This window comes from Hemitrygon akajei, unplaced genomic scaffold (assembly GCF_048418815.1).
Source record: "Hemitrygon akajei unplaced genomic scaffold, sHemAka1.3 Scf000053, whole genome shotgun sequence".
Taxonomy (NCBI): domain Eukaryota; kingdom Metazoa; phylum Chordata; class Chondrichthyes; order Myliobatiformes; family Dasyatidae; genus Hemitrygon; species Hemitrygon akajei.
In genome coordinates this window covers 5,668,709-5,790,604 of record NW_027331939.1, presented here as the reverse complement: position 1 = coordinate 5,790,604, position 121,896 = coordinate 5,668,709, and the positions used below count along the sequence as shown (strand labels likewise).

The 121,896-nt window shown below is 50.4% G+C and overlaps 1 protein-coding gene across 1 annotated transcript; it reads left to right on the top strand.

Moving 5' to 3' along the window:
* The first annotated feature begins 378 nt into the window (after positions 1-378).
* LOC140721248 (NACHT, LRR and PYD domains-containing protein 3-like) lies at positions 379-69,700 on the top strand. The gene is made up of 10 exons (XM_073036099.1): positions 379-510; positions 7,059-7,144; positions 8,735-8,901; positions 11,677-11,848; positions 11,947-12,012; positions 16,499-18,254; positions 64,130-64,216; positions 68,850-69,020; positions 69,176-69,346; positions 69,502-69,700. The coding sequence occupies exons 2-10, from the start codon at positions 7,135-7,137 to the stop codon at positions 69,671-69,673; spliced, it is 2,772 nt and encodes a 923-aa protein (XP_072892200.1). The 5' UTR covers positions 379-510; positions 7,059-7,134; the 3' UTR covers positions 69,674-69,700.
* The last annotated feature ends 52,196 nt before the right edge of the window (positions 69,701-121,896 follow it).

The window sequence follows — 121,896 nt, the reverse complement described above, 5'->3', positions numbered from 1 at the left end:
AGATCCCTGAGGCACACCACTGGTGACCGAATTAGTGTTTATGAACATAAAATGATTTAAATGAACCCCGCACGATTCCTATTTGTGCCTGCGTTCTCTGTCAGACCGGGTTGGGAATTTAACCCGTAAATCTTTGACCCGGGGTGGGGGGCATGGAGGAATTGGACGGGAAAAGTACGGAGGGAAAATTGAAAATGTTGCTGGTGTAAGTATGAAATAATGTGGGGGAAACGGCGGTGGGTCGGCAGGGGCGAGGAACTGTCACCGGGTCACGTGGGAGACCATCCACCGTCACGTGATCCCATTTTGCCGCGGAGCTGCAGCATTTGCAGTTTCGTTTCCGAGGCCCCGCCCACCGTCCTGATGACGCGCAATTCACATCGCGCATGCTCAGTCCTGGATTGCCCGTGTTGTTTCCAGTTCTTTGTTGAAGGTTTCTGCGGTGGGATCGGGATCGAGAGCAGGTCCTCGCCCCCCGGGTCGAAGAGCTGGGAAAGGATTATCCTTTCGGTGAGTATTGAAGCCGGTCCGGAGCGGAGAGGTCTGATGTTGGGCAGTGAGTCCCTTTAACTTTCCCGAACTCAAACAAGAGAAAATCTGCAGATGTTGGAAATGCGAGCAACGAGCACAAAATGCTGGAGGGACTCATCAGACCGGGCAGAATCCAGGAAAAGAGTACAGTCTACATTAGCGGCCGAAACCCTTCGGCAGCACTGGAGAATAAAAGGTGGGGGTGGGGAGGGAGAGAGAAACACAAGGTGATCGGTGAAGCCTGAAGGGGGAGGGGATGAACTTTCCCGAACTGGCGGCCTCGCCTCGCTTCCTTCACAGAATCTGCTGAGGTCGGTCCGGGTTGTGAGACCTTCACACCGAACCGCCTGAGATGAGCCGCCGCTCAGCCCCTGTTGTTCTGATCCTATTAGCAGGATGAAGTAAAACATGTTTCTATACTGTTACTGACAGAGAATCGTATAATTTGTGTTCCGTGTGTTATCTGAATGTACTTGCCTGTGATGCTGCCACAAGTCAGTGTTTCTCTGTCCCTGTACCTTCCCGTACTTGCACACTTGGCAATAAATTCAACAGGACCTGAGAAATCTCAGTGATATTTGATTAGTGATGATCATCTTGGCAGCTCGGTAGGTGGAATGTATGAGACAGTACACTGTTAAATGCAAAACCCTGAACAGTGTTGCTGATCAGAGGGATACGCTTCACTAAACTCAGAGAAATTTCTTTAACCAGAGTGTGGTGAATTTGTGGAATTAGCAGAGGCATCTGTGGAGGCCAGGTTTGGGGTATGTAAGACGGAGATTGATAGGTTGTTTTTGCATTCCCCCTCCCCCCACTACTTTCAAATCTCTTACTATCTTTCCTTTCAGTTAGTCCTGACGAAGGGTCTCGGCCCGAAACGTCGACAGTGCTTCTCCTTATAGATGCTGCCTGGCCTGCTGTGTTCCACCAGCATTTTGTGTGTGTTGTTGTTTGAATTTCAAGCATCTGCAGATTTCCTCGTGTTTGATAGGTTGTTGATTGGTTACGGTGAGAAGGCCGGGGAGTGGGGCTGAGGAGTGAAAAAGGGTCAGGCATGATTGAATGCCGGAGCAGACTCGATGGGCCAAACGGCCTAATTAGGCTCGTATGTCTGAATCGGTTTATTGTCGGGGAGACCCACCCACGGTTACGTGATCCCGTTCTCCGCTCTCACTTTGCCGCAGAGCTACTGCAGTGCGGTTTTTCCGAGACCCCACCCCCCGGGTCTGGTGACGTGAGAATCACACTGCGCATGCTCACCGTCTGCAGTGATTTTTAGCCCGCTGAGTTCATTCACCAGTTTGCGTCGATATTGATTTGCAGCAGCGGCAGATTCTCTCTTGTTGGGGAAATCGGTTGTTGGCCAGTGAGTCCCGTTAACTTCCCGAACTGGTGGCTTTGCCTCGCTTCCTGGAAATCCTCCAAAGTTTGTTTACTTCAGATAAGCCGTTTCTGAGCCTGATGATACTGTTGTATCTTCTCCCTAATTGGGGTGGGTGAGAAAGGAGAATGTCTCGGGTTGTGGGGATCTTCGATTTCACCGAGGGAGCGGGAAGTCCAGAAAGTGTTCATGTAGGGGAGACTGGTTTCTGTGATGAGCTGATCTGTGTCAGTAACTCTGCAGTTCCTTGCAGTCACGGGTAAAGCAGTGGCCATACCAAGGCGTGAAGTATCCGGATGGGAAACTTTTTATGGTGCATTGATAAAATTTGGTGAATGGCAAAGTTATGGTTTGTTCTAGCTTTGTCATTTCGAGATCTTTTACATAGTGGTATGGTGGCGAGCATTTGGTCCATAATGATAGACAAAGGAGCTCGTTAAACTCAACGGTTTTATTGTGATAAACATAAACATACTGGGCACCGTGACCCGGAGAGTGAACCCAACCAGTCTCGTACAGACAGGGGGAGGTGACCATCACACACCCCGGTTACAGTTAGTGTGACCCAAAAATACACAATCAGATAATTATGTAGCCCGAGCTAAAATGTAACAATAAATGACTGGAATTTCCCATCATAAACCCACAAAAGCATTTTAACACAAGAACAATGAACAGTGCTAGTCAAAGGAATGCAGAGCCAAGTTGTCCACCACAATCACCGTGCCCCCTGGAGCAGCACAGTACTGAATCTTTAATTCAGTATCTTGTATTGCTGGAGGACCATCAGTGATTGTTCTTGATCCCTTCTCCCACCTGGTTCCATCTGTTCATTCCCTGCTCATCTGGGTCAGCCTCTGTCCAGCCTGCATCCCATCACCTCAATCATATATATCAACCATCTTGTTGAATCTCTGTCCAGCCTGTATCCCACTCCCTCAATGATATATATCAACCATCTTGTTCAACCTCTGTCCAGTCTGTATCCCACCACCTCAATGATATATATCAACCGTCTTGTTGAATCTCTGTCCTGCCTGTATCCATATATATCAATCATCTTGTTCAGCCTGTCCAGTCAGTATCCCACCACCTCAATGATATATATCAACCATCTTGTTCAACCTCTGTCCAGACTCTATACCACCAACTCAATGATATGAATCAACCATCTTGATAAACTTCTGCCCAGCCTGTATCCCATTGCTGCAATGATATATTTCAACAATCTCTCCTACAGACTTTGTATTCATTGTGAAATTTTGTTTTGCATCGTTTCCAGAATTGTTTTTTTTTAATAGCTAGGGCTGCCAGAGGTTTAATTGAACACAGCATGTGGCAGGGTAAAATCAGCCATTTCAATCTTAGTTTCACCGTTACAAAATGGCTGCAGTGTTAATTGTCATCATAATGGAACTCATAGCATCTGATGTTGAGTTTGTTATTTCCTTTTTCGGTTATTTTTGGTGAGCCTCTGTTTCCAGGGTAACAACCCACCAGGAAGAGTTGCAGATTTTTATCGCTCTGTGGTCACCGCCTCTCAATGAAAAGACCGCAGCCTCAGGGGCAAATGTAACAGAATGATAGTGGGAGGAAAGGATGCTTTGTGCATTGTCTGTATGGGATGTATTACACCAGGGTCAGAATGAACTCAGATCTAACAGAGTGGTTGGGGTGGGATGGTATTTACAGTTTAGGGCGGCAATCAGTTACTATCTGTGCATTAAAATGAAGAGGGAGAAAATACTACAGCTGCAGGAAATTTAAAGTAAGGAGGAGAAAATACTGGAAACGCTCAGCAGATCGGCAGCAACTTGGACAGTCTCAGTTCTGGAACTGGGTCTTCCACCATTTGTCCTTTCAGAGATGTAATCTGATGTACTGGGTTCCCAGCATTTTCTACTTTGTAGTTTTACATTTTGTTCCTGCTGCACTGCAGGAAACATGGCAGCCAGCTGTGCTGGGCAAGATCCCATACAGCGATGACATAGGGATCAAATGTGCTCGGTTTAGCAGCTGGAGTCAGGCTGAAGTGTATCTGCATCCTCTATACAGACCGGGGAACCAGCCTGGGCATTGGCCCCGGCAGAGGGTCATTAGGTTCCAGTTCCACCTTAGTCTGTGAATCGGAAATGGCAGGAACACCACGGCAAATTGCCAGCACCAAAGCGTCTTTGTATGGGTGATGATATTGGGCTGGTGACTCTGAGGATATGGAACTGGCTTATAAGGCAACAGGTGTCAATGAATTTCAAAGACATCTTGGTCAGTTTTGGAGAGGGGCTGAGGAATGGCAAATGGTTTTCTACTTGGACAAGTGAGAGATGGTGCATTTTGGACAGTCAAACTAGGTGGGACTGGTATAGTGAATGGGAGGGCACCGAGTGTTGTGGAACAGAGCAACCTGGGAGTACAAGAGTACAGTCACTGAAAGTGGATGTGCAAATATAGAGGGTGAAGAAGAAGGCTTTAATCATGCTAGCCTTCATCAGACTGGGCACTGAGTTCTGGATTATGGGCATTATATTGTTGGTGCGGCTACACAGTATTATGTACAGTTGTGCTCAACCTACTGTAGAAAATATATTATCAAGCTGGAGAGGGCGCAGAAGAGATTGCTGAAGATGTTGCCTGGGCTTGAGGGCCGAGTCTAAGGAAGCGTTTGGCTAAGCTGGATCTTTATTCCAGAGGAGAATTAGGGTGACATTGTAGGAGTTTGTGAAATCAAGAAAGACTTTAGATATGTGGTTGGTCATGGTTTTTACCCAGGATTCAAGATTCAGAATTGTTTGATGTCATTCCAGTAACAAGTGTAAAGGAGAACAAAATGTTAGAGACCACAATAATAAACCAAACACAATACATAAAGTATGATAGTTTAAAAACATTGATCGTACAGCCAGAGGGAGGTGACCATCACACACCCCAGTTACAGTTAGTGTGACCCAGAAATACACAAGCAGATAATTGTGTCGCCCGAGCTAAAATGTAGCAATGAATGACTGGAATTTCCCATCATAAACCCAGAAAAACATTACACAAAAACAATGATCAGTGCTAGTCAAAGGAATGCAGGTCCAGGCTGGAGGAGCAACACCTCATACACCGTCTGGGTAGTCTCCAGCCCCTTGGCACGAACATTGGATTCTCCAACTTCTGGTAATTCCCTCACTCTCCCTTCCCCCATCCCAGTTTCACTCTGCCTCCTCCTCCAGCTGCCTATCACCTCCCTCATGATTCCACCGCCTTCTACTACCCAAAGTGATTTCCCCCTACACATTCCTTCTTCACCTTTCCTGGCTATCCCCTCCCCCACCCCTTGATCTTTCCTCTTACTGGTTTTTCAGCTGGCACCTACCAGCCTCCTCCATCCCACCCTACCCCCCACGTTCTTTATAGGGCCCCTGTCCGCTCCCTCTTCTGTCCTGATGAACAGTCTCAGCCCAAAACATTGACTGCTTGTTTCCAAAGATATTTCAGCTTTTCAAGCTTCCCGGTGAGCAGTCTGGCTGAATTTCCCCAAGTATTGACTTGTTGGATCTTCTTGCTGTCCAATGAACTCTTAACACTTTCTTCCAGCAACCAAGTTCAAAGACGTTGATTCTTCTATATTCAGCCTTACTAATAATCCAGCTCTCACAGCCATACATCACAACTGGAAATACTATAGACTGGACTCTACTGTTCTTGGTAGACAACGTTATATCTCTGCGTTTAAGTATTTTTTCTAAATTCCCATTGCTGCCCTCCCCAGAAGTAAGCGTTGTTTAATATTGTGGTTGCATTTACCATCTATAGAAATCTTTGAATTGAAGAAGACAAAATCTGCCACTGCTTCCACTTCCTTTCCATTGATTACCACAGAGTTAACAGGATTGGCTGGTTTTCTTAATATTGAGCAGAAAGCCAGCTTTCCACTTTCTTCTTTCACTTTGCTTAGAAGCTTCCTCAGATCCTCCTCACTTTCAGTGATTAGAATAGTATCACCTGCATATCTGAAGTTGTTAATATTCTTTCTGGTAATTTTGACTGCAACATTTTGAGTCCTCTCGACCAGCATTCCTCATATGTTCAGCATATAGATTAAATAAGCAGGGTGACAATATGCAGCCTGGTCATACTCCTTTCCAAATCTTGAACCAGTTTGTTGTTCTGTGTCGTTCTAACTGTTGCTTCTTGATCTTTGTACAAGTTTCTCATAAGGCAGAACAGATGTCCAGGTATTCCCATTTCTTTAAGGATTTGCCATAGTTTATTATGGACCACACTGCTGAAGGCTTTAGAGTAGTCAATAAAACATAGATAAATACTTTTCTGAAATTCTCGCGATTTCTCCATCATCCAGCGTAGGTTAGCAATTTGGTCTCTGGTGCCTCTGCCTCTTCTAAAAGCAGCTTCTATCTGGCAGTTCCTGTTCCATATATTGCTAGGGTCTTGCTTGCACAATCTTTAGCATTACCTTCTAGCACGTGAAAACTTTCGGTAATTTGAACAATACTTTACATTTCCATTCTTGGGTATTGGGATAAAAACGGATCTTAATCCAGCCTAAAAGTCATTGTTGTTTATATTTTCCCAGATCTGCTGGAAAATTGCATGCAACACATATACAGCATCACCTTTTAGAATTTTCAACAATTTTACAGAAATCCTGTCACATCCTGCAGCCTTATTATTGGCAATGTTTTCTATCACCCATTCGACTTCACTTTCCAGAATGTCTGGCTCTAGATCGATGAGGGAGTCATTGCAGGTGTCTTCACTGTTGGATCTTTCTGCAATTCTTCTGTGTGTTCCTGCCATCTCCCTTTGATGTCCTTTGCTTCTGTAAGGTCCTTCCCTTCTTTGTCTTTTCCTACGCTCATTTTACATGAAATTTTCCTTTGATTTCTCTAATCTTCTGCAACAGATCTCTTCTTTTTTTCCAATTCTTTTGGCTTCTTCAGCTTCAGTGCATCGCTCCTTTAAGTAAGTTTCCTTATATTTCCTTGCTATCTTCTTGAAATTTGTGTTCAGTTGGAGGTCTTTGTACCAATCTCCATTTACTCCCTAGAATGTCGGAGAGTGAGCAGTGACCTTACAAAAGTGTTTAAATTTGAAGGAATGTGTAACTGAATCACACTTTTTTATTTGTGTAATTCAGGTCATTGCCAGCAGGTGGGGCTTTCTTCCACGCAGACGAGACAAGCAGACGGTAATCAACCAACGACAGAGTCAGAATGGACACAGGTATGCTCACTGGCCTCTTTCTCATTAAAACTCTGTCATCATGGTATACGTGTAGTCAAATCATCAATAATTCAGAGGGATAAACTTGGACGATAAAGGGGCAGAGAGAAAGTACCATCAAACGGGGTCATTGTTCCAACTGGTAAAGCGTCCATGAGCATTGGAACAATTCACCAGGTCCAGCGTGGGGACCTAACGAGGGGATTGATCGAATCGCTCCGCTCACCACACAAATCTTCACCTGAGTGAAAGGAGAAGGAGCCCCTGAATAAGGTGGGAGTGGGTAACACTCAGACAGGAATACAACAGCGGGCAATGTAACAGTCAAGGGAACAGATAGAATTTCCGTCATCATTTGGTACGCCCTGATGTGGGAAATGCCTCCGACAGCCATTGAGAGAAACAGATGTTGTTTTCTGTTTGGAAGGGCAATGTTGAATTCTCCCCAGATTAACGGGTTGTTGCACAATGGAGGTGAGGGGAGTTCCCGGTGTTTGTTTTCTGTGGCCGAGTTAAAGAACGTTATATTGAGGGTGGACGGGCTGGGTGCAGGAGACAGTGAACAAGAGAAATTGTACACAGGGAATCGGGGGTGGGGGCTACTGAAGCAATGAAATGTCCTTGGCGAATAGGATTAAAGTAAAACAAAATAATAAGTGGAGAGGGCACCGTACAAAATGCTGGAGGAACTCAGCAGGTCAGGAAGCACCTATAGAGAAAAAATAACCTTCAACGTTTCGGGCTGAGAATCTGTAAATTGATTTCAAAGTCGTCTTGGGTACATAAAATGGAGTCAGCACTAGAGGAGCGTTGTTCTGGCTGAAGGTCTGTGACCAGTAGTGTTCGCAAGGATCACTGTTTCGCCATGTGTCGTGTGTGTGAATCAAATAGGTTAATCATATGATATACTGTGTGGACTTATTCATTGATTTACAGAGTTGGCGGAGTTGAGTATATTTGGGACTGTTGTCAAAGTGTTCAGCATCCAGTTAGAAATAGGAACAGAGAGTCACCAAGTACAGATAATTCAGGCAAATGTGAGAAGTTGCATTTTGAGAGGTCAAATTCGCGAGCAATGTGCACAGTGAATGTTGGGACTGATAATAAGATTGATGTACTGTCGGGTCTTGTGATGGGTATGCACAGCTCCCTGAAGGTGGCAACACAATTGGTAGTGTGCTAACGATGAGTTGAGGTATTTGTTAAAGTTAGACTGTAACTGGATACACGTTGGTTAAGAGACAATTTCAGTATTGTGCACAAATCGAGAATGATGTGGAGGGTCTGTAGAGGGTGCAGACGAGTTTCACCACAAAAACCTGAGGTAACAGGTTTAAATTTAGATGGTAAAGTTTAAAGGGGATTTAGGATGCATGTTTTCCACAGAGAGTGATCGGTGTCTGGATTGAGCTGCCGAGGGAGGGACTGGAAACAGATACTCAGCAGCATCGGAGAGGCATTTGAACTCATGAGTAGGCTGGGAATGGAGGGATATTGACCATGTTCCTGAAGATGGGATTGGTTTAAATTGGCATTGTGCCCACATACACATGGTATATCTACTATTTTATGTTCTATGGCTGACTACAGATCTGAACTCCGCCATCTCCGCCTTCCTGACAAATTGTGACGAACACCAACTGTTCCAGTTGACGAGATTCTACATGGAGCGACTGGAGCAGGCGATTGAGGAGGGTGTGGAGGGAGTCGGTTTCATGTTAACTCATGATCATCATTTCAATGAGCGAGAGTATCACGTAAGTGGTTGGAACATAGGCTGAGTGTAGATTCTACTGAATCAATCACAGACCGACAGAACTGGTGTAACGGCACCTCTGGGCAGTGAAAATCCTGTAATGCTTGTGGTGAACATCAAGAAAAGAGTTTTCATCTGCGGAAACCCTGAACTTTAATTAACCAATAAAAGCCTCTCTCCAGTTTTCTGATCACATTCATTTATAGACAGATTAGGATACAGGCAATGATTGAGAGGTGAATTTAGTGATGTGACACTTGCTGGACATTGCTAGTGGACAGAGAACCACTCTACACCACTCTTTCTGACATCACACCATGTTCCCAATGTTCAACCTTAGTGGCCATTCACCAATTTGTGTTCTCCTGATGACCCACGGGTTTCCCACAAATCAAATATATAGTGACATATTTCTCAGCTCATTCTCAGTCTACCTTCAACCCTATTTTCAACTCGGGCAACACTGACCCGTCTCTCATTTGAACTGCTGACCCTTTCTTTATCAATATCCCAACATGCCTCATGTTTCTGTTACCTTCTGTTCCTTGTGACTTTCAGTTTGAGTTTGTAATTACCACAGCATATACTGTTAACATGGAAAGTGCAACATTAGTGCCACTGAAAATATTCCAAACATCTACAGCTAACATAGAATTACAAAGAAACGAACTGGTCCTCGTGCTACTGGAGTGCATTCACCTATTGCCACCCAGAATGAATATTAGTGAGGAGCCACACACTATACTGAACATGACATTCCACGTGAGGCAGCTGACAATTTCAGTCCAAACTTCTTACTCAACATTACCACCAGTCGGCTTTGGTCTGTCACACACGCACAATAGTCCTGAGTTTGCTGGCTGCTCCTCACTGCCAGTTTCCAGCTGTTGGCTTTGGTCTGTCACACACGCACAATAGTCCTGAGTTTGCTGGCTGCTCCTCACTGCCAGTTTCCAGCTGTTGGCTTTGGTCTGTCACACACGCACAATAGTCCTGAGTTTGCTGGCTGCTCCTCACTGCCAGTTTCCAGCTGTTGGCTGGCACTGGACCCCTCATGGAGCCTGGCAGTGAAGGGTGAAGCTGCTGCGGTTCACCAGGGATTACCCTGGCGAAAATCAACAGTGACCCCGTCATAGTTACACCTAGTCATAGTCATCAAACCCTACAGTACAGCAACAGGCTCTTCTGCCCATCTAGTCCACACCGACCTATTATCTGCTTAGTCCCATTGATCTGAACCCGGACTGGAGACGTCCATAACTCCCCCATTGAATGAACTTATCCAAACTGATCTTAAATAATCAACTCGAATGTACATCGACTAATTAAGATGGCAGCACGTTCCGTGCTCTGCAGCAACCTCTGAGTGAACAAGTTCCCTCTCATATTGCCTTTCACCTGTCATCATTACCCTATGATCTCTAATTCCAATCCCACCCAAACTCAGTAATAAATGCATTTTCGCACTAACTCTCTCTATACCTTTTATAAACGTGTATATCTCTTTCACATCTCTCATGGTCCTCCTACACTTTATGGAATAATGTCCTAACCTATTCACACTTTCTCTATATCTCAGATCCTCAACTCCTGGTATTTTAATCTGTATTTTATTCTGCATTCGTTCAATCTTATTGATATCATTCCGGGAGGTAGATGTACACATTGCTTCAAATTAGCCTCTGCAACATCAACTTCGACGTAATATCCCAACTTCTGTATTCAATATTTTGATTTATGAAGCCCCATGTCCAAAAAGCTTTACAACGTCATCTACCTTCGACAACACTTTCAAGAAATTTTGGATCTGTATCACTTTGCAGGATCTCATCACACTTCCTACTCTTGTCATTGGTACCAACGTGGACCAAGACCTGCTCATCCTGCCCTTAAGAAACTTTCAGAGTCGATACGAGATATTACTGCCCTTGGCAAGACACCATCCAAAAATCCTGTTCTCGTAAATAGAATCTCCAGTCTGTTCTCCTGACATTGAACTCCCCCTGTCAGTGCAGATCAGCAATTCTCATCCCTTCTGAGTCACAAAGCCAAACTCAGAGCCAGAGGCATAATCACCGTGGCTTTCCTCTGTGAGACCATACCCCGAAACAGAAATCCGTATACCAGTTACAAGGAGTTTCCTGTAGTGGCTGCCTGTTCCCTTCCCCCTCCTGACAGTCACCCAGTTTCCTGTGTTCTGCGCCTTGGGTATAGCTCCCTCCCTGTAAAGTCTGTCAGTCAACCTCTCAGTCTCCCGAGTGATCCCGGGTTTATCCAGCTCCAGCTCCAATTCCTCAGCACAGTCTGTAAGAAGCTGCAGCTGGATGAAATTCCTGAAGGTGCAGTTGTCAGGGACACTGGAGGTCTCCCTGACTTGCCGCACCCTGTAGGAAGAGCATCCCACTATGCTGTCTGGCATTCCCACTGTTCTAACAGTGAAACAGAGAAGGGAAATATTACCCAAGATCGACCTAAATCCTCCGCCTCTCCTCACTGAACCCTCTCTGACACAAAGCCTCAATAACCTACCTATCTCTGGCTCACTCACACTATGTCTGCTCCTTTTAAACCTTGCCAAGTGGATAAGTACCCCGCAATCTGTGGCGTTCAGAAAGTCATCACTGGCCATGCTAACTTCTTTTAAATTCTTTTTCCTGCTACGAACAATTGCTGTCAGTAATCTGTGACGAGCAGAATGTGCTGGGTCAGTCCATGTTCAGGGTAGATTTGAACCCATCCCTCCGCTCCTCAATATATTCCCCATTGTTCATTACAGAGCGTGACTGACCTCGCGGAGAAGGGAAAACGAGCGGGCGCTTCCAAACTCCTCCTGGATCTGGTGATGGAAAAGGGCTCCAGGGCCCGGAGGGTGATGTGGGAATCCTTTGTGAAACTACATCACCATTTACCAAAGCTGAGCAGAATATTGAAGGAAATACGGGAACGAGGTACGGTGAACAGTACACTGTGTGTTACAGATGTAAATGCTGATGAATTTACAGTATTACACAGAACAGACTTCATGCAGGTTACTCTGTTTCACCAGGTGACGGCCAGTTCGCCTACATGGACACTGAGCGGGGTTTATCTGAAGTGCCCGCGCATCTGAAAGGTAAGTGATGGACTGGAAAGCTCAAAGCCTTTATTTAACTTTGAGAGTCTGAATACCTGTCTTTAGAGGCCTGTTTAGAGACAGTCAGAGTCTGGGAGACAGGTTTTTGTTGTTATTTCACTCTGAGAGTCTGAATACGTCTCTTTAGAGGCCTGTTTAGAGACTGTCAGAGTCTGGGAGACAGGTTTTTGTTGTTATGATAGATGGATAGATAGATAGATAGATACTTTATTCATCCCCATGGGGAAATTCAACTTTTTTCCAATGTCCCATACACTTGTTGTAGCAAAACTAATTACATACAATACTTAACTCAGTAAAAAATATGATATGCATCTAAATCACCGTCTCAAAAAGCATTAATAGCTTTTAAAAAGTTCTTAAGTCCTGGAGGTAGAATTGTAAAGCCTAATGGCATTGGGGAGTATTGACCTCTTCATCCTGTCTGAGGAGCATTGCATTGATAGTAACCTGTCACTGAAACTGCTTCTCTGTCTCTGGATGGTGCTATGTAGAGGATGTTCAGAGTTATCCATAATTGACCGTAGCCTACTCAGCGCCCTTCGCTCAGCTACCGATGTTAAACTCTCCAGTCGTTTGCCCACGACAGAGCCCGCCTTCCTTACCAGCTTATTAAGACGTGAGGCGGCCCTCTTCTTAATGCTTCCTCCCCAACATGCCACCACAAAGAAGAGGGCACTCTCCACAACTGACCTATAGAACATCTTCAGCATCTCACTGCAGACATTGAATGACGCCAACCTTCTTAGGAAGTACATTCGACTCTGTGCCTTCCTGCACAAGGCATCTGTGTTGGCAGTCCAGTCAAGCTTCTCGTCTAACTGTACTCCCAGATACTTGTAGGTCTTAACCTGCTCCACACGTTCTCCATTAATGATCACTGGCTCCATATGGGTCCTAGACCTCCTAAAGTCCACCACCATCTCCTTTGTCTTGGTGATATTGAGACGCAGGTAGTTAGAGTTGCACCATATCACAAAGTCCTGTATCAGTTTCCTATACTCCTCCTCCTGTCCATTCCTGACACACCCCACTATGGCCGTGTCATCAGCGAACTTCTGCACGTGGCATGACTCTGAGTTATATTGGAGTTATATTTCACTCTGAGAGTCTGAATACGTCTCTTTAGATGCCTTTTTAGAGACTGTCAGAGTCTGGGAGACAGGTTTTTGTTGTTATTTCACTCTGAGAGTCTGAATACCTGTCTGTAGAGGCCTGTTTAGAGACTGTCAGAGTCTGGGAGACAGGTTTTTGTTGTTATTTCACTCTGAGAGTCTGAATACGTCTCTTTAGAGGCCTGTGTAGAGACTGTCAGAGTCTGGGAGACAGGTTTTTGTTGTTATTTCACTCTGAGAGTCTGAATACCTGTCTGTAGAGGCCTGTTTAGAGACTGTCAGAGTCTGGGAGACAGGTTTTTGTTGCTGTGGCTGGAGGACAGGAAGCAATTTGCATTTGTCACAACACCCGGCACCTTCCCGGTCTCGGGATCTGTACCCGGAGGCCTCTGTGAGTTTGATAAACAGACATTCCCGTCGGCCTCTGTCCTGTTGGAATCGCTGTACCTACCTCTCCACCTATCTTTGTATCATCCGCAAACTTTGCCACAAATACATTTATTCCATCATCTAAATCATTGACAAACAATCTGAAAAGCCGCGGTCCCAATACTGATCCCTGAGGAACACCACCAGTCACTGGCAGCCAATCAGAAAAAGGCCCCTTTTATTCCCACTCGCTGCCTGCTGCCTGTCAGCAATTCCGCTCCACGGGCCAGTATCTTTCCTGTGACACCATAGATTTTTATTTGGTTAAGCAGGTTCGTGTGTGGCACCTTATCAAATGCTTTCTGAAAATCCAAGTAAATGGCATCCACTGACTCCTCTTCAGCAACCTCTCTCAGATCTCTGGGATGTAGCCCATCTGGCCCAGGTGACGTTGCACCTTAAGAGCTTTCAGTATGCCGAGAACTATTTTCTTTTGTAATAGCAATGGCACTCACTCGTACTGCCTGTCACTCGCAGACCATTGCATGCTGCTAGCGGCTTTCACAGAGATATATGCTAAGTACACATTAAGTTCTGACATTTGTTTGTCCACCATTACTATCTCACGAACATCACCTTTCAGTGTTCCAGTATCAACTCTCACCTCCCTTTTACTCTTCATATAACTGAAAAAGGTGCTTAATATCCTGCTGTATATTATTGGCTTTTCTGCCCTCATATTTCATCCTTTCCCTTCTTATCGCTATTTTAGTTGCCTTTTGTTGGATTTTAAAAGTTTTCTATTCATCCAACTTTCCCTCACTTTTGTTATCTTGCATGCCCTTTCTTTGGCTTTTGTGCAATCCTTAACTTCCTTTGTCAACCATGGTTGCCTGCACGTGACACTTGAGAACTTCTTCCTCTGTGGGCCATATCTATCCTGCAACTTGAGACCTTTTCCCGAAAGCTTCCCTCTCGTGCCTCTGTAATTCACTTTATTCCATTGCAATACTGATACCATAAGTTATGCTTCTCCCTCTCAAACTGCAGTATGAATTCACTCATATTATGATCACTACCAGTTGAGGGTTCTTTTACATTAAGCTCCCTTATAAGATCCGAGCTATTACTTAACACCCAATCAAAGACAGAATTTTCCTGAGTCGTCTCAAGCACAAGCTGCTCTAAAACGCTCTCTCGTAGGTATTCAATAAATTCCCTCTCTTGTGATCCGACTCCTGAAGTTTGTTTGATTTTCGAATTCCCCGTGCATATTGAAATATGTCATCACCTTGATGACACGCCTTTCCCAGCTCCCTTTGCAATCTCAACCCCACACCTTCGCTGCTATTTGCAGGCCGAAATAAGATTCCCAAAAAGCTTTTTTTAAACCCTGTAGTTTCTTATCTCCACCCACAAAGATTCAACATTCAATAACCCTATGTAACCTCTTTATCAAGATGTGATTCCATCTTGAACCAACACGGCCACACCACCACCGCCTATGCCTTCCTGCCTGTCCTTTCGATAAGACGTAAATCTTTTAACGTTAAGCTCCCAGCTATGGTCTTCTTTCAACCACGACATGGTGATGCCCACAACGTCATACCGACCAATCTCTAATTGCGCCAAAAGTTCATCCACCTTATTCTCAATGTTGCGTGCATTTAAGTGCAATGCGTTTAGTCCTGCATCTCCCCCCTTTTGAATGTTGTGGATGTGGTACAATTTAACAGTTTGCTCCGTCTGTATGTGAACCCAGTCATTGGCTTGTCCTTCCTTACATTCATGTTAAACCCATCATCTACTTGTAAACCTGCTGGTTCATCCACAGCTTTATCGTCCTAGTTCCAGTCCCCCGGCCATTTTAGGTTAAAACACTCCCAACAGCTCCAGTAAATCTGCCCGTAAGAATATTGGTCCTCATCGGATTCACGTGCAACCCGTGCCTTTTGTACAGGTCCTACCTACCCCGGAAGTGGTCCCAATTATCCAGAAATCTGAATCCCTGCCCCCTGCTCCAAATGCTCTGCCACACATTTCTCTGCCACCTCATTCTATCCCTATTGCCACTGTCGTGTGGCACAGGCAGCAATCCTGAGATCACTACTTTTGAGGTCCTGCTCCTCAGCTTTTTTCCTAACCCCCTGTGTTCGGTTTTCCAGACCTCCTCCCTTTGCTTTTCCTATGTCGTTGTTACCAATGTTTGTCACGACTTCTAGCTGCTCAACCTCCCTTCTCAGGATATTGTGGACGCGTCCAGAAACATTTCGGACAATGGCACCTGAGAGGCAAAGTACCATCGGTGTGCACAGAATCGCCTACCTGTCCTCCTGACTTTAGAGTTCCCTATTCCCGCTGCCATCCTCTTCAGCTTCCTGCTCTTCCGCACATCATCGGGGAATTGCCTGAGTTCATGTACCGGCTCCTCGGAGAATTAGAGACTGTAGACCAGTGCGGGGTGTGTTACTTCGCGACTGGCTTAGCCTGGAAAAGGAAACTGAAATTATGTTCCTTTTCTATGGCTCAGTACTGACAGCTTCATCCTAAAGGAGTGTCAAGAACATGGGGTCCATTGTGAGAGAAGGAAAAGTCAGTAGAGCAAGTAAATGCCCCCCTACCCCACTGTTACCCTCTGCAGGGTTGTACAGTTCAGCAGAAGCTGAGCAGTGAAAGCAGTGAAACCACCCGCTCCACACAACACTCTCCTCTCCAGAATCACGTGTGCACTTGGTGCTCGCTGGAACACCGGGGAATCTGCAAACTGCCAACGGAGGGGAGAGTGGGGCCTTTAACAGCGGATCTGAATCAGGTCAGAAATGTTTCTGGGTCATCGTTCATTTTCAGACACTGTAATCTCTGATCACCCGATTTCACACAAACAGTGTTTTTAACGAGTAGTTTTTTTATTAAATAAAATATGTTGTGAGCTCCATGTTCATCAGATCAGGCACTGACAACCTATTTCTGTCCATCATAAGATGTTCGAAGGAAACACCAGGAGACTCTGCGGGCAGAAACTGAAAAACTGAGAGTGAACACAATCCTGATAAGGGAAAAGGTGAAGGTTTTCCAGCTGGTTGATCGATACGCTGAGCTCACGGTCATTTCTACTGTTCGAGATCGGAGACTGGTGGAACATGAGCTGCTGGCAAGAGGCAGAGTCCACGAGGAGTGGAGAGAGAAACATCTCCGCGGAGAGCTGGAAAAAATCCAGACTGATCAGTTATTCAAGAAGAGCTTTCTTCAAAAATTGGAAAGATATTTCTTTGGAAACAAATCCGGGATGTCCGCAGCAGTGGCCGGAGTCCCGGGGATCGGGAAAACAACAATGGTACAAAAAATTGTTTACGACTGGGCCACGGGGAAGATATACCAACAATTCCAGTTTGTCTTCAGTTTCAAATTCCGGGATTTAAACACCATTAACTGCAGAATAAACCTGAAAGAACTGATTCTGCATCATTACCCCTACTTTGGGAATATCCTGGGAGAGATCTGGAAACAGACAGAGGGACTGCTGTTCGTATTCGATGGTTTGGATGAATTCAAGCACAAAATCGATTTTGCTGACAGTCGGAGAGATACAGAACCCAAGCACCAGTGCCCAGATCCCGAGTGGCGGTGTGAAGTGTCTGACATTGTGTACAGTTTAATCCAGGGCAAGCTGCTCCCAGGGTGTTCAGTGCTGGTGACCACCCGTCCCACTGCGTTACATTTATTGGAAAAGGCGGATATCAGTGTCTGGGCTGAAATCCTGGGATTTGTTGGTGAGGAACGGAAGGAATATTTCATCAGGTATTTTGAAGATCAGACAGTGGCAGAAGCTGTTTTCAAACACGTGAAGGAGAACGAGATCCTGTACACCATGAGCTACAACCCCTCCTACTGCTGGATCCTCGCTCTGGCACTGGGCCCCTTCTTCACACAAAGAGTCAGGGACCCGCAGCGAGTTCCCAAGACCATCACCCAACTGTACTGCTACTATATTTACAACATCCTGAAAAACCACGGCCGTGAGATTGAGAGCCCCCGTGATGTGTTACTCAGGGTTGGTCAGATGGCCTTCAGAGGAGTGTTCGAGAGGAAGATTGTGTTTACAGATGGAGATTTGATCAATTACACTCTGCAGCCTTCCCAGTTCCTGTCCGGGTTCCTGATGGAACTTTTGGAGAGAGAGGATTCAGCCCGGTGTGTGGTGTACACATTCCCACACCTCACCATCCAAGAGTTTGTAGCTGCAGTCGCACAATTCCTGAATCCACATCCCGGGGATATCCTGAAATTTCTCACTGAAGCCCACAGCACGACAGATGGGCGATTTGAGGTATTTCTCCGTTTCGTTGCTGGTCTCTCCAACCCAATGACAGCTCGACGCCTGGAGGAGTTTTTGGGTCCATTTCCTCATGAAACAACCTGCCGGGTGATTGACTGGGTGAAGGAGGAGGTTAAACGCCAGTGTGGAAACACGAGGAGTGAAACTGGTAAAAGGAGCCTCCTGAACACATTGCACTATCTGTTTGAATCTCAGAATCGTGGACTGGCTGAGGCCGCACTGGGATCTGTGGAAACACTTTCATTCAGTGGAATGACACTGACCCCGATTGACTGCGCAGTCCTGACTCATGTCATCGGACTCTGTGATACAATAAAACACCTCGACCTGGAGAACTGCCACATTCAGTGTGAAGGAATCCAGCGGCTGGGACCCGGGCTGCACAAGTGCCAGGCATTGGGGTAACGTGATTTATCTCTCACTCTGAACTGTGATACTGTCTCGTCGTGTTGTTTCAAAGCAAAGGAATTTTGGTAAATTTGTAGTAAATCAGATTGTGAAGAATTGTGACAAATGCCCACGGGGATCAGTCAGTAATTCCCCCAGGACGGGAGGGTTCTGTGGTTCCTTGTGAAGGGATGTTGGAGACTTCATCAGATCAGTGAACAACGGCCATTGGTTTAATGGTAGTAAATCACAGGAATGGCCGTGTTTCTCACTGCCTGTGACACGTCCATTGACAATGTTCCTTCTCACTGTTACTGACACCCAGACCAACAAAGACTGCAGCAGGTGGGTCAGAGATTCACACCCCCTTCCCGGTGAGGGACAAGAGACCGTCAGCAGACTGTCCCAGTGAGAAGGAAAGAAATACCATTGTGAGATTGTCCTCCCACTGCCCTTCCCCGTGTGTGACTTTGCTCACTTCCAGATACGCAAAGAGCGAGGGCGCATCTCCTCTGGGCCTCTGTTCAGACCCAACACACACATACAAAAAATTTCTGCATCCTCTCGTCTTGTAGGATTATCGTTTACCCTTGGAATCCTCCTGTGGGACCTCTCATCCCAATCCCCCTTCCATTCTTTGGAATCTCGCCACCAACCCCATTCCTCCTGTGGGCTCTCTAATACTCTTTTCTCATCCTCCTATGGGATGTCTTTTCCACACAATACCCCACCCCTTCCTGTGAGAGCTCTCCTCCCCACCCTTCTTCCTCCTGTGGGATCTCTCCTCCCCATCCCTCTTCCTCCTGTGGGATCTCTCTTCCCCATCGCCCTTTCACCTATGAGATCGCTCTTCCACATCCCCCTTCCTTCTATGGATTTCTCTTCCCCATCCCTTCCTGCTGTTGAAACTCGCTTCCCCATACCCTTTCCTCCTGTGGGATCTCTCTCCCCCATGGACTTCTTCCTGTCGGATCTCTCTTTGGAATGCCCCATTGTCCTGTGGAATTTCTCTTCCTCAACCCCCTTCCTCCTGTGAGATTTCTCTTCCCAATCCCACATCCTCCTGTGGGAACTCTCTTTCACATCCCGCCTCCTCCTGGCCGATCACTCAACCCGTTCCCCCTTCATCCTGTTTAATCTCTCTCTGTATCCCCCTCCTCCTGTTGGATCTCTCTTCCCCATCCCCCTTCCTCCTGTGGGATTTCTCTTCCCCATCCTCATCCCCCTTTCGCCTGTGGGAACTCTCCTCCCCATAGAATCATAAAATCATAGAACACTACAGCACAGAAAACAAGCCATTCGGTCCTTCTAGTCTGTACCAAAACCTTATTCCACTAGTCCCATTGACCTGCACCCAGTCCATAACCCTCCAGTCCTCTCCCATCCATGTATCTATCCAATTTATTCTTAAAGCTTAAGAGTGAGTCCACATTTTCCACATCAGATGGCAGCTCGTTCCACACTCTCACCACCCTCTGAGTGAAGAAGTTCCTCCTAATTCTCCCCCCAAACCTTTCCCCTTTCACGCTGAAGACATGTCTTCTCATTTTTATCTCTCCTAATCTATGCCTATTCGCATTTACCCTGTCTATACCCTCATAATTCTGTAAACCTCTATCAAACCTCCCCTCATTCTTCTACGCTCCAAGGAATAAAGTCCTAACCTGTTCAATCTTTCCTTGTAACTCAACTCCTGAAGACCAAGCAACATCCTAGTAAACCTTCTCTGCACTTTTTCAAACTTACTGATATCCTTCCTATAGTTAGGTGATCAGAACTGCACACAATTCTCCAAATTTGGCTTCACCAATGTCTTATACAACCTCACCATAACATCCCAACTCCTATACTCAGTACTTTGATTTATGAATGCCAGGATGCCAAAAGCCTTCTTTACAACCCTGTCTACCTGTGACGCCACTTTCAGGGACTTACGTATCTAAAACCCAGATCCCTCTGTTCCTCCACACTCTTCAGTGCCCTACCGTTTATCGTGTTTGTCGTACCTTGATTTGTCCTTCCAAAATGGAACACCTCACACTTGTCTGCATTAAATTCCATCTGCCATTTTCTGGCCCATTTTTCCAGTTGGTCCAGATCCCTCTGTAAGCTTTGAAAGCCTTCCTCGCTGTCCACAACGCCTCTATCTTAGTGTCATCCACAAACCTGCTGATCCAATTTATCACATTATCATCTAGATCATTGATATAGACAACAAACAACAATGGTCCCAGCACAGATCCCTGAGACACACCACTAGTCACAGGCCTCCGTCTGAGAAGCAATCATCCACTACCACTCTCTGTCTTCTCCCACCCAGCCAATTCAAATCCAGTTTACAACATCTCCATGGATACCTAGTGTATAGACCTTTAGAACTAACCTCTTAGGTGGGACCTTGTCAAAGGCCTTACAAAAGTCAATGTAGACAACATCCACAGCCTTTCCTTCATATGCATTCTTGGTAACCTCCTCGAAAAACACTACAAGATTCATTAAACATGATCTACCACATACAAAGCCATGATGACTATCTTTAATCAGCCCTTGGCTGTCCAAATCCTTGTATATCCGATCTCTCAGAACACCTTCCAATAATTTACCTACTACTGATGTCAGGCTCACTGGCCTGTAATTACCTGGTGTACTTTTGGAGCCTTTTTCAAACAACGGAACAACATGAGCTACCCTCCAATCCTCCAGCACCGCACCCGTGGCTGAGGACATTTTAAATATTTCTGCCACGGCCCCTGCAATTTCTACACTAGTCTCTCTCGAGGTCAGAGAAAATATCATGTCAGGCCCAGAGATTTATCTACCTTTATTCACTGTAAGGCAGCAAGCATCTCGTCCTCTTCAATCTCTATATGTTCCATAACACTACTGTTTGTTTGCCTTAATTCCATATCCGCTATGCCAGTTTCCTGAGTAAACACTGACGCAAAAAACTGTTTAAGATCTCCCCCATCTCGTGAGGCTCCACACATAGACGACCACTCTGATCTTCTAGGGGAACAATTTTGTCCTTTACTATCCTTTTACTCTCAATATACTTGTAGAAACCCTTTGGGTTTACCTTCACATTATCTGCCAAAGCAACCTCATGTCTTCTTTTTGCCTTCCTGATTTCCTTCTTTAGTATTCGCTTACATTTTCTATACTCTTCAAGTATCTCATTTGTTCCTTGTGGCCTATACCTGCTAAACACCTACTTAACCAGATCACCAATATCACTTGTAAACCAAGGTTCCCTATGCCTGTTAACTTTGCCTTTAATCCTGGCAGGAACATGCAAACTCTGCACTCTCAAAATTTCACCCTTGAAGGTGTTCCACTTACTAAACACATCCTTGCCAGAAAACAACTTAACCCAATCCACACTTCCCATATCCTCTCTCATTTCCACAAAATTGGCCCTTCTCCAATTCAGAACCTTAACTGGTGGACCAGTCCTATCCTTATCCATAATTATCTTGAAACTAATGACATTATGGTCACTGGACCCAAAATGTTTGCTTACATATACTTCTGTCACCTGACCTGTCTGGTTCCCTAATAGGGGATCAGGTACTGCACCCTCTCTCGGTGGTACCTCAATATATTGATTTAGAAAACTTTCCTGAACACATTTGACAAACTCCACGCCATCTAACCCTTTCTCAGAGTGGGCGTCCCCGTCAATATGTGGAAAGTTAAAATCCCCTACGATTACAACTTTCTGTTTCTTACATTGGTCTGCTAACTCTCTACAGATTTGCTCCTCCGATTCTCTGTGACTATTGGGCGGTCTATAATACAACCCTATTCGTGTGGTCACACCTTTCCCGTTCCTCAGCTCCACCCAAACGGCCTCTGTAGACGAGCCCTCTGGGCTGTCCCATCTACGCACAGCTGTGATATTCTCCCTGACTGGTAATGCCACTCCTCCCCCTTTCATCCCTCCGCCCTATCACCTCTGAAACAACGGAAACCCAGAACATGAAGCTGCCAGTCCTGCCCCTCTTGCAAACCAAGTCTTACTAATAGCAATAATGTCGATATCATTATCATGCCAATCCATGCCCTAAACTCATCTGCCTTACCTACAATACTCCTTGCATCAAAATAGATGTACCTGAGAACATTTCTATCACGTACAAACCATTGATATCTGTCTATACAAGCAGTCCTCGCATGACCCTTATCCTCCTCCACCTCACTATCTGCTCTAACACTCTGCCCCCTCCCCCTGCAAACTAGTTTAAAACCCCCGGAGCAGAACTTGCTAACCTACCGGCTAGGATGTTAGTCCCCTCCAGTTCAGGTACAAACTGCCCAATTCGAACTGGTCCCACCTCCCCTGGAAGAAAGCCCAATTGTCCAGAAACATGAACCCCACCCTCATGCACCATCCCCTCAGCCACGTATTTAGCTGCATTATCTTCCTATTTCTAGCCTCACCAGAGGCACGGGTAGCAATCCACCTGTGGGATCTCACTTTTCCATCCCCCTTTCATCCTCTGGGCTCTCTGTTCCCACTCCACCTTCCTGCTGTTGGAACTCTCCTCAGCATCCCCCTTCCTCGTGTGGGATCTCTCTCCCCCATCCCGCTTCGCCCTGTGGGATCTCTCATCCCCATCCCCCTTCCTCCTGTGGGATCTCTCCTCCCCATCCCCCTTCCTCCTGTGGGATCTCTCTTCCCTAAACCCTTCCTCCTGTGGGATCTCTCTTCCCCATCCCCGTTCCTCCTGTGGGATCTCGCTTCCCCATCCCGCTTCACCCTGTGGGATCTCTCCTCCCCATCCCCCTTCCTCCTGTGGGATATCTCTTCCCCATCTCCCTTCCTCCTGTGGGATCTCTCTTCCACATACCCCTTCCTTCGGTGGTATCTCTCGCTGCCATCCCCCTCCGTCCTGTGGGATCTCTCATCCCCATCCCCCTTCCTCCTGTGGGATCTCTCTCCCCCATCCCCATCCCCCTTTCGCCTGTGGGAACTCTCCTCCACATAGAATCATAAAATCATAGAACACTACAGCACAGAAAACAAGCCATTCGTTCCTTCTAGTCTGTACCAAAACCTTATTCCGCTAGTCCCATTGACCTGCACCCAGTCCATAACCCTCCAGTCCTCTCCCATCCATGTATCTATCCAATTTATTCTTAAAGCTTAAGAGTGAGTCCACATTTTCCACATCAGATGACAGCTCGTTCCACACTCTCACCACCCTCTGAGTGAAGAAGTTCCTCCTAATGCTCCCCCTAAACCTTTCCCCTTTCACACTGAAGCCACGTCTTCTCATTTTTGTCTCTCCTAATCTATGCCTATTCGCATTTACCCTGTCTATACCCTCATAATTTTGTAAACCTCTATCAAATCTCCCCTCATTCTTCTATGCTCCAAGGAATAAAGTCCTAACCTGTTCAATCTTTCCTTGTAACTCAACTCCTGAACACCCAGCAACATCCTAGTAAATCTTCTCTGCACTTTTTCAAACTTACTGATATCCTTCCTACAGTTCGGTGATCAGAACTGTACACAATACTCCAAATTTGGCCTCACCAATGTCTTATACAACCTCACCATAATATTCCAACTCCTATACTCAGTACTTTGATTTATGAATGTCAGGATGCCAAGAACCTTTTTTACAACCCTGTCCACCTGTGACGCCACTTTCAGGGGCTTATGTATCTGAACCCCCAGATCCCTCTGTTCCTCCGCACTCCTCAGTGCCCTACCGTTATTGTGTATGTCGTACCTTGATTTGTCCTTCCAAAATGGAACACCTCACACTTGTCTGCATTAAATTCCATCTGCCATTTTCTGGCCCATTTTTCCAGTTGGTCCAGATCCCTCTGCAAGCTTTGAAAGCTTTCCTCGCTGTCCACAACGCCTCTATCTTAGTGTCATCCACAAACCTGCTGATCCAATTTATCAAATTATCATCTAAATCATTGATATAGACAACAAACAACAATGGTCCCAGCACAGATCCCTGAGACCCACCACTAGTCACAGGTCTCCAGTCTGAGAAGCAATCATCCACTACCACTCTCTGTCTTCTCCCACACAGCCAATTCGAATCCAGTTTACAACCTCTCCATGGATACCTAGTGTCTGAACTTTCTGAACTAACCTCTTACGTGGGACCTTGTCAAAGGCCTTACTAAAGTTCATGCAGACAACATCCTCCTCGAAAAACACTACAAGATTCATTAAACATGATCTACCACACACAAAGCCATGTTGACTATCTTTTATCAGCCCTTGGCTGTCCAAATCCTTGTATATCCGATCTCTCAGAACACCTTCTGATAATTTACCTAATACCGATGTCAGGCTCACTGGCCTGTAATTACCTGGTGTACTTTTGGAGCCTTTTTCAAACAACGGAACTACATGAACTACCCTCCAATCCTCCGGCACCGCATCCGTGGCTGAGGACATTTTAAATATTTTTGCCAGGGCCCCTGCAATTTCTACACTAGTCTCTCTCAAGGTCCGAGAAAAAATCATGTCAGGCCCGGGGGATTTAACTACCTGTATTCACTGTAAGGCAGCAAGCAACACCTCCTCTTTAATCTCTATATGTTCCATGACACTACTGTTTGTTTGCCTTAATTCCATATACGCTATGCCAGTTTCCTGAGTAAACACTGATGCAAAAAACCTGTTTAAGATCTCCCCCATCTCGTGAGGCTCCACACATAGACGACCACTCTGATCTTCTAGGGGACCAATTTTGTCCTTTACTATCCTTTGACTCTCAATATACTTGTAGAAACCCTTTGGGTTTACCTTCACATTATCTGCCAAAGCAACCTCATGTCTCCTTTTTGCCTTCCTGATTTCCTTCTTTAGTATTCCCTTACATTTTCTATACTCTTCAAGTATCTCATTTGTTCCTTGTGGCCTACACCTGCTAAACACCTACTTAACCAGATCACCAATATCACTTGTAAACCAACGTTCCCTATGCCTGTTAACTTTGCCTTTAATCCTGGCCGGAAAATGCAAACTCTGCACTCTCAAAATTTCACCCTTGAAGGCGTTCCACTTACTAAACACATCCTTGCCAGAAAACAACTTAACCCAATCCACACTTCCCATATCCTCCCTCTTTTCCACAAAATTGGTCCTTCTCCAATTCAGAACCTTAACTGGTGGATGAGTCCTATCCTTATCCATAATTATCTTGAAACTAATGACATTATGGTCACTGGACCCAAAATGTTTGCTTACATATACTTCTGTCACCTGACCTGTCTGGTTCCCTAACAGGGGATCAGGTACTGCACCCTCTCTCGGTGGTACCTCAATATATTGATTCAGAAAACTTTCCTGAACACATTTGACAAACTCCACGCCATCTAACCCTTTCTCAGAGTGGGAATCCCAGTCAATATGTGGAAAGTTAAAATCCCCTACGATTACAACTTTCTGTTTCTTACATTGGTCTGCTAACTCTCTACAGATTTGCTCCTCCGATTCTCTCTGCCTATTGGGTGGTCTATAATACAACCCTATTCGTGTGGTCACACCTTTCCCGTTCCTCAGCTCCACCCATATGGCCTCTGTAGACGAGCCCTCTGGGCAGTCCCGTCCACGCACAGCTGTGATATTCTCCCTGACTGGTAATGCCACTTCTCCCCCTTTCATCCCTCCGCCCTATCACCTCTGAAACAACGGAAACCCAGAACATGAAGCTGCCAGTCCTGCCCCTCCTGCAAACCAAGTCTTACTAATAGCAATAATGTCGATATCATTATCGTGCCAATCCACGCCCTAAACTCATCTGCCTTACCTACAATACTCCTTGCATCAAAATAGATGTACCTGAGAACATTTCTATCACGTACAAACCATTGATATCTGTCTATACAAGCAGTCCTCGCATGACCCTTATCCTCCTCCACATCACTATCTGCTCTAACACTCTGCCCCCTCCCCCTGCAAACCAGTTTAAAACCCCCGGAGCAGAACTTGCTAACCTACCGGCTAGGATGTTAGTCCCCTCCAGTTCAGGTGCAAACTGCCCAATTCGAACTGGTCCCACCTCCCCTGGAAGAAAGCCCAATTGTCCAGAAACATGAACCCCACCCTCATGCACCATCCCCTCAGCCACGTATTTAGCTGCATTATCTTCCTATTTCTAGCCTCACTAGCACGTGGCACGGGTAGCAATCCACCTGTGGGATCTCACTTTTCCATCCCCCTTTCATGCTCTGGGCTCTCTGATCCCACTCCACCTTCCTGCTGTTGGATCTCTCCTCAGCATCCCCCTTCCTCGTGTGGGATCTCTCTCCCCCATCCCCCTTCCTTCTGTTGGATCTCTATTCCCCATCCCCCTTCCTCCTGTTGGATCTCTCTTCCCCATCCCGCTTCCTTCTGTGGGATCTCTCATCCCCATCCCCCTTCCTGCCGTGGGATCCCTCTTCCCCATCCCCCTTCCTTCTGTGGGATCTCCCTTCCCCATTCCGTCCTGCTGTGGGATCTCTCATCCCCATCCCCCTTCCTGCTGTGGGATGTCTCTTCTCCATACACCTTCCTCCTGTGGGATCTCTCTCCCCCATCGACTTCTTCCTGTCAGATCTCTCTTTGGCATTCCCCATTGTCCTGTGGAATTTCACTTCCCCATCTCCCTTCCTCCTGTGGGATCTCTCTTCCCCATCCCCCTTCCTACTGTGGGATCTCTCTACCCCATCCCCCTTCCTCCTGTGGGATCCCTCTTCCCCATCCCCCTTCCTTCTGTGGGATCTCCCTTCCCCATTCCGTCCTGCTGTGGGATCTCTCATCCCCATCCCCCTTCCTGCTGTGGGATGTCTCTTCTCCATACACCTTCCTCCTGTGGGATCTCTCTCCCCCATCGACTTCTTCCTGTCAGATCTCTCTTTGGCATTCCCCATTGTCCTGTGGAATTTCACTTCCCCAACCCCCTTCCTCCTGTGAGATTTCTCTTCCCAATCCCACATCCTCCTGTGGGAACTCTCTTCCACATCCCTCCTCCTCCTAGCCAATCTCTCAACCCCTTCCCGCGTCATTCTGTTTAATCTCTCTCTATATCCCCTTCCTCCTGTGGGATCTCTCTTCCCCATCTCCCTTCCTCCTGTGGGATCTCTCTACCCCATCCCCCTTCCTCCTGTGGGATCTCTCTTCCCCATCCCCCTTCCTCCTGTGGGATCTCTCTACCCCATCCCCCTTCCTCCTGTGGGATCTCTCTTCCCCATCCCCCTTCCTCCTGTGGGATCTCTCTACCCCATCCCCCTTCCTCCTGTGGGATCTCTCTTCCGCATCCCCCTTCCTCCTGTGGGATCTCTCTTCCACACTCCCATGCCGCCTGTGGGATCTCCCTTCCCCATCCCTCTTCCTGCTGTGAGATCTCTCTACCCATCTCCCTTCCTCCTGTGGGCTCTCTGTTCCCTATACAACTTCCTCCTGTGGGATCTCTCATCACCAGCTCCCTTCCTCCTGATGAATCTCTCTTCCCCATCCCCATTCCTACAGTGGAATCTCTCTTCTCCACCCCCCATGCTCCTGTGGGATCTCTCTTCCGCATCCCCTTTCACCCTCTGGGGCCTCTGTTCCCATCCCACTTCCATCTGTTGGATCTGTCTTCCCCAACTCCCTTCCTCCTGTGGGATTTAAACACCCCACCCCTTTCTTCCTGTGGGATCTCTCTTCAATATCCCATTTCATACAGTGGGATCTCTCTTCCCCATCCACCTGACCCCCGTGGGGGCTCTGTTTCCATCCCTCCACTTCTTACGGGATCTTGCTTCGCCATTTCCCTTCCTCCTATACATCTCTCTTCCCCATTCCCCATCCTCTTGTGGGATCTCTCTTCCCCATCCCCCTTCGTTCTGTGGGATCTCTCTTCCCAATCCCCTACATCGGATGGGATCTCTCTTCCCCGTCCCCCTTCCTCCCGTGGCATTTATTTTCCCCATCACTCTTCCTCCTATGGGATCTCTCCTACTCATCCCCCAACCTCCTGTATGATCTCGCTTCCCCACCCACTTCCTCCTGTCTCATCTCTCGTCCCCATGCCTGATCATCCTATGGGATCTGTATTCCCCATTCCCATTCCTTCTGTGGGATCTATTGTCACCACCCCCCTTCCTTCCGAGGGATTGCTCTGCCCCATCCCATTTCCTCCTGTGGGTCATCATAATGCCCCCTCTTCCTGTGGGATCTGTCTTGTCCCTCCACATGTATCTCACAACCCCATCCCACATCCTCCTGTCAGATCTCTCTTCCCCATTCTCCTTCCAACTGTGGGATATCTCCTCCCCACCATCTTTCTCCCCAATCCCCTTACTTCTGTGGGATCTCTATTCCCCATCCCCTTCCACCTGTGCACTCTCTGCTCCCCATCAACATCCTGCTGTGGGATCTCTCTTCCCCATCCCCCATCCACCTGTGGGATCTTCCTTCCTCATCCCCCTTCCTCCTGTGGGATCTCTTTTCCCCATCCCCCTTCCTCCTCTGGGATCTCTTTTCCTCATCACCCTTCCTCCTGTGGGATCTCTCTTCCCCATCCCCTTTCCTCCTGAGGGATCTCTCTTCCCCATCCCGCTTCCTCCTGTGGGATCTCTCTTCCCCAACCCCCTCCCTCCTGAGGAATGTCTATTCCCCATTCCCCATCCACCTGTGGGATCTTCCTTCCTCATTCCCCTTCCTCCTGTGAGATCTCTTTTCCCCATCCCCTTTCCTCCTCTGGGAACTCTCTTCCCCATCCCCTTTCCTCCTGTGGGATCTCTCTTCCCCATCCCCCTTCCTCCTGTGGGATCTCTCTTCCCCATCCCCCTTCCTCTTGTGGGGTCTATCTTCCCCATCCCCCTTCCTCCTGTGGGATCTCTCTTCCCCATCCCCCTTCCTCCTGTGGGATCTCTCTGCCCCATCCCCCTTCCTCCTGTGGGATCTCTTTTCCCCATCCCCTTACTCCTGCAGGGCCTTGTTTCGAATACCTGCCACTTCCTGTCGGATCGCTCTTTGGCATGCCCCATTGTCCTGTGTAATTTCTCTTCCCCATCCCCCTTCCTCCTGTGAGATTTCTCTTCCCAATCCCACATCCTCCTGTGGGAACTGTCTTCCACATCCCTCCTCCTCCTGGCCGATCTCTCAACCCCATCCCCCTTCATCCTGGTTAATCCCTCTCTCTCCTTCCCCCTTCCTCCCATGGGATCTCTCTTCCCCATCCCCCATCCTCCAGTGGGATCTCCCTTCCCCATCCCCCGTCCTCCTGTGTGATCTCCCTTCCCCATCACATTCCTCCTGTGGGATCTCCCTTCCCCATCCCCCTTCCTCCTTTGGGATCTCCCTTCCCCATCCCCCATCCTCCTGTGGGATCTCCCTTCCCCATCCCCCTTCCTCCTGTGGGATCTCCCTTCCCCATCCCCCATCCTCTTATGGGATCTCCCTTCCCCATCACCTTCCTCCTGTGGGATATCTATTCTTCTTCCCCCATCCTCCAGTGGGATCTCTCTTCCCCATCCACCTTCCTCCTGTGGGATCTCTATTCCCCTTCCCCCATCCTCCAGTGGGATCTCCCTTCCCCATCCCCTTCCTCCTGTGGGATCTCTCTTCCCCATCCCCCTTACTCCTTTGGGATCTCTCTTCCCCATCCCCTTTCCTCCGGTGGGGTCTCTCTTCCCCATCCCCCTTCCCCCTGCGAGTTCTCTCTTCCCCTTCCCACATCCTCCTGTGGGATATCCCTTCCCCATCTCTCACGTGCGAGTTCTCTCTTCCCCATCCTCCTTCCTCCTGTGGGTTCTCTCTTCCCCATCCCCCTTCCTCCTGTAGGATCTCTCTTCCCCATCCCCCTTCCTCCTGTGGGATCTCTCTTCCCCGTCCCCTTCCTACTGTAGGATCTCTCTTCCCCATCCCCCTTCCTCCTGTAGGATCTCTCTTCCCCATCCCCCTTCCTCCTGTGGGATCTCTCTTCCCCATCCCCTTCCTCCTGTGGGATCTCTCTTCCCCATCTCCCTTCCTCCTATGCGATCTCTCTACCCCATCCCCCTTCCCCCTGCGAGTTCTCTCTTCCCCTTCCCACATCCTCCTGTGAGACATCCCTTCCCCATCTCCCTCCTGTGAGATCTCTCTTCCCCATCCCCCTTACTCCTTTGGGATTTCTCTTCCCCATCCCCTTTCCTCCGGTGGGGTCTCTCTTCCTAATCCCCCTTCCCCCTGCGAGTTCTCTCTTCCCCTTCCCACATCCTCCTGTGGGATATCCCTTCCCCATCTGTCTCGTGCGAGTTCTCTCTTCCCCATCCCCCTTCCTCCTGTGGGTTCTCTCTTCCCCATCCCCCTTCCTCCTGTAGGATCTCTCTTCCCCATCCCCCTTCCTCCTGTGGGATCTCTCTTCCCCATCCCCATTCCTCCTGTGGGTTCTCTCTTCCCCATCCCCCTTCCTCCTGTAGGATCTCTCTTCCCCATCCCCCTTCCTCCTGTGGGATCTCTCTTCCCCATCCCCCTTCCTCCTGTGGGATCTCTCTTCCGCATCCCCCTTCCTCCTGTGGGATCTCTCTACCCCATCCCCCTTCCTCCTGTGGGATCTCTCTTCCCCATCCCCCTTCCTCCGGTGGGATCTCTCTTCCCCATCCCCCTTACTCCTGTGGGATCTCTCTTCCCCATCCCCCTTCCTCCTGTGGGATCTCTCTTCCACACTCCCATGCCGCCTGTGGGATCTACCTTCCCCATCCCTCTTCCTGCTGTGAGATCTCTCTACCCATCTCCCTTCCTCCTGTGGGCTCTCTGTTCCCTATACAACTTCCTCCTGTGGGATCTCTCATCACCAGCTCCCTTCCTCCTGATGAATCTCTCTTCCCCATCCCCATTCCTACAGTGGAATCTCTATTCTCCACCCCTCATGCTCCTGTGGGATCTCTCTTCCGCATCCCCTTTCACCCTCTGGGGCCTCTGTTCCCCTCCCACTTCCATCTGTTGGATCTGTCTTCCCCAACTCCCTTCCTCCTGTGGGATTTAAACTCCCCACCCCTTTCTTCCTGTGGGATCTCTCTTCAATATCCCATTTCATACAGTGGGATCTCTCTTCCCCATCCCCCTTCCTCCTGTGGGATCTCTCTCCCCTATCCCCCTTCCTCTTGTGGGATCTCTCTTCCCCATCCCCCTTCCTCCTGTGGGATCTCTCTCCCCCATCCCCCTTCCTCCTGTGGGATCTCACTTCCCCATCCCCCTTCCTCCGGTGGGATCTCACTTCCCCATCCCCCTTCCCCCGGTGGGATCTCTCTTCCCCATCCCCCTTCCCCCGGTGGGATCGCTTTTCCCCATCCCCCTTCCTCCTGTCTGGTCTCTCTTCCCCATCCCCCTTCCTCCTGTGGGATCTCTCTTCCCCATCCCACTTCCTCCTGTGGGGTCTCTCTTCCTCATCCCCCTTCCTCTGGTGAGATCTCTCTTCCCCATCCCCCTTCCTCCTGTGAGATCTCTCTTCCCCATCCCCCTTACTCCTGTGGGATCTCTCTTCCCCATCCCCCTTCCTCCTGTGGGATCTCTCTCCCCTATCCCCCTTCCTCTTGTGGGATCTCTCTTCCCCATCCCCCTTCCTCCTGTGGGATCTCTCTCCCCCATCCCCCTTCCTCCTGTGGGATCTCACTTCCCCATCCCCCTTCCTCCGGTGGGATCTCACTTCCCCATCCCCCTTCCCCCGGTGGGATCTCTCTTCCCCATCCCCCTTCCCCCGGTGGGATCGCTTTTCCCCATCCCCCTTCCTCCTGTCTGGTCTCTCTTCCCCATCCCCCTTCCTCCTGTCTGGTCTCTCTTCCCCATCCCCCTTCCTCCTGTGGGATCTCTCTTCCCCATCCCACTTCCTCCTGTGGGGTCTCTCTTCCTCATCCCCCTTCCTCTGGTGAGATCTCTCTTCCCCATCCCCCTTCCTCTGGTGAGATCTCTCTTCCCCATCCCCCTTCCTCCTGTGAGATCTCTCTTCCCCATCCCCCTTACTCCTGTGGGATCGCTCTTCCCCACCCCCCTGCCTCCTCTGGGATCTCTCTTCCCCATCCCCCTTCCTCAAGTAGGATCTCTCTTCCCCATCCCCCTTCCCCCGGTGGGATCGCTTTTCCCCATCCCCCTTCCTCCTGTCTGGTCTCTCTTCCCCATCCCCCTTCCTCCTGTGGGATCTCTCTTCCCCATCCCACTTCCTCCTGTGGGGTCTCTCTTCCCCATCCCCCTTCCTCCTGTAGGATCTCTCTTCCCCATCCCCCTTCCTCCTGTGGGATCTCTCTACCCCATCCCCATTCCTCCTGAGGGTTCTCTCTTCCCCTTCCCACATCCTCCTATGGGACATCCCTTCCCCATCTCCCTCCTGTGAGATCTCTCTTCCCCATCCCCCTTACTCCTTTGGGATTTCTCTTCCACATCCCCTTTCCTCCGGTGGGGTCTCTCTTCCTAATCCCCCTTCCCCCTGCGAGTTCTCTCTTCCCCTTCCCACATCCTCCTGTGGGATATCCCTTCCCCATCTGTCTCGTGCGAGTTCTCTCTTCCCCATCCCCCTTCCTCCTGTGGGTTCTCTCTTCCCCATCCCCCTTCCTCCTGTAGGATCTCTCCCCATCCCCCTTCCTCCTGTGGGATCTCTCTTCCCCATCCCCATTCCTCCTGTGGGTTCTCTCTTCCCCATCCCCCTTCCTCCTGTAGGATCTCTCTTCCCCATCCCCCTTCCTCCTGTGGGATCTCTCTTCCCCATCCCCCTTCCTCCTGTGGGATCTCTCTACCCCATCCCCCTTCCTCCTGTGGGATCTCTCTTCCGCATCCCCCTTCCTCCTGTGGGATCTCTCTACCCCATCCCCCTTCCTCCTGTGGGATCTCTCTTCCCCATCCCCTTCCTACTGTAGGATCTCTCTTCCCCATCCCCCTTCCTCCTGTAGGATCTCTCTTCCCCATCCCCCTTCCTCCTGTGGGATCTCTCTTCCCCATCCCCTTCCTCCTGTGGGATCTCTCTTCCCCATCTCCCTTCCTCCTATGCGATCTCTCTACCCCATCCCCCTTCCCCCTGCGAGTTCTCTCTTCCCCTTCCCACATCCTCCTGTGAGACATCCCTTCCCCATCTCCCTCCTGTGAGATCTCTCTTCCCCATCCCCCTTACTCCTTTGGGATTTCTCTTCCCCATCCCCTTTCCTCCGGTGGGGTCTCTCTTCCTAATCCCCCTTCCCCCTGCGAGTTCTCTCTTCCCCTTCCCACATCCTCCTGTGGGATATCCCTTCCCCATCTGTCTCGTGCGAGTTCTCTCTTCCCCATCCCCCTTCCTCCTGTGGGTTCTCTCTTCCCCATCCCCCTTCCTCCTGTAGGATCTCTCTTCCCCATCCCCCTTCCTCCTGTGGGATCTCTCTTCCCCATCCCCATTCCTCCTGTGGGTTCTCTCTTCCCCATCCCCCTTCCTCCTGTAGGATCTCTCTTCCCCATCCCCCTTCCTCCTGTGGGATCTCTCTTCCCCATCCCCCTTCCTCCTGTGGGATCTCTCTTCCGCATCCCCCTTCCTCCTGTGGGATCTCTCTACCCCATCCCCCTTCCTCCTGTGGGATCTCTCTTCCCCATCCCCCTTCCTCCGGTGGGATCTCTCTTCCCCATCCCCCTTACTCCTGTGGGATCTCTCTTCCCCATCCCCCTTCCTCCTGTGGGATCTCTCTTCCACACTCCCATGCCGCCTGTGGGATCTACCTTCCCCATCCCTCTTCCTGCTGTGAGATCTCTCTACCCATCTCCCTTCCTCCTGTGGGCTCTCTGTTCCCTATACAACTTCCTCCTGTGGGATCTCTCATCACCAGCTCCCTTCCTCCTGATGAATCTCTCTTCCCCATCCCCATTCCTACAGTGGAATCTCTCTTCTCCACCCCTCATGCTCCTGTGGGATCTCTCTTCCGCATCCCCTTTCACCCTCTGGGGCCTCTGTTCCCCTCCCACTTCCATCTGTTGGATCTGTCTTCCCCAACTCCCTTCCTCCTGTGGGATTTAAACTCCCCACCCCTTTCTTCCTGTGGGATCTCTCTTCAATATCCCATTTCATACAGTGGGATCTCTCTTCCCCATCCCCCTTCCTCCTGTGGGATCTCTCTCCCCTATCCCCCTTCCTCTTGTGGGATCTCTCTTCCCCATCCCCCTTCCTCCTGTGGGATCTCTCTCCCCCATCCCCCTTCCTCCTGTGGGATCTCACTTCCCCATCCCCCTTCCTCCGGTGGGATCTCACTTCCCCATCCCCCTTCCCCCGGTGGGATCTCTCTTCCCCATCCCCCTTCCCCCGGTGGGATCGCTTTTCCCCATCCCCCTTCCTCCTGTCTGGTCTCTCTTCCCCATCCCCCTTCCTCCTGTGGGATCTCTCTTCCCCATCCCACTTCCTCCTGTGGGGTCTCTCTTCCTCATCCCCCTTCCTCTGGTGAGATCTCTCTTCCCCATCCCCCTTCCTCCTGTGAGATCTCTCTTCCCCATCCCCCTTACTCCTGTGGGATCGCTCTTCCCCACCCCCCCTGCCTCCTCTGGGATCTCTCTTCCCCATCCCCCTTCCTCAAGTAGGATCTCTCTTCCCCATCCCCCTTCCCCCGGTGGGATCGCTTTTCCCCATCCCCCTTCCTCCTGTCTGGTCTCTCTTCCCCATCCCCCTTCCTCCTGTGGGATCTCTCTTCCCCATCCCACTTCCTCCTGTGGGGTCTCTCTTCCCCATCCCCCTTCCTCCTGTAGGATCTCTCTTCCCCATCCCCCTTCCTCCTGTGGGATCTCTCTACCCCATCCCCATTCCTCCTGAGGGTTCTCTCTTCCCCTTCCCACATCCTCCTATGGGACATCCCTTCCCCATCTCCCTCCTGTGAGATCTCTCTTCCCCATCCCCCTTACTCCTTTGGGATTTCTCTTCCCCATCCCCTTTCCTCCGGTGGGGTCTCTCTTCCTAATCCCCCTTCCCCCTGCGAGTTCTCTCTTCCCCTTCCCACATCCTCCTGTGGGATATCCCTTCCCCATCTGTCTCGTGCGAGTTCTCTCTTCCCCATCCCCCTTCCTCCTGTGGGTTCTCTCTTCCCCATCCCCCTTCCTCCTGTAGGATCTCTCTTCCCCATCCCCCTTCCTCCTGTGGGATCTCTCTTCCCCATCCCCATTCCTCCTGTGGGTTCTCTCTTCCCCATCCCCCTTCCTCCTGTAGGATCTCTCTTCCCCATCCCCCTTCCTCCTGTGGGATCTCTCTTCCCCATCGCCCTTCCTCCTGTGGGATCTCTCTACCCCATCCCCCTTCCTCCTGTGGGATCTCTCTTCCGCATCCCCCTTCCTCCTGTGGGATCTCTCTACCCCATCCCCCTTCCTCCTGTGGGATCTCTCTTCCCCATCCCCCTTCCTCCGGTGGGATCTCTCTTCCCCATCCCCCTTCCTCCGGTGGGATCTCTCTTCCCCATCCCCCTTACTCCTGTGGGATCTCTCTTCCCCATCCCCCTTCCTCCTGTGGGATCTCTCTTCCACACTCCCATGCCGCCTGTGGGATCTACCTTCCCCATCCCTCTTCCTGCTGTGAGATCTCTCTACCCATCTCCCTTCCTCCTGTGGGCTCTCTGTTCCCTATACAACTTCCTCCTGTGGGATCTCTCATCACCAGCTCCCTTCCTCCTGATGAATCTCTCTTCCCCATCCCCATTCCTACAGTGGAATCTCTCTTCTCCACCCCTCATGCTCCTGTGGGATCTCTCGTCCGCATCCCCTTTCACCCTCTGGGGCCTCTGTTCCCCTCCCACTTCCATCTGTTGGATCTGTCTTCCCCAACTCCCTTCCTCCTGTGGGATTTAAACTCCCCACCCCTTTCTTCCTGTGGGATCTCTCTTCAATATCCCATTTCATACAGTGGGATCTCTCTTCCCCATCCCCCTTCCTCCTGTGGGATCTCTCTCCCCTATCCCCCTTCCTCTTGTGGGATCTCTCTTCCCCATCCCCCTTCCTCCTGTGGGATCTCTCTCCCCCATCACCCTTCCTCCTGTGGGATCTCACTTCCCCATCCCCCTTCCTCCGGTGGGATCTCACTTCCCCATCCCCCTTCCCCCGGTGGGATCGCTTTTCCCCATCCCCCTTCCTCCTGTCTGGTCTCTCTTCCCCATCCCCCTTCCTCCTGTGGGATCTCTCTTCCCCATCCCACTTCCTCCTGTGGGGTCTCTCTTCCTCATCCCCCTTCCTCTGGTGAGATCTCTCTTCCCCATCCCCCTTCCTCCTGTGAGATCTCTCTTCCCCATCCCCCTTACTCCTGTGGGATCGCTCTTCCCCACCCCCCCTGCCTCCTCTGAGATCTCACTTCCCCATCCCCCTTCCTCCGGTGGGATCTCTCTTCCCCATCCCCCTTCCCCCGGTGGGATCGCTTTTCCCCATCCCCCTTCCTCCTGTCTGGTCTCTCTTCCCCATCCCCCTTCCTCCTGTGGGATCTCTCTTCCCCATCCCACTTCCTCCTGTGGGGTCTCTCTTCCCCATCCCCCTTCCTCCTGTAGGATCTCTCTTCCCCATCCCCCTTCCTCCTGTGGGATCTCTCTTCCCCATCCCACTTCCTCCTGTGGGGTCTCTCTTCCCCATCCCCCTTCCTCCTGAGGGTTCTCTCTTCCCCATCCCCCTTCCTCCTGTGGGATCTCTCTTCCCCATCCCCCTTCCTCCTGTGGGATCTCTCTTCCCCATCCCCCTTCCTCCTGTGGGATCTCTCTACCCCATCCCCCTTCCTCCTGTGGGATCTCTCTTCCACATCCCCCTTCCTCCTGTGGGATCTCTCTACCCCATCCCCCTTCCTCATGTGGGATCTCTCTTCCCAATCCCCCTTCCTCCGGTGGGATCTCTCTTCCCCATCCCCCTTACTCCTGTGGGATCTCTCTTCCCCATCCCCCTTCCTCCTGTGGGATCTCTCTTCCCCATCCCCCTTCCTCCTGTGGGATCTCTCTTCCACACTCCCATGCCGCCTGTGGGATCTCCCTTCCCCATCCCTCTTCCTGCTGTGAGATCTCTCTACCCATCTCCCTTCCTCCTGTGGGCTCTCTGTTCCCTATACAACTTCCTCCTGTGGGATCTCTCATCACCAGCTCCCTTCCTCCTGATGAATCTCTCTTCCCCATCCCCATTCCTACAGTGGAATCTCTCTTCTCCACCCCTCATGCTCCTGTGGGATCTCTCTTCCGCATCCCCTTTCACCCTCTGGGGCCTCTGTTCCCATCCCACTTCCATCTGTTGGATCTGTCTTCCCCAACTCCCTTCCTCCTGTGGGATTTAAACTCCCCACCCCTTTCTTCCTGTGGGATCTCTCTTCAATATCCCATTTCATACAGTGGGATCTCTCTTCCCCATCCCCCTTCCTCCTGTGGGATCTCTCTCCCCCATCCCCCTTCCTCTTGTGGGATCTCTCTTCCCCATCCCCCTTCCTCCCATGGGATCTCTCTCCCCCATCCCCCTTCCTCCTGTGGGATCTCACTTCCCGATCCCTCCGGTGGGATCTCACTTCCCCATCCCCCTTCCTCCAGTGGGATCTCTCTTCCCCATCCCCCTTCCCCCGGTGGGATCGCTTTTCCCCATCCCCCTTCCTCCTGTCTGGTCTCTCTTCCCCATCCCCCTTCCTCCTGTGGGATCTCTCTTCCCCATCCCACTTCCTCCTGTGGGGTCTCTCTTCCTCATCCCCCTTCCTCTGGTGAGATCTCTCGTCCCCATCCCCCTTCCTCCTGTGAGATCTCTCTTCCCCATCCCCCTTACTCCTGTGGGATCGCTCTTCCCCACCCCCCTGCCTCCTCTGGGATCTCACTTCCCCATCCCCCTTCCTCCGGTGGGATCTCTCTTCCCCATCCCCCTTCCCCCGGTGGGATCGCTTTTCCCCATCCCCCTTCCTCCTGTCTGGTCTCTCTTCCCCATCTCCCTTCCTCCTGTGGGATCTCTCTTCCCCATCCCCCTTCCTCCGGTGGGATCTCTCTTCCCCATCCCCCTTCCCCCGGTGGGATCGCTTTTCCCCATCCCCCTTCCTCCTGTCTGGTCTCTCTTCCCCATCTCCCTTCCTCCTGTGGGATCTCTCTTCCCCATCCCACTTCCTCCTGTGGGATCTCTCTTCCCCACTCCTCTTCCTCCTGTGGTTCCTCTGTTCCATGTCCCCACTTCCTGAGGTATCTCTCCTACTCATCCGCCATCCTCCTGTATGATCTTTCTTCCACGTCCCCCCCCTCCCCCTTCCTATCAGATCTCTCTTCCCCATGCTCCTTCCTCCTGTGGGATTTATCTTCCCCACTCCCTTTCTTCCTGTGGGATCTCTTTTCCCCATCCCCCTTCCTGCTATGTAATGTCTCTTCCCTGTCAGATTTATCTTCCCCACCAGCTTTGTTCTCTTTCCCATCCTCTTCCTTCTGTTGGATATCTTTTCCACATTCCGCTTCCTCCTCTGGGCTTTCTTCCGCAACAACTTCCTGCTGTTGGATCTCCCTTCCCCATCACCTTCCTTCTGTGGGATCTCTATTCCCCTTCCCCCTTCCTCCTGTGGGATCTCTCTTCCCCATCACCTTCCTCCTGTGGGATCTCTCTTCCACATCCCCCATCCTCCAGTGGGATCTCCCTTCCCCATCCCCCGTCCTCCTGTGTGATCTCCCTTCCCCATCACATTCCTCCTGTGGTATCTCCCTTCCCCATCCCCCATCCTCCTGCGGGATCTCTCTTCCCCATCCCCCTTCCTCCTGTGGGATCTCTCTACCCCATCCCCCTTCCTCCTGTGGGATCTCTCTTCCGCATCCCCCTTCCTCCTGTGGGATCTCTCTACCCCATCCCCCTTCCTCCTGTGGGATCTCTCTTCCCCATCCCCCTTCCTCCGGTGGGATCTCTCTTCCCCATCCCCCTTACTCCTGTGGGATCTCTCTTCCCCATCCCCCTTCCTCCTGTGGGATCTCTCTTCCACACTCCCATGCCGCCTGTGGGATCTACCTTCCCCATCCCTCTTCCTGCTGTGAGATCTCTCTACCCATCTCCCTTCCTCCTGTGGGCTCTCTGTTCCCTATACAACTTCCTCCTGTGGGATCTCTCATCACCAGCTCCCTTCCTCCTGATGAATCTCTCTTCCCCATCCCCATTCCTACAGTGGAATCTCTCTTCTCCACCCCTCATGCTCCTGTGGGATCTCTCTTCCGCATCCCCTTTCACCCTCTGGGGCCTCTGTTCCCCTCCCACTTCCATCTGTTGGATCTGTCTTCCCCAACTCCCTTCCTCCTGTGGGATTTAAACTCCCCACCCCTTTCTTCCTGTGGGATCTCTCTTCAATATCCCATTTCATACAGTGGGATCTCTCTTCCCCATCCCCCTTCCTCCTGTGGGATCTCTCTCCCCCATCCCCCTTCCTCTTGTGGGATCTCTCTTCCCCATCCCCCTTCCTCCTGGTTGATCTCTCTCCCCCATCCCCCTTCCTCCTGTGGGATCTCACTTCCCGATCCCTCCGGTGGGATCTCACTTCCCCATCCCCCTTCCTCCAGTGGGATCTCTCTTCCCCATCCCCCTTCCCCCGGTGGGATCGCTTTTCCCCATCCCCCTTCCTCCTGTCTGGTCTCTCTTCCCCATCCCCCTTCCTCCTGTGGGATCTCTCTTCCCCATCCCACTTCCTCCTGTGGGGTCTCTCTTCCTCATCCCCCTTCCTCTGGTGAGATCTCTCTTCCCCATCCCCCTTACTCCTGTGGGATCGCTCTTCCCCATCCCCCTTCCCCCGGTGGGATCGCTTTTCCCCATCCCCCTTCCTCCTGTCTGGTCTCTCTTCCCCATCTCCCTTCCTCCTGTGGGATCTCTCTTCCTCATCCCCCTTCCTCTGGTGAGATCTCTCGTCCCCATCCCCCTGCCTCCTCTGGGATCTCACTTCCCCATCCCCCTTCCTCCGGTGGGATCTCTCTTCCCCATCCCCCTTCCCTCGGTGGGATCGCTTTTCCCCATCCCCCTTCCTCCTGTCTGGTCTCTCTTCCCCATCTCCCTTCCTCCTGTGGGATCTCTCTTCCCCATCCCCCTTCCTCCGGTGGGATCTCTCTTCCCCATCCCCCTTCCCCCGGTGGGATCGCTTTTCCCCATCCGCCTTCCTCCTGTCTGGTCTCTCTTCCCCATCTCCCTTCCTCCTGTGGGATCTCTCTTCCCCATCCCACTTCCTCCTGTGGGATCTCTCTTCCCCACTCCTCTTCCTCCTGTGGTTCCTCTGTTCCATGTCCCCACTTCCTGAGGTATCTCTCCTACTCATCCGCCATCCTCCTGTATGATCTTTCTTCCACGTCCCCCCCCTCCCCCTTCCTATCAGATCTCTCTTCCCCATGCTCCTTCCTCCTGTGGGATTTATCTTCCCCACTCCCTTTCTTCCTGTGGGATCTCTTTTCCCCATCCCCCTTCCTGCTATGTAATGTCTCTTCCCTGTCAGATTTATCTTCCCCACCAGCTTTGTTCTCTTTCCCATCCTCTTCCTTCTGTTGGATATCTTTTCCACATTCCGCTTCCTCCTCTGGGCTTTCTTCCGCAACAACTTCCTGCTGTTGGATCTCCCTTCCCCATCACCTTCCTTCTGTGGGATCTCTATTCCCCTTCCCCCTTCCTCCTGTGGGATCTCTCTTCCCCATCACCTTCCTCCTGTGGGATCTCTATTCCCCTTCCCCCATCCTCCAGTGGGATCTCTCTTCCACATCCCCCTTCCTCCTGTGGGATCTCCCTTCCCCATCCCCCATCCTCCTGCGGGATCTCTCTTCCCCATCCCCCTTCCTCCTGTGGGATCTCTCTACCCCATCCCCCTTCCTCCTGTGGGATCTCTCTTCCGCATCCCCCTTCCTCCTGTGGGATCTCTCTACCCCATCCCCCTTCCTCCTGTGGGATCTCTCTTCCCCATCCCCCTTCCTCCGGTGGGATCTCTCTTCCCCATCCCCCTTACTCCTGTGGGATCTCTCTTCCCCATCCCCCTTCCTCCTGTGGGATCTCTCTTCCACACTCCCATGCCGCCTGTGGGATCTACCTTCCCCATCCCTCTTCCTGCTGTGAGATCTCTCTACCCATCTCCCTTCCTCCTGTGGGCTCTCTGTTCCCTATACAACTTCCTCCTGTGGGATCTCTCATCACCAGCTCCCTTCCTCCTGATGAATCTCTCTTCCCCATCCCCATTCCTACAGTGGAATCTCTCTTCTCCACCCCTCATGCTCCTGTGGGATCTCTCTTCCGCATCCCCTTTCACCCTCTGGGGCCTCTGTTCCCCTCCCACTTCCATCTGTTGGATCTGTCTTCCCCAACTCCCTTCCTCCTGTGGGATTTAAACTCCCCACCCCTTTCTTCCTGTGGGATCTCTCTTCAATATCCCATTTCATACAGTGGGATCTCTCTTCCCCATCCCCCTTCCTCCTGTGGGATCTCTCTCCCCCATCCCCCTTCCTCTTGTGGGATCTCTCTTCCCCATCCCCCTTCCTCCTGTGGGATCTCTCTCCCCCATCCCCCTTCCTCCTGTGGGATCTCACTTCCCCATCCCCCTTCCTCTGGTGGGATCTCACTTCCCCATCCCCCTTCCTCCGGTGGGATCTCTCTTCCCCATCCCCCTTCCCCCGGTGGGATCGCTTTTCCCCATCCCCCTTCCTCCTGTCTGGTCTCTCTTCCCCATCCCCCTTCCTCCTGTGGGATCTCTCTTCCCCATCCCACTTCCTCCTGTGGGGTCTCTCTTCCTCATCCCCCTTCCTCTGGTGAGATCTCTCTTCCCCATCCCCCTTCCTCCTGTGAGATCTCTCTTCCCCATCCCCCTTACTCCTGTGGGATCGCTCTTCCCCACCCCCCGGCCTCCTCTGGGATCTCACTTCCCCATCCCCCTTCCTCCGGTGGGATCTCTCTACCCCATCCCCCTTCCTCCTGTGGGATCTCTCTTCCGCATCCCCCTTCCTCCTGTGGGATCTCTCTTCCCCATCCCCCTTCCTCCGGTGGGATCTCTCTTCCCCATCCCCCTTACTCCTGTGGGATCTCTCTTCCCCATCCCCCTTCCTCCTGTGGGATCTCTCTTCCACACTCCCATGCCGCCTGTGGGATCTACCTTCCCCATCCCTCTTCCTGCTGTGAGATCTCTCTACCCATCTCCCTTCCTCCTGTGGGCTCTCTGTTCCCTATACAACTTCCTCCTGTGGGATCTCTCATCACCAGCTCCCTTCCTCCTGATGAATCTCTCTTCCCCATCCCCATTCCTACAGTGGAATCTCTCTTCTCCACCCCTCATGCTCCTGTGGGATCTCTCTTCCGCATCCCCTTTCACCCTCTGGGGCCTCTGTTCCCCTCCCACTTCCATCTGTTGGATCTGTCTTCCCCAACTCCCTTCCTCCTGTGGGATTTAAACTCCCCACCCCTTTCTTCCTGTGGGATCACTCTTCAATATCCCATTTCATACAGTGGGATCTCTCTTCCCCATCCCCCTTCCTCCTGTGGGATCTCTCTCCCCCATCCCCCTTCCTCTTGTGGGATCTCTCTTCCCCATCCCCCTTCCTCCTGTGGGATCTCTCTCCCCCATCCCCCTTCCTCCTGTGGGATCTCACTTCCCGATCCCTCCGGTGGGATCTCACTTCCCCATCCCCCTTCCTCCAGTGGGATCTCTCTTCCCCATCCCCCTTCCCCCGGTGGGATCGCTTTTCCCCATCCCCCTTCCTCCTGTCTGGTCTCTCTTCCCCATCCCCCTTCCTCCTGTGGGATCTCTCTTCCCCATCCCACTTCCTCCTGTGGGGTCTCTCTTCCTCATCCCCCTTCCTCTGGTGAGATCTCTCGTCCCCATCCCCCTTCCTCCTGTGAGATCTCTCTTCCCCATCCCCCTTACTCCTGTGGGATCGCTCTTCCCCATCCCCCTGCCTCCTCTGGGATCTCACTTCCCCATCCCCCTTCCTCCTGTCTGGTCTCTCTTCCCCATCTCCCTTCCTCCTGTGGGATCTCTCTTCCTCATCCCCCTTCCTCTGGTGAGATCTCTCGTCCCCATCCCCCTGCCTCCTCTGGGATCTCACTTCCCCATCCCCCTTCCTCCGGTGGGATCTCTCTTCCCCATCCCCCTTCCCCCGGTGGGATCGCTTTTCCCCATCCCCCTTCCTCCTGTCTGGTCTCTCTTCCCCATCTCCCTTCCTCCTGTGGGATCTCTCTTCCCCATCCCCCTTCCTCCGGTGGGATCTCTCTTCCCCATCCCCCTTCCCCCGGTGGGATCGCTTTTCCCCATCCCCCTTCCTCCTGTCTGGTCTCTCTTCCCCATCTCCCTTCCTCCTGTGGGATCTCTCTTCCCCATCCCACTTCCTCCTGTGGGATCTCTCTTCCCCACTCCTCTTCCTCCTGTGGTTCCTCTGTTCCATGTCCCCACTTCCTGAGGTATCTCTCCTACTCATCCGCCATCCTCCTGTATGATCTTTCTTCCACGTCCCCCCCCTCCCCCTTCCTATCAGATCTCTCTTCCCCATGCTCCTTCCTCCTGTGGGATTTATCTTCCCCACTCCCTTTCTTCCTGTGGGATCTCTTTTCCCCATCCCCCTTCCTGCTATGTAATGTCTCTTCCCTGTCAGATTTATCTTCCCCACCAGCTTTGTTCTCTTTCCCATCCTCTTCCTTCTGTTGGATATCTTTTCCACATTCCGCTTCCTCCTCTGGGCTTTCTTCCGCAACAACTTCCTGCTGTTGGATCTCCCTTCCCCATCACCTTCCTTCTGTGGGATCTCTATTCCCCTTCCCCCTTCCTCCTGTGGGATCTCTCTTCCCCATCACCTTCCTCCTGTGGGATCTCTATTCCCCTTCCCCCATCCTCCAGTGGGATCTCTCTTCCACATCCCCCTTCCTCCTGTGGGATCTCCCTTCCCCATCCCCCATCCTCCTGCGGGATCTCTCTTCCCCATCCCCCTTCCTCCTGTGGGATCTCTCTACCCCATCCCCCTTCCTCCTGTGGGATCTCTCTTCCGCATCCCCCTTCCTCCTGTGGGATCTCTCTACCCCATCCCCCTTCCTCCTGTGGGATCTCTCTTCCCCATCCCCCTTCCTCCGGTGGGATCTCTCTTCCCCATCCCCCTTACTCCTGTGGGATCTCTCTTCCCCATCCCCCTTCCTCCTGTGGGATCTCTCTTCCACACTCCCATGCCGCCTGTGGGATCTACCTTCCCCATCCCTCTTCCTGCTGTGAGATCTCTCTTCCGCATCCCCCTTCCTCCTGTGGGATCTCTCTACCCCATCCCCCTTCCTCCTGTGGGATCTCTCTTCCCCATCCCCCTTCCTCCGGTGGGATCTCTCTTCCCCATCCCCCTTACTCCTGTGGGATCTCTCTTCCCCATCCCCCTTCCTCCTGTGGGATCTCTCTTCCACACTCCCATGCCGCCTGTGGGATCTACCTTCCCCATCCCTCTTCCTGCTGTGAGATCTCTCTTCCGCATCCCCTTTCACCCTCTGGGGCCTCTGTTCCCCTCCCACTTCCATCTGTTGGATCTGTCTTCCCCAACTCCCTTCCTCCTGTGGGATTTAAACTCCCCACCCCCTTCCTCCGGTGGGATCTCTCTTCCCCATCCCCCTTCCCCCGGTGGGATCGCTTTTCCCCATCCCCCTTCCTCCTGTCTGGTCTCTCTTCCCCATCCCCCTTCCTCCTGTGGGATCTCTCTTCCCCATCCCACTTCCTCCTGTGGGGTCTCTCTTCCTCATCCCCCTTCCTCTGGTGAGATCTCTCTTCCCCATCCCCCTTCCTCCTGTGAGATCCCTCTTCCCCATCCCCCTTACTCCTGTGGGATCGCTCTTCCCCACCCCCCTGCCTCCTCTGGGATCTCACTTCCCCATCACCCTTCCTCCGGTGGGATCTCTCTACCCCATCCCCCTTCCTCCTGTGGGATCTCTCTTCCGCATCCCCCTTCCTCCTGTGGGATCTCTCTACCCCATCCCCCTTCCTCCTGTGGGATCTCTCTTCCCCATCCCCCTTCCTCCGGTGGGATCTCTCTTCCCCATCCCCCTTACTCCTGTGGGATCTCTCTTCCCCATCCCCCTTCCTCCTGTGGGATCTCTCTTCCACACTCCCATGCCGCCTGTGGGATCTACCTTCCCCATCCCTCTTCCTGCTGTGAGATCTCTCTACCCATCTCCCTTCCTCCTGTGGGCTCTCTGTTCCCTATACAACTTCCTCCTGTGGGATCTCTCATCACCAGCTCCCTTCCTCCTGATGAATCTCTCTTCCCCATCCCCATTCCTACAGTGGAATCTCTCTTCTCCACCCCTCATGCTCCTGTGGGATCTCTCTTCCGCATCCCCTTTCACCCTCTGGGGCCTCTGTTCCCCTCCCACTTCCATCTGTTGGATCTGTCTTCCCCAACTCCCTTCCTCCTGTGGGATTTAAACTCCCCACCCCCTTCCTCCGGTGGGATCTCTCTTCCCCATCCCCCTTCCCCCGGTGGGATCGCTTTTCCCCATCCCCCTTCCTCCTGTCTGGTCTCTCTTCCCCATCCCCCTTCCTCCTGTGGGATCTCTCTTCCCCATCCCACTTCCTCCTGTGGGGTCTCTCTTCCTCATCCCCCTTCCTCTGGTGAGATCTCTCTTCCCCATCCCCCTTCCTCCTGTGAGATCTCTCTTCCCCATCCCCCTTACTCCTGTGGGATCGCTCTTCCCCACCCCCCTGCCTCCTCTGGGATCTCACTTCCCCATCACCCTTCCTCCGGTGGGATCTCTCTACCCCCATCCCCCTTCCTCCTGTGGGATCTCTCTTCCGCATCCCCCTTCCTCCTGTGGGATCTCTCTACCCCATCCCCCTTCCTCCTGTGGGATCTCTCTTCCCCATCCCCCTTCCTCCGGTGGGATCTCTCTTCCCCATCCCCCTTACTCCTGTGGGATCTCTCTTCCCCATCCCCCTTCCTCCTGTGGGATCTCTCTTCCACACTCCCATGCCGCCTGTGGGATCTACCTTCCCCATCCCTCTTCCTGCTGTGAGATCTCTCTACCCATCTCCCTTCCTCCTGTGGGCTCTCTGTTCCCTATACAACTTCCTCCTGTGGGATCTCTCATCACCAGCTCCCTTCCTCCTGATGAATCTCTCTTCCCCATCCCCATTCCTACAGTGGAATCTCTCTTCTCCACCCCTCATGCTCCTGTGGGATCTCTCTTCCGCATCCCCTTTCACCCTCTGGGGCCTCTGTTCCCCTCCCACTTCCATCTGTTGGATCTGTCTTCCCCAACTCCCTTCCTCCTGTGGGATTTAAACTCCCCACCCCTTTCTTCCTGTGGGATCTCTCTTCAATATCCCATTTCATACAGTGGGATCTCTCTTCCCCATCCCCCTTCCTCCTGTGGGATCTCTCTCCCCCATCCCCCTTCCTCTTGTGGGATCTCTCTTCCCCATCCCCCTTCCTCCTGTGGGATCTCTCTCCCCCATCCCCCTTCCTCCTGTGGGATCTCACTTCCCGATCCCTCCGGTGGGATCTCTCTTCCCCATCCCCCTTCCCCCGGTGGGATCGCTTTTCCCCATCCCCCTTCCTCCTGTCTGGTCTCTCTTCCCCATCCCCCTTCCTCCTGTGGGATCTCTCTTCCCCATCCCACTTCCTCCTGTGGGGTCTCTCTTCCTCATCCCCCTTCCTCTGGTGAGATCTCTCTTCCCCATCCCCCTTCCTCCTGTGAGATCTCTCTTCCCCATCCCCCTTACTCCTGTGGGATCGCTCTTCACCACCCCCCTGCCTCCTCTGGGATCTCACTTCCCCATCCCCCTTCCTCCGGTGGGATCTCTCTTCCCCATCCCCCTTCCCCCGGTGGGATCGCTTTTCCCCATCCCCCTTCCTCCTGTCTGGTCTCTCTTCCCCATCCCCCTTCCTCCTGTGGGATCTCTCTTCCCCATCCCACTTCCTCCTGTGGGGTCTCTCTTCCCCATCCCCCCTTCCTCCTGTAGGATCTCTCTTCCCCATCCCCCTTCCTCCTGTGGGATCTCTCTTCCCCATCCCCATTCCTCCTGAGGGTTCTCTCTTCCCCATCCCCCTTCCTCCTGTAGGATCTCTCTTCCCCATCCCCCTTCCTCCTGTGGGATCTCTCTTCCCCATCCCCCTTCCTCCTGTGGGATCTCTCTACCCCATCCCCCTTCCTCCTGTGGGATCTCTCTTCCACATCCCCCTTCCTCCTGTGGGATCTCTCTACCCCATCCCCCTTCCTCATGTGGGATCTCTCTTCCCAATCCCCCTTCCTCCGGTGGGATCTCTCTTCCCCATCCCCCTTACTCCTGTGGGATCTCTCTTCCCCATCCCACTTCCTCCTGTGGGGTCTCTCTTCCTCATCCCCCTTCCTCTGGTGAGATCTCTCGTCCCCATCCCCCTTCCTCCTGTGAGATCTCTCTTCCCCATCCCCCTTACTCCTGTGGGATTTATCTTCCCCACTCCCTTTCTTCCTGTGGGATCTCTTTTCCCCATCCCCCTTCCTGCTATGTAATGTCTCTTCCCTGTCAGATTTATCTTCCCCACCAGCTTTGTTCTCTTTCCCATCCTCTTCCTTCTGTTGGACATCTTTTCCACATTCCGCTTCCTCCTCTGGGCTTTCTTCCGCAACAACTTCCTGCTGTTGGATCTCCCTTCCCCATCACCTTCCTTCTGTGGGATCTCTATTCCCCTTCCCCCTTCCTCCTGTGGGATCTCTCTTCCCCATCACCTTCCTCCTGTGGGATCTCTATTCCCCTTCCCCCTTCCTCCTGTTGGATCTCCCTTCCCCATCACCTTCCTCCTGTGGGATCTCTATTCCCCTTCCCCCATCCTCCAGTGGGATCTCTCTTCCCCATCCCCCTTCCTCCTGTAGGATCTCTCTTCCACATCCCCCATCCTCCAGTGGGATTACCCTTCCCCATCCCCCGTCCTCCTGTGTGATCTCCCTTCCCCATCACATTCCTCCTGTGGGATCCCCCTTCCCCATCCCCCTTCCTCCTGTGGGATCTCCCTTCCCCATCCCCCATCCTCCTGTGGGATCTCCCTTCCCCATCCCCCTTCCTCCTGTGGGATCTCCCTTCCCCATCCCCCATCCTCTTATGGGATCTCCCTTCCCCATCACCTTCCTCCTGTGGGATATCTATTCTTCTTCCCCCATCCTCCAGTGGGATCTCTCTTCCCCATCCACCTTCCTCCTGTGGGATCTCTATTCCCCTTCCCCCATCCTCCAGTGGGATCTCCCTTCCCCATCCCCTTCCTCCTGTGGGATCTCTCTTCCCCATCCCCTTCCTCCTGTGGGATCTCTCTACCCCATCCCCCTTCCCCCTGCGAGTTCTCTCTTCCCCTTCCCACATCCTCCTGTGGGACATCCCTTCCCCATCTCCCTCCTGTGAGATCTCTCTTCCCCATCCCCCTTACTCCTTTGGGATCTCTCTTCCCCATCCCCTTTCCTCCGGTGGGGTCTCTCTTCCCCATCCCCCTTCACCCAGCGAGTTCTCTCTTCCCCTTCCCACATCCTCCTGTGGGATATCCCTTCCCCATCTCTCTCGTGCGAGTTCTCTCTTCCCCATCCCCCTTCCTCCTGTGGGTTCTCTCTTCCCCATCCCCCTTCCTCCTGTAGGATCTCTCTTCCCCATCCCCCTTCCTCCTGTGGGATCTCTCTTCCCCGTCCCCTTCCTCCTGTAGGAGCTCTCTTCCCCATCCCCCTTCCTCCTGTAGGATCTCTCTTCCCCATCCCCCTTCCTCCTGTGGGATCTCTCTTCCCCATCCCCTTCCTCCTGTGGGATCTCTCTTCCCCATCTCCCTTCCTCCTATGCGTTCTCTCTACCCCATCCCCCTTCCCCCTGCGAGTTCTCTCTTCCCCTTCCCACATCCTCCTGTGGGACATCCCTTCCCCATCTCCCTCCTGTGAGATCTCTCTTCCCCATCCCCCTTCCTCCTTTGGGATCTCTCTTCCCCATCCCCCTTCCTCCTGTGGGATCTCTCTTCCCCATCCCCCGTCCTCCTGTGGGATCTCTCTTCCCCATCCACCGTCCTCCTGTGGGATCTCTCTTCCCCATCCCCCTTCCTCCTGTGGGATCTCTCTTCCCCATCCCCCTTCCTCCTGTGGGTTCTCTCTTCCCCATCCCCCTTCCTCCTGTAGGATCTCTCTTCCCCATCCCCCGTCCTCCTGTGGGATCTCTCTTCCCCATCCCCCTTCCTCCTGTGGGATCTCTCTTCCCCATCCCCCTTCCTCCTGTGGATTCTCTCTTCCCCATCCCCCTTCCTCCTGTAGGATCTCTCTTCCCCATCCCCCTTCCTCCTGTGGGATCTCTCTACCCCATCCCCCTTCCTCATGTGGGATCTCTCTTCCCCATCCCCCTTCCTCCGGTGGGATCTCTCTTCCCCATCCCCCTTACTCCTGTGGGATCTCTCTTCCCCATCCCCCTTCCTCCTGTGGGATCTCTCTTCCACACTCCCATGCCGCCTGTGGGATCTCCCTTCCCCATCCCTCTTCCTGCTGTGAGATCTCTCTACCCATCTCCCTTCCTCCTGTGGGCTCTCTGTTCCCTATACAACTTCCTCCTGTGGGATCTCTCATCACCATCTCCCTTCCTCCTGATGAATCTCTCTTCCCCATCCCCATTCCTACAGTGGAATCTCTCTTCTCCACCCCTCATGCTCCTGTGGGATCTCTCTTCCGCATCCCCTTTCACCCTCTGGGGCCTCTGTTCCCCTCCCACTTCCATCTGTTGGATCTGTCTTCCCCAACTCCCTTCCTCCTGTGGGATCTCGCTTCCACGTCCCCCTTCCTCCCGTGGCATTTACTTTCCCCATCACTCTTCCTCCTATGGGATCTCTCCTACTCATCCCCCAACCTCCTGTATGATCTCGCTTCCCCACCCACTTCCTCCTGTCTCATCTCTCGTCCCCATGCCTGATCATCCTATGGGATCTGTATTCCCCATTCCCATTCCTTCTGTGGGATCTATTGTCACCACCCCCTTCCTTCCGAGGGATTGCTCTTCCCCATCCCATTTCCTCCTGGGGGTCATCATAATGCCCCCTCTTCCTGTGGGATCTGTCTTGTCCCTCCACATGTATCTCACAACCCCATCCCACATCCTCCTGTCAGATCTCTCTTCCCCATTCTCCTTCCAACTGTGGGATATCTCCTCCCCACCATCTTTCTCCCCAATCCCCTTACTTCTGTGGGATCTCTATTCCCCATCCCCTTCCACCTGTGCACTCTCTGCTCCCCATCAACATCCTGCTGTGGGATCTCTCTTCCCCATCCCCCTTCCTCCTGTGGGTTCTCTCTTCCCCATCCCCCTTCCTCCTGTAGGATCTCTCTTCCCCATCCCCCTTCCTCCTGTGGGATCTCTCTTCCCCGTCCCCTTCCTCCTGTAGGATCTCTCTTCCCCATCCCCCTTCCTCCTGTAGGATCTCTCTTCCCCATCCCCCTTCCTCCTGTGGGATCTCTCTTCCCCATCCCCTTCCTCCTGTGGGATCTCTCTTCCCCATCTCCCTTCCTCCTATGCGATCTCTCTACCACATCCCCCTTCCCCCTGCGAGTTCTCTCTTCCCCTTCCCACATCCTCCTGTGGGACATCCCTTCCCCATCTCCCTCCTGTGAGATCTCTCTTCCCCATCCCCCTTCCTCCTTTGGGATCTCTCTTCCCCATTCCCCTTCCTCCTGTGGGATCTCTCTTCCCCATCCCCCGTCCTCCTGTGGGATCTCTCTTCCCCATCCCCCTTCCTCCTGTGGGATCTCTCTTCCCCATCCCCCTTCCTCCTGTGGGTTCTCTCTTCCCCATCCCCCTTCCTCCTGTAGGATCTCTCTTCCCCATCCCCCTTCCTCCTGTGGGATCTCTCTTCCCCATCCCCCTTCCTCCTGTGGGATCTCTCTTCCCCATCCCCCTTCCTCCTGTGGGATCTCTCTTCCCCATCCCCCTTCCTCCTGTGGGATCTCTCTTCCCCATCCCCCTTCCTCCTGTGGGTTCTCTCTTCCCCATCCCCCTTCCTCCTGTAGGATCTCTCTTCCCCATCCCCCTTCCTCCTGTGGGATCTCTCTACCCCATCCCCCTTCCTCCTGTGGGATCTCTATTCCGCATCCCCCTTCCTCCTGTGGGATCTCTCTACCCCATCCCCCTTCCTCATGTGGGATCTCTCTTCCCCATCCCCCTTCCTCCGGTGGGATCTCTCTTCCCCATCCCCCTTCCTCCTGTGGGATCTCTCTTCCCCATCCCCCTTCCTCCTGTGGGATCTCTCTTCCACACTCCCATGCCGCCTGTGGGATCTCCCTTCCCCATCCCTCTTCCTGCTGTGAGATCTCTCTACCCATCTCCCTTCCTCCTGTGGGCTCTCTGTTCCCTATACAACTTCCTCCTGTGGGATCTCTCATCACCATCTCCCTTCCTCCTGATGAATCTCTCTTCCCCATCCCCATTCCTACAATGGAATCTCTCTTCTCCACCCCTCATGCTCCTGTGGGATCTCTCTTCCGCATCCCCTTTCACCCTCTGGGGCCTCTGTTCCCCTCCCACTTCCATCTGTTGGATCTGTCTTCCCCAACTCCCTTCCTCCTGTGGGATCTCGCTTCCACGTCCCCCTTCCTCCCGTGGCATTTACTTTCCCCATCACTCTTCCTCCTATGGGATCTCTCCTACTCATCCCCCAACCTCCTGTATGATCTCGCTTCCCCACCCACTTCCTCCTGTCTCATCTCTCGTCCCCATGCCTGATCATCCTATGGGATCTGTATTCCCCATTCCCATTCCTTCTGTGGGATCTATTGTCACCACCCCCTTCCTTCCGAGGGATTGCTCTTCCCCATCCCATTTCCTCCTGGGGGTCATCATAATGCCCCCTCTTCCTGTGGGATCTGTCTTGTCCCTCCACATGTATCTCACAACCCCATCCCACATCCTCCTGTCAGATCTCTCTTCCCCATTCTCCTTCCAACTGTGGGATATCTCCTCCCCACCATCTTTCTCCCCAATCCCCTTACTTCTGTGGGATCTCTATTCCCCATCCCCTTCCACCTGTGCACTCTCTGCTCCCCATCAACATCCTGCTGTGGGATCTCTCTTCCCCATCCCTCATCCACCTGTGGGATCTTCCTTCCTCATCCCCCTTCCTCCTGTGGGATCTCTTTTCCCCATCCCCCTTCCTCCTCCGGGATCTCTTTTCCTCATCACCCTTCCTCCTGTGGGATCTCTCTTCCCCATCCCCTTTCCTCCTGAGGGATCTCTCTTCCCCATCCCGCTTCCTCCTGTGGGATCTCTCTTCCCCAACCCCCTCCCTCCTGAGGAATGTCTATTCCCCTTTCCCCACCCACCTGTGGGATCTTCCTTCCTCATCCCCCATCCACCTGTGGGATCTTCCTTCCTCATCCCCCTTCCTCCTGTGAGATCTCTTTTCCCCATCCCCTTTCCTCCTCTGGGAACTCTCTGCCCCATCCCCCTTCCTCCTGTGGGATCTCTTTTCCCCATCCCCTTACTCCTGCAGGGCCTTGTTTCGAATACCTGCCACTTCCTGTCGGATCGCTCTTTGGCATGCTCCATTGTCCTGTGTAATTTCTCTTCCCCATCCCCCTTCCTCCTGTGAGATTTCTCTTCCCAATCCCACATCCTCCTGTGGGAACTGTCTTCCACATCCCTCCTCCTCCTGGCCGATCTCTCAACCCCATCCCCCTTCATCCTGGTTAATCCCTCTCTCTCCTTCCCCCTTCCTCCCATGGGATCTCTCTTCCCCGTCCCCCTTCCTCCTGTGGGATCTCTCTTCGCCATCCCATTCCTCCTGTGGGATCTCTCTTCCCCATCCCCATTCCTCCTGTGGGATCTCTCTTCCCCATCCCCCTTCCTCCTGTGGTTTCCCCAATCCCCATCCCCCTTCATCTTGTGGGATCTCTCTTTCACACCCCCCTCCTCCTGCGGGACATCTCTTCCACATCCCTCCTCCTGGCCGATCTCTCAACCCATTCCCCCTTCATCCTGTTTAATCCCTCTCTCTTCTCTCCCCTTCCTCCCATGGGACCTCCCTTCACCATCCCCTTCTTCCTGTGGGATCTCTCTTCGCCATCCCCCTTCCTCCTGTGAGATCTCTCTTCCTCATCCTCCTTACTCCTGTGGGGTCTCTCTTCCCCATCCCCTTTCCTCCAGTGGGGTCTCTCTTCCCCATCCCCCTTCCTCCTGTGGGATCTCTCTTCCCCAAACCCCTTCCTCCGGTGGGATCGCTTTTCCCCATCCCCCTTCCTCCTGTGGGGTCTCTCTTCCCCATCCCCCTTCCTCCTGTGGGATCTCTCTTCCCCATCCCCCTTCCTCCGGTGGGATCGCTTTTCCCCATCCCCCTTCCTCCTGTGGGATCTCTCTTCCCCTTCCCACATCCTCCTGTGGGACAAACCTTCCCCATCTCCCTCCTGTGAGATCTGTCTTCCTCATCCCGCTTACTCCTGTGGGATCTCTCTTCCCCATCCCCCTTCCTCCGGTGGGATCGCTTTTCCCCATTCCCCTTCCTCCTGTGGGGTCTCACTTCCCCATCTGCCTTACTCCTGTGGGGTCTCTCTTCCCCATCTCCCTTCCTCCTGTGGGGTCTCTCTTCCCCATCCCCCTTCCTCCTGTGGGATCTCTCTTCCCCATGCTCCTTCCTCCTGTGGGATTTATTCTCCCCTGTCCCTTTCTTCCTGTGGGATCTCTTTTCCCCATCCCCCTTCCTGCTATGTCATGTCTCTTCCCTGTCAGATTTATCTTCCCCACCAGCTTTGTTCCTCTGGGTACTCTCTTTCCCATCCTATTCCTTCTGTTGGACATCTTTTCCACATTCCGCTTCCTCCTCTGGGCTTTCTTCCGCAACAACTTCCTGCTGTTGGATCTCCCTTCCCCATCACCTTCCTTCTGTGGGATCTCTATGCCCCTTCCCCCTTCCTCCTGTGGGATCTCTCTTCCCCATCACCTTCCTCCTGTGGGATCTCTATTCCACTTCCCCCTTCCTCCTGTTCGATCTCCCTTCCCCATCACCTTCCTCCTGTGGGATCTCTATTCCCCTTCCCCCATCCTCCAGTGGGATCTCTCTTCCCCATCCCCCTTCCTCCTGTAGGATCTCTCTTCCCCATCCCCCATCCTCCAGTGGGATCTCCCTTCCCCATCCCCCGTCCTCCTGTGTGATCTCCCTTCCCCATCACATTCCTCCTGTGGGATCTCCCTTCCCCATCCCCCTTCCTCCTGTGGGATCTCCCTTCCCCATCCCCCTTCCTCCTGTGGGATCTCCCTTCCCCATCCCCCTTCCTCCTGTTGGATCTCCCTTCCCCATCCCCCATCCTCCTATGGGATCTCCCTTCCCCATCACCTTCCTCCTGTGGGATATCTATTCTTCTTCCCCCATCCTCCAGTGGGATCTCTCTTCCCCATCCACCTTCCTCCTGTGGGATCTCTATTCCCCTTCTCCCATCCTCCTGTGGGATCTCTCTTCCCCATCCCCTTCCTCCTGTGGGATCTCTCTTCCCCATCTCCCTCCTGTGAGATCTCTCTTCCCCATCCCCCTTCCTCCTGTGGCATCTCTATTCCCCATCCCTTTTCACCCTGGGAGTTCTCTCTTCCCCTTCCCACATCCTCCTGTGGGACATCCCTTCCCCATCTCCCTCCTGTGAGATCTCTCTTCCCCATCCCCCTTTCTCCTGTGGGATCTCTCTTCCCCATCCCCTTTCCTCCGGTGGGGTCTCTCTTCCCCATCCCCCTTCCTCCTGTGTGATCACACTCCCCCATCCCCCTTCCTCCGGTGGGATCGCTGTTCCCCATCCCCCTTCCTCCTGTGGGATCGCATTTCCCCATCCCCCTTCCTCCTGTGGGGTCTCTCTTCCCCATCACCCTTCCTCCTGTGGGATCTCTCTTCCCCATCCCCCTTCCTCCTGTGGGATCTCTCTTCCCGATCCCCCTTCCTCCGGTGGGATCGCTTTTCCCCATCCCCCTTCCTCCTGTGGGGTCTCTCTTCCCCATCCCCCTTCCTCCTGTGGGATCTCTCTTCCCCATCCCGCTTCCTCCTGTGGGATATCTCTTCCCCATCCCCCTTCCTCCGGTGGGATCGCTTTTCCCCATCCCCTTCCTCCTGTGGGGTCTCTCTTCCCCATCCCCCTTCCTCCTGTGGGATCTCTCTTCCCCATCCCGCTTCCTCCTGTGGGATCTCTCTTCCCCATCCCCCTTCCTCCTGTGGGATCTCTCTTCCCCACTCCTATTCCTCCTGTGGTTCCTCTGTTCCATGTCCCCACTTCCTGAGGTATCTCTCCTACTCATCCGCCATCCTCCTGTATGATCTCCCTTCCCCATCCCCCTTCTCCTAGTGGGATCTCTCTTCCCCACTCCTCTTCCTCCTGTGGTTCCTCTGTTCCATGTCCCCACTTCCTGAGGTATCTCTCCTACTCATCCGCCATCCTCCTGTATGATCTCTCTTCCACGTCCCCCCCCCCCCCCTTCCTATCAGATCTCTCTTCCCCATGCTCCTTCCTCCTGTGGGATTTATCTTCCCCACTCCCTTTCTTCCTGTGGGATCTCTTTTCCCCATCCCCCTTCCTGCTATGTAATGTCTCTTCCCTGTCAGATTTATCTTCCCCACCAGCTTTGTTCCTCTGGGTACTCTCTTTCCCATCCTCTTCCTTCTGTTGGACATCTTTTCCACATTCCGCTTCCTCCTCTGGGCTTTCTTCCGCAACAACTTCCTGCTGTTGGATCTCCCTTCCCCATCACCTTCCTTCTGTGGGATCTCTATTCCCCTTCCCCCTTCCTCCTGTGGGATCTCTCTTCCCCATCACCTTCCTCCTGTGGGATCTCTATTCCCCTTCCCCCTTCCTCCTGTTCGATCTCCCTTCCCCATCACCTTCCTCCTGTGGGATCTCTATTCCCCTTCCCCCATCCTCCAGTGGGATCTCTCTTCCCCATCCCCCTTCCTCCTGTAGGATCTCTCTTCCCCATCCCCCATCCTCCAGTGGTATCTCCCTTCCCCATCCCCCGTCCTCCTGTGTGATCTCCCTTCCCCATCACATTCCTCCTGTGGAATCTCCCTTCCCCATCCCCCATCCTCCTATGGGATCTCCCTTCCCCATCACCTTCCTCCTGTGGGATCTCTCTTCCCCATCCCCTTCCTCCTGTGGGATCTCTCTTCCCCATCTCTCTTCCTCCTATGCGATCTCTCTACCCCATCCCCCTTCCCCCTGCGAGTTCTCTCTTCCCCTTCCCACATCCTCCTGTGGGACATCCCTTCCCCATCTCCCTCCTGTGAGATCTTTCTTCCCCATCCCCCTTACTCCTTTGGGATCTCTCTTCCCCATGCCACTTCCCCCTGCGAGTTCTCTCTTCCCCTTCCCACATCCTCCTGTGGGATATCCCTTCCCCATCTCTCTCGTGCGAGTTCTCTCTTCCCCATCCCCCTTCCTCCTGTGGGTTCTCTCTTCCCCATCGCCCTTCCTCCTGTAGGATCTCTCTTCCCCATCCCCCATCCTCCAGTGGGATCTCCCTTCCCCATCCCCCGTCCTCCTGTGTGATCTCCCTTCCCCATCACATTCCTCCTGTGGAATCTCCCTTCCCCATCCCCCTTCCTCCTGTGGGATCTCCCTTCCCCATCCCCCATCCTCCTGTGGGATCTCCCTTCCCCATCCCCCATCCTCCTATGGGATCTCCCTTCCCCATTACCTTCCTCCTGTGGGATATCTATTCTTCTTCCCCCATCCTCCAGTGGGATCTCTCTTCCCCATCCACCTTCCTCCTGTGGGATCTCTATTCCCCTTCCCCCATCCTCCAGTGGGATCTCCCTTCCCCATCCCCTTCCTCCTGTGGGATCTCTCTTCCCCATCCCCTTCCTCCTGTGGGATCTCTCTTCCCCATCTCTCTTCCTCCTATGCGATCTCTCTACCCCATCCCCCTTCCCCCTGCGAGTTCTCTCTTCCACTTCCCACATCCTCCTGTGGGACATCCCTTCCCCATCTCCCTCCTGTGAGATCTCTCTTCCCCATCCCCCTTACTCCTGTGGGATCTCTCTTCCCCATCCCCCTTCCCCCTGCGAGTTCTCTCTTCCCCTTCCCACATCCTCCTGTGGGATATCCCTTCCCCATCTCTCTCGTGCGAGTTCTCTCTTCCCCATCTCCCTTCCTCCTGTGGGAGCTCTCTTCCCATTCGCCCTTACGCCTGAGTGAACTCTCCTCCCCACAGCCCTTCATAGAATCATAAAACACCAGCACACAGAAAACAAGCCATCTGGCCCTTCTGCTCTGTGCCGAAACTTTATTCCGCTTGTCCCAGTGACCTGTACCCAGTCCATAACCCTCCAGACCTCCCCCATCCATGTATCTATCCAATTTATTCTTAAAGCTTAAGAGTGAGTCCACATTTTCCACATCGGATGGCAGCTCGTTCCACACTCTCACCACTCTCTCAGTGAAGAATTTCCCCCGAAACCTTTCCCCTTTCACCCTGAAGCCAAGTCCTCCTGTAATTTATCTCTCCTAATGTATGTGGAAAGAGCCTATTCTCATTTACCCTGTCTATACCCCTCAGAGTTTTGTCAACCTCTTTGAAATCCCCCCGCATTCTTCTGCGCTCCAAGGAATAAAGTCGTAATCTGTTCAATCTTTCCCTGTAACTCAACTCCTGAAGACCCGGCAACATCCTAGTAAATCTTCTCTGCATTCTTTCAACCATACTGATATCCTTCCTATAGTTCAGTGACCAGAACTGCACACAATACTCCAAATTTGACCTCACCAATGTCCTTTACAACCTCACCATAATATTCCAACTCCTATACTCAGTACTTTGATTTATGAATGCCAGGATGCCAAAAGCCTTCTTTACAACCCTGTCTACCTGTGACACCACTTTCAGGGAATTATGTATCTGAACTCCCAGATCCCTTTGTTCCTCCACACTCCTCAGTGCCCTACCATTTACTGTCTATGTCCTACCTTGATCTGTCTTTCCAAAATGCAACACCTCACACTTGTCTGCATTAAAGTGGTGACTAGTGGTGTGCCTCAGGGATCTGTACTGGGTCCAATGTTGTTTGCATTATACATTAATGATCTGGATGATGGAATGGTAAATTGGATTAGTAAGTATGCAGATAGTACTAAGATAGGTGACGTTGTGGATAATGAAGGTTTTCAAAGCTTGTTGTTCAAAGATTTAGGCCAGTTAGAAGAGTGGGCTGAAAGATGGCAGATGGAGTTTAATGCTGATAAGTGTGAGGAGCTACATTTTGGTAGGAATAATCCAAAAAGGACATACATGGTAAATGGTAGGGCATTGAGGAATGCAGCAGAACAGAGTGATCTAAGAATAATGGTGCATAGTTCCCTGAAGGTGGAATCTCATGTGGATAGGGTGGTGAAGAAAGCTTTTGGTATGCTGGCCATTATAAATCAGAGCATTGAGTATAGGAGTTGGGATGTAATGTTAAAATTGTACAAGGCATTGTTAAGGCCAAATTTGGAGTACTGTGTACAGTTCTGGTGACCGAATTATAGGAAAGATGTCAACAAAATAGAGAGAGTACTTAGTAAATTTACTAGAATACTACCTGGGTTTCAGCACCTAATGAACAAGTTAGGTCTTCATTCTTTGGAGCGTAGAAGGTTGAGGGGGGACTTGATAGAGGTATTTAAAATTATGAGGGGGATAGATAGAGTTGACATGGATAGTCTTTTTTCCATTCAGAGTAGGGGAGATTCGAACAAGAGGGAATGAGTTGAGAGTGAAAGGACAAAAGTTTAGGGGTATCACAAGGGAGATCTTCTTTACTCAGAGAGTGGTAGCTGTGTGGAACGAGCTTCCAGTAGAAGTGGTAGAGGCGGGTTCAATTTTGTCATTTAAAAAAAATTGGATAGTAATATGGACAGGAAAGGAATGGAATGGGGGGTTATGGGCTGAGTGCAGGTAGGTGGGACTAGGTGAGACTAAGTGAGAGTAAGCATTCGGCACAGACTAGAAAGGCCGAGATGGCCTGTTTCCGTGCTGTAATTGTTATATGGTTATATGTCATACGTTCTAAATTCCATCTGTCATTTTCTGGCCCATTCTTCCAGTTGGTCCAGATCCCTCTGCAAGCTTTGAAAGCCTTCCTCGCTGTCCACAACGCCTCCATCTTAGTGTCATCCACAAACCTGCTGATCCAATTTATCACATTATCATCTAGATCATTGATATAGACAACAAACAACAATGGTCCCAGCACAGATCCCTGAGAGCCACCACTAGTCACAGGCCTCCAGTCTGAGAAGCAATCGTCCACTACCACTCTCTGTCTTCTCCCACACAGCCAATTTGAATCCAGTGTACAACCTCTCCATGGATACCTACTGTCTGAACCTTCTGAACTGACCTTTTATGAGTGGGACCTTGTCAAAGGCCTTACTAAAGTTCATGCAGACAACATCCACAGCCTTTCCTTCATATGCATTCTTGGTAACCTCCTCGAAAAACACTACAGGATTCATTAAACATGATCTACCACACACAAAGCCATGTTGACTATCTTTAATCAGCCCTTGGTTGTCCAAATCCTTGTATATCCGATCTCTCAGAACACCTTCTGATAATTTACCTACTACTGATGTCAGGCTCACTGGCCTGTAATTACCTGGTGTACTTTTGGAGCCTTTTTCAAACAACGGAACTACATGAACTACCCTCCAATCCTCCAGCACCGCACCCGTGGCTGAGGACATTTTAAATATTTCTGCCAGGGCCCCTGCAATTTCTACACTAGTCTCTCTCAAGGTCTGAGGAAATATGTCAGGCCCCGGGGGACTTATCTACCTTTATTCACTGTAAGGCAGCAAGCAGCTCCTCCTCTTTAATCTCTATATGTTCCATGACACTACTGTTTGTTTGCCTTAATTCCATATCCGCTATGCCAGTTTCCTGTGTAAACACTGATGCAAAAAACCTGTTTAAGATCTCCCCCATCTCGTGAGGCTCCACACATAGACGACCACTCTGATCTTCTAGGCGACCAATTTTGTCCTTTACTATCCTTTTACTCTCAATATACTTGTAGGAACCCTTCTGGTTTACCTTCACATTACCTGCCAAAGCAACCTCATGTCATCTTTTTGCCTTCCTGATTTCCTCCTTTAGTATTCCCTTACATTTTCTATACTCTTCAAGTATCTAATTTCTTCTTTGTTGCCTTCACCTGCTAAACACCTACTTAACCAGATCGCCAATATCCCTCGAAAACCAAGGTTCCCTAGGCCTGTTAACTTTGCCTTTAATCCTGGCAGGAACATGCAAACTCTGCAGTCTCAAAATTTCACCCTTGAAGGTGTTCCACTTACTGAACACATCCTTGCCAGAAAACAACTTATCCCTATCCACTTTTCCCAGATCCTCTCTCATTTCCACAAAATTGGCCCTTCTCCAATTCAGAACCTTAACTGGTGGACCAGTCCTATCCTTATCCATAATTATCTTGAAACTAATGACATTATGGTCACTGGACCCAAAATGTTTGCTTACATATACTTCTGTCACCTGACCTGTCTGGTTCCCTAATAGGGGATCAGGTACTGCACCCTCTCTCGGTGGTACCTCAATATATTGATTTAGAAAACTTTCCTGAACACATTTGACAAACTCCACGCCATCTAACCCTTTCTCAGAGTGGGCGTCCCCGTCAATATGTGGAAAGTTAAAATCCTCTACGATTACAACTTTCTGTTTCTTACATCGGTCTGCTATCTCTCTACAGATTTGCTCCTCCAATTCTCTCTGACTATTGGGTGGTCTATAATACAACCCTATTAGTGTGGTCACACCTTTCCCGTTCCTCGGCTCCACCCACATGGCCTCTGTAGACGAGCCCTACGGGCTGTCCCGTCTGCGCACAGCTGTGAGATTCCCCTGACTGGTAATGCCACTTCTCCCCCTTTCATCCCTCCCCCCTATCACCTCTGAAACAACGGAAACCCGGAACATGAAGCTGGCGCTTTTAAGGAATATAAAAGTGGATAAATCTCCGGATCCTGACAGGATATTCTCTAGGACCATGAGGGATGTTAGTGTAGAAATAGCAGGGGCTCTGACAGAAATATTTCAAATGTTATTAGAAACGGGGATGGTGCCGAAGGATTGGCGTATTGCTCATGTGGTTCCATTGTTTAAAAAGGGTTCTCAGAGTAAACCTAGCAATTATAGGCCTGCCAGTTTGATGTCAGTGATGGGTAAATTAATGGAAGGTATTCTTAGAGATGGTATATATAATTATCTGGATAGACAGGGTCTGATTAGGAACAGTCATCATGGATTTGTGCGTGAAAGGTCATGTTTGACATACCTTATTGAATTTTTTGAAGAGGTTACAAGTAAAGTTGATGAGGGTAAAGCAGTGGATGTTGTCTATATGGATTCATTAAGGCCCTTGACAAGGTTCCGCACAGAAGGTTAATTAGGAAGATTTGATTGTTAGGTATTAATACTGAAGCAGTAAAATGGATTCAACAGTGTCTGGATGGGAGATGCCAGAGAGTAGTGGTGGATAACTGTCAGGTTGGAGGCCGGTGACTAGTGGTGGGCCTCAGGGATCTGTACTGGGTCTAATGTTGTTTGTCATATACATTAATGATCTGGATGATGGGGTGGTAAATTGGATTGGTAAGTATGCAGATGATACTAAGGTAGGTGGCGTTGTGGATAATGAAGTAGGTTTTAAAAGTTTGCAGAGATTTAGAACAGTTAGAGGAGTGGGCTGAATGATGGCAGACGGAGTTTAATGCTGATAAGTGTGAGGTACTGCATTTTAGATAGATAGATAGATACTTTATTCATCCCCAAGGACATACATGGTAAATTGTAGGGCATTGAAGAATGCAGTAGAACAGGGTGATCGAGGAATAATGGTGCATAGTTCCCTGAAGGTGGAATCTCATGTGGATAGGGTGGTGAAGAAAGCTTTTGGTATGTTGGCCTTTATAAATCAGAGCATTGAGTATAGGAGTTGGGATGTAATGTTAAAATTGTACAAGGCATTGGTAAGGCCAAATTTGGAGTATTGTGTACAGTTCTGGTCACCGAATTATAGGAAAGATGTCAATAAAATAGAGAGAGTACAGAGAAATTTACTAGAATGTTACCTGGGTTTCAGCACCTAAGTTACACAGAAAGATTGAACAAGTTAGGTCTTTATTCTTTGGCGCATAGAAGGTTGAGGGGGGACGATAGAGGTATTTAAACTTATGAGGGGGATAGATAGAGTTGACGTGGATAGGCTTTTTCCAGTGAGAATAGGGGAGATTCAAACAAGAGGACATCAGTTGAGAGTTAGGGGGCAAACGTTTAAGGGTAATATGACGGGTAATTTCTTTACTCAGAGAGTGGTCGCTGTGTGGAACGAGCTTCCAGTAGAAGTGGTAGAGGCAGGTTCGGTATTGTCATTTAAAGTAAAATTGGATAGGTATATGGACAGGAAAGGAATGGAGGGTTATGGGCTGAGTACGGGTCAGTGGGACTAGGTGAGAGTAAGCATTCGGCATGGACTAGAAGGGCCGAAATGGCCTGTTTCCATGTTGTAATTGTTATATGTTTATATAGTTATTAGTCCTGCCACTCCTGCAACCAAGTCTTACTAATAGCAATGATGTCGATATCATCATGTGCCAATCCACGACCTAAACTCATCTGCCTTACCTACAATACTTCTCGTATGGAAATAGATGCACCTGAGAAAATTTCTATCACGTACAAACCTCTGATATCTGTCTATACAAGCAGTCCTCACATGACCAGTATCCTCCTCCACACCACTATCAGCTCTAACACACTGCACCCTCCGCTTACAATCTGGTTTAAAACCCCCTGAGCAGAACTTGCCTAACCTACCGGCAAGGATGTTAGTCCCCTCCAGTTCAGGTGCAAACTGTCCAATTCGAACTGGTCGCACCTCTCCTGGAAGAAAGCCCAATTGTCCAGAAACATGAACTCCACCCTCATGCACCATCCCCTCAGCCACTTATTTAGCTGCATTATCTTCCTATTTCTAGCCTCACTAGCACATAGCACAGGGAGCAATCCACCTGTGGGATCTCCCTTCCCCTTCCCCCTTCCTCCTGTGCGATGTCCCTTCCCCGTCCCCCTTCCACCTGTGGGATCTCACTTCCCCATCCCCCTTCCTCCTGTGGGATCTCACTTCCCCATCCCCCTTCCTCCTGTGGGATCTCTCTTTCCCATCCCCCTTCCTCCTGTGGGATCTCTCATCCCCGTCCCCCTTCCTCATGTGGGATCTCTCTCCCCCATCCCCCTTCCTCCTGTGGGATCTCTCTTCCCCATCCCCCTTCCTCCTGTGGGATCTCCATTCCCCATCCCCCCTCCTCCTGTGGGATCTCTCTCCCCCATCCCCCTTCCTCCTGTGGGATCTCACTTCCCCATCCCCCTTCCTCCTGTGGGATCTCTATTCCCCATCCACTTTTCTTCTGTTGTCATACTCCACCCTTCTTGTGGGTCTCCCTTCCACATCTTCCTTCCTCTTCAGGGATCTATCACTTCCCCTTCCCCCTTCCACCTGTGGGATCTCTCTACCACATCCCCCCTCCTGTGGTATCTCTCTTCCCCATCCCCCTTCCTACTTTCAGATCTCTCATCCATCCGAACTCCTGTGGGATCTCTCTTCCCCATCTCCCTTCCTCCTATGGTATCTCTCTTCCCCATCCCCCTTCATCCTATGGGATCTCTATTCACCATCACCCTTTCTTGTGTGGGGCCTCTGTTCCCATCCCCCACTCTTCTTGTGGGATCTCTCTTCCCCATCCCTTTAGCTCGGGTGGGTCTATTTCACTGTGTCCCAATGACATTTCTGCATTTCGGTCAGGAACATTTTGTTTAGCCATCTGGAAATGAGAGAGAATATGTGGAGTTTACAGGGTCACACCGACAGACTAAATTACTGACATTCGGTGAATACACTGGAGCTGGTCAGTGAGGGACATTGATAGTGATGGGAACTCCGATCAGTGATTTACTGAAGGGTTTAATGTTTCCTGTAATATCCAAGTGAGAGAAATTCCCCCAGACCCACGGTTTGAATCACTTTGTTCATCAATCTGTCTGTTTGTGTTTAGACTTGGGGGGAATGACCTGGGAGATTCAGGAGTGAAACTGGTGTCTGCGGCTCTGAGGAACCCGGAGTGTAAAATACAGACACTGTGGTAAGTACCAGACTGAGGGAGATTGTGTTTACAGTCACTGGGTGTCTGACACTGAACATTAATGTGATCAGTAGAAACAAAGAAACATAGAAAACCTACAGCACAATACAGGCCCTTCGGCCCACAACGCTGTGCCGAACATGTTTCTACTTTAGAATTACCTCGGTTTTACCCATAGCCCTCCATGTTTCTAAGCTCCATGTAGCCTTCCTGGAGTTTAAAGATCCGATCATTTCCGCCTCCACCACCGCCGCCAGCAGCCCATTCCACGCACTCACCACTCTCTGTGTAAAAAAACTTACCCCTGACCTCTCCTCTGTACCTACTTCCAAGCACCTTAAAAATATGCCCTCTCGTGCTAGCCAGTTCAGCCCTGGGGAAAAGCCTTTGACTATCTACGTGATCAATGCCTCTCATTATCATGTACATCTCTACCAAATCACCTCTCATCCTCCGTCACTCCAAGAGAAAAGGCCGAGTTCACTCAACCTATTCTCATAAGGCATGCTCCCCAATCCAGGCAACATCCTTGTAAATCTCCTCTGCACCCTTTCTATGGTTTCCATGTCCTTCCTATAGTGAGGCGACCAGAATTGAGCACAGTATTCCAAGTAGGGTCTGACCAGGGTCCTGTATAGCTGCAAAATATAACCATATAACAATTACAGCACGGAAACAGGCCATCTCGGCCCTTCTAGTTACTCTCACCTAGTCCCACTGACCGGCACTCAGCCCATAATCCTCCTTTCCTTTCCTGTCCATATACCTATCCAATTTTACTTTAAATGACAATACCGAACCTGCCTCTACCACTCCTACTGGAAGCTCGCTCCGCACAGCTACCACTCTCTGAGTAAAGAAATTCCCCCTCGTGTTACCCTTAAACTTTTGCCCCCTAACTCTCAAATCATGTCCTTTTGTTTGAATCTCCCCTACTCTCAATGGAAAAAGTCTATCCACGTCAACTCGATCTATCCCCCTTCATAATCTCTCAACTGTTAAACATTACCTCTCGATTCTTAAACTCAATCCCACGACTGATGAAGGCCAATACACTGTACGCCCTTTTAACTACAGAGTCAACCTGCATAGCATCTTTGAGTGTCCTATGTACTCGGACCCCAAGATCCCTCTGATCCTCCACACTGCTAAGAGTCTTACCATTAATACTATATTCTGCCATCATATTTGACCTACCAAAGTAAACCACTTCACACTTATTTGGGTTGAACTCCATCTGCCACTTCTCAGCCCAGTTCTGCATCCTATCAATGTCCCATTGTAAACTCTGACAGTCCTCCACACTATCCACAACACCCCCAAGCTTTGTGTCATCATCATATTTACTAACCCTACCCTCCACTTCCTCATCCAGGTCATTTATAAAAATCACAAAGACTTGGGGTCCCAGACCAGATCCCTGAGGCACTCCACTGGTCACCGGCCTCCATGCAGAATATGACCCATCTACAACCACTCTTTGCCTTCTGTGGGCAAGCCAGTTCTGGATCCACAAAGCAATGTCCCCTTGGATCCCATGCCTCCTCACTTTCTCAAAAAGTCTTGCATGGTGTACCTTATCAAATGCCTTGCTGAAATCAACATACACTGCATCTTCTTCCTTCCTTCATCAATGTGTTTAGTCACATCCTCAACAAAATTCAATCAGGCTCGTAAGGCACAACCTGCCTTTGACAAAGCCATGCTGTCTATTCCTAATCATATTTTGACTCTCCAGATGTTCATAAATCCTACCTCTCAGGATCTTCTCCAACAACTTACCAACCACTGAAGTAAGACTCACTGGTCTATAATTTCCTGGCCTAACCCTACTCCCTTTCTTGAATAAGTGAACGAGATTCGCAACCCTCCAATCCTCCGGAAACTCTCATGTCCTCATTGATGATGCAAAGATCATCGCCAGAGGCTCAGCAATCTCTTCCCTCGCTTCCAACAGTCGCCTGGTGTACACCTTTTCCGGTCGCGGTGACTTATCCAACTTGATGCTTTCCAAAAGCTCCACCACATATTTCTTAATATCTACATTCTCAAGCTTTTCAGTCCACTGCAAGTCATCCCTACAATTGCCAAGATCCTTTTCCGTCATGAATACTGAAGCAAATGGTTCATTAAATATCTCCGCTATTTCCTCCGGTTCAATACGCTCTTTTCCATTGTCACACTTGATTCGTCCTATTCTGTCACGTCTTATCCTCTTGCTCTTCACGTACTTGCAGAATGCTTTAGGGTTTTCCTTAATCCTGTCCACCAAGGCCTTCTCATGGCCCCTTCCAGCTCTCCTGATTTCATTCTTAAGCTCCTTCCTGCTAGCCTTATAATCTTCCAGATTCATATCACTACCTCATTTTTGAACCTTTTGTAAGCTCTTCTTTTCTTCTTGACTAGATTCACAACAGCCTTTGTACATCACAGATCTTGTCCCCTACCATCCTTTCCCTGTCTCATTGGAACGCACCTTCTCAGAACCCCATGTAAATATCCCTTGAACATTTTCTACATTGCTTCGGTACTATTCTCTGACAACATCTGTTTCCAATTCATGCTTACAAGTTCCAACCTGATAGTCCCATAGTTCCCCTTACTCCAATTAAATGTTTCCCTAACTTAACTGACCCATACCTCTCTAAAGGTGTGGTAAAAGAGACAAAATTGTGATCACTATCTCCAAAATGCTCTCCCACTGAGAGACCTGACACCTGGCCAGGTTCATTTCCCAATAGCAGATCAAGTACAACCTCTCCTCTTGTAGGCTTATCTACATATTGTGTCAGAAATCCTTCCTGAACAGACCTAACAAACTCCACTCCATCTAAACCCCTCACTCCAGGGAGATACCAATCAATATTTGGGAAATTAAAATCTCACACCTCAACAACCCTGTTATTAAAACTCCTTTCCAGAATCTGTCTCCCTATCTGCTCCTCGATGTCCCTGTTACTGTTGGGTGATCTATACAAAACACCCAGTAGAGTTATTGACCCCTTCCTGTTCTTAACTTCCACCCAGAGATGCCGTAGTGTCCTCCTTTTCTGTAGCCATGACACTATCTCTGATCAACAGTGCCACGTCCCCACCTCTTTTGCCTCCCTCCCTGTCCTTTCTGAAACAATTAAATCCTGGCACGTGAAGTAGCCATTCCTGCCCCTGCACCATCCTAGTCTCTGTAATGGCCACCACATCATATCTCCGAGAGCTGATCCACGCTCTAAGCTCATCCGTTTTATTCATCATACTCCTTGCATTAAAATAGACACATCTCAAACCATCGGACTGAGTGCCTCCTTCTCTATCACCCGCGTATCCTCCCTTTCACACTGTCTCCAAATTCTCTCTATTTGTGAGCCAACCTCCCTCTCCTCCATCACATCAATTTGGTTCCCTCCCCCCAGCAATTCTTGTTTAAACTCTCCCCAGTAGCCTTAGCAAACCTTCCTGCCAGGATATTGGCCCCCCAGGAATTCAAGTGCAACCCATCCTTTTTGTGCAGGTCACTCCTGCCCCAAAAGAGGTCCCAATGATTCAGAAATCTGAATCCCTGCCTCCTGCTCCAATCCCTCAGTCAATGCGTTTATCCTCCACCTCATCCTAATCTTAATCTCACTGTCACGTGGCACAGGCAGTAATTCCAAGATCACTACCTCTGAGGTCCTGCTACTCAACTTCCTTCCTAACTCCCTGTAGTCTACTTTCAGGACCTCTTCCCTTTTCCTACCTATGTCACTGGTACCAAGATGTACCATGACCTCTGGCTGTTCTCCCTCCCACTGCAGGATATCTTGGAAGTGATCAGAAACATCCCAGACCTTGGCACCTATGAGGCAAACTAGCATCCGAGTTTCTTTCTTGCATCCACAGAATCATCTGTCTGACCCCCTGACTATAGTCCCCTATCTCTGCTGCCATCCCCTTCCTTTTCCTGCCCTTCTGAGCCACAGGGCCAGACTCTGTGCCAGAGGCACTGACACTGATGCTCCCCAACCCATAGGCCACCCCCCTCCGGCAGTACTCAAACAGGGGTACTTATCGTCAAGGGGTACAGCCACAGGGGTACTCTCTAGTACCTGCTTCTTGCCCTTCCCTCTCCTGACTGTGACCCACTTCTTCAGTCTCCTGTGTCCCCGGTGTGACCACCTGCCTGTAACTCCTCTCTATCACCTCCTCGCTCTCCCTGACCAGACGAAGGTCATCGAGCTGCATCTCCAGTTCCCTAACTCGGTCCCTAAGGAGCTGCAGCTCGACACACTGGGTGCAGATGTTGCCGTCCAGGAGGCTGGGAGTCTCCAGGATCTCCCACATCTGACACCGAGCACAGAAAACCAGCCTCACACACATACTCTCTGTCTGTATTGTCAACAGATAACCTACCTCGCCTCGACCCTTTATCGCCGAAGCCCCGTTGAGCCAAAGCCTTCCTACTCTGTCTCCCGCTCCTCTGACGCTCGCTCTGTAAATCTGTCTTCCTTTTAAACTCTTCTCGCTGTTCCCACTGGCCGACGTGCGCAGTCGTGCTGAAGAAAAAAAAAATCAGTGATTGTGTTACTGATAAACACTGGGGATTTGTACCATCTCCTGTCTCTCTGTGTCCTTCACCCTCACTCTCTCTCATCTCCAGGTTGAGGCGCGTCGGTCTCACAGATTCTGGTGCCGAGGATCTCGTCTCCGCTCTCAGTACAAACCCATCACTGACGGAGCTGGACCTGAGTTTGAATACACTGGGAGATTCAGGAGTGAAACTGGTTTCTGCGGCTCTGAGGAACCTGGAGGGTAAAATACAGAAACTGGGGTAAGTACCAGACTGTGGGAGATTGTGTTTACAGTCACTGGGTGTCTGACACTGAACATTAATGTGATCAGTAATTGTGTTACTGATAAACACTGGGGATTTTTACCATCTCCTGTCTCTCTGTGTCCTTCACCCTCACTCTCTCTCATCTCCAGGCTGGAGTATGTCGGTCTCACAGATTCTGGTGCCGAGGATCTCGCCTCCGCTCTCAGTACAAACCCATCACTGACGGAGCTGGACCTGAGTGGTAATAACCTGGGAGATTCAGGAGTGAAACTGGTGTCTGCGGCTCTGAGGAACCCGGAGTGTAAAATACAGAGACTGTGGTAAGTACCAGACTGAGGGAGATTGTGTTTACAGTCACTGGGTGTCAGACACTGAACATTAATGTGATCAGTAATTGTGTTACTGATAAACACTGGGGATTTGTACCGTCTCCTGTCTCTCTGTGTCCTTCACCCTCACTCTCTCTCATCTCCAGGCTGAAACGTGTCGGTCTCACAGATTCTGGTGCCGAGGATCTCGTCTCCGCTCTCAGTACAAAACCATCACTGACGGAGCTGGACCTGAGATCAAACTCTCTGACAGACGGATCTGTCCCCGCTCTCCGCCGCCTCATACTGACCCTCCCGAGTCTGGAGTGGATCTGGTGAGTGTTTGTGTTAATGTTCAATGTGATAAAATATCAGCGGATCCGCGGGTTTTCTGGTGATATTTGTCTGTGAGTGTTGTTGAAACATTAACCCCAGTCACCTGTTACTGACACTGTTGTGTAATCTGTTAATTTCATCTTTATTCTCCCATCTGTTTCAGGCTGTTGGGGAATCGGTTCAGTCGGACCGGAGAGGAGGAACTGAGATCTCTGGAGGGATTCAGACCCGGACTGAGTGTGGAGATCTGAACATCTGAATGTGTGAACATCCCCGCCCGCGGGATGGGGACATTTGGCCGACTCCCCGCCCTCCCCTTTAACTCCCGCCCTTACCTTTAACGGCCGCGCGCCGGGGCTGAATCCCAACGGTTTTAACGGAACCGGCTCAGGCCTCGCGCTGTGTGCGTCGCTCGCAGCGGTCCCGCAGTGACGCGTTTCCGCCTGTTGTCCGGCGGGGCAGCTTCCGCCGGATGTGCCTGTTCGAGACTCCCACGTGACACCCCGGGGAATTACCCGGACAGGAAGAGCCCGGGGGTCCGGGGCTCAGTCTGGGACACCGGTGTCCCGGGGTGGGTGGGATGATTCCGGGAGAGAATCCTTTTGCTCCCTTTGCTGAGGACGGTGCATTCGGTAGTCTGGCCGATATAATGATGTTAAATTGACAAAGAGAGAGAGAGAGAGAGAGGCAGGGGAGGAGACAGAGGGGTGGAGGGAGAGTGGGAAGAAGAGAGAGAGAGAAGCCTGAAGGGGAGAGAGAGAAGGGCGAAGGAGAGAAAGAGAGGCTGGGACGGGGGTGGGGGGAGGGATACGGAGGCAGGGAACTGCAAACTCACCGTGGATTTGTTTGGAGACTTGTGAACAGCCTTGATTAACATCCCGGCCACAGTGGACTGAAGTGTGATTTTATAATCATCGGTTCCCCGATGCAGAGTGACGGTGAGAAACCGGACTGATGATTCAAACTATCACTCGTTGTCGGTCAGTTAATTGTGTGTGACTGTGAGTGAGTCGGAAGCAGTTTATTTATTCCCGCACGTCAGCAGCTCACACATTGTTTAATTTACATTTGTAAATTTACTCACACCCAGGACCTGACACAGAGTGAATTTCCCTCCACACCGTCCCATCACACACTCCCGGAGTCAGACACAGAGTGAATCTCCCTCCACACCATCCCATCACACACTCCCGGGGTCAGACACAGGGTGAATCTCCCTCCACACCGTCCCATCACACACTCCCGGGGTCAGACACAGAGTGAATCTCCCTCCGCACCGTCCCATCACACACTCCCGGGGTCAGACACAGAGAGAATCTCCCTCCACACCGTCCCATCACACACTCCCGGGGTCAGACACAGAGAGAATCTCCCTCCACACCGTCCCATCACACACTTGCAGTGCCAAACACTCAGTGAAGCTCCGTCTGCACCATTCCATCACTCAATTAATCCCACCCTGCAAAATCTCATTTCAGGGAAGCAGGCACCATCAATATGCGGGAGACTCCCGGAACTCCCGGGAGAGGTGGGATGTCTGCAATAGAGTAGCTCCTTAGCAGCCAGCCAGCTAGTTTAAATAGCGTTAGCTATGCTAATGAACGAATGACACCCGTTAAACTCACCTCAACAGTGATTTAACCCCCCCCCCCCCCCCCATGGGCAATAGAAAACCCAATGTTGCAGACAGGGCAGCGAGCAACACTGTCATTATTCCTGACCCCGATTAGGCAGGGGAACACTTTAGTGTAGTCTGGGGTGAAGTACGTTTTATATTTTTTTACTCTGCCATGGCAGAGTATTCAATTCTCTCTCTCTCTCGTTCTAAAAAAAAAACCGATTTGCGGGATATTGTATATAATTCGCGGGCGTCAGGGAGCCGCTATCAATATCCGGGAGAGGTGGGATGTCCGACGCTTCACTTGAAATGGCCGCTGGTGAGGGAGTGATGGCTTTGGTAGAAGTGAGCACAAGAGAGGGAGGGACGCGCTGATTTAAAATGGGCGAATCCTTGGTTAATGTGGCCGCCAGGGATGGAGTGAGACACTGACTTACAATGGCCACTGTCACACTCAGAATCGATGGCGAAGGAACATGCGGTGCCCATGGATACAATCCCGGGATCGAGTGTGTTATTGATTGTTATAACAGTATTTTAATTTGTGTTTTATATCGTCTTCCATATTGTATATATGTTCTAATTCTAATAATGTTGTCATTGAATAAACTAATGTATATATCTCAGATATTCGCACATACACATATACATGTGGGTTTTGGGGAGGAGGGGTGAGGGGTTTGGGAGGAAGAGGAGTGACGGGACGAGGAGTGGACTGATGAGACGGTGAGCGTGGCGAAGTCACTGACTCAATAGGGGACGGAGAGGGGAGGGGCGGAAGTTCCTGTCACAAACTGGTGGCCGACATGGAGAAGACAACGACGGGGTGAGGAGGAGTGAAACGACTGGAAGGGAGCGGGAGTGATGGGACGGGAGGGAGTGGTCTGATTGGACAGGATGTGAGGTGTGGAGGAGTGACGTTTTCAATAGTGGAGGATGAATGGGTGGTGACATTTCCTTCACAAATAAGACGAGCTGCAAAAAAGTGGGGCCTAGGTGGTAGAAAGGGGAGGCGGAGGTCGGGGACGTGGTCAGGGCTGATGGGTCGGGGAGTTCATTGTCTCAATGAGGGAGAGTGGAGCGACTCACTTAACGGACGGGGGAGAAGGGATTGGGTGCGGGAGCGAAATTTCCCATCAGAAAATGTTCACCAAAATGTGGTGGATGGCGGGAGAAAGGGCAAGGGGCCAGAGAGGGGAAAGGGTGTCAGGAGTGACGGGGTGAGTACGGGAGTGACTCACTGGGTAACAGAGAGAGAGAAAGAGGGCGATGAGGAGAGGTGAAGATTGGCATCGCAACATGGCAGCCCCAACCAGCATACGATGCAGAGCGTCGAGATGGCGGGGAGAGGAGAGCGAGGGGAGGGAGGGAAGGGGTTTGCGAGTGATGGGATGGGAAGGAGGGTGACAAGATGGTGAGTGTGAGGGAGTGGGAAGGAGGGTCTGACTGTCACACAATGGCAGTCGGCAGAATGTTAAATGGAGAGATGTGAGAGCGGGCACCGAGGGGAAGGAGAGGAGGGATGAGGAGTTGAGATTGAATAAACAGGGAGGGAAGTGAGTGGAAGGTGAGGAAAAGGGTTTGCCCCATTCTATGATGCGGGGAGAGCGGTTGTCAATGGTAACCATCACAAAATGGCCGCCAGCCAGGGTGAAATGGGCGGTGATAGAGGGGAGTGCGAGGGGACAGAGAGCAGAGGGTGGGAGAGGGCGGCTCGTAACAAGGGAGATGGAACTGCGGGGTTCCCACGGGGGAGGAATGTGACTACAGGAAGAGGCTAGCACCGTTACCCTCCCCTCCCCTCCTCAGTCTCGAAAGTCCTGCTTTGACTTTTCTTTCGGGCTGAGCCTCAGATCGTTCGGCCCAAATCCTTCAGGCTGTCCCGTAGAGTAGGGGGACGTGTCGTCACTGGGGCCCGTCAAAGGCAGGAGTGGGCGCCGGCTTGCCGAAGAAGACGGAGGCGAGGTCTGGCGGTGCGGGCTGGTTGGCGTGGATCACCACCATTTTCTGCAGGGTGGGGGAGAGGGAGGGGTCAGATCGATGAGGGAAGAAAGATAAAGTGAGGAGAGGAGATGAGACCCTCTCAGTCCCCTCTGTCCCCTCTTCTCTCTCCATCTCTTCCCCCACCTCTCTATCCTCCTCGCCCCACCCTATCCTCTCTCCACCCCTCTTCACCCTATCCTCCTCCCCTCTTCCCACCCTATCCTCCTCTCTCCACCCCTTCCACCCTATCCTCCTCTCTCCACCCCTCTTCCCACCCTATCCTCCTCTCCCCACCCCATCATCCTCTCTCCACCCCTCTCCACCCTATCCTCCTCTCCCCACCCCATCATCCTCTCTCCACCCCTCTCCACCCTATCCTCCTCTCTCCACCCCTCTCCACCCTATCCTCCTTTCTCCACCCCTCTTCCCACCCTATCCTCCTCTCTCCACCCCTCTCCACCCTATCCTCCTCTCTCCACCCTTCCCACCCTATCCTCTCTCCACCCCTCCACCCTATCCTCCTCTCCCCACCCCATCATCCTCTCTCCACCCTATCCTCCTCTCTCCTCCCCTCTCCCCACCCTATCCTCCTGTCTCCACCCCCTCCACCCATCCTCCTCTTTCCACCCCTCTCCCCACCCTTTTATTCCTTTTCTGCCCCCATCTCTCTCTACCCCTCCACTCTCTTGTTCTCTCCCCACGCTGTTCACCTCCCCCATCTCTTGTCCCCATGCCCCATCCCTCGCCGCCCACACACACCCCCCGTGCACAGGAAGATCCCACTCACCACCGGAGGCTGTGCGGCGCAGCACTCGAGGTCCCTGCAGTTGGCGATGGCCGTGAGGACGGACATCACCAGCGAGACCAGGCAGTTGACCAGCAAGATCACCGTGATCCCGCTGACAAACCTCTGCGAGATTCGGTGTTTGGCGGAGGGAGCATGGGAGGGGGGAGAGAGCCAGACGGAAAGAGAGGAGTGGAGAGGTGGAGAGAGAGGGAGAGAAATGGGGTGAGAGTGAGAGGTGAGAGACAGAGAGGAGAGAGAGAGAGGGAGGGAGGGGCATAGGTGGAGATGGCCGGGGAAGAGAGAGGGGTGAGGGAGAGTGGGTATTGGGGTAGGCGGAGGTGGAGAGACCCAGACGGGGAGGAAGAGAAGGGGGGCAATGGGTGAGGAAGAGAGGGGGTGAGTGGGAGAGAGATGGGGGTAGGGAAGGGGGAGAATGAAGAGAGGTGGCAGAGGACAGTTGATCGAGGGAGAGACATGAGAGTCAGATGGGGGAGAGAGAGGTGAGAGGCAGGAGATGAGAGAGGTCGGACAGGGAAGGCAGAGAAGGGTGGAAAACAGAGAGGGGCAGAGACAGAGAGAGTGAGACGTGGACAGGGTGAGAGGTGGAGAGGGGTGAAAGAGGGAGAGGGGTGAGAGACGGAGAACTTTAGCCTTCGATTAACGGAACACACCAAGTTTTGGTTTATAACCATATAACAATTAATGCATGGAAACAGGCCATCTCGGCTCTTCTAGTCCGTGCCGAACGCTTACTCTCACCTAGTCCCACCGACCTACACTCAATCCATAACCCTCTATTCCTTTCCTGTCCATTTTTTTAATGACAAAATCGAACCTGCCTCTACCACTTTTACTGGAAGCTGCTACCGCTCTCTGAGTAAAGAAATTCCATCTCGTGTTGCCCCTAAACTTTTGCCCCCTAACTCTCAACTCATGTCCTCTTGTCTGAATCTCCCCTACTCTCAATGGAAAAAGCCAATCCACGTCAACTCTACCCCCCTATAAGTTTAAATATCTCTATCAAGTCCCCCCTCAACCTTCTACGTTCCAAAGAATAAAGACCTAACTTGTTCAGCCTTTCCCTGTAACTTAGGTGATGAAACCCAGGTGACATTCTAGTAAATCTCCTCTGTACTCTCTCTATTTTGTTGACATCTTTCCAATAATTCGGTGACCGGAACTGTACACAATACTCCAAATTCGGCCTCACCAATGCCTTGTACAATTTTAACATTACATCCCAACTCCTATACTCAATGCTCTGATTTATAAAGGCCAGCCTACCAAAAGCATTCTTCACCACCCTATCCACATGAGATTCCACCTTCAGGGAACTATGTACCATTATTCCTAGATTCCTAGATTTTCCTAGATTTATGGTTCCCTGGAAGTGGGGTCACAGGCAGACGGGGCGGTGAAGGCGGCGTTTAGCATGACCGCCATCGTCGGACAGGGCACCGTGTACCGGAGGAGGGAGCTCACAGGGATTTACGAGGGTGTCGCCGGGTCTCGAGGGGCTGAGTTACGGAGAGAGGTCGGGAAGGTAGGGACTTCATTCCCTGGAGCGTAGGGGGGAATCTTGAATCATAGGGCACAGGTTTTAGAGATTTAATAGGGGACCCGAGGGGAAACTTTTTCACACAGAGGGTGGTCCGTCTGTGGAAGGAGCTGCCAGAGGAAGTGGTCGAGGCAGGTACATTAACGACACTCGGACAGGGACACGGATAGGAAAGGTTTAGAGGGATACGGGTGGTCCGTCTGTGGAAGGAGCTGCCGGAGGAAGTGGTCGAGGCAGGTACATTAACGACACTCGGACAGGGACACGGATAGGAAAGGTTTAGAGGGATACGAGTGGTCCGTCTGTGGAAGGAGCTGCCGGAGGAAGTGGTCGGGGCAGGTACATTAACGACACTCGGACAGGGACACGGATAGGAAAGGTTTAGAGGGATACGGGTGGACCGTCTGTGGAAGGAGCTGCCGGAGGAAGTGGTCGAGGCAGGTACATTAACGACACTCGGACAGGGACACGGCTAGGAAAGGTTTAGAGGGATACGGGTGGTCCGTCTGTGGAAGGAGCTGCCGGAGGAAGTGGTCGAGGCAGGTACATTAGCAACACTCGGACAGGGACACGGATAGGAAAGGTTTAGAGGGATACGGGTGGGTCCGTCTGTGGAAGAGGCTGCCGGAGGAAGTGGTCGAGGCAGGTACATTAACGCACTCGGACAGGGACACGGATAGGAAAGGTTTAGAGGGATACGGGTGGGTCCGTCTGTTGAAGGAGCTGCAGGAGGAAGTGGTCGAGGCAGGTACATTAACGACACTGGGACAGGGACACGGATAGGAAAGGTTTAGAAGGATACGGGTGGACCGTCTGTGGAAGCAGCTGCCGGAGGAAGTGGTCGAGGCAGGTACATTAACGACACTCGGACAGGGACACGGATAGGAAAGGTTTAGAGGGATATGGGTGGTCCGTCTGTGGAAGGAGCTGCCGGAGGAAGTGGTCGAGGCGGGTACATTAACGACACTCGGACAGGGACACGGATAGGAAAGGTTTAGAGGGATACGGGTGGTCCGGCTGTGGAAGGAGCTGCCGGAGGAAGTGGTCGAGGGAGGTACATTAACGACACTCGGACAGGGACACGGATAGGAAAGGTTTAGAGGGATACTGGTGGACCGTCTGTGGAAGGAGCTGCCAGAGGAAGTGGTCGAGGCAGGTACATTAACGACACTCGGACAGGGACACGGATAGGAAAGGTTTAGAGGGATACTGGTGGTCCGTCTGTGGAAAGAGCTGCCAGAGGAAGTGGTCGAGGCAGGTACATTAACGACACTCGGACAGGGACACGGATAGGAAAGGTATAGAGGGATACGGGTGGTCCGTCTGTGGAAGGAGCTGCCGGAGGAAGTGGTCGAGGCAGGTACATTAACGACACTGGGACAGGGATACGGATAGGAAAGGTTTAGAGGGATACGGGTGGTCCGTCTGTGGAAGGAGCTGCCAGAGGAAGTGGTCGAGGCAGGTACATTAACGACACTCGGACAGTGACACGGATAGGAAAGGTTTAGAGGGATACGGGTGGTCCGTCTGTGGACGGAGCTGCCGGAGGAAGTGGTCGAGGCAGGTACATTAACGACACTCGGTCAGGGACACGGATAGGAAATGTTTAGAGGGATATGGGTGGTCCGTCTGTGGAAGGAGCTGCCGGAGGAAGTGGTCGAGGCAGGTACATTAACGACACTCGGACAGGGACACGGATAGGAAAGATTCAGAGGGATACGGGTGGTCCGTCTGTGGAAGGAGCTGCCGGAGGAAGTGGTCGGGGCAGGTACATTAACGACACTCGGACAGGGACACAGATAGGAAAGGTTTAGAGGGATACGGGTGGTCCGTCTGTGGAAGGAGCTGCCGGAGGAAGTGGTCGGGGCAGGTACATTAACGACACTCGGACAGGGACACGGATAGGAAAGGTTCAGAGGGATACGGGTGGTCCGTCTGTGGAAGGAGCTGCCGGAGGAAGTGGTCGGGGCAGGTACATTAACGACACTCGGACAGGGACACGGATAGGAAAGGTTTAGAGGGATACGGGTGGTCCGTCTGTGGAAGGAGCTGCCGGAGGAAGTGGTCGAGGGAGGGAGGGGGGAGGAGAGGAGAGAGGGGCCGCTACAACGAGGAGAGAGGGGAGGGAGGTTTCCGAGGGGGCTTTTGCGTGGAGTGAGGAAGCGCTACCGCGAGGGGAGCAAGGTAGCGCCGCGGGAGAGAGGGAAGGCCGTGGGTGCGGGGTGGGGGTGTGTGGATGAGGGCTGGCTCGCTAGTGTGTGTGTGTGTGTGTGTGTGTGTGTGTGTGTGTGTGTGTGTGTGTGTGTGTGTGTGTGTGTGTGTGTGTGTGTTGGGGGGCGGGCGGAACACTCACCATCCGGCATCCGGTGTAGCAGTACCCGATGCAGGGGAAGATGCGGATGTTCAGCAAGTACAGGATGACGGCGGGAGTGCAGGCGAGGGCGCAGATCACATTCACAAACAGGCAGGCGATGGTCTGCCGTAGAGAGAGAAAGAGAGAGAGTGAGTGTGGGAGGAAAGAGCAAAAGATAAATTGAGAAGAGGCAGAGGAGGGGGGAGGAGGAGAGAGAGAGAGAAAGGGAGAGAGAGAGGGAAGGGGAGAGACAAGGAGCGAGAGAGATAAGTTTGAAAGGGACAGTGGAAGTGACGGGAGGGGGAGACCAACTGAACAGGGAAAGCAGCGAGAGGGGGGAGAGAGAGAGTGTGTGTGTGTGGAAACGGTGCGGGAGGAGGGACACAGAGAGAGAGTGGGAGAGGAATTGAAAAGGGAGGAGAGAGGGTGGATCGAGAGCGGGTGAGAGGGATGCAGAAAGAGAGTGGGGGAGAGAGATAAGATACGGGGGGAATGAGAGAGAGAGGGAAGGAGGGGGGGGGGGGGAGAGAGAGAGAGCCAGAAAGTAGAAAGGAAGAGGAGATAGGAACAGGGAGAGAGAGAGAGAAATTGGAAGGGAGGTGGGGGGTGAGAAAGACTTGTTTACTATGGTGTGGGAGGTGGAGTTATCTGATGGACAATGAATGATTTTCCCTGCGGCTTGTTTTGAATAAAACACTACAGCACAGTACAGGCCCTTCAGCCCTCCATGTTGTGCCGACCCAAATAAACCTTAAAAAATAGTACTAAACCCACACTACCCCGTTACCCTCCATTTTGGACTGTGACTCCAGCCAACTGAGCTTGAATGAGTTTGAGAACTTTATTTTTACCTCTATATAGGCATAATATTGCTAACCCTTGGTTGACTTTCTTACTATATTTGGTCGTTCCGATTAAAATAGTGATTTGTTAACAGCAACACCGGGCTCCGGCTGTATTCTGTTCCATTCACAGGGTCCTGTGTACGTGACAGAATGTAGAGGGGCGAGTGAGGGAGAGAGAGAGAGAGAGAGAGAGAGAGAGAGAGAGAGAGAGAGAGAGAGAGAGAGAGAGAGAGAGAGAGAGAGAGAGAGAGTGAGAGAGAGAGACAGTGGTAAGGGAGAAAGGGGAACGGGTTGGTAGTCCCAGAGATGGAAGGAAAGTGGAAAAGAGATGGGGGAGTGACACGGAGAGTGAAAATGGAGGAGAGGCGGGAAGGATCAGAGGGAGAGGGAGAGAAGGGGAGCGTGAGAGGGCGAAGAGAGAAGAGTGGACAGAGGGAGATGGTGTAGAGAAGAGATGAAGAAATCGGGAGAGGGAGCGCAGGGAAAAGGGAGGGGAAAGAGAGAGAGAGAGTGAGAGAGAGAGGAAGAGGAGGAAGAGAAATGTGACAGACACCGCGATGGGGGATAAAGAAAGGGAGAAGAAAGAGGGGAAGTGGAGAGAGGGTGGGGGAAGGAGAGAAAGAGGTGGAAGGAGAGAGAAGAGGCAAGGAGAGAGAGGGGAGAGAGGGAGAAGGGGAGAGAGGGGAGGGAGAGGGGGAGGAGACAGAAAGAAGGAGGAGAGCGAAGGGGAGGGGAAAGAGACTGAAGGAGGAGAGGGGAGAAGGAGAGAGAGGGGGAGAGAGGGGAGGAGAGAGGGAAAAGAGAGAGGGGAGGAGAGAGTGAGAAGGGGAGGAGAGAGAGAGCGAAGGGGAGGGGAGAGAGACTGGAGGAGGAGAGAGGAGGGAAGGAGAGAGAGGAGAGAGGGGAGGAGAGAGGGAAAAGAGGAGAGAGAGAGCGAAGGGGAGGGGAAAGAGACTGAAGGAGGAGAAGGGAGAAGGAGAGAGAGGGGGAGAGAGGGGAGGAGAGAGGGAAAAGAGAGAGGGGAGGAGAGGGTGAGAAGGGGAGGAGAGAGAGAGCAAAGGGGAGGGGAGAGAGACTGGAGGAGGAGAGAGGGGGGAAGGAGAGAGAAGGGGAGAGAGGGGAGGAGAGAGTGAGAAGGGGAGGAGAGAGAGCGAAGGGGAGGGGAGAGAGACTGGAGGAGGAGAGAGTGGGGAAGGAGAGAGGGAGAAAGAGAGAGGCAGGGGAGGAGAGAGAGGGGTGGAGGGAGAGTGGGAAGAAGAGAGAGAGAGAAGGCTGAAGGGGAGAGAGAGAAGGGCGAAGGAGAGAAAGATAGAGGCGGGGAAGGGGAGAGAGGGAGAGGGGAAGGATACGGAGGCAGGGAACTGCAAACTCACCGTGGATTTGTTTGGAGACTTGTGAACAGCCTTGATTAACATCCCGGCCACTGTGGACTGAATAAACCGTGTCAGGCGATCAATTCTGAGCAGGTGCAACACCCTCCTCACCGCCCCCTCTCCCCCTAGTTTCCCTCAGCCCTCCCTCTCCATCGCCCGTCGCCTCCCCCTCCACTCCTCTCCCTCGTGGCCGCCTCCCTCCTCACCGCCCCCTCTCCCCCTAGTTTCCCTCAGCCCTCCCTCTCCATCGCCCGTCGCCTCCCCCTCCACTCCTCTCCCTCGTGGCCGCCTCCCTCCTCACCGCCCCCTCTCCCCCTCCTTTCCCTCAGCCCTCCCTCTCCATCGCCGGTCGCCTCCCCCTCCGCCCATCTCCCTCGTGGCCGCCTCCCTCCTCGCTGACCCGGCCCTGCCCGCGGGGGGGCCGCACTCACAATGACGCCCGTCCACCAGGGAGTGCCGACCAACATGGCGTAACCCAGCTGCCAGCGGGCGATGAACAGGATCAGCAGTCCCAGCAGAGCGCTGGAGATCCCCGAGGCCATTTGCCCGAACTGCGGGGGAAACATAGAAACAGAGAAACATAGAAAATAGGTGCAGGAGTAGGCCACTTGGCCCTTCGAGCCTGCACCGCCATTCAGTATGATCATGGCTGATCATCCAACTCAGAACCCTGTACCTGCTTTCTCTCCATACCCCCAATCCCTTTAGTCACAAGGGCCATATCTAACACCCTCTTAAATATAGCCAAAGAACTGGCCTCAACTGTTTCCTGTAGCAGAGAATTCCACAGATTCACCACTCTGTGTCTGAAGAAGTTTCTCCTCATCTCGGTCCTAAAAGGCTTCCCCTTTATCCTTAAACTGTGACCCCTCGTTCTGGACTTCCCCAACATCGGGAACAATCTTCCTGCATCTAGCCTGTTCAATCCCTTTAGAATTTTATACGTTTCAATAAGATCCCCCCCAATCTTCTAAATTCCAGCGAGTATAAGCCTAGTCGATCCAGTCTTTCTTCACATGAAAGTCCTGCCATCCCAGGAATCAATCTGGTGAACCTTCACTGAACTCCCTCTATGGCAAGAATGTCTTTCCTCAGATTAGGGGACCAAAACTGCACACAATATTCTAGGTGTGGTCTCACCAGGGCCCTGTACAACTGCAGTAGAACCTCCCTTCTCCTGTACTGAAAGAGAGGGGGAAGGGGTGAGAGGAAGGGGAGGGAGGGAGGAGAGAGGAGTGGCGGGAATTTGAAGGGGAGGGGGTGAGAGAGCAGGAGGGAGCTTGAGGGGGAAGGGAGTGGCGGAAGGAGAAGCGGGCGGAGATGGGGGAGGGGGAGAGGAGTGTGAGGGACGGGGGAGGACAGTAGGGAGGTGTGGAGAGAGAGAGATGAAGCGGGAAAGAGGGGGTGTGGGTGAGAGGGAGAAGGTGGAAGAGAGGGCAGGGAGGTGCAGGGATGGGGAATGTGTGGGGACAGAGAGAGACAGGGAGTTAGAGGGGGCAGGGTGCGGGTGTGAGGGGGTGAGAGCTGCGGACAGATAGCAACAAAGAGTACAGGCAGTAAACAGGACGTTCAGCTACAAAGTAGTGCCGAATAAGCTAAAATAGTTTTCAAATGGAGAACACAACTTATGTACACAAATTGCCCATATTCATCCATTTTCCATGTATTCGGTATAGGGGGACCTCGGCGTACGAGGGTGGGACACGCACCGTGAACGGTGGCGAGTGTCGAGGGACGGGGGACCTCGGCGTACGAGGGTGGGACACGCACCGTGAACGGTGGGGAGTGTCGAGGGACGGGGGACCTCGGGGTACGAGGGTCGGACACGCACCGTGAACGGTGGGGAATGACGAGGGACGGGGGGACCTCGGGGTACGAGGGTAGGACACGCACCGTGAATGGTTGGGAGAGTCGAGGGACGGGGGGACCTCGGCGTACGAGGGTGGGACACGCACCGTGAACGGTGGGGAGTGTCGAGGGACGGGGGACCTCGGGGTACGAGGGTCGGACACGCACCGTGAACGGTGGGGAATGACGAGGGACGGGGGGACCTCGGGGTACGAGGGTAGGACACGCACCGTGAATGGTTGGGAGAGTCGAGGGACAGGGGGACCTCGGCGTACGAGGGTGGGACACGCACAGTGAACGGTGGGGAGTGTCGAGGGATGGGGGGACCTCGGCGTACGAGGGTAGGACACGCACTGTGAACGATGGGGAATGTCGAGGGACAGGGGGACCTCGGCGTACGAGGGTGGGACACGCACCGTGAACGGTGGGGAGTGTCGAGGGGCGGGGGGACCTCGGCGTACGAGGGTAGGACACGCACCGTGACCGGGTGGGGAGTGTCGAGGGACAGGGGGACCTCGGCGTACGAGGGTAGGACACGGACGGTGAACGGTGGGGAGTGTGGAGGGACGGGGGGGGGGGGACCTCCGCGTACGAGGGTAGGACACGGACGGTGAACGGTGGGGAGTGTCGAGGGACGGGGGACCTCGGCGTACGAGGGTGGGACACGCACCGTGAACAGTGGGGAGTGTCGAGGGACGGGGGGACCTCGGCGTACGAGGGTAGGACACGCACCGTGAACGGTGGGGAGTGTCGAGGGACGGGGGGGACCTCGGCGTACGAGGGTAGGACACGGACGGTGAACGGTGGGGAGTGTCGAGGGACGGGGGACCTCGGCGTACGAGGGTGTGAAATGCACCGTGAACGGTGGGGACTGTCGAGGGACGGGGGGACCTCGGCGTACGAGGGTAGAACACGGACGGTGAACTGTGGGGAGTATCGAGGGACGGGGGACCTCGGCGTACGAGGGTGGGACATGCACCGTGAACGGTGGGGAGTGTCGAGGGACGGGGGGGACCTCGGTGTACGAGGGTGGGACACACACCGTGAACGGTGGGGAGTGTCGAGGGACAGGGGGACCTCGGCGTACGAGGGTGGGACACGCACCGTGAACGGTGGGGAGTGTCGAGGGACTGGGGGACCTCGGTGTACGAGGGTCGGACACGCACCGTGAACGGTGGGGAGTGTCGAGGGACTGGGGGACCTCGGTGTACGAGGGTGGGACACGCGCCGTGAACGGTGGGGAGTGTCGAGGGACTGGGGGACCTCGGCGTACGAGGGTAGGACACGCACCGTGAACGGTGGGGAGTGTGGAGGGACGGGGGGACCTCGGCGTACGAGGGTAGGACACGGACGGTGAACGGTGGGGAGTGTCGAGGGACGGGGGACCTCGGCGTACGAGGGTGGGACATGCACCGTGAACAGTGGGGAGTGTCGAGGGACGGGGGGACCTCGGGGTACGAGGGTAGGACACGCACCGTGAACGGTGGGGAGTGTCGAGGGACAGGGGGACCTCGGCGTACGAGGGTGGGACACGCACAGTGAACGGTGGGGAGTGTCGAGGGATGGGGGGACCTCGGCGTACGAGGGTAGGACACGCACTGTGAACGATGGGGAATGTCGAGGGACAGGGGGACCTCGGCGTACGAGGGTGGGACACGGACGGTGAACGGTGGGGAGTGTCGAGGAGCGGGGGGACCTCGGGGTACGAGGGTGGGACACGGACGGTGAACGGTGGGGTGTGTCCCTTCCCTAGCCGCCCCCCCCCCCGCCCGATATAGGCACGGCCCCGCGGCGGATCCCTCGGCCACCCACCGCTAGGTTTCTCAGTCTCCTCCTGGTCGCCTCCCTCTCGGCCTCGGCCGCCTCCTCCTCTCGGCCGGGGATCACGTAGGTCCCCGGTGGGAGCTGCGCGTTGGCGTAGGACGGCGGGAATCCCGGGATCTGGCACAGCGGCTCCGTCACCAGGAACGTTGTGTCCGCCTTCGCCGGGATCGGCATCATGGAGAGAGGCTGGGGGAGGATGGGGGTGGAGGATGGAAGGGAGAAGAGGGTCTTTGACCGGTGTACTGTCCGTTAAACCCTCCCTCAGTCCATCTTGTACTCCCCTCCCCGTGTCATAGATCATAGAACGTAGATCAAGAACAGGCCATTGGGCCCACAATGTTGTACCGTCCAAGCTGAAACTCAAATCAAAAACGACACCAATCCCTCCACCTTCCTCATCTCCACGTGCCTCTCCAAATGTCTCTTAAAAACCCCTAATGTATTTGCCTCTACCGGCAGATCAGGCATCCACCACTCTCCGAGTAAACAAAAACTTACCCCTCACATCACCCACCCCCCCCCCCCCGTCACTTTCAGTGCCTGCCCTCTGGTATGAGACATGTCAACCCTGGGAAACTGATACCCCCCGTCCACTCTATCTATGCCTCTCATAATCCGGTAAACTACTCTCAGATCTCCCCCCAGCCTCAAGCGAAAACAACCCACGTTTATCCAGCCTCTCGTGACAGCACATGCCCTCTAAACCAGGCAGCGTCCTGGTGAATCTCTTCTGCCCCCTCTCCAAAGCCTCGACATCCTTCCCGTACTGGGACGGCCAGAACTGTCCACAATTCTCCAGGTGTAGCCTGACCAGAGTTTGATAAAGTTGCAACATCACCCGCTGACTCTTGAACTCAAAGCCTCGACTAACAAAACCGAGCGTCCCGTAAGCCTCCTTAGCCGCCTCATCGACCTGCGTGGCCGCTTTCAAGGAGCTGTGAACCTGGAACGCAAGATCCCTCTGCTCAGCGACTCTGTTAAAGATCTTGCAATGAACACAGTACTTTCCACTGTAGGAAACATCCTCTCCACATCCACTCTATCTGTGCCCTCTGGTCCTAGACTCCCCCACTACAGGAAACATCCTCTCCACATCCACTCTATCTGTGTCCTCTGGTCCTAGACTCCCCCACTACAGGAAACATCCTCTCCACATCCACTCTATCTGTGTCCTCTGGTCCTAGACTCCCCCACTACAGGAAACATCCTCTCCACATCCACTCTATCTGTGCCCTCTGGTCCTAGACTCCCCCACTACAGGAAACATCCTCTCCACATCCACTCTGTCTGTGTCCTCTGGTCCTAGACTCACCCACTACAGGAAACATCCTCTCCACATCCACTCTATCTGTGTCCTCTGGTCCTAGACTCCCTCACTACAGGAAACATCCTCTCCACATCCACTCTATCTGTGTCTTCTGGTGCTAGACTCCCCCATTATAGGAATCATCCTCTCTACATCTACTCTATCCGTGTCCTCTGGTCCTAGACTCCCCCACTATAGGAAACATCCTCTCCCCATCCACTCTATCTGTGTCCTCTGGTCCTAGACTCCCCCACTACTGGAAACATCCTCTCCACATCCACTCTATCTGTGTCCTCTTGTCCTAGACTCCCCCATTATAGGAAGCATCCTCTCTACATCTACTCTATCTGTGCCCTCTGGTCCTAGACTCCCCCATTATAGGAATCATCCTCTCTACATCTACTCTATCCGTGTCCTCTGGTCCTAGACTCCCCCATTATAGGAATCATCCTCTCTACATCTACTCTATCCGTATCCTCTGGTCCTAGACTCCCTCACTACAGGAGACATCCTCTCTACATCTACTCTATCCGTGTCCTCTGGTCCTAGACTCCCCTATTATAGGAATCATCCTCTCTACATCTACTCTATCCGTGTCTTCTGGTCCTAGACTCCCCCATTATAGGAATCATCCTCTCTACATCTACTCTATCCGTGTCTTCTGGTCCTAGACTCCCCCATTATAGGAATCATCCTCTCTACATCTACTCTATCCGTGTCCTCTGGTCCTAGACTCCCCTATTATAGGAATCATCCTCTCTACATCTACTCTATCCGTGTCTTCTGGTCCTAGACTCCCCCATTATAGGAATCATCCTCTCTACATCGACTCTATCCGTGTCCTCTGGTCCTAGACTTCCCCACTATAGGAAACATCCTCTCCACATCCACTCTATCTGTGTCCTCTGGTCCTAGACTCCCTCACTATAGGAATCATCCTCTCTACATCTACTCTATCCGTGTCCTCTGGTCCTAGACTCCCCTATTATAGGAATCATCCTCTCTACATCTACTCTATCCGTGTCTTCTGGTCCTAGACTCCCCCATTATAGGAATCATCCTCTCTACATCTACTCTATCCGTGTCTTCTGGTCCTAGACTCCCCCATTATATTAATCATCCTCTCTACATCTACTCTATCCGTGTCCTCTGGTCCTAGACTCCCCCATTATAGGAATCATCCTCTCTACATCGACTCTATCCGTGTCCTCTGGTCCTAGACTCCCCCAGTATAGGAAACATCCTCTCCACATCCACTCTATCTGTGTCCTCTGGTCCTAGACTCCCCAACTATAGGAAACATCCTCTCCACATCTACTCTATCTGTGTCCTCTGGTCCTAGACTCCCCCACTACAGGAAACATCCTCTCCACATCCACTCTATCTGTGTCCTCTGGTCCTAGACTCCCCCACTATAGGAATCATCCTCTCTACATCTAGTCTATCCGTGTCTTCTGGTCCTAGACTCCCCCATTATAGGAAACATCCTCTCCACATCCACTCTATCTGTGTCCTCTGGTCCTAGACTCCCCCACTATAGGAATCATCCTCTCTACATCTAGTCTATCCGTGTCTTCTGGTCCTAGACTCCCCCATTATAGGAATCATCCTCTCTACATCTACTCTATCCGTGTCTTCTGGTCCTAGACTCCCCCATTATAGGAATCATCCTCTCCCCATCCACTCTATCTGTGTCCTCTGGTCCTAAACTCCCCCATTATAGGAATCATCCTCTCTACATCTACTCTATCCGTGTCTTCTGGTCCTAGACTCCCCCATTATAGGAATCATCCTCTCCCCATCCACTCTATCTGTGTCCTCTGGTCCTAGACTCCCCCATTATAGGAATCATCCTCTCTACATCTACTCTATCCGTGTCTTCTGGTCCTAGACTCCCCCATTATAGGAATCATCCTCTCTACATCTACTCTATCCGTGTCTTCTGGTCCTAGACTCCCCCATTATAGGAATCATCCTCTCTACATCTACTCTATCCGTGTCTTCTGGTCCTAGACTCCCCCATTATAGGAATCATCCTCTCCCCATCCACTCTATCTGTGTCCTCTGGTCCTAGACTCCCCCATTATAGGAATCATCCTCTCTACATCTACTCTATCCGTGTCTTCTGGTCCTAGACTCCCCCATTATAGGAATCATCCTCTCCCCATCCACTCTATCTGTGTCCTCTGGTCCTAGACTCCCCCATTATAGGAATCATCCTCTCTACATCTACTCTATTTGTGCGCTCCCCCCCGCCCGACCCCCACCACCACCTCATTCTTCTAACCTGCAGGTTCAGGCCCGGAGCCGCCAGTCGCTCCTCATACGTTAACCCTTTCAGTCCCTGCATCATTCTCGTGAACCTCCTCTGGACCCGTCTCCATTCTGGTGGCATAAGCATCGATTCCCCCTGCCGGTTAATTGCCTACTTCCTCTCCTTCACCACTGCTCTTTCCAGTCTCCCCGACCTGCCCCCCCCCTCATCTTGTCTTCTTACCTGCCCGTTACTTCTCTCTGGTGCTCCTCCCACTTTCTGTTCGTCCTTGCTCTTCTGTCCTCTCCAATCGGATCGCCCCTCCCTCTTCTCCAGCCTTTTATTTCTTTCACCAATCAGATCCCCCCCTTCTCTAGCCTTTTATTTCTTTCACCAATCATATCCCCCCCTTCTCCATCCTTTTATTTCTTTCACCAATCAGATCCCCCCCTTCTCCAGCCTTTTATTTCTTTCACCAATCAGATCCCCCCCCTCCAGCCTTTTATTTCTTTCACCAATCAGATCCGCCCCCTCTCCAGCCTTTTATTTCTTTCACCAATCAGATCACCCCTTCTCCAGACCTGTATTTCTTTCACCAATCAGATCCCCCTTCTCCAGCCCTTTATCTCTTTCACCAATCAGATCCCCCCTTCTCCAGTCCTGTATCTCTTTCACCAATCAGATCCCCCCTTCTCCAACCCTTTATCTCTTTCACCAATCTGATTTCCTCTTAACCATCTCCTTAATCTCTTTCAGCAATCAGATCCCCCCTTCTCCAGCCCTTTATCTCTTTCACCAATCAGATCCCCCTTCTGCAGCCCTTTATCTCTTTCACCAATCAGATCACCCCCTTCTCCAGTCCTGTATTTCTTTCACCAATCAGATCCCCCCTTCTCCAGCCCTTTATCTCTTTCACCAATCAGATTCCCCCTTAACCATCTCCTTAATCTCTTTCACCAATCAGATCCCCCCTTCTCCTGCCCTTTATCTCTTTCACCAATCAGACCCCCCCTTCTCCTGCCCTTTATCTCTTTCACCAATCAGATCTCCCATTCTCCAGCCCTTTATCTCTTTCACCAATCAGATCCCCCCTTCTCCAGCCCTTTATCTCTTTCACCAATCAGATTTCCCCTTACCCATCTCCTTAATCTCTTTCACCAATCCTATCACCCCCTTCTCCAGTCCTGTATTTCTTTCGCCAATCAGATCCCCCCTTCTCCAGCCCTTTATCTATTTCGCCAATCAGATCCCCCCTTCTCCAGCCCTTTACCTTTCACCAATCAGATCCCCCCTTCTCCAGTCCTTTATCTCTTTCACCAATCAGATCCCCCCTTCTCCAGTCCTTTATCTCTTTCACCAATCAGATCCGCCCCCTCTCCAGCCTTTTATTTCTTTCACCAATCAGATCACCCCTTCTCCAGACCTGTATTTCTTTCACCAATCAGATCCCCCTTCTCCAGCCCTTTATCTCTTTCACCAATCAGATCCCCCCTTCTCCAGTCCTGTATCTCTTTCACCAATCAGATCCCCCCTTCTCCAGCCCTTTATCTCTTTCACCAATCAGATTTCCCCTTAACCATCTCCTTAATCTCTTTCACCAATCCTATCACCCCCTTCTCCAGTCCTGTATTTCTTTCGCCAATCAGATCCCCCCTTCTCCAGCCCTTTATCTATTTCGCCAATCAGATCCCCCCTTCTCCAGCCCTTTACCTTTCACCAATCAGATCCCCCCTTCTCCAGTCCTTTATCTCTTTCACCAATCAGATCCCCCCTTCTCCAGTCCTTTATCTCTTTCACCAATCAGATCCGCCCCCTCTCCAGCCTTTTATTTCTTTCACCAATCAGATCACCCCTTCTCCAGACCTGTATTTCTTTCACCAATCAGATCCCCCTTCTCCAGCCCTTTATCTCTTTCACCAATCAGATCCCCCCTTCTCCAGTCCTGTATCTCTTTCACCAATCAGATCCCCCCTTCTCCAGTCCTTTATCTCTTTCACCAATCTGATTTCCTCTTAACCATCTCCTTAATCTCTTTCACCAATCAGATCCCCCCTTCTCCAGCCCTTTATCTCTTTCACCAATCAGATCCCCCCTTCTCCAGCCCTTTATCTCTTTCACCAATCAGATCCCCCTTCTCCAGTCCTTTATCTCTTTCACCAATCTGATTTCCTCTTAACCATCTCCTTAATCTCTTTCACCAATCAGATCCCCCCTTCTCCAGCCCTTTATCTCTTTCACCAATCAGATCCCCCCTTCTCCAGTCCTTTATCTCTTTCACCAATCTGATTTCCTCTTAACCATCTCCTTAATCTCTTTCACCAATCAGATCCCCCCTTCTCCAGCCCTTTATCTCTTTCACCAATCAGATCACCCCCTTCTCCAGTCCTGTATTTCTTTCGCCAATCAGATCCCCCCTTCTCCAGTCCTTTATCTCTTTCACCAATCAGATCCCCCCTTCTCCAGTCCTTTATCTCTTTCACCAATGAGATCCCCCCTTCTCCAGCCCTTTATCTCTTTCACCAATCTGATTTCCCCTTAACCAGCTCCTTAATCTCTTTCACCAATCAGATCACCCCAACTCCAGCCCTGTATTTCTTTCACCAATCAGATCACCCCAACTCCAGCCCTGTATCTCTTTCACCAATCAGATTCCCCCTTAACAATCTCTTTCACCAATCAGATCCCCCCTTCTCCAGCCCTTTATCTCTTTCACCAATCAGATCCCCCTTCTCCAGCCCTTTATCTCTTTCACCAATCGGATCACCACCTTCTCCAGCCCTTTATCTCTTTCACCAATCAGATCCCCCCTTCTCCAGTCCTGTATTTCTTTCACCAATCAGATCCCCCCTTCTCCAGCCCTTTATCTCTTTCACCAATCAGATTCCCCCTTAACCATCTCCTTAATCTCTTTCACCAATCAGATCCCCCCTTCTCCTGCCCTTTATTTCTTTCGCCAATCAGATCCCCCCTTCTCCAGCCCTTTATCTCTTTCACCAATCAGATCCCCCCTTCTCCAGCCCTTTATCTCTTTCACCAATCAGATCCCCCCTTCTCCAGCCCTTTATCAATTTCGCCAATCAGACCCCCCCTTCTCCAGCCCTTTATCTCTTTCACCAATCTGATTCCCCCTTAACCATCTCCTTAATCTCTTTCACCAATCAATCACCCCCCTTCTCCAGCCCTTTATCTCTTTCACCAATCAGATCCCCTTTCTCCTGCCCTTTATCTCTTTCACCAATCAGATTCCCCCTTCTCCAGCCCTTTATCTCTTTCACCAATCAGATCCCCCTTCTCCAGCCCTTTATCTCTTTCACCAATCAGATCACCCCCTTCTCCAGTCCTGTATTTCTTTCACCAATCAGATCCCCCCTTCTCCAGCCCTTTATCTCTTTCACCAATCAGATTCCCCCTTAACCATCTCCTTAATCTCTTTCACCAATCAGATCCCCCCTTCTCCTGCCCTTTATCTCTTTCACCAATCAGATCCCCCCTTTTCCTGCCCTTTATCTCTTTCACCAATCAGATCTCCCATTCTCCAGCCCTTTATCTCTTTCACCAATCAGATCCCCCCTTCTCCAGCCCTTTATCTCTTTCACCAATCAGATTTCCCCTTAACCATCTCCTTAATCTCTTTCACCAATCCTATCACCCCATTCTCCAGTCCTTTATCTCTTTCACCAATCAGATCCCCCCTTCTCCAGTCCTTTATCTCTTTCACCAATCAGATCCCCCCTTCTCCAACCCTTTATCTCTTTCACCAATCAGATCCCCCCTTCTCCAGTCCTTTATCTCTTTCACCAATCAGATCCCCCCTTCTCCAACCCTTTATCTCTTTCACCAATCTGATTTCCCCTTAACCATCTCCTTAATCTCTTTCAGCAATCAGATAGCTCCTTCTCCAGCCCTTTATCTCTTTCACCAATCAACTTCCCAGCTCTTTACTTCACCCTCTCCCGGGTTCACCAGTCACTTGCAAATTCTTCCTCACCTCACCCCACACCTTCTAACTCTGAAAGCTCCCTCCCCACGCAGTCCCGATGCAAGGTCTCGGCCCCAAAAACATCGACTGTCTCCTCTTTCCCAGGGATGCTGCCTGGCCTGCTGTGTCCCTCCGGCATTTTGACTGCGTGTTTCTTTGGATTTCCAACATGTCTGTGTCTGGGTTTCCCGTGTCTGTGATCAGACCCTTGCCTTATATTCTAGTGCTCTGGAAATGAACGTTCATATTCCATTTGCCTTCACCGTCAACGACTCAATCCTGCGAGTTAATCTTCAGGGGATCCGGCACGAGGCCCTCTGCACCTCCGATTTCTGTATTTCCCCTCCACTGGGAGAGGAACGTGGGACAATTTTTAACCCATTCCAACAGCAACAGGGCCGGTTCGTCGTCTCTAGCTCAGCGTTCCTGATGGAGAAGTTGCAGAACCTGGGCCTCTGTACCTCCCTCTGCAATTGGATCCTCGACTTCCTAACCGGAAGACCACAATCTGTGTGGATCGGTGATAACATCTCCTCTTCGCTGTCGATCAACACTGGCGCACCTCAGGGGTGTGTGCTTAGCCCACTGCTCTACTCTCTCTATACCCTTGACTGTGCGGCTAGGCAGAGCCCAAATACCATCTACAGATTTGCTGATGATATTGTTGGTAGAATCTCAGGTGGTGACGAGAGGGCATACAGGAGTGAGATATGCCAACTAGTGGAGTGGTGCCGCAGCAACAACCCGGCACTCAACGTCAGTAAGACGAAAGAGCTGATTGTGGACTTCAGGAAGGGTAAGATGAAGGAACACATACCAATCCTCATAGAGGGATCAGAAGTGGAGAGCGTGAGCAGCTTCGAGTTCCTGGGTGTCAAGATCTCGGAGGATCTAACCTGGTCCCAACGTATCGATGCAGTTTTAAAGAAGGCAAGACAGTGGCTATACTTTATAAAGAGTTTGAAGAAATTTGGCATGTCAACAAATGCACAAAACTTCTTTAGATCAACTGTGGAGAGCATTCTGACGGTCTGCATCACTGTCTGGGGTGGAGGGGCTACTGCACAGGAAAAAAAGCTGCAGAGGGTTGTAAATCTATTTAGCTCCATCTCGGGTACTAGCCTACAAAGTACCCAGGACATCTTCAGGGAGTGGTGTCTCAGAAAGGCAGCGTCCATTATTAAGGACCCTCCAGCACCCAGGGTATGCCCTTTTCTCACTGTTACCATCAGGTAGGAGGTACAGAAACCTGAAGGCACACACTCAGCGATTCAGGAACAGCCTCTTCCCCTCTGCCATCCGATTCCTAAATGGACTTTGAGCCCTTGGACACTACATCACTTTTTAAAATATATAGTGTTTCCGGTTGTTTTGCACGATATTAATCTATTCAATATACGTATACTGCTATTGAATTGATTATTTATCATTATTTATTTCTTCTATATTGAACTGTTGCTGCTAAGTTAACATGCCGGTGATAATAAACCTGATTCTGATTCTGACAGAGGGAGCGTGTGAACACTGGCGGCAGTCCCAGCCTTGGCCAGCAGAGGTCGCCGGCGCGCCGTGTATTTCACCGGACGGGGCGGGGCGCTTGAAAATCAGTCTGGGTTTTAATCCGTCTACCGAGGTACAAGACCAGACAATTCCTCACGCTGTCGTGCATCTGCCCTAATCCCTCATCTGTCCATCTCGCTTCAGGAAGGGGAAAACCGGTAAGGTGGAGAGCATCGCGGACCGAAATGGAGGGGGGCTCCACTGCACAGGATCGGGAAAAGCCGCAGGGAGCTGCAACCCAGCCCGCTCCACCAGGGGGCGGTACTCTCTCCAGCGCCCGGGACATCGTTAAAAGCTGGCGCCCTTCATTAAGGACCCCCATCTCACAGGACATGCCCTCTTATCATTGCTACCATCAGGGAGGAGGTACAGAAGCCTGAAGGCACACACTTGGCGATTCAGGAACAGCCTCTTCCCCTCCGCCGTCCGATTTCTGAACCCGTGAACAGATCCACGCTTTTTTTTGTACTGCTAATTTAACTTAATTCTGAACTTCCGTAAGTTATACTTCAACGGAGTGACGGAGATGGGGACGCTGAGGGGTTTCAGGGGGAGGGAAGCGGAGAGTGCGAAGTGAGTAAGGAGTTGGGGGAAGGATGAGGAGAGCGGGATTTGAGGGAGATGGGGGTGAGGGAGATAGAGAGGAAGGGGTGACAGGAAGAGAAAGGGAAGAGTCGGAAATGAGTAAACAGTGGGGGAAGACAGAGGAGGTGGGATTTGAGAGAGATGGGCTGAAAGGGATTAGGAGGAAGAGGGGGATGGAGAGGGAAGGCAGAGTCAGAAATGAGTGAGTACAGTGGAGGGAGGAGGAGATTTGGGGAAGATGGGGTAAGGTGGATAGAGAGGAATAGGGGGTCGTCGAGGGATGGGAGAGTCGGAAATGTGAGTGGAGTGGAGGGACGAGGTGCGATTTGAGGGAGATGAGGTGAGGGGGTAGAGAGGGGGGGCCAGGGAGAGGGAGGGGAGGGTCGGAAAAAAGTGAGTGATGACGGAGGAAGTGGGATTTAAGGGACATGGGGTGAAACGATAGAGAGGAGGAGGCGGGCAGAGATGGAGCAGAGAGTCGTAAATCAGTGAGTGGAGTGAAGAGCTCCATCTCCGGTACTAGCCTACAAAGTACCCAGGACATCTTCAAGGAGCGGTGTCTCAGAAAAGCAGCGTCCATTATTAAGGACCCCCAGCACCCAGGGCATGCTCTTTTCTCAGTGTTACTATCAGAGAGGAGATAAAGAAGCCTGAAGGCACACACTCAGCGATTCCGGAACAGCTTCTTCCCCTCTGCCATCAGATTCCCAAATGGACATTGAGCCCTTGGACACTGCCTCACTTTTTAAAAATATATGGTATTTCTGTTTGTTTTTTGCAGGATTTTAATCTATTCGATATATGTATACTGTAATTGAACTAGTTATTTATTATTATTATTTTCTTCTATATTGAACTGTTGCTGCTAAGTTAACATGCCGGTGATAATAAACCTGATTCTGATTCAGCCAGAGGGAGCGTGTGAACACGAACGGCAGTCCCAACCTTGGCCAGCAGAGGTCGCCGCTGCGCCGTGTATTTTACCGGACAGGGCGGGGCGCTTGGAAATCAGTCCGAGCCTTTCATCCGTCTACCGAGCTGCAAGACCAGACAATTCCTCACGCTGTCGTGCATCTGCCCTAATCCCTCATCTACCCATTTCGCTTCAGGAAGGGGAAAAGAGGCAAGGAGCAGAGTAGTAAACCTGCGAAATGCTCTGCCGCAGACTGCGGTGCAGGCCAAGTCCGTGGGTGCATTTAAGGCGGGGGTTTGACCGCCTCCCGATCGGTCAGGGCATCAAAGGATGTGTTGAGAAGGCAGGTGCGTGGGGTTGAGTGCGATCCGGGACTCGATGGGCTCAATGGTGATCGATGCAGATCCTTCGATCGATCACCAGTGAGCAGTTTGCAGGTTCCGAAGATGTATCCCGGGCCCGGCACGCCGATGCAGTGACAGAGAAGCCTTTTAAGAGACTCCTGGATAGGTACATGGAGCTGAGAAAAACAGAGGGCGATGGGTAACCCCAGGCAATCTATAAAGTAAGGACACATTCGGCACAGCATTGTGGGCCGAATGGCCTGTATCGTGCCGCAGGCTATCTGTGTTTCTGAGGCCCGGCAGGGGCGAGGCTGGGATTCTGGGTTACCCAGGGGGTCACCACCAAAGAACATCGGACAGCACAACACAGGAACAGGCCATTCGGCCCCCCAATATTGTGCCGTATCCACAGGTCAGCTCCCTCCACACCGTACCATCATTCTCCGGATCAGTTACAGAGTGAAGCTCCCTCCACACCATACCATCATTCTCCGGATCAGTTACAGAGTGAAGCTCCCTCCACACCGTACCATCATTCTCCGGATCAGTTACAGAGTGAAGCTCCCTCCACACCGTACCATCATTCTCCGGATCAGTTACAGAGTGAAGCTCCCTCCACACCGTACCATCATTCTCCGGATCAGTTACAGAGTGAAGCTCCCTCCACACCGTACCATCATTCTCCGGATCAGTTACAGAGTGAAGCTCCCTCCACACCGTACCATCATTCTCCGGATCAGTTACAGAGTGAAGCTCCCTCCACACCGTACCATCATTCTCCAGATCAGTTACAGAGTGAAGCTCCCTCCACACCGTACCATCATTCTCCGGATCAGTTACAGAGTGAAGCTCCCTCCACACCGTACCATCATTCTCCGGATCAGTTACAGAGTGAAGCTCCCTCCACACCGTACCATCATTCTCCGGATCAGTTACAGAGTGAAGCTCCCTCCACACCGTACCATCATTCTCCGGATCAGTTACAGAGTGAAGCTCCCTCCACACTGTCCCATCACACACTCTCATGATCCTGTCGGTTAGTCCTGAGGAAGGGTCTCGGCCCGAAACGTCGACAGCGCTTCTCCCTGTAGATGCTGCCTGACCTGCTGTGTTCCACCAGCATTTTGTGTGTGTTGTTGCCCACATAGATGAAGATTTGTTCTTCATTTCTAAGCGGTTCCGCTCGAAAGGAAGTGCAGCATCCATGTCGTTCATGATGTGGGGTTTTAATAGCTGCGAACCTCGCCGGTGTTGATGTGCATCCGACATTGCCTCTACACTCCCTCGAAACTGATTCTCAGCTCTTGAAAGAGACCTCCCAGGTCAGACCAGGTGTTCCTGTACAGACCTGGGTCACCAGACTTCAATGCCGCAGATCCGGCCCTCAGAAGTCCATCAACCTCCCGGTGCATCCACGGATTTTGATTGGGGAGAGCACAGAGAGACTTCACAGGCAAACACTCATCCACGCAGGTGACAAGTCGGTGACAACTGATTGTCAGCGAGTGGGGATGTCATTTCCAATCAGCACAGACAGCGGACTCCAGACTCGAAGGTGAATCGCTGAATGCAGTCCAATTAACAACAGTCCCGTAAGCACTACTGTGCCTCCCTTGTCCGTATCTTCTTGGTCCTCACTACTGGGCTGGGAATGAAAACAAACAGATAGTAATAATAGGACATTCATTGGTTTTAGGAATAGACAGACGTTTCTGTGGACGAGAACGAGATCGGAAGATAGTAGGTAGCAGGATGGGTGAAATGTCGGATAAGGGTCACAGCATTATTAATTATGAAGGTTGGGAAAAGGAGGGGGACAAGCAGCCAAGATTGTGACCTTCGAGCTATCAATTATATGGACAGGACGAGTAATGATGTCTTGCAAAATGAGTTCCGGTATTTAGGTGATAAATTAAAGGACCTGAACATAATGGTCGCCGATAGCATGGAATTACAGGGAAGTTACTAGAGTATGAGGAGCATTGGCTAGCCAGCAGAAAATAGAGAGCGAGAATAAAGGGATTCTTTTCTGTCTGGCTCCCGATTGCCAGTGGAGTTCCACAGGGGTCGATGCGTGGACTGCTGCTTTTTACGATGTACGTCAATGATTTGGACTGCGGTATTTATGGATCTGTGATTACATTTGCCGACGATAGGTGGAGGAGCGGGTAGTGTTGAGCAAGGAGAGCCTCTAGAGAGACTTAGATAGTTTAAGGGAATGGCAAAGAAGTGGCAAATGAAGTACAGTGTTGGAAAAGTATATGGCCATGCACTTTGGTGGAAGAAATAAACGGACAGACCATTATTTAGATGGGGAAAGAATTCAAAATGCAGAGATGCAAAGGGACTTGGGAGTCCTTGAGCAAGATGCCCTAAAGTTTAACCTCAAGGTTGAGTCGATTGTGAAGAAGGCGAATGCAATGTTGGCATTTATTTCTGGAGGGATAGAACATAACAGCAGGGATGTGATTTTCAGGCTCTACAAGGCCACACGGAGTATCGTCTGCACTTTGGGACTCCTTATTTCAGAGAGGACTCACTGACATTGGAGAGGCTTCAGAGAAGATTCACAAGGATCAGTCCAGGAATGAAAGGGTTACCGTATGAGGAATGTCCGGCAGCTCTTGGGCTGCATTCCCTGAAGTTCAGGAGAATGAGGGCGGATCTGATAGTAACACTCCAAATCTTAAACGGCCCGAACAGATTAGATATGGCAAAGTTATTTCCCATGGTAGGGGATTCTAGGACAAGAGGGCGCGACTTTAAGATTGAAGGACGTCCTTTTAGAACTGAGATGCGGAGAAAATTACTTTAGTCAGAGGGTGGTAAATCTGTGGAATTCGTTATCACGAGCATCTGTGGAGGCCAAGTCATTGGGTGCATTTAAGGCAGAGATAGACAGGTTCTTTATTTGCCAGAGCATCAAAGGGTAAGGGGCGAAAGCAGGGGAGTGGGAATGACAGGAAGAATTCGATCAGCCCATGATTGACTGGCGGAGCAGGTTCGATGGTCCGAATGGCCTGCTTCTGCTTCTATATCTTATGGTCGTATAGTCTTATATCACAACTACCGACGCTTGAAATATGAACATGACACAGTTCAGCAGGTGGCGAAGGAGATGGTGCAGGAGAGAGGACTTCAGAATTTGGATCATTGGACTCTCTGCCACGGAAGTTCGGACGTTTATAATAGGGACGGATTGCACATCAACTGTATGGGCACCAAAATCATTGTGTTTTGTGTTTCTGCTCCGAGACGCTTAAAATAAAGTTGTGGTGAAATGGTAATTGGTGTGACATGTCAGCTAGTGTTGTGGGGAAAGCAGATATTGAGCCTACATTGAAAGGCATGGCCGAAAAGTTGGGCAGGATGGGACTAATAACCTCAATCGGTTATTTCAATGCAGTGAGTATTTTAGGTAAGGCACAATGTCTTAGAAAATGGATCAGCACGTGGAGTTGTGATATTGTAGTCATTGGTAACAATTGCATGCGGGCTGGACGGCGCTGGCAGCCCGATGTTCCCGGTTTCCATTGTTTTGAAAACGGTAAAAAAGGAGAGGTGGTTATTAAATGGGAAAAGATGGCATTACTAGGCATGGAATTCGTCACAATAGAGCTCAGACAGGACGGACTGGAGGGCTCCTCTAACGAGTCTGCATGAGGAGAACAGGATAAAAGTAATGATCACCTTACTGACGTTACATTGAAGAAATGTGAAACTGAGAGGAGGCAATATGCAGTAATCTCAAATTATTACAATAATATTAAGATTGTGTTCCTGGTTGATTTCAACTTTCTACTTCTTGACTGGGACTCCGATACTGTAAAGGACTGGATAGGATTGAAATTGCCAAATCTGTTCAGACATGGCATTGAGAGTACAGTGCTCCTGTGTTCCTATTAGAACAAAATGCAGGTTCACATTCATATAGAACTTTTGCTTCCGATGGGTATGGAAACGTTTGTTCAGCAGATGCGACTGGATAGCAGGAATAAGGATCAAACTCGAGGAGCAGGCCAAGTTCAATCGATCACAGGAAGGAAATCAGCAGTTTTAAAAACTGTCATGATGTTGCTCTGGCAGAAAACGTGAAAGAAGATGAGGTAGACAGACAGAGAGATAGATAGATCAATAGATAGATAAATAAATAGAAACATAGACAGATTGATAGATAGATTTATAGACAAATAGATAAATATACAGATTGATTGACATTTATATAGACAGAGATATATAGAGCTAGATAGATAGATAGACAGATTAATAGTTAGACTGATAGATAGATAGATAGATAAATTTGTCTTTAATCAAATTAGGGTGTTAATTTCCAAATCCTTCAAAAGGTGTCCACACGGATCTTGTGGGAGGCGTCTAATTTCTGGGGTCTCGGCTGAGACATTTAAAAGAACCTTAATCACGATTAAGATACCAGGTGACTGGAGAATAGGTATTGTCAAATTTTCTGTTCAGGAAAAGCTCAAATTATAGCCCAGTGAGTGTGTCGGCAGCAGTGGCTAAATTATGTCTAGTTACTGGAAGGGACAGGATATATCTGGTCTGTATTTGGATAGATATGCTATTACTGTTGAAAGTCAACGTGGTTTTGCGAGTGGTACGTTGTATCTAAGCAATCTTAGAGACTTCTTTTCCTGGGAGTTACCAGGAAAGCTGATGAATTGTCAGTGGATCTTGTTGACTTGGACATTAACAAGGGTTTTGACAAAACCCACTCGGGACTTCAGTCCGGAAGGTTCGGTCGCTTTTATTCAGTTGCAAGTAGCAAACCGGAGTCAACATGACTTTGCCGTAGAGGACAGAGAGTGGAATTGAATAGTTGTCACACGGAATGGAGACCTGACGCTAATAGAGTGCCGCAGTGATCACCGCCAGCTTAGCTGTCATTTCAGACGTATGGGATGTTGCGCACTGGAAGAACAAGCCAGGGTAGGACGCACACATCGAATAGTATGGCACTGATCAGTGCAATGGAACAAAGGGGTCTTTGAATACAGATCCATTATTCATTGACAGTGGCGTCGTAAAACTGTTTACGACAGTTGGGTCGTAAAGCGGGTTTTGCCACATTAGCACTGATCAATCAGACTATTCCGTTCAGGAGTGGGATGTTATTTTGAAGTTGCATTATAACGTTGATGGGCCTCACTTTGGAGTATTGTGTGGAATTCTGATCAACTATCTGCACAAAGATATCACTGAGAGTGAGAAAGTTTACAAGGTTTTTGTTGAGACTTGAAGACCTGATTTACAGAGAATGTTTGAATAGGTTAGGATATCGCCTTCCCCCACCCCCTTGTTTTGAATGTGGGGAGGTTTCATAGAGGCATACGGATTGATGCTGTAAATGGGACCAGGCTTTTGCCACTCCTCGGGTGAGTCTGGGACAATCCTTCATAGGTTAAGGATGAAAACTGAAATATTTAAGGGAAAACTAATGGGGTGAGTCCTATTCAATGAGTGGGGAGAGTGTGCAACTAGCTGCCAGCGAAAGAGGTGGACGTGGGCTTGATGTAATATTTAAGACAAATTTGGGGAAGTACGTGAATGTAACGGTACGGAAGTCGAGGCAGAATTTGACACGGACTGGATGGGTCCAGTTTCTTGTGCTGTGGTACACTATTTCTCTGACTCCTCTGAAATACATTGAATAAACATCGAACCCATTGTTTGTCATGCACCGCCAAGAGTTCAGTGTGTTACCCAATGTCACGATGAGTAAAAAGAGACCGAAGCAAACACTGGTTGTTCGTTCACTGTCCTGCAGCTAATGTAACTAAGGGCGCATTAATTGGCTTAAGGGACATTCTTCCTGGTGTATAAGGGCTCACTGAACCACCGCATCTGCGCAAGTTGGCACTTTCCGCACAATTGATCGACGCTTCTGGCAGAAAATGGGATACCCAGCAATTTATTATATCGTCTCAATTTACTATCTCGTACTGGCAGCCGTTGGTATTCCAGGTAAGGTCACGGAAATGCCGAGATCTGCGACATACTGTAGTGTTTAAATTATGCGCTGCAATTTAGAGCGGACGTGTTTTGCTGTTCAAGTCTTTTCATGTAAAATCACTCAGGAAATAATGAAAAAAGAAACAGTTTTCCTCGATTTGTTTAAAATATGAGTTCCGTGACTTCGACGACTTTACTGTTTTTTTTTTGTTTGTTTTAATGTACTGTATCATAACCTTACACATTTTTGTTTTGGATGTAATGAATTTGCTGTTGATATTAAACCCGAGTCTGGTTCAGATTCTAATACACAGTGATTGTGTGTGATTCATGATGTCCTCTGTCTGGAATAGTTATGGTGACTGTCCTGTGTATTCAGCCAAAGGGTATGTGCTGTCCGGTCTGTCAGTCCATCGGAAACTGATATCTGAAGGGTCAACGGAAGTTCATAAGGGATCCAAGAGAAAAGTGAAATTAATCCAGAGGGAAAAGTGTTCTATGGAAATACCTCGAATTTAGGATTAACGAGAACCCAGTTTATTCCAGAGGGGTAGAGCTATGCAGCACAGAAAGAGTTATTCCATCCAAAGATTCCATGTCAAATAAGATGCTGCGCGAGGTTTAAGCGATCGACTCACAACCTATCAAACGCTTCATAACCATTCACCCGTCCAACTGCCTTTTATTATTGGATCTCCTGCAGCCACGTCATCGCGCAGCATGTTTCACCGAATTGCCACATTTGTATAAACGTTGCCCCTCAAATACCTATTGAACCTTCCCCACTCAATTTATACCCGCGCCGTCAGGATCAGGATTCCGCAACCCTGTAAAAATAGACTGGGTGAATTTACACTGTCTCTGTCCCTTGTGGTTTTCTGTGCTTCTGTGTGATTAACTCCCATCTACCTGCGCTGCAGCGAATAATGCCCGGCTCTGATCAATCTCTCTCTGCAAAGCAGTTTCTACAATCCTGGAAACATTCTAGTAAATTGTTTCTGTACTAATTCAGTGTAAGCCTTTCCAACTACAAGGTGACCACAATGCCCACAGTTGTTTGTGTACAGGCGTAACACAGACGTGTACATTTCCATTCCCATCCAATTTTTTTTGCTCAGTTCCTTCACTGATGAAGCCTATCGATGCGAGCTTCATAACAACCCTGTCCGCCTTATGTTCCACTTTCAGTTAATCATGTTCTTGAAATATACACACCTCTATTCTCGAGACTCCACGGATCCCAAATGTTCGCTGAGAATCTCCTACCGCTCTTATCTTTTCAAAAATAAAACCCTCCACGTGTCCCAATTAAACTCCACCATTCCATTCTTTGACCAACTTACTGAACCGATGAAGATAGCAGCCTGATGTTTGATAGCTGACCTCACTCTCCACTAGACAATCTATTTTATTGTCGTCTGTAAATTTATTCCCCGGGTTTTGCACATTGTTATCCAAATCTTCGATATCGATGACACATGACAATTGGCCCGGCAACAATCGCCGAACAAATCACTATTCGCTGACCTTCGATCCCAGACATAAAATTTCACCATGGATCTCTTCTCCCCACCACCAAGAATTACCATGATGGGACTGACGGCTTTGTGGCAAAGTGTGCGGATGATACGAATGATGGGTGGGTAGGTAGGTATTGCTGAGGAAGCAATGCGATTGCAGCAGTGCTTATACATATTGGAAGAATGGGCACAGAAGTGAGAGATGGAATACAGTTTTGGGAAATGTACGGTAATGCATTTTGGTAAAACGAACAATTGTGCGGACTGTTACCTAACCGGCGCGATACGGACTACCAGCCTTACCATGCAAGCAATGTTACACTGAGCAATCGAGACATATTGAGAAATTACTGTCTCTTTCTATCTCTTTTCTCAGTGAATTTAGCGGCGATTGTGATCCTGTCTCGCAGAAATTGTGGGCTCTCCAAATGTATCACTCGCTACCTCGTGGCCATGGCGGCAGCAGATCTGATGGTCGTTGTCTTTGGTGTTGTATTTGATAAAATCAATGCTCTCTATCCGTATGCTGATTTTTTGGTGAAACCCCCGCTGTGTATTGTGGGACCTATTCTGACGATTGCAGCATTGGATTGTTCCGTTTGGCTGACGGTCGCTTTCACTTTCGATCGCTACGTCGCGATCTTCCTTCAGAAGCTGCGGCCCCGATATTGTACGGAGAGAACAGCGACCGTGGTGATCGTGGCGGTGGCCGTAGGTAGCTGTGTTCAGTCATTTCCATTTTACTTTGCAGCAGAACCAGGGACGTGCATTCCCAAACCCGAGTACTATACATCATCCCTGTGGAGAGGTTACGAGTTATTTGACACCATCATTACCCCATTATTACCAGTTGGTTTAATTCTGCTGTTCAATGTTTTAACCACCAGATCTATTATAGCAGCGAATATGGTTCGCCGTGAATTTCGGAGCAATACTGACAACAAAAGTGATCCCGAGGTTAAGAACCGGAGAAAGTCAATGGTTTTGTTGTTCGCTCTATCCGCCAATTTCATTTTATTGTGGATAACCAACATTGTACACTCCATGACTTGGGCAGCGGTAAACGTGTTTTTCACAGACAAATATTATAACACGCCTACATTTATCCTACAAGAATTTGGGTATACTTTGATGTTGCTCAGTTCCTGCACCAACACGTGTATCTATGGACTGACACAGAGGAAGTTCAGGGAGGAGCTGAAGAATGGCGCGACATATCTGTTTACGCTAAATGGGAAGCTCTGTAAATGAAATGTAACTGAAATTATCCATAATTGACTTTTGCCATAAATACGTAGAATTTTTTGTATTTTTTGATTAAGCAGCAACAATGTGATTATTATCTTTGCGCACCACCTGACTGTTCATTCCAGTCCGAATGAGGTCGGGAGTCACAACTGCGAATTTCCCTCCATAGATTCTGCCTGAATTGCTTGTCTTTTTGTTGCGTGTATAAAACCTCGGCTGAATCCAAAATGCGTGCTGGAAGTCAGGGTCTATTATGCATGTGCAGGTATTAATGATGTCTTTTTCACGTGCTAAACTTCTGTGATGTGACGTCAACATATATGCTTACTGGGGTTGTGGGGTTTGATTGTGACATCACATTCCCTTCACAAACACATCATAAGCACGGCAGGAATTCATGACCATGTATGAGTTTCAGGCACCTGCAGGATCGCTACACAGTGCCTTTCGATACCCGCGTTTATACAAACTCATTGGGAATATAGTACTGTGTAATTTAGTTACCTTCCATTAAATTAGATCTAACTATGTTGTTGTTCCAACTGTGTTGTAGCCCAGGACTTCCGAAACTTTTTATGCCATGGACTCCTACCATTAACAGAGCGGTCCGTGAATCCCAGAATGGAGCCTCTATTGCAACAGAAAATTTTCCTGTTGAATCTTGCATTATGTTCACTAGATTTCAAAGCAGACCATGTTCCCTTTTACAGTTTCGTGAGCAAGAGACGGAAGCACTCTTTCATTGCCCGTGTGACCGCTGTAGCTTTGCCACATATCAGATTCAGATTCAGATTCAGTTTATTGTCATTTAGAAACCACAAATGCAATGCAGTTAAAAATGAGACAACGTTCCTCCAGAATGATATCACAAAAGTATATGACAAAATAGACTACACCAGAAAATCCAGGTAACGTTTGGCAATCCCCAATCCAGAGTCCGGAGAGGCTTCTGCGTATTAATACCGCGCTACTGTCTTAGCACGTTCCCCGGAAAGGAGATCCAACGCCACTAGACAAAACAAGACCACGGACTAAAGCCTCAAGACCTGCACAAAACCACATAGTTACAACATATAATTTCAACAACTGAGGACCAGGAGAGAACATTGTGCGTATTTTCCCGATTTCTTTTTATAATTGAAACTGGTGCCAGTATTGTGTAGCAGCACCTGAAGGAAAACTGTCCTTCCATATCCGAACCAAGTGTACTTCCACATCCGAACAGTGTCCTTCTACACCAGAACCAAGTGTCCTTCCATATCCGAACCAAGTGTACTTCCACATCCGAACAGTGTCCTTCTACACCAGAACCAAGTGTCCTTCCATATCCGAACAAAGTGTCCTTCCACATTCGAACAAAGTGCCCTTCCACATCCGAACAACGTGCCACTCCACATCCGAACAAACTGTCCTTCCACATCCGAACAAAGTGTCCTTCAACATCCGAACAAAGTGTCCTTCCATATCCGAACAAACTGTCCTTCCATATCCGAACAATCTGTCCTTCCACATCCGAACAAAGTGTCCTTCCACATCCGAACAAAGTGCCCTTCAACATGCGAACAAACTGTCCTTCCACATCCGAACAAAGTGTCCTTCCACATCCGAACAAAGTGTCCTTCCACATCCGAACAAAGTGCCCTTCCACATCCGAACAAACTGTCCTTCCACTTCCGAACAAAGTGTCCTTCCACACCCGAACAAAGTGCCCTTCCACATCCGAACAAAGCGTCCTTCCACATCCGAACAAAGTGTCCTTCCATCTCCGAACAAACTGTCCTTCCACATCCGAAACAAGTGTCCTCCCACATCCGAACAAAGTGCCCTTCCACATCCGAACAGTGTCCTTCCACACCCGAACAAAGTGCCCTTCCACATCCGAACAAAGCGTCCTTCCACATCCGAACAAAGTGTCCTTCCATCTCCGAACAAACTGTCCTTCCACATCCGAACCAAGTGTCCTCCCACATCCGAACAAACTGTCCTTCAGCATCCGAACAAAGTGTCCTTCCACATCCGAACAAACTGTACTTCCACATCCGAACCAAGTGTCCTTCCGCATCCGAACAAAGTGTCCTTCCACATCCGAACAAAGTGTCCTTCCACATCCGAAAAATGTGCCCTTCCACATCCGAACAAACTGTCCTTCCACATCCGAACAAAGTGTCCTTCCACATCCGAAAAATGTGCCCTTCCACATCCGAACAAACTGTCCTTCCGCATCCGAACAAAGTGTCCAACATCCGAACAAAGTGTCCTTCCATATCCGAACAAACTGTCCTTCCACATCCGAACAAACTGTCCTTCAACATCTGAACAAAGTGTCCTTCCATATCCGAACAAACTGTCCTTCCACATCCGAACCAAGTGTCCTTCCACAACCGAACAAAGTGTCCTTCCACATCCGAACAAAGTGTCCTTCCACATCCGAACCAAGTGTCCTTCCGCATCCGAACAAACTGTCCTTCCACATCCGAACCAAGTGTCCTTCCACAACCGAACAAAGTGTCCTTCCACATCCGAACAAAGTGTCCTTCCAAATTCGAACAAAGTGTCCTTCCATATCCGAATAAATTGTCCTTCCACATCCGAACAAAGTGTCCTTCCACATCCGAACAATGTGTCCTTCCATATCCGAACAAACTGTCCTTCCACATCCGAACAAACTGTCCTTCAACATCTGAACAAAGTGTCCTTCCATATCCGAACAAAGTTACTTCCATATCCGAACAAAGTGTCCTTCCACATCCGAACAACCTGTCCTTCCACATCCGAACCAAGTGTCCTTCCACAAGCGAACAAAGTGTCCTTCCACATCCGAACAAAGTGTCCTTCCACATCCGAACCAAGTGTCCTTCCACAACCGAACAAAGTGTCCTTCCACATCCAAACAAAGTGTCCTTCCAAATTCGAACAAAGTGTCCTTCCATATCCGAATAAATTGTCCTTCCACATCCGAACAAAGTGTCCTTCCACATCCGAACAAAGTACTCCGGCGATAGAGACCCCGGACGAATCCTAAAGAAGGGGCTCGATCAGAAACATCGACTGTTTATGCAGCTCCAAAATTTTGAGTGAATTTCGCTACATTTCAGTTATACTTGTAATCTCTAATATTTAAGATCTAATCGGCATTATAATTGTATAATTTTGTTAGCAATCATCTGTATGCAATCATTTATCACTGAGAGTGGCCTTTTCAAGCGCATGGCTTTGCGGATTTCTCTGTACGGCTGTTATTCTCTGGCTCCGGGATTTACTAAATTCCTATAAGTCTGTGCTTCAGTAGCAGTGTTCTCCTCTTACCGGGGAACTGACCCGGCAGCGCCAACGTCTTTACAGAACACAACCACCTCGCTAATTTAATTGATACTGCAGGCTGAAAATTCTTCCTGTTCAAGGATAATCCCTTTATATCTGTATTTTTTGGGGGGGCTTTGAAGAGTCATGGCGATAGTTTTCAAAACGTAGCTTTGAATTCAGCAGAAAATATGTTAATTGCTTTCAATTGTCTGCAACTCGTGAACAAGTGACATTTTGACTAAAACCTGCTTTTAATTGAATTGCATTGACACCGCGTTCTCTGAGAGGCAGATCGTTAGAAATAGCCCGTGCACATTGAAAAAAAAACCTGAAGTTAGAGCTATAGCGAGCTTTTCGGAACTGGCATCGAAAGACAATGCATGCCGGCAAAGATCAGTCTATCCTGGAACGAATGCCAACGTAGGCGTGTGACGTATTTAGACACACTGCTCGTGCACTCTTCTTCTGCTCTGCCTGTAGTCACACGCATTCGTCATTCATAGTCACTGATGAAAGTGGGGAGCTGATATACAGGAGCGCACAGAATATGTGAATGACGTAAACTGGATTAAAAAGATGTCAGCGGAATTTCTGAAATGAAAGACAAACGGTTAATAAATGTTGTGTGAGGGAGAACAGGGGTTACAAAATGCTAAACCAGTTGCTTGGTATTTAGACAATAAAGATCAGTTATGGACGTGCCTGTTGGAGTTGAATCCAAGCAAGTGCGGGGGCTGTCCTTGGAGTTCTACTGTAAGTGAAGGTATGCGATCAATGACAGACGGTTAACAGAATTGTCCACTATTGCTTTACAGAGTAATCTGTCCGCCGAAATACCGAGCTCACCGACAGTGTGTACGCAAGCTGGCCGGATGTTATAAGCGTATGTGGCATGTTTGCCTTCAGTGGGAAGGTGAGTGAGTGGAATAGTCAGGAATTCATATAAACCTTCGGTAGGATTTCAGTTACAGTTTTGCATTCAATGACAGTTACTGGGAGGATAGGACATAGACCATTACAGCACATCACAGGCGCAACGGCCGGCGACGTTGTACCGACATTTGAATCTACCCTAAGATAAATAGAACCATCCGCTACAACACAGCCTGCTATTTATATCACCAATGTGCCTAAATAAGAGTTTGTGAATGCCCCCAGTGTATCCGCCTCTATGGGAGCGTTCCATGCACCCACCATTCTCTGTACAACGAACGTGCCTCTAACAAACCCGTACAGACCATAAGACCATAAGACATGGGAGCAGAATCAAGTCATTCAACTCATTGCGTGAACCCTGCCATTCCATCACGGCTCATCCCAGATCGCACTCAACCCCATTCGCCTGACTCCTCCCCATATCCGTTGATGCTCCAACCGATCAGCAATGTTCCGGTCCAACTAAATAAAAATCCTCCACTCTTACGACCACTTAGTCAACTGTCGCATCGTCTGAAAACTTTCAATCTCGCCCCCACTACCCCAACCAAGCCATTTTTAAAAGTCGCAAGCAACAGTGGTTTCAGAACAGATTCCCCTGAAGACACCAATGGTCATAGACCTCCAAGCGGAATACTCGCCAAACACTACCATCCTCTGTCTTCTCTACGAAAGCTAATTCTGTATTCACACAGCCACATTTTCAGCTCGTATGCCCCCAGAATTTATGAATGACCCTACAATGGAGAATCCTATCAAACGCCTTACTAATGTCCACCTGCAACACACCCGCTGTTCTACTTTCATCAATGTGTGAGTCCTGGTTTGTCCTTTTTTTAATTTTGTGATATCTCTCTGGAGGAACATTGTATCATTTCATAATGCATGCATGTATTTCTAAATGACAATAAACGAGGACTGAGTGTCCTCATAATCTAAAAAAAAATAAAAAAAATTGCTTCGTCACATCATCACAGAATTCGTCAGGCTCGTGATTCATGACTTGATCCTTAGAAAGCCATGTTGACAATCCTTAATCAGACCATCTTTCTCCAAATACTGGTAAATCCTGTCTGTCCAATAATTCAGCCACCGCTGAAGTAAGACTCTGGTCTGTGATTCTCAGTGCTATCTTCTCCCCATTTCCTGAACAGAGGAATCACATTTGTCACCCTGCAGTCGTCTGGTTCTACCCCTATGGGAAATGAGTATGCGGCAGCTTTTGAAAGAGTGCTTTACCAGGATACTGTCTGAATTACAGGCTGTGACCAGGAAAACAAGGAATCGACCTGCAGATCCAGTGGTTCAGGAAATCCTGTCACATCGGAGACGGGATTGCGGAATGTGAAAGTAAAGTGAAGCCACAGAGGAACAACCGATCTTCTGAAATGTAGACATGGGGGGAAGTCGGTATGATGCACCGAATTTCCTTTCGACCAGCTCTCTCCGTGCTTTTCCGCATGGAGAGTGGCTCAGTGATTGAATCGGGCACCTGAGTTCGGGCATCACGTGATGAAACTAGTGTGATTGGTGTCTGGAGGGCGGACAATTCCACCCTCGCAACTAATCGGGTAAAACAGAAATCTCTGGACGCCTTGTGAGGAATACTGTAAGAAATATGGTGCTCCCGTTACTGCAACACAGTGAAGAGATTCCCTCACAAACCTGTATCTGATTGACTATTTAATATAATGAAAATACTGCCCCCTTGTTCTGGACATTGAGGTATTATGTTCGTGTGCAACTGGTTCCGATGCAACCCCTCTATTTGCCCCTTGTTTCATGTATCTGTCGTCGTTACAGCGGAAGTGGTTAAATTAACTGTACTCGTGACACGGTTTATGCCGTTTACAATCCAGTTGGTTGTCTGTCCAATTTACTCGTCCAGTGATTTGCAATTTTCACCTCGAATGCAAATTATGTTAAGTTGTACATGCGAAACTCAGGGAGATTTGCCATTAACTTACACTTACTGTTGCAAAAAATTTCCCCGCACTCTGTTTGGAAAATTGGCTGAAACTTCTAGTTGTGGAAAACACTCCCGCATACTCCAGGTATCACTTTCGAAATTATTTTTTTTCTAAACGGGCCATCCGAATTGAGCGCAGCTCTACTCTCGCCAGTGGCAGGGAAAGAAACATCCGCCATGTGGGAATCTGATCCAGGTTCTCAGCGGCACGGGGATGAATGAGGAACATTCAGATGCGTTGGCACTTCAACACAACACATTCCTGTTTCCGGTTCCGTGATGCTTTATTATGGTCGTGGCCAAGCCAGACTCAAATGCTCCATAACCGCAAGCGCTTCATCGGCCCGCGGTGCTGGAGTCCAAGATGCTAAAACCATTTTTCGCATTGCTCTGTCTGGGCGCTGTTTCTTTGCCGGGATGTATTGCTGATTCGCCTTTAATTTTGTTTCCAGCTGTTTGCACCTGGATCTGATGACCCCGGTCTGTGGGACAGTGATTATAAACTTGTAAATTTGCTGATATTTCTTTACCACTCCGGAAGCTGAAATAGCCTGGACTGGTAAAGTGTGACAGCTTCTGTGTTATTTTGAGGTGCACAACCGTTGTGAGGTATTGCGTTATTACAGGGCATTTTGTCGTTCGTATAAAATCCATCACTATTAGGAGCAGAACACGTGATACATTTCTGTTTATTTTTGTGCTGAATTTTATTCCTGCTGAGATTGTGAGTAGAGATGATTGTCTTCTTTTCACATTTTCTCCGAAAGCACGACCTGCGGTGAACTATTGCTGAATCATTCACTCGTCCGTGCATATCCATCCATTTCAAATTTTCAAATTACGCACACACATTAATATTTTAAACACGGCTAATTCAGCAGATGCTCAAAATCCAGGGCAACACACACACACACACACACACACACACACACACACACACACACACACACACACACACACACACGCACACACACGCACGCACGCACGAACACACACACACACACACACACACACAATTGGGGGATGAATGCAGAAGGGAGGGAAGCATTTATGGAAATGAATAAGCGCTTGATGTATCGGCTAGAAATCTTTCTTCATGTCTGGAGAGTAAGGGGGAAGACGCCAGAATAAAATGGCGTGAGCGGGGAAAGGTGAGAGATGAAACCAGGTGAACGACGAAGGGCTGGAGCGGAAGGAATCTGATAAGAGAGGACAGTGGAGTACAGGAAAACCGGAGGTATTTAGCGACGCCGTGTGAGGTGATAGGCGGGTGAGAATAGGCATGAACCAGAGTAGTGAATAGCAGAAGAGGGGAGGGGGAGGGATCTTTATTTCGACATTCATGACACCAGGTTAGAGGTTACCTGGACGGAAAGTAAGTTGTCACTCCTACGTCTTACCCCCCCCCCCCCCCCCCAAACACACTCCGCTTTCCACAGAGATCGCTTCCTCCGTTATTCCGTTTCCCTTCCGTCCCTCTCCATTGATCTCCCTCCCGGCGCTTATCCCTGCAAGCGGCCGCAGCGTTACACCTGCCCGTCCACCTCCAACCTCACCACCAGTCCTTTCCCCAAACAGCCCTTCCAGGTGGGGCAACAATTTACCTAAAAATCCACTGGGGTAGTCTGTGTGTCCAACTTTCCCGAAACGGTTTTCTCTTCATGGCGAGACCCATCGTTGATTGGGAACCATTTCCTCGAGCAGCTCAGCTCCATCCGCCAGAAACAGATCTTCCCCCAGGCCAAACATATTAATTCCGATTCCTGTTCCTGTTCCGCAGTTTCCTCTTCTTCCCTGATGAGACCACCGTCAGGGTAAAGGAGCAACAACCACCAGGGGCATGCAGAAGTTTGGGCAGCCCTGGTCAAAATCTCTGTTACTGTCAATAGCTAAGCGAGGAAAGGATGACTTGATTTCCAAAAAAAAAAACATAAAGTTAAAGATGACACATTTCTTTCATACTTTAAGCAAGATTACTGTTTTATTTCCATTCTTAGAGTTTAAAAATAATTTTTTAAAAAACGAAAAGGGCCCGAAGCAAAAGTTTGGGCACCCGGCATGGTCACTACTTAGTAATACCCCTTTGGCAAGTATCACAGCTTGTAAACGCTTTCTGTAGCCAGCTAAGAGTCTTTCAATTCTTGTTTGGGGTATCTTCCCGCATTCTTCCTTGCAAAAGGCTTCTAGTTCTGTGAGATTCTTGGGCCGCCTTGCATATATTGCTCTTTTGAGGTCTATCCAGGGATTTTCGATGACGTTTAGGTCGGGGACTGTGAGGGCCATGGCAAAACCTTCAGTTTGCCCCTCTTGACCTAGTCCATTGTGGATTTCGAAGTGTGATTGGGATCATTATCCTGCTTTAGAAGCCATCCTATTTTCATCTTCAGCTTTTTTGCAGATGGTGTGATGTTTGCTTCAATAATTTGCTGGTGTTATTTTCATGAAAGTCTGCACACTTTTTTTTCTCCAAAGATACCTTTGCTTATTGCGGCCAATAAGTTCCATTTTAGCGTCATTAGTCCACAGGAAGCTTCAGGCTTGTTTAGATGCTCCTTTGCAAACTTCTGACGCTGACTTCATTTTTCCCTCTTGCAGTGAAACACTGTAACATTGTAACACTGACTGCAACACAAGCCCAAAGCATGATCGATCCACCTCCAAGCTTAGCAGTTGGAAAAGTGTTCTGTTCATGAAATTCTGCACTCTTCTTTCTCCAAACACACATTTGCTCATTTCAGCCAAAAATAAAAGTTCTATTTTAACTTCATCAGTCCACCGGACTTGCTTCGAAAATGCATCAGGCTTGTTTAGATGTTCCTTTGCAAACTTCTGACGCTGACTTCTGTGATGAGTATGCAGGAAAGATTTTCCTCTGATGACTCTTCCATGAAGTCATATTTGTGCAGTAGAACAGTGCACCACCACTCCAGAGGCTGCTAAATCTTCCTGAAGGTCTTTTGCAGTCAAACGGAGGTTTTGATTTGCCTTTCTAGCAATCCTACAAGCAGTTCTCTCGGAAGGTTTTCTTGGTCTTCTAGACCTCAACTTGACCTCTGCCGTTCGTCTAACTGCCATTTCTTAATTACATTACTAACCGAGGACATGGCTACCTGGAAAGGCTTTGCTATTTTCTTATAGCCTTCTCTTACTTTGTGGGCATCATTTATTTTAATTTTCAGAGTGCTAGCCAGCTGCTTAAAGGAGCCCATGGCTGCTAATTGTTGGGACAAGGTTTCAGGAGTCAGGGTGTTTACAAGGCTTTGAAATTTGCATCACCTGGCCATTCCTAACGATGACTGTGAACAAGCCATAGCCCTCACAAGCCAATTAAGGTCTGAGACCTTGCTGAGAGCTTAAAACTCTTTGGGTGCCCAAACTTTTGCATGGTGCTCCTTTCCTTTTATCACTCTAAAATTGTACAAAACAAAAAAAAATAATACACTGATCTTGTTTAAACTGTTGAAAAACATGTTTCCTCTTTAACTTTATGACTTTTTGAGATCAGTTCATCTTCTACTCACTTGATTAATCACAGTAACAGAAATTTTGACCAGGGTTGCCCAAGCTTTTGCATGCCACTGTATATGTGTTTTGGATAGACTCCATCCATATGGCATGAATATCGATTCTCCTTCCGGTAGAAGGAATGATCACCCTTCCCCTTTTGTTCTATTCCCCAGTCTGGCCTTTTAACTATTCTCACCTGCCTATCACCTCCTTGTCCGTCCGCTCCTGCTTCTCTTTCTCCTATTGGCCACTCTCCAGTCCAATCCAATTCCTTCCTTTCCATCCCTTCAGTTTTCCTGTCCAGCAGACTTGACCTATCACCTTCCAGCTATCCTTCTCCTCCTCCGTTACCTTTTTATTCTGGCTTTTCTCCACTTCGTTTCTAGTCCTGGAGAAGGGTCTCGGCCCGACACTTCGGCTGTTTATTCATTCCCGTAGTCGCTGCCTGAACTGCCGAGTTCCTCTCGCAGTTTGTCTGTGTCGCTTTTAGTGTTTGTGTTTTGAGATATTGTGACGGAGGGTGCGAGGCAAATGTTTTATTTCAATGTTTTTGAGCCATTGATGCCTCACTGCATTTCAGTGATCAAGGTGAAGTAGAAGCCGAGTGTGGAGAGAGGGAGACTTGGGGCTAGAAAGAATGGAGATGGGAAGAATCTGGGAGTGAGGTAAGAGAGAGCAATGTGGAGAGAGAGAGAGAGAGAGAGAGAGAGAGAGAGAGAGAGAGAGAGAGAGAGAGAGAGAGAGAGAGAGAGAGAGAGAGAGAGAGAGACTGGAGGGGATAGTGGAGAACAGAGACAGGAGAGGGGGACTATGTGTGGAGAGAGAGGCGGGGTGATGAGAGAGATTTCGAATGGCTGATGAGATCGGAGCCTGTGGGAGACCGAGATATACGGAGAGACACTGGGGCGAGAAAGAGACCGGGCCTGAGCAGAAAGAGTGTGCGGACGTGGTATGTCTTGGATGAGGGTGTGCGGGGAAGAGTGAGTCAAAACCGAGAAAAATGCACCGTGAGGGTCCAGTGGGCTTTCCGTCACGCATAGCATTCTGGGACTGCAGGGCCTTCCAACCCGCATCGGCGTTCTCCCTCCCTCGTAATCTTCTTCGCCACCTCCCTCTCTCTGGTCTCCAACCTCCCTCCTTGTGGGCGACATTTCCGAATATACCATTTACAGTGCTGTATGTTGTTTCGTCTTCGTCGTTAGGTCACATATGGAACTTCCAGTTGGCGGACGATTTCCCGCATGTCGCTCTGTCCCGACACTTGTCCACAGCATCCCTAGTCTTGTCCAGCTTGATCCAAACCTTGATGTTATCCAGCCATGTTGTTCTTTGCCTTCCTCTTCCTTTCTTTCCCTCCACCTTTCCTCATAGCAAGTCCGACAAGATGTTATCTCTCCGCGTAACGCGTCCACAATAAGCAACTTTTACCTTCATGATCTTCTCCAGCAATATCCGTGGTCTACCAACTTCGGACAAATCCCTTTCATTTGAAATTTTCTCTACTAGCTGATCCTCAACATTCGTCGACAGCAGCACATTTCGAAAGCATTAATTCGTTTCATGTCATCCTTTTTCGGGGTCCATGTTTCTGATCCTTACCTTAGCACTGACCACACGTAACACTCGAGGAAGCGGATCCACATGTAATGATACTATCATGAATGGGTCTTTAGTGTTTGTTTTGTTTCCCACGATCGATTTTTTTTTCTTACGGTTGATTTTTAGTTCGTATTCAAGGCCTTTCTCATTCACTTTATTTAGCATAATTTCCAGTTCTGTCAGCTAACAACGCAGTGTCGTCCGCATACCTGATATTTCCCACCTTCCGGCTTCCGATTGGAATACCTGTCTCCTGATAGTCGCATTCCCGAAAAATCCATTCTCCACAGAGGTTGATCAAACCAGGCAAGCCAGCGCAACCTTCGGACATTATGCTTATCGTCCTGTCTTCGTTACCTTTTATCGTCCCTGGCATTTTTTTTTGGTAGGGCGATAAGTACCGAATTGAGAAAGTCCTTCGGAAGATTTCCTCTCATATAACTGTTGTTTAGTATCGCTGGAAGGTTCATTTTTCCCTTCGGGCCATGTGATTTCAGAACCTGAATGAAAATCTTATCTTCACCGGCCGCCTTTCTGACTTTTAGACTCCAAATCGCACTTTCCATCTCTGACATCAATTGTTTTTCTGCTGATTAGTCATTTGATTTGATTGTGGTAAATCCTCTATCCTGCTATCTTCAAATAATTCCGAGATGTACTCAACTCATCTGTCCATGATCTCTTCTTTATCATGGCATGGATTACCACTACCGTCTTCGATACACCCAGCTGATGGCACAGTCCTCCTTCATTTCCTCATATCCTTTACCTGTTGGTGAAGGTCTCTATAACCATGACTTCGTTCATACTGCTCCATTTCACCGCACTGTTCATTCATCCAATTCTCTTCCGCTTCCTTACATGTTCTCTGAATCAAGCGGTGCAGGACTTTGTATCGTTCATTATCCTGATGTTTTACCTGATGTTGCTTTAGTCTGTGAAATTGCAGACTTCTGCGTTTAACGTTAAGAATATCCACTTCTCACCAATACCCCTTGAAACGATAAGGCGGCTGCACAAGTCAGATGGGTGGAAAAGGATGAACCACAAATCAAGAAAACAACGCTATGACCAAATTCTATTGTTCTACGGTTTCGCACACTTCCCTGCTACTAGATTTAAAGGCAAGCCTTTTATTTGTATCTCAAAATTCCACACATGTGGACTCTCCGTGATATCTTGCTAAAATAAAAGATTCTCCAAATGAAATCTGGTGCCGAACTTCATTTTGAAATATCTCTGACAAATTGCTGTGGTCCAGCAGGATCCCGACAAAACGGGGTGGAACGATGGAGTAAATGAGAGTCGCAGAGGCAATTTCGAGTTCGCCACTCGGATCCGGATCCTAGTTCCACCCAAGATGTTCTCCAATTAGTAAATAAACCAATAGATATAGATATGACTTGAAGAGACGAATGTACCGGAACTTCGTTTAGCTTCTGCCTGCGAGTGACAGGTTTTCCTTTGCAGGACCAGGTACGTAGATTGAAGGCGGAGGGGAAGTAGTGACAGTAAAGCTGATCAGAAATGCGGGGGGAGAGAGTTCCCTGTAAGGATGAGGATCAAAACCAGGTAAGTAGATTGAAGGAAGATCGTAAGTAATGGTTGTAAAGTTGATGAGGGAAATGCGGGGTGAGTTTTCTCTGTGAAGGTAAAGAAGAAAACGAGAACGAAGCACCCGAAGAAGGTTGAACGAGTAAAGGAATCCCTGGGAGATCCGCTGGTGTTTCCCTGCTGATGGCGTCTGGTTGGAAAGAGGATATCATAGATATGTATTCCTTTTACCAGTGGCTTGTTGGTTGGACAAAAGGATGGTGGCCCTCTGGGGGTCTATTTAGTTAAAGACAATCAAACATTTTAAACAGGAAGCTGCTAGCAGAGACGGAGATCCTACGTTGGATTATAATTATATAATATGGTGTTATTATTTATGCATTTTAATTTGTTTATTGGTGCCTGGCTCATCGGAGGATGTTGTCCTTGCTTTGATAAGTGTTTGTGTGTTGTGTGCGCTGCTGTGCTTTACACCCTGGGTCGGAGAAACGTTGTCTCTTTTGTCGGTGTGCGTGTGTGTAGTTAAATGACAGTAAACTTGACGAGTTGAATAAGTGCTGGAAGTAGCAAAGGACACCATCCTACGAAACAGCAAAAATAATAGACCGACTGTCCAAACAAAAGAAAGGGGAGGCGTCTATCCTCACCTAGACAGCCTGAGCCCAGGCCCGGATCACGTCTGGACAAAGTTTTCATGTCAAAAGAAGCTATACGACAAAATCAAACACCCGACCCCGCCTGATAACGCTCAGGCGACCGAAGCGGAGGGACAGGAGGGGACAAACGGCAAGACAAAGTACTATGCAAGAAAAGATGAGCCCATTTTTAGGGTCGCTTCTGAACCGTCGAGGGGTCTCAAAAAAAAAAGGACACGTCAATAATTCGCGTACCGGAACAGGAAACGGGGAGAAATAAAAATAAGCGAATTCAGAACTCGATCCTGTTACATAACATCCAAAAAAGAAATTTACGAATGGCACCACCTCGATAACTGGGCTATAGACCCCGTCTGAAGTTCGGGCTATGGGACAAATTTGTGAAATGTATAACTCCTTGCCTGGAAATGTTGAGATGTTCTGAAAAGTGGTGTGCGGAACCCACTTGGCCTGAAGTACAAAGCGCGTTTGAATTCCCCAGAGGAATAGAGGGGGAAACGATAATGATTGATATTCCGTTACCATGGGGACGTGGTTAAAGGGGACCATGTTCGTCTGCCCGTGTGGGACAATCCGTCAGCATAGTGATTTTGGAGAGGGAACGAGGTGCAGGCAAATATCAGGAGACAATATATCTGACTTCATTTCCCGTTTCCCTGACACATGATAGAATAGACTTGCAGAGCAACTCTGCGCTGCCGTACACAGAATTGGAAATACACCTCGACTAAGATGTCAACCAACGACAGCTTATCCTGACAGGCCGACCTCTGATGCATTTCCATCGCACCGCCCGATACACTGAAACATCTCAGCCGAGCGATCACCAGAAGCTCCTTTCCATGACTAACAGAGCAGAAACTCTTTCTGTAACTGAACACATCTATTATGGTCCAAAGGACAAAGTGACAGAAGAGTTTTTGAGTGAATATCTGAATGAGCGATTTAAACTGCCAAACGTAATCCCTCATGTCACCACAGCCATCAAACCCCCTGCAACTCCTGAACTACTCGGACCCGCGCTTCAGACTTTACAGGAGTTAAACCGCACACAGTGCCTAATACTAACGCTACTCGACAACTTCATTCCGCTCAGGCTGGTTGTGTAACGTTTCCTTCTTCATCATTAAAACAAAGATTGTTTGCTGTTTGCTCCCCCCGCTTTGCCTGAGTATGTCGTAGTCTTGTTGCTTTCGCAGGCACCTCCCTCTCGGTGGGCGATAAACAAACATCACGAGGGACTTGTACATTCCGCCCCACCACACGAAGACCTATGCAATTCTACCCTCTATACGGCTACATGATTTGTCGCTGGAGGCAATGGAAGGCATGAATCCTGTCATAAAAGCACTTTTCGATCAGGAAGGGCTTGTACCAGTCTGCAGTCCTTGTAATTCCCTTATTTTACCAGTTCCGAAACCAGGTCGTTATAATGAGTGACTTATTTTTTGCAATGCTAAAGGGCGATTAGCAAGACAGCATGTCAGGGATTTACTAATAGCAATTTAACCGAACAACAAGGCGCCGCTGACAACCCATTGTATAGTGCTCTGCACAATTACCAGCAGTTGTAAGAGGCATGCCTGGGTGTCTAACATCTGTCGCCGACACTACAATTAAAAAACATAAAACACAGAAACCTACAGCCCATTACAGGCCATTCGGCCAGCAATGTTGTGCCCACTATGTGACCTGATCTAGGAACTGCTTGTATTTCCCTAGGGTATAAACCTCTACTTTTCAAAGTTCCATGTACCTATCTAAGAGGCTTTTAAAGACCCTATTGTATTAGCTTCCATCACCACCTCCGGCAGTGTATTCCACGCACCCAACACTCTCTGTGTGAAAACTGAACAGTGACATTCCCCCGGTACCTATTTCCAAGCACCTTAAAAATATACCCCGCGTGTTAGTCATTTTGTCCCGGGGGAAAAAAGCCTCGGGTTATCCACACGATCAATGCCGCTCATCATCTTATACATATAATTATAGTAGAAACGTCCGATCCTATTAAATGGGATCTCCCTGATGAAGTGTGTCGGCCCGGAACATTGACTGTTTACTCTTTTGCATAGATTCTGCCCGGCTTGCTGAGCTCCTTAGGATTGTGTGGGTATTACTTTGATTTCCAGCGTCTGCAGATGTTCTCCAGTTTGCGATTAGACTTGGACAACAGTCAACAACATTGGAAACTGCGCTGCCTTCGCGAGGCAAAATTAACCCCGGGTCATTACCAACTCCGGAATGCGAAGCTCTTGTCATTTAATCTTGCCAAGCATTTATGTTGTAGTCTTTAAGCTACTCAATCTGATTGGGAGTTAAATTGGACAAGGCTAGAATGACGTCGCTTGGGATTCATGCTGCTTTGGTGTTCACGGTGGCCGGAGATGGGACACAATCCTTACGTATCACTGGAAACATTATTTATGATAAAACATTGAGTTAGTATTAACTGGTGCGAGGTGCATAAATCTATTCAGCGCTCGAAAAGATATCTGTCATGTCGACTGTTACTTCCGGCAGCACCGGGCGAGGAGAATCACCGGTGTTGTATAACACTGATCGGTGGCAGGACAGACATCAGTGAGACGGAAGTGGAAATGCAAAAGAGTCAGTATCGTTCCAAAGAAAGCGGTACAACATCTTTCAAAGTAATTTTAATTCGTATTTCCAGTATCATTCATTTATTTTTCATACATCGATACAACTTCCAGGTAGAGCTTAGTTAATTGGAGAGAGAAAAAAAATAAACAAATAACTTTTTCCCGTAGCTCTGGAAGTTGATTAAATTTCAGCGTACATTGATGATCAATATAAATATATGTTCCTGCAATGAGATTCCCTCTGCTCAGTACGCGACCGGACGGAAAGTGTGGTCAGACAGAAACAGAGAACAGAGGGAAAGAAAGAGACTGTGACGGGGCCTCGGGATCTGAACAGAGATAAAGCCGGAGAGATGCGGGGACAACGAGGGAGCTGGTCGGAGATGGAGATGGGGTTGACAAAGAAGGAAAATAACGCACACACACTCTGTTCCAGTCCGATCATGTTTCCCTCACGGTGAAACTCACTAGTCCACGATGATATTAGATTTTGTTCAGATCGGGACCGGACGTGTGGACGGAGAGAAACAGCGAACAGAGGAAACAGATTTTCACGGGACCTCAGGATGTGAACGGAGATAAAGAGGCAGATATGAAAGGACAAAGCGGAGCAGTCCGGAGATGGAAAAGGAGTTGAAAAAGTAAAGAAACACACACACACACACACACACACACACACACACACACACACACAGACACACACACACACACACACACACACACACACACACACACACACACACACACACACACACACACACACACACACACACACACACACACACACACACACACACACCTCCGCTATGTTTCAGTCTGATCACGTTCCCCTCACCGGCGTGGGGGAAGGAGTGAGCGAGGACAACGTGAGGGATATTGGGAGTAAAACTCCGTGAGCGTCACTGAAAATGATGAATCAGAAACAACGGAGAGAATGGAGAAAAGGGAGAGGATTCTTCCTAACTGGACCAACACAGAGTAAAACGCTGTCAGATGTAATGGAGTTTATTACAATAAAACAGGAGGGACCTGACTATATAGACCCTCCATCGGGGTGAATTACAGCTGAGGTGACCGCTACATATTCCATATTCGATGAAGGACACATTTCACCCGTACGGGGTAAACAGCGAGTGAAATATATCATCACAAAAATATGCGTATTTCAGAACGCTCCGTTGTTACCCGTGGTTCTACATATCGGCAAGTGGATAGATTATGGAGGAAACATGGTGTTTGAGTGAAATCTCCCTCAGAAAGAAACAAGTCGCTCTAGGATTTAACGAATTTGGTTAACAGTTCCAGCGGGTATTTCACCGCGTTCTTCAGCTCCTCTCTGAACTTGCTCTGAGTCACGGCGTAAATACATGTGTTGGTGCAGGAGCTGAGGATCTGCAGCATCGTCGCCGTGGAGTCTGCGATATAAATCGGATCCGTGGCCGAGTAACGAGGGATGTTTGCAATCCGTATGTAAATATCAAATACTACCCGTGTTAACCACAGAAATATAAAACTACCGGTTATACTGAATAGTAAAACGACCGATTTCCTTCGGTTCTCCATCTCCGGGTCCTTGTCATTCTTTCCGATACTGCGGCCCCGGAAACCCATCCGGACTTTATTGGCGGAAAAAATCCGTCTAACTGTCAGAGCATTGAACAATAAAATCAGAACAAACGGGAGACAAGGCAGGAAAATACGATGAATCATCTCAAATGCGGCCCACGAGGGAGACGTATAGAAACTTTCTTTGGTCACACAACCATAGAAAACGCCATTACTTATTAACCAAGGATCCAAAGTAAAGTAGAAAGTGACACTTTCTAAGCAGCTCAGAACACTCACTGTCCCGATAACCACAGCCGCCGTCCCTTCGGTGCAATATTTTGTTTTCAGCTTTTCACAACAAATGGCCACAAATCTGTCACAGGTGAACGCGACTGTCAGCCAGACAGAGACCCCGGTGCTTGCTATGAGCAGGCAACGAACAACCCTGCAAACGGGAGTTCGATGGAGGAAGGAAAACCTAAAGTATATGAGAACAGTCCACTTCAGCAGAGGGTCAGAGATAACGACCAGGAGATCGGCCGCTGCCATTCCCAGCAGGTAGCGAGTGATGCATTTGGAGAGACCGCACTTTCCCCGGGACAGGATAACAATTGCCACCAGGTTCACTGCAAGAGGGAAGGAAAGAAGCAGAGAAATTACTGACTTGTCAGGCAATACAGCAA

Bases quoted from the DNA above. Each gene is read 5' to 3' on its own strand.
- LOC140721248 (XM_073036099.1), top strand. The intron at 12,013-16,498 runs GTAAGTGATGGA...GTCCATCATAAG, and splicing joins AGTGCCCGCGCATCTGAAAG to ATGTTCGAAGGAAACACCAG. The intron at 69,021-69,175 runs GTAAGTACCAGA...TCTCATCTCCAG, and splicing joins GGTAAAATACAGAAACTGGG to GCTGGAGTATGTCGGTCTCA.